This window comes from Cydia amplana, chromosome 22, assembly GCF_948474715.1.
Source record: "Cydia amplana chromosome 22, ilCydAmpl1.1, whole genome shotgun sequence".
NCBI classification, from domain to species: domain Eukaryota; kingdom Metazoa; phylum Arthropoda; class Insecta; order Lepidoptera; family Tortricidae; genus Cydia; species Cydia amplana.
In genome coordinates this window covers 1497938-1642116 of record NC_086090.1, presented here as the reverse complement: position 1 = coordinate 1642116, position 144179 = coordinate 1497938, and the positions used below count along the sequence as shown (strand labels likewise).

General features: G+C 36.4%; 1 protein-coding gene across 3 annotated transcripts; it reads left to right on the top strand.

Annotated features, from left to right (window-relative positions):
* The first annotated feature begins 31730 nt into the window (after positions 1–31730).
* LOC134658384 (paired box protein Pax-5) lies at positions 31731–123126 on the top strand. 3 transcript variants are annotated; one of them, XM_063514064.1, is made up of 11 exons: positions 31731–31948; positions 32482–32538; positions 66690–66855; positions 90168–90365; positions 103524–103623; positions 104202–104315; positions 104455–104509; positions 106948–107033; positions 108973–109123; positions 117527–117661; positions 123007–123126. In XM_063514064.1, exons 1-11 carry the CDS (start codon positions 31789–31791, stop codon positions 123111–123113), a joined length of 1329 nt encoding a protein of 442 aa, XP_063370134.1. In that variant the 5' UTR covers positions 31731–31788; the 3' UTR covers positions 123114–123126. The 3 variants fall into 3 exon arrangements, with proteins under 3 accessions (XP_063370134.1, XP_063370135.1, XP_063370133.1); XM_063514065.1 differs by lacking the exon at positions 104455–104509 and having other exon boundaries at positions 32497–32538; positions 104202–104370; XM_063514063.1 differs by lacking the exon at positions 104455–104509 and having other exon boundaries at positions 104202–104370.
* The last annotated feature ends 21053 nt before the right edge of the window (positions 123127–144179 follow it).

Here is a 144179-nt window from a genome sequence, read left to right as displayed (position 1 = left end):
TACACACGTGTTCCAAAATCTGCAAATTTAACTATGTGTTATGCTGTTATGGTGGTTTATTGCACAAAATATACACAACAATGTACAAATGGCGGACTTAATGCCAAATGGCATTCTCTACCAGTAAACCATAGGGCCAAACAGAGACACTATTAAAGTAAAAAAAAATCTAGTTCACGAATACTAGGTTTAGTCTACTTTATACTATAATTATTAATTCAGGGCGTTTACAAAAAACCCGCGACCTCGCGCCAGCAAAAAACCGTCTTAGCCAACCGACCTTTATTTTTTGCCCACTTCTGGGATGCTCCGCGATGGCCGCGATGGACATTTGGGGTCAGCATTAGGAGGGCAAGACCGTGACTTAGTTTTAAATTGTTAGTGGGATTGTGCAAGTGTTCCTAAATTTGGGGAGACGAGTAGGGTGAACCGAAAAAAAAAATTCATGCCAATTTTTTTTGAGATTAGATATGTATTAGCGCTCATTTAGACGTTGCGAGAACTCGCATGTGAGTTTCATTACATTGCGTTATTTGATCGGTCGGCTGAATTGATGTCACCTCAATGGTCCTCAATGTAACTAAAATCGCATGCGAGCGTCTAAATGAGCCCTTAGTCTCAGATTTTTTTCATACATGGTACAAGGGTAGTATGACCCGTCTGACGCTAAGTTGACACCGCAGCCTATTGGCAGTCCAGCTCAGAAGTACAATGATACTTTAGCATAAATAGAAAACTACAAAATTAGTCTGCGAATCAAAAAACCGGTAAATTTAGTGATGGTAACCGATAATTATTTGCCGTCGTGTTCCTCGATTTGTAAGAGGAAAAGTTAATTCTAAAATAAATACTTGGACATTTTACATACATACATATATATAATCACGCCTATTTACTGGAGGGGCAGGCAGAGACAACGGATTTCCACTTGCTACGATCCTGACATACCTCTTTCGCTTCCGTTACTTTCATAACATTCCTCATACACGCTCGCCGGTTTAGGGTGCTCCTGACCTGGCCTTTCTTCAGGATTTCCCCGATCAGGCCGCGTAGCCAAAGTGCCAATCGCTTACGCTCCGTAGCGATCGAAATGCAACTATCACTGTCGCACTAATATGGAAGAGTGATAGAGAGACAGAAAGCGATTCGATGCCGAAGCGCAAGCGATCGTCACTTTGGCTAGGCCGCCTGATCAGAGAAAGACCTATTCCTAGGAGTATTCCTTCCAATTTGGACATTTTGACACCAATAATAACCCTAAATTTGTTTAAGAATCAAAAGCTCAATCAGAAGCTGCCATTATACTATTTAGTGTGAAAAACCGTAAACATTTATAATTACTTCTGAATCTCCACTAAATTACCTAAAATCCTAATTAAATCTATGTTAATGACTTCATCTCATCTCGAATGTTTCAATTTTTTAATCATTAGCCACAGCGATTAGCGATTGGCGATTGGCCAATCGATCTCAGGCCAGTCAGGCCAAGTTCGAAGCCAAGGCCAGTCAAAGGTTTACAGAAATCTGTAATTTATGTAGTTCATGGAGGCTATTGGATTGCGCTAGTTTCCATCATAGTTTTTTGTAACCAAATAATTATATCTAGATATAAAGCAATCCATACATAATATTACAAATGCGAAAGTAACCCTCTCTGTCACCTGTCAGCCTGTCACCTCTTTACGCTTAAAGCGCTGAACCGATTTAGACGAAATTTGGTGTGGAGTGTGGAGATAGTTTAAAGATCGGGGAAGGACATAGGGTAGTTTTTATCCATTATCATCATTTCACGCAGACGAAGTCGCATGCAGAAGCTAATTATGTATAATGACAGATCGGTTAAAAAAAGCCTTTGTTCTTACAAGTATCAAACGATCATCGTAGGCTAAAAACTATAAAAACGTTTTTTTTTAATAACGCAAAATTAGTATATGAAGGATAATATTTTGTACGAATACTCTACCTCTAATAATCTTTAATTAAATTTAATTAATCCATTACAATTTAGCAGACTGTATAAATTGTGTGTTTTCTCTTATCTTATATGCAAAGTCCATCACACTAGTTATCTTTTTATGACATATATTTTTTAATAACGCAGTTATTTTCTTTATTACATATAACTCAAAGAACAAAGCGAAATTACATAAAACCTGCTTTTATACTCGGTAAAATGACCCTAAACCAACACATAAACTTAAAATTCCTACGGGAACCGATTCCCTTTTTCCCATACAACAATGAGACTTAATACTATTACCATCGCAAACGTGCGTTTACGTTCAAACCAGTATATATAATTTTAAAACTACATATAAGTCCTAGCAACATACTTCAAAGACAATTATTGCAGGTAATTTAATGGAAAATATTTTGTTCATTGACAGTTATATTATAACTTCAACCGTTTTTCTAAAAATAATGAAAAACTGCAAAATGGAACACAAAATACGGGAAAGGGCGAGAGGCATACACGTGACAAGTTGTTTCCAATTTATTTATCTTGGGTGCTTAAAATGTCATGGGTTTTTCCTGATGGGATAAAAATTTTGAAATTTATTAGGAAAATGAAACGTAGTACACACCAGGACCCGCTTATACTGGATGGCCGAACGTAAGCGTTCAGAACTCCAGGATTCAAAATGGCTGCGCTGACGTCACGCCGGAAACGGCTCCGTTTTGAATTTGGAACGGTCGAGCGCGCAATGGCGGAACATCCGGTGAAGACGTTACAATGACTGCGCCGTAGATCGGTGACTATTGATTGGATATTGTTTTGAAACGGATGCTACAGTTAGGGAAAGGCTTTCTAAAAGTAAATAAGACGGTAAAGTACAAAGGGCGCGTAGTTTTGAAGCGCATTGATAATATCGAATCGTCGACGATCCTGTAGTTGGTCAAACCAATTTACCAGTCAGTAACAACCAGGAAACCTATACTCATCCTTTTCTTTTGGGTGCTAGTACTAGTGTAAGACATATAGTCCGTCAACCAAATCTTGCCAGTAGCAATGTAAAGCAAACTAAAGTAGGGCAACACTCAAAGAGCAGTATTGCGCTAAGAAAAGCAGCTATGTACATCGAACCAAAAGATTTTTTTTTCCACTGAGCGCGCCCTGCGTACGTCAATTCAAATTGTCACTCGCGGTTTATTGAAAAATTTTGAAACGGACGGACAATTTAAAAGCGATGTTAAAACAATGTTAATCAAAATGATGAACAAATTTGAAGATATCAAAAACGTAGTGCTTATATTCCTTTTGTTCCCTATCTATGTCTTCTAAGTTTACTAAAATAAAATCATATCAAAATGCAGATAATTAGATAGTGCATATATTTGTTATTTACAATATAATATGCCACTTGTTAATGTAAATTAGTGTACTCTTCTGGATGAATATGACATACCTGTGTAATTTTTTTGATTGGTATATATTGTACAATAGGATTACATATTAAAAGTAAAACAACTGATATTTGGGTGTTTATTTAATTTAAAGGTAAATAAGATAAGGGTCACTTTAGCTTACACTTAATTCAGGTCATTAATTGAAAAAATATAATGAAGTTACCAATGTTACCGGGTCACTTCAACCAAGCATAATACTCTGTAGTATTCTATTGCATCTTTGTAAATAGTCACAACTGATTGCTGAAAATATTAGACATGTGGGCCTATGGACGGTTTCCAGGACACAATTTATGGTCTTGTTGGATAGATTTAGGCATACGTTTTAATTTTATTTATGCCTTTTAACCCTAAAACAAAAAAACTGAACATAATCTTAAAAGTTCGAAAGAGTTCTTCCAGTGTGTACTTGTCATAACCTCAATTTTTAGTAATGTTTACCATCAACGAGCATGATTGTACATTGTAGGCCCCTTAGCTTTGCTTATTCTTATTTAATGTATTGGTATTTAATGGTGACAGCAGAAATATCTCTTGAAACAGAAACGATTCAGAATGAAAACCAAATAAAAACAAATAAGGTGACGGCTGTCGTTCACGATCCACATTCCACAGATAAAACACAGATGACACGCATTTTGGAATTATTCGAACACAGTGTTGCTAACCCGCGATTTTTCAAATTTGCCGCCTTTTACTACTGACAAGATTTGGTTGACGGACTTTAGATAGTATGATTCTCTTTTTACTACGAGGGGCGTTCAAAATATTCTCGGTATTGATATCTTACGACCTCTTCTAAAATTTCTTTCGTTACTGGCCGCTAAGGTTTATTCATTGACATTAAAAAAAAGTATAATTTGAACCGAGATAGTCTTTTGTTTTTCTGCAATTGCTGAACAAACATGGACATCCTGTGCGAATTGACAATGTTAACTAAATTAGAACATCGATGCGTGATAAAATTCTTGACAAAACAGGGTAAAAATCAAAAAACCATAAAAGAGGAAATGGATTGTGTTTACCGTGAGTCTGCTCCTTCTTTATCTACCATTCAAAAGTGGTCAAGCGAGTTTAAACGCGGAAGGGAGAGTATTGAAGATGACCCTAGACCTGGCCGGCCTGTAGTAGCTACTTCACAAGAAAATATTGATAAAGTGGAAAAACTTATATTGGAAGATGGTCGAGTGAAGGTAAAATCTATAGCACAAGTAACCAATCTCTCTATTGGTACCGTACATGATATTATACATGACCATCTTAATATGTCAAAAGTAAGTGCAAGATGGGTTCCGCGAATGCTGACTCGGCTTCAAAAAGACATGCGTGTAGCTTGTTGTTCCGATTTTATTGACCTGTGCGGTGAAAATCCTGATGAGGTGCTGCAAAGAATAGTTACTGGAGATGAAACCTGGGTTCATCATTATGACCCAGAGAGTAAACAAGAGTCCATGCAGTAGCACATTAAGGGTTCAGCTCATCCCAAGAAGTTGAAGGTCATCCCTTCAGCTGGCAAGGTCATGGCCACGATATTTTGGGATTGTGAAGGAGTATTACTAATCGATTATAAAGAAAAAGGTGTAAATATCACAGGACAGTACTACGCTAACATTCTACGTCAATTAAAGGATGTAATTAAAGAAAAGAGGCGAGGAAAGTTAACCAAAGGTATTCTGCTTCTGCATGACAACGCCCCCGTCCATACTGCTCATATTGCCAAGGCAGCTATTGTTGAACGTGGGTTTAAAACTGTTACTCACCCACCGTATAGTCCGGACTTAGCCCCCAGCGACTTCTTTTTGCTCCCCAATCTTAAAAAGGATCTGCGTGGAAATAAATTTTCTGACGATGAAGCATTGAAGGCGGCAGTGGAGGAGCATTTTTACACGAAAGATAAAAAATATTTTTACGAGGGATTAAAAAAAATAATTGATCGATCTTTTAAGTGTATGAACATAGGGGGGGAGTATATTGAAAAATAAAAATATCAAACTTTTCGTACTTGTTTGTTTTCATTCTCATACCGAGAATATTTTGAATACCCCTCGTATGTTTGAAATGAGACAGTCCTTTGACAAAGTGATGTCCCCTGCGGACTTTCCGGACCGAGACGACCTTCAAACCTTCAAGAAACGAGCGTACTCCAGTTACTCTCTCTTACAAAAATCTCACTCTTGGAATAAAACTATTAAAACGGATTATATCGCGTATATTGAATTTATACTACATCCCGAGGTTTCTCACTCTTGGAATTAAATATTTTGTTTGGTTCTAAAGCGCTGCTTGCACCATCCCACTAACCCGGGGTTAATCTGTTAAACTTGGAGTTACCATGGTTACCAGTACATTTGACAAGCTAGTTCAACGGTGCAAGTTTCATTTTAGTGCAAGTGGCGCTAAGAAGTCGATTTCTGGGTCAATAAGTAAACTGAGATTATCTTAACTTATACTTACTTGTTTATACAAACTTGTAAGTTATATCCCACTTCCACAGTAGCGTTGATTGTGCTACTGAACGATTGGAAGTATGACCGCAGTCGGGATTGTAATGGGCCGCTAATTGTGCGGTTAGCTAGGGAGGGAAAAGGGTTGTCGATAATTATCATATTTCAAGGAAAAAAAAAGTATTGTATCTTCTGCTTGATAAAAAAATAGTTTATCACACTTAAGTCAGTTTTTAAGTAAGAGGACTAATAAACTGGCAGCCTTACACTCTGGTTGACTCAATACTTACAGACAAGATATTTTCATCACACCACCTTGTAAAGGCTCTGTTTGTACTTCAAAAACTGATGAGAAAGTTTTATCCACATGTGTGGCAAAGTAAGATCAAAATTTTAGATGTTTGCTCATGTTGGCCGATAGAATTGACTTTTAAGTGATGATTAAGAATGATAAATATTTGATAACGTTTAAATATGATCCATAATATTATACAGTTAGGGTCTAGTAAAACGTTCGCGGAATACTATATACTAACTGTAGAACGCCCTCTGATCACCCTGTGGTCTATTTAATATAAATCAGGTCAAAGTCTGCTTCTGTAACAAGATAAAACAAAAGAAATATATTTGTTACCACGTGCCAATTTATATCGAAAACCAATATTTATATACTTGTTCATAAACCAATCGAAAATGATTTTCAACTGCAACATAAATCAGTTTAAAGTGGCATTTGTAATCGATAATTTAACCCCATCCCTATCGTGTAACAAATAACAGCAATCGGCGGCTACCGACTAGATTCAATATTGAGTTTCGATCCGATTCCTCGAAATTGAAAAAATAGCTTCCGATTGTAATAAAGAAATTATCGAGCATTGTTCATATTATAGAAATAACGTTATTATTATAGATCCTTGAGTTAATGACAGACAAGGTGTAGAGTACGTGGTCATAGTTGTAATTTAAAATTACTATTTCAGAATTTACGTACTATTTAATTATTATTTGCTTTTATACCATCTGTTTCCGACGTGATACTGGTCTGTCGGCGTCAAAATAAACATTTCTTCAACCAAAAACGTCACTTTCGACACTGGCAGAGTATCATATCGGTAACAGATCGAATAAGTAAATCTCTAATTGGCCTGTAGGTCGCGGAAGTGGTCGCGGTCTCAGCTGCCATGATGGCCAACGAAGACCGCATTCGGACGCTTCCTGCTTCTTCGAGCTGTGATTTATTCAGATCAGACGGCCTAGCCAAGGTGACAATCGCTTACGTTTCACCATTAAGACGAAACAGGAGCTGAGATTCAAATATTTTAGGTAAATATACCCGTCTCGCTAACGGAAGCGGCTCCTAAAACTAGTGCGATAAGGACAAGGCGAAAAATCCTGCGTAAAAATGACAAAAATCGAGGTTTTGTACTCGACTGTTTCCTCCTCCAAAACTTAACCAATCGTAACCAAATTTGGAAATCTAAATGATTATGAAATTATCTGTGTCGGACCGTTTTGCTTTTTTGGGCCAATTGATATCAGTTTTGAATACCACGCCTCTCATTGCGGCATAATCAATTAGGCCATTTTGGCCATTTTTGGAGGGCTCTAGCGCCTTAAAAAACAAAAATATCAGAGAAAGCAAAACAGTCCGACACAGATATTGACAATATTAATCTGTGTTAAAAAAATAATTGCTCTAGCTTCAAAACCCACGGAGGAAACAGTCGAGTACGTTTGTATGGAGAAATGACCACTCCTGTTGGCTCTTAAATCACTTTGTGTCTCTCTATCGCTCTTCCACATTAGTGTGACAGTGACAGGTGCGTTTCGTTCGCGATAGCGATTGGAATGTTGTCTACGGAGCCAGTCCGGCTAATATCACCAGTGACCAGTTTGACACTGAAGTATTCGCTAACGTCTGCGTAACTTACTTTCTATGCATCTCGCCCCTACTGGCATATATATTAGTGCGAGCGAGATGTATAGAAAGTAAGTTACGCCGAATACCGAATATGTCAGTTTGACACTGGTAAGGGCACTTACCCGTAGGAATGCCACTTTTACCCTTATTGACCTAAAGGATTAATTTCCCTTTTTTGTTTGTCAATTATTATGAATTTTACGCGAAAACAAGTGTCTTAAATACGCTGCATTTTTTCATTTTTCTAGAAAAGTTCAGAACTTAGGTTTAAACATATCAATAATTATGTTAGTATAAAAATCACGATAAAAGTCCCAGATATGAATATATGTAATTTGTTTTAACAACATTATGTTGTATAAAGTTGATGATGATGATGATGATGATGAACACTACCTAACTATAACTAACTACCTAACATACTGAACTAACAGTACAAAGTATCTAAAATCTAACTAACAACAGTAACAACTCATGTCCTTCGTGTAAATTCCCCATTAACACTTTCAAATCTCTAAAATTTCTTGAGATCGCCTAGATGTTTCCGTAGAAATCTTTTATCGTCATCGAAGTAGGTTATCTATTTTGTTTATAGGTACATTATGAACATCAAATACGGTTAGCCATCCTTCCGTTATAACAAGTAGGATGTTCGCGTAAAGGCGAGTGCATAATGTTGTTTAAAATATTATTACCAGCCCGAAGTCTGCGCAAGAGTCCTTAAATTGCCCTGTGTTGTCTTTTACTTTATACTTCACTAGCGACTAGTGATGTGCCGCCGAGAAATTACGCACTTACCGTAATTCTCATTAGTGAAAATTACCGTAAATTACCGAGAATTTACGGTAACTTACCCATGAAGTATATTAAATTAGGATTGAATTTTGCTTACAAGTTTTGTGGTTTTAAAGTATTTAAATGTTTTTTACACTATTATTATTCTGTGTTATTATTATTTTTATGTTATCTGACACGTGGTTGATTGGTATAATAATTTCTAGTCTTATTTCTCCTTATATTAGTCCCAGCTCTATCTGGGCTTCTGTGTACGGCGGCGGAGCCAAACCGGTTTATTCTGGGTTACCAATGTTACCATAGGGTTTAGGTTCTGGGCTTTCATCTCCCTCTTGATATTGAACTACCATGTGCCGGGAGGTCTTCGTCTTCCCAGGAATGTTGTGAGGATATTGTACTGTATTGTAGCACGGGCAGATTTCCGTAACTCGACGACGGGCGCCTATTTTCATGACGGGGGGTGGGGGCTAGTCCAGCCAACCCAACCCAACCCCTCAAAAGGAAGGGTCACCCTTCCTCCTGCTGGATCCTGAAAGAGCGACTTCGTGAGTCTTTCATTGATACCAGGCATGGCCTTTCGGCCTCCACCCTGGTTTAGCCAGTGTGCTGTTTCTTTGTACGTTCTAGCAGCAGTGAGCGTACCTTGCTAAAGTGGATCGGGAGAATTGTTTCCGGGCCAATCGCCTCTGCACCTGATGCGTTTTGATGTAATTATATGGCTCAGGGCGATTAAGAGTGCTCTACTGTCGGATAGCATGTGGATGGAGGATCCTATTACCCTCCTTGCAGTGATGGCAGCCGCCGCATTGATGATGCCCATGCACTCAGCTTGGAATATGAGTTATGGGCTCCTAGCGGAGTGGTAATGGACACGTTCAGGTCTTCTGAGAAGGTTCCAGAGTCCGACTCACTGTCTGTTTGGGGATGTCCGCTGAGGGGGATGGCCTCTTGCTGTATGTGTAGTGAAGCGATGGAAGGTTTAGCATACCCTACAGGGCATGAATGGCTGCAGACTGTGTGGACTTCGTGTTTTGTGGGGATGTTTAAGAGATTTAACTGGCAAACTATCAAACGTTTCATGTGGCCGGACCGGACCATCCTAAGCCTTCTTTTAGTTTGCCATAAATAAAGGACCACTCTGAAAGATCCTCTCACGTGCTCATTGCGCTATCGAGACAAGTAACAGGACATAGAAAAGTCGAACGCTATAAATGCAGGATCTTGAGGGCCATCAGGAACTATTTTAATCTGTGTGGGTACACACAGTACAAAAATGCACTTTCCACGTGTTTTATTTTTACTGCGGTAACTGGGTAAATTGCAAACCCAGCTGATAAGCGTTTACCTGTTTACAATATAACAGCCTACTTAACTTAAAATAAACACGCGATGTAATAAAATTGTATCTTAAAACACACTTGTTGTAATGGAAGTCATTACAAACCAAACTTTACCTTACACATCAATGCTTGCTTACATATGACATTGAAATATAATATCTGGGAGACCGAGCAGCTTTGCTCGGAAAACATATAAACGCTCAAAAATCAGCGTTTTCCCAGAAATAAGACCTAGCTAGATCGATTTTTCGCCCCTGAAAACCCCCATATAGCAAATTTCATCAAAATCGTTAGAACCGTTTCCGAGATCCCCGAAATATATATAAATAAATATATAAGAATTGCTCGTTTAAAGGTATAAGATATGTTTTTTTTAGATTACACAACATTTTGAATTAGGTATTTAAAATCACTGTCATAATAATAAAGAACTCACTTTATTTTTCGTTAGGCAAGTTTGATTCAACCTACTTTCATTAAAAACACTTAAATCGCACATCAAACGAAACTTATTAAACATTAGTAAAATAATGTAATATTATTGTGTATTTCATCTCTAACATCTAATTACATACATCATTGAATTCATTGATAAAAGTTAAAATTTCTCTTAGAAAAATTACCCGAGAACATTCGCGGGGAAGATTGCCCGTAATTTACGGCGGTAATTTACGATAATTTTGGTAATAAACTGGTTCCTCTTGACAGATTATTTTGAAAATTTCTATACAGATTGTATTACCTAAATAAGAACCAATTCTGTAAAAAAAAGTTAAAAAAAATTTAAACTTAGACCACTTTCTCGATAATTACCCGTACGGAGAACGTTACCGCGAAAGTTACCCGACGATTCTCTCTGTTCTCGTAATTTACGGTAACGGCACATCACTACTAGCGACCAGCCCCAGCTTTGCACGGGTTTACAAATTATACATAAACTTTCCTCTTGAATCACTATATCTATTAAAAAAAACGCATCAAAATCCGTTGCGTAGTTTTAAAAGTCTAAGCATACATAGGGACAGACAGCGGGAAGGGATTTTGTTTTATACTATGTAGTGATGATAACATCACGTTAATATGATTATAAAGAGAAGGTATAGGTTTAGAAAATAACTTGGTTTCCCTACTAACTTAGTCAACAAAAAAATAAGTAAGTACATATAATGATTATAAGAAAACGTCAGTGAATCTACTTTTCATTACAGTCAGCAACGCACTAGCGACACCTTTACTGTAACTACTAGTACTACTAGTAAAGTGCCTACCTACAAGTTATTACCTACCTACCAAGTAAACCGTGCACCTGTTTGCAAGCAACGTAGAAAAACATGAAAAACAACATTTACAAAATTCAATGTACCTACTGTTACTCAATTAGACTCAAAATATTGCAACACATTTCATTTAACCCTTAAATGCATGATTTTTTCTTTTTGCCCGAAATTAATATATGTATCACATAATTGTTTGCCGTTTGTAGGAAAAATAGTAAAAATATGATATCATCGATTTTCACTGCGAAATCAGTGTTAAAAGTTGCATAGGCTAAATCATATTTTTGGAAATAGCTATTAGTAAGGGGTACTTATAGGAAAAATCTTAACTGCCATCAGAAGGGTACACTATTTATGATGTTCCTATGATAAATTTTGTAAATATAAAATAATTACAAATCCCAAAAAATCTGCCCAAAATCACATACTAAAAATCATCAACTTTCAGGTTTTTCCAAGATTTCCGACATTTTTTCTATAAAAAAATGTAATTTTTATAAATTAAAATACTGCGTAAATTTATGTAATAATTCGGAAAATTTATTAGTTTTACAATAATATACAGGAACAAATAGAATTTGTTTAATAATGCATAACCTTTGATGTTTATGTTGTGTGTATAAATGCATCACTATGCATTTAAGGGTTAAATATGTGTATCATGTATAATTATTTTTACAAAACTAAAAAAACAACATACCTAATAAAACGTACTAAACCTAACTTATGCTACAGGTAGAAAAAAAAACCCTAAATCGCTGTCAACGGGCAGGGTGCCCAGAAGGCTGGCCGCGTTTCGTCAATGTATAGAACAAAATAAAAATTAAAAATTAAATTAATATTTTTGGGAATATTTTTAATTGTCTACTTTAAAAAACCCAAATCAAAATATTTATTAAAATAATTTGATTTGTTCTTAATATTGTGTACAAATATTATGTTAAATTGAAACTCCTTCGAGAGCGATTTTTAAACTTTAACTTACTTTAAACTTATCTTAAAACTTGTAAAACCAAAAGCTCTGCCTTACAAAAGAAAGCCAGCCGCAGGCTCCGTATTTATTTAAGCCCAACCTGTAATTCTACAAAGCTCTCCGAAGCTCTAGTTAGGTCTAGCCTTGGGCTATAGTCTAAACCTAACTATTAAACAACGGACGGTGGGTGTTCTATCATTGACAGTGATATAACCTTTGTAATAATATCAAAATAATATATAAATGACCTAGAATTAGACCAAGATAAATCTGCAACGATTTTGATAGTATTCGCAGTGCAAGTGTTATTGTTATATATTTATACGTCATAATCTCATAGCAGTTTGACGTTTATAATAACTGCGTGTGCTATCAAAATCGTTGTAGACTTATCTTGGTCTTACTCTATTTTCATTAGTGTTGTAACCATAGGAGGAAAGTGGACGTTTACTTCTTCATATAAACATATATAGTTCCCATTTTACTCTCTGGAAAAATCATTAAGGCCCACTTTGCACCTTTCCACTAACGCGGGTTAACCGGTTAAACCTTGAGTTACCATGGTTACCAGTACAATTTGACACTGGGTTAACGGTTTAACCGTTTAACCCCGGGTTAGTATGATAGTGCAAGTGGGCCTTAGAATATCAAATACCTAACAGTAGCAAGTATAACAGCTAGGCCCTTTCGTCTGACTTTTTCGTTTTTTTTTTTTATTATTTTAAGAGTTATGAGCGAAACAAAAATAATGTAAAATATTTTCGGTAGGTCAATTAAATATCCCGAGAGGAAAATGGGGACCACGTTTGTGTGCATTCTCCTTTTAAGTCCTCCTAATAATATCAGCTGGTTGTCAAACGTCATGTTTAATTCAGGGTAGTTAAACCTTTTTAAATACAGTCTAGTAATTATAAAATATATTAAAACGTGTCACTCACGTATTTTAAATTGAAGGTTGCTCGACATGGTTCACCCTGTACTGAGTAGCATCATCGGGAGCACGCGTTGGCGGACCTACGTTAATATATTTAATAAGTCTGTCTCACGGAAGTTCCTCTAGAACTCAAAAGGCAAAACTTCAACCTTGCCCCCTCTCAATAAGAACTATCAAACAGCTGATATGTCAATAGATTATTTAGGCTACTTAGGCCCTTTGTGAGGGTGAAATAATTGTGTTTTTATAGGTAGTACCTCAAGGAAATGCAACGGTTGTGAGTAACGGACGTATTACACCTGTCTTAGGTCAGTGGGGTTGATCGACCTGAGTTAGAAATTGTAGAAATTACTGATAATAGGGCATTGATATTTGTTCGGGGGTAAATTTTAATGTGGTCAAGAGGTATCTACTACCTAGAACGAAGATATCTGTGCGACCGAACATAAAACCCAGAGATAATACCTAGCTTGATCGATTTCTCGTCCCCGAAAACCCCTATATAACAAATTTCATCGAAATCGTTAGAGCCGTTTCAGAGATCACCGAAATAAATTGATAAAAATTGCTCGTTTAAAGATATAGGTCATACCGAACAACTTAATTGCCTACCAATATTATTAATGCGAAATAAACTCTGTCTGTCTGCCTATCTATCTGTTACTTCTTCACGTTTAAACCACTGCACCGATTTAGATAAAATTTAGTAAATAAATGTTGGTTCAGCGGTAAGCAAGGTGAAGTAGAAGTAGGGATTCGTAGACTATAGATATACCTAGTTCAGACACCAATAAGAATAAAAATATTAATTTAACTATACTTAGAGTATATTTTTCATGTTTTAATATTTGAGTACTGTCAACTCAACCGACAAACCCTGTCCGTTAAATAGCTGTTTTTTAATTTAACATAAATTTAATTCATTACGCCAAATCACGGAGATAGCAGACAATAAAAATGTCAAAAGTCAAGTGAGCTGTCAGAGCCATACAAATCCATTCGCCGCGTTTCCCGCCAAACCGAAATTCCGTTACAACCGACATAATTAGACAGGAGGTATTTTTTCCGAAACACTTTCCGTATCTTTGTCATCGCAGGAAATGACTTCACCCTCTATAATCGAACGAAACTCACCCAATACCAAAAAGCCTTAAGTACTTTAAGGATCCATACATTTATACGCCGTTTTGTATGGAGCATTTTAATAGTACACGCGCCGAGAAATTTGAATAAAAAAGGACCTAATAGCTGGCAACATGTGGCGCTTTATTCTAAATTCGAATTTTAAAAATAGTTCGCGTTCATTGTTATCTATCGAATTGACGATTTGTATTTTATTGGAAGCGTGTCATTAGTTTTTAAGAGCGACGCATTTTTAATTCTAATGTTAAGAGAATAGAGTTGAATTTTGAATGTAAAAACTAAATTACTCCAGTAGCTTGCATGAAAATTATGATTATTTACAAATTTGAACTGTATGCTTTTGTTATAAGGTTTAAATAAGCATACCATTAGTTTTGCTAGTGTGAGTGAGCGCTTGAAATTGATAATTGATTGCAATTTCGCATCATTTGGCGTTTGATAACTTCCTTTGATGACAGACGTTGAATTCTATTTGTGTCTACAAACATTTAGTTTTTGTTTGTTTAGTTTCAATTTTATATAAAATACAGTGTACATTTGATAAACTGACATAAATTGTACCAAAACAAGGTCTTTAGAAAGATCAAAATCTATTTCAAAGTCAACCCGAGTACAATTTTTTGTACAACATATAAAGGGAAGCTCGTCACAAAAGACCTACCCGGAAATGTTGCGTCGTTTATGTGATATAGAATAGATTATAAGGGCCAGAATTATGAATTAAAGAAAAATAAAAATAACAATTTCACTACTTTTTAACTGTGGTATAACGTTCTAAAGTTTAATTCCAAATTAAAAAAAAAACAACGACTTCTAGATCTCACGAGGAAAGACGACAATAAAGAAGAAGGTAGATCTTCAATCCTCAAACACAGATAACTCCACTTACCATAATACTAATAACAACTCTATCAACACAAAAATAAGGTTATTATTCCAATACGCGCCCTAAAGGGAACTTGCGGTCACGCAACTCTAACCCTTTATGAATGAACCGGCAGTTTGCCGACCCCTGCGGGTTGCTAGTGCAAAAAATCACTTGGCATCACACCTGTGCGCACGCGACGGTAAGGCTGCGGATACACTGGCTCCAATAGGTGATAGCGATAGTGAGGTCTATTCATGTAATTTCTTGTTATCAAATAGGGAGTATTACTGTAATGTTTTGCCGCCAGAGTGCAGCACTAGCGCCTTTAGTAAACTACAGAGTAACTTAAACTTACTGTACCTTAAACTGTTTTTTGACAAGTTTTCACAGACAATCAATATGATACATCAAGGCGGTTTGTTTACAAAGGGCCTACCGGGAAACGCAAATTTGAAACTCGGCTAACTGCCACTTTATCGCTCGAATATACAAGAGTGATAGAGAGGTTAGATAACAAAATTTCGACTTTCTCGTTTGCGGTAGACCCTTAGATTGTGACTTATTGTGGGAGTGGTGCCCCCTACGCAGAGTTTCACGTAATAGTCCATAATTGCTATGGATATTGATCTGATGACGGTGACATTTCTTCAATCAGATGTGTCACTATTGACACCGCACTGTTGAGTTTAAAAACAAGAAATTACTATCTGAATAGGCCTTAGTGCGTAGGTAGCTTATGCATACTTACTATCCTCGTAAGGCTCTGTGTAAATTATGTTTTACATATTGTATTTTAAACTTTATTTTATTTTAATATTGTCTTCGGTTACCGCGATAGTTAAGTAAGCCGACAGGGGCCCGTTTCTCAAAAGCTTGTAACTTGTAATACAAGCGGATGTCACTTTTTGACATGTTTTGTTATAAAGGGACTTCCACTTGTATTACAAGTTACAAGGTTTTGAGAAACGGGCCCCTGGTAGAGAAAAGTCAGTATATTATCAGTTATTATTAATCTTTTATATTTCACGTAAATCACTATTTAATTCGTCAATTTTTTTGAATATTTCACTAATTTTGTGTTCGATTGGTTGCAATAAACTACTGAGGAGGGTTTTAAGTTGTTTACTGTCACTAGGCGACATTATGTCAATTAAATTTTAGCAGCTACCGTAGTTAGCGCTCGGCCGACCGCGCACGACGATGACGATGTCACTGATACTATATACATATAATTACCGTTTTCTAAAAAAGTTTATTTAGGAATTTTTTAATAATGACCACATGTTTTACTTACCTATACTTACAAGATCTACACACCCATTGCAATTTCACTTTCACACCTGCATAGGGTGTAAGTAATTAAAATATATATGTACTTTTTGTATCTCCACCTAACAGTTCACATGTCACAACTGTCTTTAGCCCTTATCACGATTATTACGACATAGGTTAACAAACCCATCCGACCTCTGACTGCAAAAAATCCTTTGTCACACCTGTTCCTGTGTCTACTCTTCATTGACCATAGTTAATCCTTATGTCCAGGCAATACGGTTTACGAATAATCAGCTAATTATTTTATTTGTACTTAATTTTGCAAATGTGTCAAAACCAGTATAACGAGACCTTAAGATCAGTAAAGACTGAATGCGATCGAGGAGCTCTTTTATACTGGTCGCAGACTCCGAATTTCTGAGCTGTGGAAACACCCTTATAGTGCCAATACATTGTAACAGCTTGCCGTCTCTCATTATTAAAAATTGGAATCTATGCTAGGGTTGTTACGGTCGGTATTTCAAAAAAATAAGAAAACTAGATACGTCGTCGCGATAGTTAGCTTTTGATCCATCGCTTTCACGTTTCATTCTAATTTGAATTTTTGTTCGTTGATTTTGGGTTGAAATTTCAATGATATGTTATTATAGATATGGCGTTTCGTGTATAATATGCGCGCGCGTTTATTTTAGAGTTTAGCGCCCTTAAGTGGCGTAATGTGGAAGTTAAACGTATTAATTAAGGGTAAGATATTGCAGTTATGATTGTTATAAACGGGTTTGAGTGATCAACTACGTCGTCGGTCTGTTTGAACTCGAACTTTTTTGCCCCTTAAGTTGGTATGTCTTAATAAGGATTATTATTGATATTTTCTTTTCACATTTTATGCCGTCTATTAATTGGTATTTAATAATGCAATAAAATAGAAAAATCAATACCATTTTTATTTTGAATTTTTTGCTTAAATTCTAATTATTTATAATCTCTTTTTTATGAAAACTAACATCAAGGTAGCAAAAGAAAAAAACAAAAAAAAATACAGAAATTGTACAAACTACGCGTAAATCACTCTCAAAATACTAGCACCCTCCCCGGCTTCGCACGGGTTAACAAATACTTAAACCTTCCTCTTGAATCCCTCTATCTATTAAAAAAAACCGCATCAAAATCATACATATAGGGACAGACAGACAGCGGGAAGCGACTTTCGTTTTATACTATGTAGTGATATGGCCCCTTAAATTTTCGACATAGTTACGTAATGTGCTAATTATCGCACTAGTGCGGTAAAGTAGACCCATACGTGCTGTAAATAACTATTAACTATACAAGCATAATGCGTAGTCAAAACGTTTATCAAACACATCTTCTACGAAGTGAATTGTCTATATTGTCATTGACGTTTTAATTGTACTGTCGTTGTTTTTGCCCATTGTATTATAATCAGCCAATTACATGGGGGGGGGGGGTTAATGAACCTTTGTCATTACTGATAGCGATAATTCTTTCCTTCCTATTATAACACGGTGATATAACTTGTCTGACGAATTTTGAATTTGGTGAATTTTGATAAATTGTGAAGTTAATTGCTACCTATAGGTACAGTCAGCTGCAGAGAGAGGTGACCCCTCTGCATAGAAATTTTTTTGAGGAGGGGGGGGGGGGGGGGGTTGTGTTGGAAATAGGTAAGATTTCTGCTGTGTAAGGTTATATTATATAGTTTATGTTGCTATGGTTGTCATAGTAACAAAATTGTCAGTAAAAGATAAACATTGAATAGAGTAACTTGTTTATCTTCTCTGAAGCTGACTTTACATACGGTACGTTACTGTCAATATCCCGAGAGGAAAATGGGGACTACGTTCATATGGAGAAAAGGGCGTCCCCTTCCCTCTTAAAAGAGAAAACGGGATTCTTTAAATCCTCTCAACCACACCCCTTGACACACGCCAAACTCCTTAGAACAAAACCGTTGGCCCATTAAAAGAGAACAATCCATTCATTCATTATCCTAATCCAAGACAGCCGTTTAAAAAAAACGTAACGTTCCAAATCCAACCTGCTAGGGTGACTACCCTAAGGTCATTATACCCACCTGCTGAGGGGTGCGGGGGTGCACCTGACGCAACGGCGCACGCGCTGCGCGGGAAAATATATAGGGTTGGCGCTAGGATCTATTTTGCAATACCTACTTTATAATTAATACCTATTTCGTACTTAGTGCTTTGGCTCGTTGGGTGGATGACGTTCGATTCGAAGTATCGCGGGGCACTTTTGGATGAAACTAGCACAGGACCGGGACAAGTGGCGTACAAGAAGAGAGGCCTATGCTCAGCAGTGGGCGACCGAAGGCTAAAATGATGATGATGATGATGACTTAGTGCTTAATTAATTTTTATCAAGGAGATACGTCTGGCAGCAATACCACAATTTTTATATTAAAAGAAAAAAATCTTTTTAATATAAAAAAAAAATATTTAGTGCTTATTAAAATTTTGTGTACTAGGCAAAATTCTTTAATATTTTTAATGAAAAATTGAACATTCTGTAGGTGTGTTAATTTTCATAAAAATCAGTTCGTAATTTCGTACTCGGTGAAAAAAAAAACAATCAATAGAAACTTCGAGGATTCGAGGTAGATAGTTTACCAATTAAACTGTATTATAATATTTATAATACATATTTACATTATTGGTTTAAACAGTTTTGTTGACAGTTAATTATTTTCGCCGTTTGATAATGATAAACTATGATTCACACCTATGAAATGATGTCAAAGGAGCAAAATAAAGTTCAAGATTTTTTTTATCGTACCTATTTCATAAAATAGTTTTAATTTCAATCATATAGGTACATTTTTATAAGCTATAATATAAACATGTATCCTGAATGAAATGTCATAACCTCAACAAAATTTCATCATCATCATCATTTAGCCTTCGGTCGCCCACTGCTGAGCACAGGTCTCTCTTCTTGTACGCCACTTGTCCCGGTCCTGTGCTAGTCTCATCCAAAAGTGCCCCGCGAACAAAATTAAAATTTAAAAACAACGAACTTTACATTACTACGTGACATTACTCGGAAGTTCTAAACAATTGCACCATATTTAAATTACCAAAGATGGCCGATATGCAAATACCAACGTTCCCACACAACGCCACCTGTTATGTTTTAATTCGAATTTAAAAGTCAAATGCAACAACCCTGGTGGGGGTGAGAAAGAATAGATTTCGGAGCGATTTGTTAATATTGGGATCATTTTGAAACTGGTCTTAACCACTTTCACTTTGAAATACAGTGTGTGGCCTATAACGCGGGAGAATAATTAAAACGTAGATTCTACTACTCAAACAATAAAACTTTTGTTCGACAACTTTTTGAAATTATGTAGTCTTAAAATTGTCCCTTTTTCAAACAAACTAAATAATATTTTCAATGTACTTTAAATTCCGTCTAATTGACATCGCCCGTCAGTCTTGTCACCGTACAGGCATAATCAATTTCGTGATACATTGCGTGTTCGATTAAATTTTAAAGTGTTTTAAAATACAAACCACAAGTTATTTTTAAAAGTTGCTGAACAAACATTGTCTAGTTTGAGGAGTAGAATCTACGTTTTAATTATTCTCCCGCGTTATAGGCCACACACTGTATACTGTCGGCTGTATTCTTAAAAGAAGTCCCAGCGATAGGATTTCGATCAGTCAGTGTCAAAAGTGACGTTGTTGGTTGAAGTAATGTCACTTTTGACACAGACAGATCCGTGTCGTATCGCAGTGACATCTTGTGAGCATTATTCGAATACGGTCGTGTGACGGATGTGCGCATGAATTCACCCCTTAGATTTTAACACAATAAGATAGGTAATACCTTCATCTACTTAGGTTTCGATAAAGTGACACTTACCTACTTGTAAGTGCACACTTACCTATCAACAGACGATCGTAGGTAGGTACTACATTTTTGTTATTTTTAGGGTTCCATTTCCATACCTCAAAAGGAAAAAACGGAACCCTTATTATAGGATTACTCGTGCCGCTCGTGCGTCTGCCTGTCCGACCCCCCCTTTATCTTCGAAACTACTAGGTCTAAAATTCTGAAAATAATACACAAAATATTTCTTTACCTATAGATGACAGGAAAACCTATTAGAAATGTGCAGTCAAGCGTGAGTCAGATTTCATGTATGGAACCCTAGGAACGCAAGTCCGACTCGCACTTGACCGTTTTTGCTATTTGCTGCACCAACCCAAATTTAGAGGTCAAATGTCAAGATCAAAGTCATGTGCACTACTCTTGCACTAGTTTACACGTAAGACTTGACAATGAAACTAGTACAGCCAAAGCGTTCGCACGGGCGTGCGAAAGAGCTTACAAAAACAATGGCGGTTATGTCAGGTCGAAAGGAAAATGCTTTTACTTGTTACATAAGTGATCCGTGGAGGTAATCGGGTAATTGTGCACAGGGATAGATGGGTAATAGAAGACCACTTCCTTCCTAGGAACAAAAAGCCTTCACCGAGAAGCCACAAAAACGCACAGGTGCTCTAACCTTCCCATCAACCGAGACCTCAACGAGATGACTAAAGCTGGAAACAAATTATCGGACGCGGCTGACAGACGCGGCTGACGCGCGCGACATAAAAGTGTGCACAGTCAGGAACATCCAGCGCGCCAGATTTCCGTCGGATGTCCGAAGGCTCAAGGTTACGTCCAAGGCTTACCTCCGATAGTTTGCACAGTTCAGTGTATATTCATTATCTAGATACCTATAAGTCGCGGCTGTGAGCCGCGTCCGTCAGCCGCGTCCGATAATTTGTTTCCAGCTTAATAAAAGGTTAAAGTCCAGAAACCCCCCTGCTCTACAGACGCCCAATCAACAAACCACTTGGAGTCTGGTGGAGGCGTGGCAAGCAGAATGGACCAAGTGGACCAAATAAACCCCCTCATCCATCTCACACCTCGAACGGGGGGTGTTGAACCGGCTTCAAAGCGCGTATGGTCCGCCCTTAACCGCTTTAGAACCGGAATTGGTAACTGTGCACACCACTGGCACAAATGGGGTTGGAGTGCCTCTCCTGCATGCGAGTGTGGACACCCAGACCAGACCATTGAACACATAGTACTGGAATGTCCCCTCACAAGATACACGGGCCATGTGAATGACTTCAATACCCTGGCTGAAGAAGCGGCTGCTTACCTGAGTAGGACGAAATTTGAATTTTAAGTTAGTTAAGTTCTGTATCCAGTGACATGTAACCAAGCCATACGATAAATAAGAAGACCACTGATATAACATCTTGCTGAACTGAATGATACTCTAGAACAACGGTTGGCAACCCGCGGCCCGTGGACCTGTCACTTGCGGCCCGCGAGCCTCCCTGGCTATTTTAAAAATACGGCCTGCGTCAACTTAGTTAACTACTATGTGGCCCTTGGCTGCTAAAAGGTCGCCAACCGCTGCTCTAGAAGACAAATGTTCTGCAAATTTTGTCGGCTACAAGTCAAACGAAGACTAGCGATTTCGCCTGACATAGGTATATATCTCAACATCGCACGACTTAAGTAGGTAGGTAGCGACGTGAAGCGAAGTCGTGCGACTTCGCGAAACTTCGCCTGACATATTAGAGTTGGCGACATCACAATACTTATGACAGTTATGACACACACTTGCCAGACATGTATCGAGTCTGTGCGGATAGAGAAGAGTTTAAGATAATCATTTAAGAGTTACAGACTCTAGCAAAGTTAAGCAACGTTGCGCAGTTCACCCGACGTCGCTGTCGCGATACGTGTCGCGCGCTGTTGCCAGGGGCCTACTGCAAAAAACGAAATTCGCAAATTGCGGAGATTTTTCTCTTTTACTCCTATGAAGACGTAATAAGAGTGACGGAGAAAGATGCTCGCGATTTGCGAACTTCGATTTTCGCGGTTATAGCCCACGCATGTCGAACGAAGTCCGGCAATGTTTTTCAAAATGGCGGAGTATTGCACAAGTAGTAACTAATTACACTCCTTTTATTACCTGATTAATAATAGATCAGCGATTATAATCATGATAGATAGAAATACAGGCATATCTGACCCACAACAGGTACATCGCGCTGTTCATGTCCACCAACGGTCTTCCTTCCTTATTAACACTACATAACCAACAAACCTGCGAAATGATCATTAACACGATTAATTCAAACAATTACTAACTGACGTAGTCACGCGATCACTGTTGGAATGTGGGGGTGGAATTACCAATTACCGCTTTTTAGGGTAATTTTTTAGGGTTACTATTGTTGTTAAGGGTTGAGTGTTTGTTCACCTTACGTAGTAGGTGAGTGCGAGATGAGTTTTAAGTGGTGGATGTAATTCTCAAAAGGAAAAAAACACAAAAAAGTTTCGGATAATTCAGAAAAGGGACATTGTTACAACGTAACGTACCTATATGACGTATATGAGTAATTTTTAAATGATTATCGGGATTACCCAATTTCTGAAATGACCTTTAAGTGCAAGATCGCTAGGTAATAGGTAAACTTTTCTTTTTTAATTTCTATGTGATAAACGAAAGTGATATGCTCATATTATTTCAAGTTTAAACTTAGGTAAGTAAATATAGATAACATATATAATATAATAAGTAAATATAATATCATAACACCTCTATCACACCAAAAATATTTGGTAATAAAGGAAAAACTTTAAACTAAACTCACACAACTGTTATCACTTTTTTTTCGAGAATCGTTAGTAGCGTTACAGGGGTTAAAACAAAAGGGCAACCCCAATTAACCCTGCGTCCGCGCAGGGCGCAAATGTACCGGAAAATTGGTATTGTTTACAAAATAAGTCATTTCCACCGTCACGGTTGGCTGACCACCGACTATGACTATTTGACTGTTATTGCCAATCTGGAGTGCTAATGGTTTTTCAATTGGAACTTTTATTTTTTCCAATGTTGGTATTTTTTGAGGTACATATTCCTTAAAGACTAAAACAGACACAACTGATAATAATAATAATAAAGCTTTTTTTATTTGTCCATGCGAAAAATAAATACATTGCAATATGACATAGATAAATATAATAATTACGTAACATTCAATAAGTAGGTAGTTAATTTAACATAATTAGATTAATTAATTTAACAAAATAGTTATAATTGATTAAAATTTAAATCTAGATTAATTTTTGAATGGACTTTGGGTAAAAGCCTCCTCCAAGGTATGCCACTTGCTTCTGTCTTTGGCTTTGTGAAATTTATTATGGATGTCAAACATGGACACAACTGATACAAGTAAAGTAATTTAATTATACAGGGTGTAAATTTAGTCACCTGCGGGTTTGCGGGGTGAATATACAGGTCATACTGAGCAACTTTTACTATGCGACCAAAGCAGAAATCACGAAAATTGACTCTCCCGTACAAAATATCAACATCAGCTATCCAAAATGTACTCACGTAGGTACAGAGCTCTTTGTATATCTGAATACTCAATTAATTATAAGGTTTCATACATTAGGTAGGTACTTTTGACACTGACAGACCCATAATAACCTCCTGGTCAATTTATAACCTGTAATTACAATCGGAATACGCTTCGAGTTAACGTCAAAGTTATAAGTACATACTTGTATAGTCACCATCAGATATATCGGAGCTGCCGAGGTGCTAAAAAATATCTGAACACGCCTTGACAATAGAGGCGTGTTCAGATATTTGTGAGCACCTTAGCCGCTCCGATATATCTGATGGCGACTGTTGAATACGCCTTCTGTACGTAACTTGATACAACACTCACAATGGCTGTTAAAAAATGTAGAGTCCTTGAAAAAGCAGTTGTGTCTAATATACTCGTACCTAACGCCGTCCGTGCTTGTAGCGACGTGTTATCGGCTCTACCTAACTGTGTAGGATGACCAATTTAACGTGAAACGAGAGACTGTTTTAAAAATTAAAAAAATGTAGTCCTTGGAAAACCAGACCGGTATCCGTGCTTGTAGCGACGTGTTATCGGCTCTACCTAACTGTGTAGGGTGACCACTTTAGCGTGGAATGAGAGACTGATTAAAAATTAAAAAAATTTAGAGTCCTTGGAAAAGAAGTAGTCTACTAGTACTCTTGAATACCTAACCGGCATCCATGCTTGTAGCGACGTGTTATCGGCTCTACCTAACGGTGTAGGGTGACCACTTTATCGAGGATAAAAAGACTGTCCTCAATAATTTTTAACCTGTATTCAAAACACTTGTATCTACTATAATATACTTACTTAATCGGACGTAAACTGACATCAGAAGCCGGACAAGTACGAGCGAAATGCGCTGAATGACATCAGTTAGGTGTCATTCTACGTTAGAATTGGCCTGTATATTTACGACGAACTGAGAGATTTTACTTGAGATTTTTATCGATAGAAATAAATAAACTTCAATTGCAAATAATTATTCCTATTATTATATCACTACATAGTATAAAACAAAGTCGCTTCCCGCTGTCTGTCTGTCTGTATGCTTAGATCTTTAAAACTACGCAACGGATTTTGATGCGGTTGTTTTAATAGAGTAATCCAAGAGGAAGGTTTATGTATAATTTGTTAACCCGTGCGAAGCCGGGGCGGGTCGCTAGTTTATGATAAAACTATCCTATGTTCTGTCTCGCGCCTCAAACAAATCTGCTTCATCGAAATCTGTTCAGCGGATTAAGTGTGAAGAGGTAACAGACAGACATACAGACAAAGATACTTTCACGTTTATAATATTATTAGGGAGTACGGATTGAACTTGTGGACGATAGTTGTCGTACTGGACTATATAGTTGAGTTCTTTTACAGTACTGTCCTATATTTTTCTACAGCAATATGGCCACCCTAACCCTAATTAACAATTCCTTTGTGAATCATTTTGTCTGGTACCAGAACGATTGTTTTAACTTGTCTGACGTTTTTTAGGCGAAATATTCCGTCACGTCCATTTTGGATTTTAATTTAAGCCGATTTTAGGTGAATACTGTCAAGGTCAGAACGATGATTACAATTTATGTAGTTTTATCAAAGGACTGTCTCATTTCAAATATAGACAGAGAGAATCATACTATATTTGTCTTACACTAGTACTAGTACCCAAAAGAAAAGGATGAGTATAGTTTTTCTGGTTCTTACTGACTGACAAATTGGTTTGACCAAATATAGATTCGTATCCTTTATACTAATTGTATTAAATGTTATTAATGTACTATTTTAATCTTATTACATGGTAAAATAACAAGACTCGACAACAAAATTATAATTTTATAACACTACATTTTTTTTTCCGTGAAACGTACTTGTAATGACTTTTATGACAGTGTATGTAACTATACATAATTAGACATGAATACACTCTTGTAATGTTTTATGCAACTCGCTTCTAGCTCGTTTCATAAACCCACACTCGTATCTTAATGCCTTTCATTATGTAGCAGTCATATAAACTACTCAAAGTCATACACCGATAGATTAAGTAGGTATAGTACTCCAAAACATACGATCAAGCACTTTAACAGAAGCGTGTTCAGATATTTGTGAGGTCGTAAAAAAGAACTAAAAATTATGTTAAATAAATAAACAGCCATATTCGAACTTTAAGATACGTCAAATTCCGATTCCGATTACGGATTTCTTTGAAGAAACGTCACTTTTGACACTTATTTGACACTGACATATCTGATCCATATCGTTTAAATATCTTATATTTGACGTATCTTAAAGTTCGAATATGGCTGTTTATTTATTTAACATAATTTTTAGTTCTTTTTTACGACCTCACAAATATCTGAACACGCTTCTGTTAAAGTGCTTGATCGTATGTTTTTATATCGTATGTAGTTATGGCTGTAACACATTTTTTTCCAAATCCTGCAGTAGCTCATCTTCCCAACTCCCAACCTATTTGACCGCAGATATATATAATCAAAGTATAGTTAGTGTGGGTGTCATGTCCGTCCGTCGTTCACACGTTTAATGGCTCGTTATATGGTTGTTTTGTATTAAATATAATAAAATAATACGAGCGATAGACGGATGAGAACAAAATGTTTTAATTTTTCTGTTTTTACTTTTTTTGTTTTTTGCACACTAATAATAATATCATTACTATCGTTCTACATGACATTACAGCTCTCCAAAGGGCCTCTACGTGTTGGATCTATATCCCTACGCAAGACTATCAAAAAACCGGGATTTATAGGCCCGTGAATTCCAAAAAAGGAGACTATACAAATAATATCATACATAATAATATTATAACTAAAGAGAAAAGGACTAATTCCGACCGACCGATTGGCGACTAAGGCTTAAAATGCTTAAATCGACCCGACAAATTTAAGAAAATTATTGTAACCCTATTAAATAATAAAGTTTATTAATAATATAAACAACCAAATTATTTTAGAATGGCAAATGAATGAGAACTGTTCTGTAAAAGGCGGAAATTGTAGGGACTGTTGTGGGTAACTTCACCACTTTTCAGTCTGGCAACATCATGGTTCTTAAAGCCTAGGAACATAAGTTAAACTACAACTATATGTCGTTTTTTAGCATTAGAAAAAAGGTAAACAATCTTGACGTGTCTTTTTATTGAAAAACACTTTTGAAAAATAAGTCACGGCAAATACGTAACAATTATGAATCATATACGATTATTTACATCATTTTGCTTTCACAAGTAATAGTTTCTGATTTGATTTTAAACAGCGCGCCAAGCGGGACTTTTTAGAAACTCAAAATCCGATACAAAATTGACACTTAACGCAGATGTGTAGAGTCTGTGGGGAAAGAGAAGAGTCGTGAAATGTATGGGGTCCAATACATTTTACGACTCTTCTCTTTCCGCACAGACTCTACGCACCGTGTACGTCACGTCACGCGCGTGGCGCGGTCACGCTATCGTATGAAATTTACATCGAGCGTTTACCATGGGTCACTGACAGTGTCAAAACTGACATTTACGTTCTCGACGGCGTTTATAAAAAAAAAATCATTTATTTCGGACCACAAAAAAACCATAATATGTTAGTCGAACATGTGCATGCAGGAACTTGTAAATTAGACTATGTTAGTACTTAAAATTAACTTATTATCCTACTTATCTACCTACTACATTTCATAGGGAGCTAAGGAACGGTGCAGGTTCGACCATACTGCATAATAGCTACTATCGAGCCTACTGATGTCAGTCTTTATGTCAGTGCCAAACTGATGGTAGCCGTATAGGGGGTATACAAAGTCAAACTGCGGTGTAATAATTATACCCGGTTTTAATACAATTTATAAATTCATAATATATAAGTAGGAACAGTGATATAAACCCTGTAATCCCCGGGCAGTGACCAGCGAGCATTCGTACCACAAAACCATACAAAAAGGCCCAAGGCCATGGGAATTGGAAACAATGGGGGTACAGATGAGATCACAGCGATGCCGATCTGGAGATATCGATGCTTTTTAAATTGATAAAAAATGTTGTTAATTTTTTTTTAATGACGAATCCTGTTGCGGATATCATCATTGGTTTGTTTTGGACGAAGGATGTTGCTGATTTCCATTTTTGGCCACCTGACGAAGCCTGCGTTGTGGATATTTGACTTCTGTATTTCCTAAATATAAATGCATTATTTGTAAAATAAAGATTTATTATTCATTCATTATATAAAAAAAATACATTAAAATCAACTATAGGTACCTACTCTTAAAACTAAACACTACTACTAAATATTAATCTAAACTAACAACTAACAAGTACTAAACCTATACACCAAACTCGCCCCGCGCCCCTCCAGACGCAAAGGAGCCCATCACGCTCGCCGCGTTGCCACGTTGAACCGCGATGGACAACCTTTGCATGAGGAACGACCCGGAACGAGGATCATGACCACTCTGTCTCAAACGCCTGCCCACTTCCCCAATAAAAGTCCTTGCCTCAGCGCACCAACAGCCAGTGGTTTCCACAGCAAGAGGGACAAACAAGTAGTTCCCCAATACTGCATATTTTTCCCGCTTCCGAGCCGCCGCTAACTCAGCCGCTGCCCCTGCCGAACGCACAAAAAAAAATTTGTTATGTGTAGTAGTGTTTTTAAATTTTAGAAAATACAATATAAGCCGCTTAATATTATTTAATGCGATTTCCCATGTATTATGCCGTTTTAAATTAGTTGTTAAAAACTTCTTTCAAAGCATTTATTTTTAGCGCGAATTAAACATTTGAAATAAATGAATAAAAATGCCATTTTCAGGTGTTTTATCTTGTCAATATGTGAAAATATATTTATAGGAAAATCCATATTGTTAGCTACTCTATTTTTTATATACCTATCCAACCCAAAACTTCAAAATTTTGTAATTTGTAAAATTCTAGAAATTTATTTAAATAAAACACTTTAACTAACATTCTAAAAATAACAAAGACACTAAAAAAACACAAGAACAATATTAATCTCATTAACAAACGCCATTTGACCATATCTCCGCATTTACGATCCGCCACCGCGCTCATGTGTGTCGGTTTCCCACACAGTTTTCACACGTATCCGCCGATGTCTATCTCTTGTATACCCCGGTTTATTAAATGTATTCGCTCTGAATCCTACGTCTATGAAATTAAAGTCCAATCTTGCTTGATATAGTCGTAAAAAGAAAATTCTATGTAATCATTGCTTACGTATTATGTTTATGTATATGTTTATGTGTTAGATTATGTTTTTCAAGGATTAGAATTATGTATAAGTATTGTTAAGTTTATCTGAGCGGACAAGGTGACATTAGTCATGAATTAACTACTAACTAGTTGTTTTAATATATTGTGTTTTACAGCGAAACCTTCAATTTATCTCGTATAAAAATAATGTGTGTATGTATGACTTAAAAAATTATGTCAGTAATTATACTCGTACTCAATATCTTTTCCGTCCATATTATTTTTATAACTATATAGTATTTTAGATACTAAAAATGATATGAGCACAACTGTATTGTTAAATATGACCGTGTGTAGATAATTTTAAACACCTCGCCCGCTTAGCTAAATCTGCAGAATGTACAGTCAGCATCAAAAGTAGTAGATCAGACTACGCGTGAAAATTATTTACCAAGCACTGATAGAGGGAAGTATAGCTACTGACAAAAGATTTTTTTTTGTATTGCAAATTTTGAAAAAAGGATAACCTATAAACCTAGTTTTTCATTGTGTCAATAACATACTAAATAATCATGGAGAATGGAAAATATATGATGTACATTACCATGCAAACTTCCACCGAAAATTGGTTTGAACGAGATCTAGTAGGTAGTTTTTTTTTAACACGTCATATATAAATCCCCTAAATACGGAACCCTTCAAGGGCGAGTCCGACTCGCACTTGGCCGCTTTTTTTTTCTATTTTTGTGTGAAAATCTTATTGCGGTTCACAGAATACATCTACTTACCAAGTCTCAACAGTATAGTTCTTATAGTTTCGGAAAAAAGTGACTGTGACGTACGGACCGACAGACAGACGGACAGACGGACAGACAGACATGACGAATCCATAAGGGTTCCGTTTTTTGCCATTTGGCTACGGAACCCTAATAAGACATGCAGACTGTACCTGTTACTAAAATACAGATCATTATTTCGCTAAACCCACAGTAGCGTTGACAGTAAAAATCGTAGCATTGTGCACAAAGCGCTTGCGCACTAAATCAAGGCTTCTGCGGAAATGTATGTATTATTTAAACTCGGTCCGAGGTTCGTGCCCTGAGCTGCCCATTGTTTGGTCCACGTGAAGTTAGCTGCGATAGGATGAGGCATTTGCCTTATGATATTCTAACACTACTTATAATTTTATTTGCTGAGTTTTGGATGCTTCCTATGTAATAATTATAAGTATTTATACATATCTTTATATAGTACAATCAACTATAAAAATATGGGTGTAGATAGAGGTAGACAACTTATATTAGGTTATATAGGTAGGTAAAAATATGTCCCATAGATAGTTCTTAATTCGCTGACATGGGACATATTTTTGAGTATGATTTGTGCACCCATATTTTTACCCTTGACTGTACTACTGTATAACGTCACTACTTTGAAAAAAACTCGTATCTTGTTCTGTCAAAGGCATACATGAAACTAAATAGAGTCAGACCTATAACAGTCTGCAGCGATTTTGATAGCCCAAGTAGTGCAAGTGTTATTTATAGTCATAATTTCATAGAAGTTTGACGTTTAAAATAACATTTGCACTGCGTGGGCTATCAAAATCGCTGCAGACTTTTCTTGGTTTAACTCTAGTGTTCATTCACCATTAATCTTATTAATATATTAAATCCTCTTGAGTAATACCAATAAATAATTATCGTTTATCAACGGAAATAATAATGTTAATAATCAGTAGGTACAATTCATAGCAATTTTTTTTATGGCATGCGTTTATGCAAGCAGCATTGGCAGGTTATAACTTCAACCGGCTTAAAAAAAATTTCGAGTTAATTGGGGGAAGGGGGAGGCAAAAAAAATTCGAACGTTGGAGAAGTTAGAAGGCGGACGTCACATGTGAGCATGTGACCACTTTTCTCACAACGAAAGCATTGTAAAACCAAGAAGCCCACTCCAAACTTTCCTAGCTCCGACCTGACCTATCCCAAGCTTCCTTGAGCGTTTGTTTGCATATTCAAACCCGCTGTCCGACACACTACACTACTACAGATATGACCATATACGGTTAAAATTATATGTGGAGCATATTTTATAATATCAGCAAGCAAACAGTATTGTAGTTATTTGTAAGAAAAGCCAATATATTTTAAATAATTCTGAAAGTATTTTTTTATTTAGGCTTATTACAACCAGTGGTAGAGTTGCAGTGGCCTAACACAGCGCCCGAATTTTATACCTACAAACGAAAAAAAATTAAAGTAAAAAATTTAAACTGATACCTCATTTTTATCGAACTTCCGAGAATCTAAAGCTAATCTATTTTCTTATTTATAAGTTCTTGCATTTTGGCTAAATTAATTCACAAAAATAGCTCAAAAAAGCGAGCGCTCAAAGAAAGTTAAATTTCACCGACTAATTCCTTTTTTTTTGTTACAGAAACGCAAAATGCTGAAACAGAAGATCCGCAAGAAACGGTGACGAATGTTGCCATGTGCAAAATAAAATCCGCAAAAGTACTCGTTAGTTTAAAGTGAGTTGCAAACGTGTAGAAGTGGCCAACGAACTTTTTGGACAACGAAGTGTTATTGAAAACAATAAAAAACAGTGTTTATAAGTGACAGACAGAAAAATTTGTATCAAATAGTGCTGACAACAGTGCCTAAAAAAAAGAAAAAAAGAAACATTGTGTTGTGTCACCAACTATGTGTTAAGTGTCTGTGGATTTGAGAGTGTAAGCCATGGATCTTCACCCGCCTCCCCTGATTGTTCATGGATATGAGCCCCATGCTCCGCTTTTGGAGGTTGAGGGTCTGGACCCTCACAGTCCTCAGCAGAAGGTGCTGATCCATGCACCGACGCTGCAGAGTCAGGAGTTGATGGGTGACCATAGGAATGGAGGTACGTAATTTAAATAAATAATAATTTGTGTAGAATTTGTAAACTTCAATAGGTATATGTATGTAAATTTTTTGGAAACAAATTTGAAGTAAACTCTTTAAAAATCTCAATGTTTATAAAAGTCATACATAATGTTGAGGGTATTTAGTCATCATTTTGACTAAATCGGTACACGGCGGGAAGAAGTTGATAACTCGAGATATTTTATTGAAGAAATTTGAACTTAAAATTAAATCGCATAAGGTTCAAATTTCTTTCATTTTTTCCCGCGAGTTATCAACTTCTACCCGCCGTGTACGGAAATAATACCTTCCCTTTAGTATGGAATTTCTCAATCAAGAAATGCACATGTAAAATAATGAATTTAATCGCGTTAGACACGTTAATGACATTAATCTTTTTATAATCAATTTTTTATCAAATACATCTTTGTTTTTTCGCAAGACTTGCTAGCAACCTTTGTTTGTTGTATCACCTGTACCATCAACTATTAATTTGTATGAGAAGAGAGCAGATGGTCTGACCTGACGTAGAGTACGACTTTTCAGATGAGCAGTACCACGCCCACAGCAGCAACCAGAGCGGAGACGGTGAGTACTCTTATATTTATAAACATTCATTCATTCATTCATTCATTTCGTTAACTGACAAGTTGTATACCTTATTGCCAAGATATAAGTTCTAATCATGGTCAGTTCCGATGGGGCTAACGCAGAAGGATTGTTTTTTTTTTTCGTTTTAATGTCATGAAAAAATTGGGGAACACGGGAACTGGATCATAAATAAAACTTTAAAAGGCCAAAGTTGGCTCAATAGAAAAAGTCCTCCAGTAACAGAAAGTTGAATTCTCATAATGTTGAATTATCGAAATGTTGGATTCTCAAAATGTTGAATAATGTTTTCACGGATATCACTGATATCAGACTAAATCAATAGGTAGGTAGGTTAGGTTCGTTAGGTAGCTTCAGATGCCCGAAGGGCAAACCGCCTAGAAATAGGAGCCCCGCGAAGCGGGGCTCCGTCTAGTTAAGTTCAAGTCAAATCAAAGTCAACATTTCAGGATTTCAACATTTTAGGAATTTAACTATCTATTCCTGGACGAAAAAAATAACCAAAATACATGTCCAATTTTCATTTATTTTCAGTTATTTTTGTAGTAGTTAGTAACTACCTAATTATAGTGACAAAACCGAGGCGATAAATCAAATAAAAACACATTTTGACACACATTTAGCCTATTTTGTATGTTATAAGTTAAAACCCAGTCCTATGCTATCGTCGTAATCATTTTTATTTTATTTTATTTTATTTATTTAAGGTTCACCAACAATTGTTGACATCGATACATTAAAAAAGTACTAGCTAATGCATATAAGGAGTGGTGTCACAATCAGTTACAGGTAAACACCGCATGCAAAACATATATAAGTAAACAGCTATAATAATACTTTTAAACTTATTATCTAATTATTTATATTTTAACAAATATTTTCGGACAAATGTTATAAATCTATTTAGTGGGTCAAAGTGCATATCTGCCTTGTCACAGCAACCATTAGCAATTTTACATAACCTGCATATTGGAGAGTTAGTGCCTGAAACTGATCTTCTAAGAGGGGCGTAAAGAGGGGTGATAGCATTACGGGGGAAATGAGATGTAGCACTAAAGTTCAACAGTGTCAGTAGTTGTGGACAATCTATTTTGTGGTTCACTAACTTGTACAAAAAAGTTGCATCTAAGAGCGTCCGTCGGTCTTCTAGGGAATCCATCTTGAAATATTGCAGTTTCCGTTGATAGGATATTGATGTTTTAGCCATAACACGTGCCTGAAAAGCTAAGTGACGAGTGAACCTTTTTTGAATACGCTCTAACCGTAGTGAGTGAGTAGCATAATGCAATATTCCATAATACTCCTCACCAGACTATTATATTATAGTAATATTTTGGTTGCGCTGCGCCTAAATGATCTAGTGTTTCTTATGACAAAGCCCAAAGTCTTAAATGCCCTCTTGAATATTTTCTATGTGGGGGATAAACGTTAACTTGTTGTCGAAAATAACTCCAAGATCGCGAGTGTTCTCAACTTCGTTCAGTTTCCATCCGTCTATATGGTAGTCTGACTGTGTTACATTTTGTTTTCGGGTGAATTTCATATGGATGCATTTTTTTATATTAATGTGCATACGGTTATGCTTACACCAGCTACTCAGTCTTATAATATCGCTCTGAAGTAAGGTGATATCCTCAGTTGTGTTAATAACGCGTGCGAACTTAAGGTCATCTTAAGGTCATTGTAGTAAACCTCAAATATTCGTTTATAAACAAAACACGATGAATTAAGAGCGTTTCAAATATTCATTTATAATGAAACTGGTCATGTCTGTCCATTCATAGCTCTGCAGTAATTAGATCGATACAATGGAGAGTTGTAATTACGTAACAATTGTGATTTGCTCGTAATTACTTCAGTTTCCAAGTTTTTTTAACTTCCGTTCACTATGGATAGTTCGCTATTGTTTCATTGAATACTGGTAATATTCCGATTAACGTGTATTCGAGAAATTGGGTATCCCTGAAAATAATTATCTAATTACTCATATTCCCTTGTAATAATAATCGCTTTTCGGAATTATCCGCCTTTTTTCAATGGAATAACTCGAATACAGCTGATTTTTTTATAGGTTTGAAGTACCTAACGTAAAGGTACGATGGATTAATTAGATTTTTTTAAATCATTTTTTACGGATAAAAAAAAATAGTTGCACCAATCTAGAGTCGTACCAAGATTACTCTGCATGGCATTTGCAATGACAAAAATGTCATAAATTAATGTCAAATTTCTATGAAAATATAACGTTTTTAATGATACTGTCTCACTTTGTATCTCTCTCGCGGAAATTTATGTCAAAAATACAAATCAATCGACATGCAATCGACGTAGCAGCAGCGTAGCAGGAAGTTTAAGAAGCTAATGGCCGGCATAAAAACAGAATTAGAATTATTTCAAAAACAGGTAGTATGGGAGCAGAGATGTATAAGGAATGTATGCAACTTAAGCTTTAAACCAAAATAAAGAGACACAGGCGACATTAAAAGCGGTGGTTTGAATCCACGATCATCCTTAAGCTTTACCTCTCAGCTACCAGCATCACATTACCCTTTTTCTCACTATAATCACCAAAACGCCGCACATTAACCGACACGCCGTAAGGGATAGAACCGGTCCACGAATGTCGAGATTCATTCACTTTCCAGCGTCGGTGAATGGACAGTTTTTGTGCGAGTACACTTGCTCTAATCGCTGTGAAATTAGTTCGGCGGGCGAGTCAGGTGCTAGTGCCAGCGGGTATATTAAATGCATCTTTATCATGCTAAGGATGTATTTAATTTGTCGTCTCCAAAATCTCGCGAACTAAATTGACATGAGATTGACAGGAATGGTACCAGGAATAGCAAAGAAAAAATAGACACGAGTATACGTTACCTATGTCGATAAAACGATATCGATACGTAAGAAATTGCACTTACTACTCATGTGATAATTTTATGGCTCCTCTACACGATGGGCCAACGCCGGCCACTCCAAGGGACGCAGGAATGAGATAGCAATATCACTTGCTCCCTCTAACACATAAATACGTCCCTTGGAGTGGCCGGCGTTGGCCCATCGTGTAGAGGAGCCATTAAAGTGGTCACAAACGATTTCGATGTATATGAATGTGACGAGAAAAGTGGTTGATTCGATTGTAAGATTGTGACGTTACCGATCAAATTAGGAGGTACCTAATAACATCATGACTGATTAATACTGAACTGACACATTCCCTGGTTTTCGTGGCCGTCCCGTCTTTAATTACCTATGTATTTTGGTGCGTGCGTGGTGTGTAAGTTGCTTTAGTTTTGATTCTCAGAGACTAGTTGATCTCTCACAAAGGATTTGAGATTAATTTGGAAAACTTAAGGTAGCATAAATAAATATTATAGGACATTCTTACACAGATTGACTAAGTCCCACAGTAAGCTCAAGAAGGCTTGTGTTGTGGGTACTCGATAACGATATATATAATATACACATACTTAGAAAGCACCCAAGTCTCAGGAACAAATATTTGTGCTCATCACACGAATAAAATGCCCTTACTGGGATCCCATCGCCATCCTGCCGCGCCGCAAGCCATCCGACACCACTGCGCTCTCCACACGCTAGACCAGTATGATGGGCTATCGTGTAGAGGAGCCATTACATAATTTAGGTACCAACTACAAAATTACCATCAAGTCAAAATTTTATATTAAAGGAAAAAATGGAAAAAGTTACGCTTCCGGCTTCTTTTTTCGGCTTCCGGGAATATCTCTCGCAGACGTATCTTCTTGTTAAAAAACAACGGGTTGCACTCCGGGAGTGCCGGCAGAAGTGAAAACTCAATGACTAGTGCAAAATGTCTGTATAATCGAGGTTAACGCCATCTAGCGTTATTTCGTCGCATTACTTGAAACCCTAAGCACATCACTGTTAGTACTCGAGTTATATTAATACCAGTTAGAGGGAAACTCACTAGATGGCATTTAAATCAATTAAGAAAAACTCAATGACATTGTAACTTTCGATCAGGCCACGTGTCCGTCTTACGCTCACGTGATCTGTCGCGAGTTTAACATTTTTTCCCCACCTCAAAAAGTGCACAGCGCCGCTAAAGAAGTTTTCACTCCAAAAATTGATTTTGACTATCAAGTTTCAAGGCTATCAAATATTAGTGCTGCCATCTGTCCGCCATAACCCTAAACGGTTTCCGCTGTCACTGACGCTCCAACTTTACTGACATTTACATTCAATAATAAAAAGTTGTATAACAAAATAACGCGCTGACAACAATGTTCGATATTACAAGGCGGCTACCGGTTTTGGTTTGACAGTGGCTGAGACGTGCGAGAGAGAGTTTAGTCTTTGAGTTTACTGTATAATAGTATAAATATACTTTATTTTATGCTAATCAATCGCATTCAATATAGCCTATAGGAGGGTTTAAACAAAAGTCCTTCAAAATCTGCGAAAGTGGCAGGCAAAGGCAAAAAATGCAAATCCTTATTACTTAGGTAATGGTTTAGAGTTAGACCAAGAAAAGTCTGCAGCGATTTTGAGACCCACGTAGTGCAAGTGTTATTATTAAACGTCAAACGTCTATGAAATTATGACGTATAAATAACACTTGACTGCGTGGGCTATCAAAATCGCTGCAGACTTTTCTTGGTCTGACTCTAGACGCACTTCACGCACTAGAATAAAATAGAAATATTTGTATACGTAAACACACACGAGACAATTAACACATTTTAACAAAAGCGTAGAATGAATAACCAGAACGTGCAGAATGTGGAATGAGTTGCCTCCTGAGGTATTTCCTTTGCGCTACGACATGGGATTCTTCAAGAAGCGGGTATTTAGGGTTCTCAAGGGTCGGCAACGCTTAAGTGGCTCCTGTGATGTTGCTTATGTCCATGGGCTACGATGACCGCTTCCTATCAGGCGGCTCGTCTGCTCGTTTGCTGACTATCACATAAAGAAAAGTACCACGATATGGCCTCATCTCAGCATGTTGTTGGTGACTTCTAGCGCTGATTTTCCGATGAGCGCTTTACTATGAGTAGAATGTAGGTATATGGTTATTTGGCTGTGGTTTTCTGTGAGGTGGAGGTACTTCCCCAGTTGGGCTCTGCTCTAAATATGAGCAAAATTATATCCGTTTGCCCTACTGCCCTACGTGCTGTGCCCTACCACACAAAGCGAGATAACATTTGCTGTGCCACATACCTCTCTTATTCTTATTTTGTACTTAAAAGTTCTCTAGTAGATTATTAAATTGTACAACGGGACATAATCGCGTATCTAAGTTTTAAGATTTACCCCCGACGTTTCGAGGACGGCGTTGTCCCCGTGGTCTCGGAGATACGCGATTCAGTCCCGTTGTACAATTTAATAATGTGTAAAAATCGTGAATTAAATCAGTGTTCTCTGGTAGAATTATAATATCTCCTAAATAACAAAAAATCTCAGTAAAATCACCAAAAATATGAAATAGTAAGTAGGATCAATATACACTAGACGACTTTACATGATTACGAGTCACCTGCAATAATTTGTTACACAACGAAGGCCGCAAAAATATCTGACACGATCTTATTTGTAGAGCCATAAGAGCGTGTCACATATTTTTGCGGCCTTCAAAGAGTAACATATTATTGCAGGTGACTATACCACCGTTACCGCTGTTAACTGTCAATTCGTAATCCTTATTGCAAAGACATAAGATCCACCTGTGATCAGCCATTTAAGTTAGTACAAAAGTTGCGTCAATGAAGTCGCGATGGTCACGCGCATCGAAAGGGAAACCGGCAGTTCGGAAAAAACGAGACGTGCCCCGAACGAGGCTGGGGTTTAAACCGAGAATATTGCTAAAATGTACTTTATTGCAATGGTTTAGGGTTTAATATTGATTGAGCGAGATGTGCCCTCTACGAGGCTGGAGCGGAATTAAGAATATATTTACTCCAAAGAAGGCGTAATTAGAGTGACAGAAAAAAATGCCCGCAATTTGCGAAATTCGGTTTTCGCGGTAGCCCCTCAGACTAGAAGTTTTCTAGAGGTTTTACTTAGAAGAATCTGTGTGGAAAGAGAAGAGTCGTGAAATGTATAGGGCCCCATCACTGACAATCCAACCTCTAGACTGAGCTTAGGCCAATTCTTTCATGAAACCGATGCTGCCAAAAATACGGGGGTGCGGGGGGACGAGGTGAGCGAATCCCGTGCCGTGATTGGTCCGTTCAAAGACACGGACCAATCACGGCACGGAATTGACTCGAAGATGGAGTAACGCTACCGTATGTGTGGCAGAGGGGGTAGCGCGACTATGCTATGTCTAGAGGTTGGATTGTCTGTAGGCCCCATACATTCCACGACTCTTTTCTTTCCGCACAGATTCACCTACAATTGGGTACTTTCCTACTAGTCAAATCAGCTTCATTTTTAGAACTGTCAAAACGATTTGCCAATATGGAATTTATATGAAAACCTGTGTGTGACGTCACGGTCAACTCGCCTACTTTTTATATTTCTATCTGATTTATTAAATGTAAATTGTGTTTAAAAATAACTACTTTCTATGTTTTTCTAAGAATTATCTGGTGATTTTCGTGCACGGTGTGAAATAATTTATTTTAATTAGAAAGTACCCAATTGTGTATCCTTAACCTCAAGTGTAGAATAAGAAACAATAAGTTCGGTTAAAAGTCAGGTTCCCAAGGAAGTTGCGGTCGCAGTATCAGTATCAAGTGTATCAGCTGGCAACTTAATATGTTTACGAGTAATGTAACAGACACCTTTATTTATTTAAACTTTATTGTACACAATTTATACAACAATGTACAAATGGCGGACTTATTGCCAAATGGCACTCTCTAGCTCTCTACCAGTCAACCATAGGACCAAACAGAGATACCTACAACTGGTGCAGAGAGAGAAATATATTTACTGAATTAAAAAAAAAGCAAACTATACTTATAAACTACATAAATAAATAAATAAACTACCACATATTTATAAAATGCGTACTATAAATATAATAATGATGGATATTCTTCGAATTCTTGTTTTAGCAAATGCTTACGTAACATCCGCTTGAAATAAAACTTACTAAAGTCGGATTATTCCTATTTGCATTATTTGACACATTATGACTGACGTTTATAGAGATGTAACTAACCCAAATCGATTGTCACAGCAAGCGATTACGATTGGATGGCACCTAGACTGAGGTATCGAATTGTGACGTTTAATGAATTTTTATTTGAGATTTAAATAAAGCTAGAATTATATGGTTAAAAAATAATAATAAGAAAATATAATAAATTTAATAATGCTTTGTTGCGACCTAAAATGAAAAATTTATTTCGATTTACTTAGACGACTACCGATTCATAACGGTTGTGTTCGGCCAACCTTAAATTAAAAATAAAAGACGTAGAACGTAAACGTTCGCAGTGCAATTGTCTTCCTTTGTGATTTCGACGTGCAAGACATTTTACGTTGTATTGCTGTTGTGAGTGACTTATAACTCTTAATCTATTTATTCTAGGCATATTAAAATATTAATTAAATAATTACTTATATTAAAAACGGGTCACGTATTTTAAGTCGAAAACGCTCTGTCTGTGTGTGTTATGTGTGTGTCTCACGGAAATTGTGTTATTTATTCTAGGTATTAAAATAATACAAATTACAATAAGTACATTAAAGATCCCCTAAACTTAGCTCCCGAAGGTCGCAGGTTCGTTCCCGGAGCGTGACTAATTGCGCCGGCGCATGGGAACTTTTACTTTAGCGTGGTCATGTTTATTGGTTTTATCGCTTTTTGATATTTTTGAATAATTGTAGTATGGGTATCATGAATAATGACATTACTTTGAAGAAATGACATTTTTAGTAATAGTGTAGGGATTGGCATGAAGGAATGACGGTAAGTAATGAAGTTATATAAATATCTTGCTTCAGTATTGGAGTTATGTCAAAGTAATGATACTCGAAATGACATTACTATTGACAGTGAATTGATTAAAATTACGGAATCAGAAATGACAGAAAGAATGACGGAAGATAATGAAGTTATTAAAAAAGTTTGATATTTTTGAAGTAATGACAATTGACATAGCGCATAGATATTACAGTCATAGTTGAGATAAACCAAAATTCTAAGTAATTCAAAATTATTTTTGTAGTTTTTACCAAAATCACATAATATATGACAAATATACGTATATATCAAAGCTTCCATTAAAACCTAATGAAGTGTACCTAGTAGATATATTAACAAAAGATATAATATAACAATATATCATCCATTACCCCAATATATTATATAAGATAATTAATTTCAAGCATTTAGTCTAATGAAGCAAAACATTATACAATAATATATACAATTATACATATCCAAGCTAATGTGTACCGTAATACGTTTGTATTAAAGTTCAATTTGGTATGGGGTTGTGTTGTAGTACATCAAAATCCATAATCGAATAGTCAAACCTTGCCGCAGTGGTGGGCCGACTACTGTGTGTGAGAACTTGGGAAGTTTTCAGTCATCATGGTCTGTCTATCTACATGTTTTGCAGCAACAAAAATCTTATGATCTCGGTTTTATATTAATAAAAATATGCTTTTTACCTAAATGGTACAATCTATTTAAATGGGATCAATAAATAGTATTTTATACAATCGTGATATAATGGAGAGCTTTTCAGTCCAGTGCCGTGTTTAGGCAATGAAGCTTGCTGAGTTGCCTAAGTAAGGTACGAGATTGAAAAGCTTGATTATATCACTATTGTATACAATACTTTTTCTACGAGTCAAAAAAAAATACTTAAAACTAATAGAAGAATCACATATGTAGGTAAAAAAACCAAAAGTATACAGCTAAGATCCGCGAGCAGCCGCGATACCTTCATACTCGTACGCGACCCGGCCCCCGCGCCCCGCGCCCCCGGCCGGTTGGTCAACGACACCTTCTCGTAACTCATGAGGCCCTGGTACTTGCTCCGCGCTTTCGATTGGTCAGTTTCATTATAGTTGACTAAACTGTATTGAAATGAATATTATAGTTGAGTTGGGGTCCCATAGTGAAAAAAGTATGCGTTTTCACTTTGGTATACGAAGTCTTAATTCAACCATTGCAGTCGACGAGTAGAAAAATAAAAATAATAAAACTCGTCTTAGTCATTTTTAGGCTTTATTAAGACAGGAAGGCTATCAATAAAAAACCGGCCAAGTGCGAGTCGGACTTGCGTTCCAAGGTTTCCGTACATTAAGTCCGGCTCACTTTTGACTGCACATTTCTAATAGGCTTTCCTGTCATCTAGGTAATCATCATCAGTATAGGTAAAGAACTATTATATCTATCTTTTTTTTTTCAAAATTTTCGGAGATAAAGGGGGGAATAGTGAATTTCGGCTATTCATTTTTTGGATATTTTCTTAAATAACTTCTAACCTATTTAATTAAAAATTATAAAAAAAATATATTTGAAATTCTCAAAATGAGCTCTTTCATATGATGTTTACCCCCCCCCCCCAAAGCCAGGGCCCCCCCATGTTTAAAAATAATTTATTTACGTTACATACATAAATAGGTTCTTATTAGTGATGTACCGACTATGGTTTTGGCCGACTAGCCGACTAATCGGCGCTCAGATGGCCGATTAGTCGGCCGACTAGTCGGCTAGTCGCCCAAGTTCATAATCGATAAGTACTTCCCGATAAAGATTACATTCGTATGGCAACTGTAGTAGCTTTATTCAAGTTCGGATGCGTTAGAAAAACAATTGTATTTCTCCTTGCGTCGTCGCGCTTTCAATATCAACTGAAATATGTTCCGTGCTACTGCGACGATACACCTACATAATTACCAATAAGTACATGAATTTAATATGAATACAAGCATATTTTGTACCCTAAATAAAAAAAGTAAGTAAAATGAGAAATAAGTAAAATGGACATGTAACATTGGACTAATATGGGCATTTTATTTTATTTATGTCCTGCTTTCTGTAATTACATACTAAAGTTTTGGTTTTTATTGTGAATTTCATAATTTAAAAAATATTTAATCTTAATACCATTCCAATTACCTGACCAAGGGCGGGTTTAAATTCAGCAAGCTGTACCCGCACCTTTTTCATTACTTACACAATTTGTTGCACAATGTTTAGATAAATACTGTACTTACTTCATGTACCTAAGATGGACTAATTACCTACCTAACCCTTATATTATACCTAAGAACTGATGTAAAAAGTAATGAAATAAATGCATTTGTATTTGTATTTGTATTTGTAATTAATATTTTTTGCCGACTAGTCGCCGATTAATCGCCGACTACAAAAACGACTAGTCGGTACATCCCTGTACTACATCCCTAGTTCTTATGCAATTGTTTGGTGATTCGTTTGACAGAATATGGAGCGTATTTCAAATATAGGCAGTACGGACGGTATTAAAGAAGCGGTAATATCATTCCAAACGAGCACAGTCCCTATTGTCATTTAAGTACAGTTTTGACGATGCCTTGAATGATTTTTAACTAGTATAATAAAATAATCAAATCATCTTAGTTTGACGACTGGTCTGGCCTAGTGGGTAGTGACCCTGCCTGTGAAGCCGCGAACCTGGGTTCGAATCCCGGTAAGGACATTTATTTGTGTGATGAGCACAGATATTCGTTCCTGAGTCTTTGGTGTTTTCTATGTATTTATGTATTTGTATATTATTTATACATATATCGTTGTCTGAGTACCCACAACACAAACCTTCTTAAGCTTACTGTGGGACTTAGTCAATCTGTGTGAGAATGTCCTATAATATTTATTTATTTTATATATTTATCCCAAGTCCCCACTCCCAGTGGTCCATTATCTCCAATCTGTACACAGCCGCCAATTTGTCAAACAGAGCACTTACCGCGCATTAGCGATGTCTTTGTGCCAACCAGAGAGCTATTGTGGCTTTCATGTATATACCCTACACATACGCTAATGGTATGGTCTTGATAATAGGTATTTAGGTACATATTTGATGATATATTAGATGACACGATTGAGATAGGTAGAATACTTAAGAAAAGCATCTCTTAGATCCAGATGTTGGAATTTTGGGGGCAAAATTTAATGACAGATAAGGAGTTCCTATAATATCGATATAGTAAATTAGTGCGGTAAGTAGAAAATTACCTTTTCGCACGTGTATTGTAAAATGTTTTACAGTACGTTATGGCTCTTTCAATTTTCGTCATAGGCACGTATTGTCCTAGTTACTGCACTAGGGCGGTAAAGTAGCACCATTAGTGTAAAAATTTATTATCGATGATTTTCTCATATACATTGTACTAGTTATCGCTCCATGGTTTGTACGTAATATTATTATTATATTTTGTTTGTGTAGCCTCTACCCGCCCAGGGACCTATAAAAAGGTCTCCCATTCCATTCTATTTTGAATCTTTATTTTGACAAATCAAAATTTCATTTCAATTATAGTAAAATTACTATACATATAATACTTAACTATACTTATCTAACACTTATCTATAATATTATCACGCAGATAACGCAATGATCATAGCAAGGGTTGTCAGATCGTGCGAGAGAGATAGAAGCTAGGGCGGGCGGAGCGTGACGTCACGCGTTCGGATAATCTCTCTACAGAAAATTTGGGCTTTTTTAACCGATTTCAGAAATTGATGGTTTAGAAAATTTGGGCTTTTTTAACCGATTTCAGAAATTGATGGTTTTGTTATACCTATATATTTTTTGTTAATTTATTCCAAATTAAATTTGATCCAATCTGTGATGCCATAGAGCTGAAAATGACCTTTACTTACCTCTGTGCTGTCAAGCTTATGAGATAAATAATCTTTTCAACACACTCTCTCAGTAAATGTGGTATTGCACGCAGGCTTAGCGGGAGTAATAGAAAAAGCATTTTCCCTAGGGAGTAATGAAGTTTCTAGTACCACAATTAACAGTTTTTTGTCTTTATACTTCATTTTTGTATCGCAAGTGTGATGAAAAACATTGTGTGTAACTCGGGGCGTAATAATATTGCAAACTCGAGTCTATAAATCGCTCCGGCAAGCCGTCGCGATTTAACTTACTCTCGTTTGCAATATTTAACTTACGCCCCATGTTGCGCAACTATTCACGATTTGCTTTAACTGCATAATATAAACTATCTGTGTGCTTACTGGAAATCGGTTCAGCCATTTTTGAAGGAAAGCACAACCCAAAGATACAAATATTCAAGTACACAAACTTCCACATTTATTTTATAATATTAGTAGGACAAAAAGCTGACAAGAGTAGAACATGCAGGTACAGAAGCTTACGTCTAATAGCTTGCACCGATTTGTTTTTTTTTTTGTTGAGATAGGATTATTTAAAAAAATGTGAATTGAACGCCATTAGCCATTAGTAAACTAAATTCAGAACTGTTTCTTGAAGAATAAGGTAATAAAAGTCAGGTTTAGTATTCCTTTTATAAGTAGAAAAAGCCACGAAAATATTTTGTATGGGAATTGGATACTTGGCGTCTACATTTTTTAATATTTGCCGTCCTTAACTTAATTGCAAAGCGTAATTAAAACAATAACAATCAATCATGTGCTCCTAAGGATGTTATTCTTTCATTGTACAATAACGACTGAAAGGATTTCGATAAATATTGGCATACAGATTGTTTATATTATATTTTTTTAATGGACATGGGATGATTATGATGGGGATAGTAAAACTAACCAAGCCGAAACTACGGGGGTTCGAAAATACGACGAAACGTGCCGAGAAAAGATATGCACTGCCTTTTGCCCTGCCTTTTGTCTTGGCGGGGGCACGGCCGTGCCCCCAGATGCGAAGATAAAATGAGGCTAGTAGGTATATACGTAAGTACTGTTTAAAAATTGGTCCATAAACTGAAAGAAAAAAATAGGTATAACTTAGCCCTCTGGTGGCCGGGATCTAACCGGTGTTTTCAGCTTATGCGGCTAATGTTTTGACCACTAGACCACCCGGCCACGGCTCCCGTCCCAAATTTTCAGACTTTGAAAGTCTAGGCACCTTTGACTAACTTAAAATTACAAATAATAAAAAAGTTTGTTGTTCCTAGTTGGATTGGTTCATAATCAAATATATACTACACACAGTTAATCATATTGTATCTACATAATTTCTTGCATTCATATTTCATATCTAATTAATTATTAATCTCTTTATTTCATTGGGGTCTTAGGTTAGGATTATACATTGTGAGTATAACAGTACAATTTTAAAACACTTACAAAACATTACAATAATATATAAAAACTTATAAAAATACACACATTATAAAAAACCTAACCTAGAGTGCCGCCGGCAGCGGGGCAGGGAGCTGCCGGTGGTCAAGGCCGCAGACTGAGGTAGGTACTGTACGCGCCGTATCCAAAATTACTATTAAATTATTATTATTATTATTTATACTATTATAGTTCTCTTTATTTATTTGAACTCTTAGGCTAGGTTATTTTATAATATGGATATAAAAATAAAATACAAAAACACTTACAAAAACAATACAAAATACGTATAAACATATTATAAAAAACCTAACCTAGGGTGCCGCCAGCAGCGGGGCAAGGCCCAAGCTGCCGGTGGTCAGGGCTGCAGAGAGAGGAACCGGCAGACTATCCGCGTCGTGTCCAAGATACTATTATTATTATTATGCATCAAATAAATGATTATGATTTGCTAGCTCAGAAAATTCATCTTAAAAAAATTCCACCCTCTCCCTCAGTATCCGAACGCACCCTTCGTTCACGTGCAGCTAGAGAGTGTTTTGGCGCCCCCGCGCGCGGTCGACCGAATCGCCAGTGACGCGCCAAGTGCCAATCTTGGCAAATGTGCCAATCTGTCAGACATGTAGTGTGACATATTATGGTAAAAAGATTTAAACGTTGAAGTGGTTATTGTGAATTTTTTTTGGAATTTTTGTATCAAAAATGTGAGAAAAAATATTGCCAAAAAAAACTATGGAAATTTACATAGTATGTCGATAGGTATTTCGCAGAGACGTAGTGTGATCAGGTTAAATGTTGAAGTGGAAAAAATATTTAGCATATTTAGGGTTCCGTATTTTTAATGTCTTGGAAGAAAAATAAATTTGCAATGAAAAAGTGAAAATTTTGTAACAAATCCTCGATTACGCTGATTTAAACTTTCATGATTTTTACACATTATTAAATTGTACACCGGGACTTAATCGCATACATATCTAAGTTTTAAGATTTACCTCCGACGTTTCGATGACGGCGTTGTCCGTGTGGTCTCCGAGACAATTTAATAATCCTCTATTAGGTAGGTACTTATTTCGCGACTTATTTTTCGATCAAACACAGTATTTTAGAAATTAACAATGTCGCAGATGGTATTATCCATTTCAAATAAACGAAATAAGTTTTTGGCAAAAAGTTAATTTTTGGTACAAGTTTTTATCGCTGACTGTACTTTTCTTACGACAGACAACTAATACTCATCGAGATAATTCTAAAAACCCCTAACACAATTAGGTTGCGTTGTTTCATCACAGAGTTCCTATGGCCACCTCCTGTCTTCATCATCAGAGCAGTTCGACAGTACCATATTATTGTATTGTCATCAGAACTACGTACAGCTGCCAATTTTAATGACGCTACCATCCTTGGAAGATGGTTAAATTAGTTACCTTAGATTCCATTACATAGTTAGTTACATACAGGTCGACCTAATAAAAGCTTGTTAAAAAGGGAACCAGTATAATTTACAATCATTTTGCTGATTATTTATTTATTTAACGCAACGGCAACGCCCTATGACGTGCAAAAATTGTACCTATTTTTCAAATTGTCGTTCGTCAAATATTTTAAACCGAGTGCAATTATTTAGTAGTAAAGAGACAATGCAATATGCTTTGTAAAACAAATGTAATCAAATAATTTAACAAAATACGTTAATAACACTGTAATTGCATATGAGCTAATATTATGTCCTTACTGACAAAAAGCACAACTCAAAAACTGGGATCGGAACCGGTTTTTTGCAAAAACTTAGAAATAACCATATTTTTCGAATTATTTTATAGTCGAAATGTAGGACTCAGTTGTGTTTTTAGGTTACGACTTCGTATTATTAGAAACACAAATGCATGTTTGCAAAAAACGGATTCAAAATAGAATTTAATAGGTGATTTTTTTATAGCCATCTGGGCAGCTATAAGTAGTTTTACTCTCGATAGTCCAGTACCTACTTGTAATAAATACAAAGCATGTACCTGTGTCGGTCTTGTAAAACAATCCGGCATGTAATTCTAATACCCACGTCTAAATCAAAACCCCGGTATCGAGTGACCGCGAGAAACTTGCTGTGTGAACCTATCTAATAAATATATCAATTCATTACAGATACCTACGTATACCTTGTCTTAAAAATATACATGAAAAAAGATTAGGTTCCCTCAAAAGGAAAAATATATTTTGTTGTTGTGCTACATTGTCTTAAAACAAAAATGAAAATACTTAATACTGACAACATTGAAAAAAATAATTATGATTGTCTTTTAACATCAAAAATTACAAAATAATAAAGTTTAGAATATTAAATGTTATTGGTGTTTGCTATGTGAAAGAGATTTGTTATACCTAAAATAAGTATACTGTACAAAAACAACCAGTGAAAAGCAAAGATGGAGTACCTATAGTATCTAAATTAAATCAAATAAATGAATAAACGTTCATCTGTCAACTCTTCACGCTTTAACCGTTGAACTAATTTAAGTGGATATGATGAATATGATGATAGTTTGAGTCCCAGGGAAGGACAAAGGATAGTTTTCAAGGAAATAATCGTTCTTCGTAAATGTTGCCAAGTTGCAGGCAAAAACTAGTCTAAATATAAGTGCCAAAATGTGAATATTTCAAATATTATTAGCAAATGTTACTTGACAAATTGGCGAAAGTTTTAGGATCAAACTGTTATCAAATTCAAATGAAAAAGTTTTCCAAAAGTGTCTTCCTGTTTACGATACCATTCACAGCCATATTATTACATAATTAAAGAATGTCATAATAAATAGACAAATGAAATCCCACGGCCAACAGACTGAAAGCTGATCCCCTTGTCACAATTCATCGACTCCGGCGCCGAGCGTAAAATATACCTCAAAATCAGAGCAAGCCATCTGTAGCCGAACGTCCAGCATTCGATTAAGACGTATTCTTAATGAGAAAGGCTATTAAAGTGAGTTAAGTGACCCGGCGGAAAATAGATCAAAAGATTGTGAAGTGATCTTCAGCAAAAAAAGTGGTGAATTGATTGATTTCTCTGTGAATTTAGCTGTCGCCTGTTATTTTCGGACCGATACGATCTTTAAGAGAACAGCGTACTCTCATCGTAAGGCCGGCAATCTTACCACCTCTTTGGTGTTGCAGGTGTCCATGGGCGACGGTGATTGCTTACCATCAGGCGATTCGTCTGCTCGTTTGCCTCTTATATCGTTAAAACAACTCGGTGTCGAAAAAGTATCTATTTTAAAAATAATAAGAATTCTTTTCTTGCCAACATATTAAGACGCCGAATGTAAATAAAAAGTTACTTCACTGAGCACCCTAAAAGTGCCTTTTAATAGACAATTAAACCCACCTTAATAGCGAACTGTGTGTAATGACTAAAGATCATTAAATTAATCAACCAAAGCTTAACTAAATAACCAAAACGTTTATCCGAAACCGTTAACCAATCGAACATCTATACAGCAAAATGATCCTAACTTCCTGATCAGGCGCACCTACCGTGCCTTCTCATGAGAAAACGAACCACCTGCCTTTACCCAACCGGAAAAGTGCCCAAACAGCGGAAAATCGCCCAAAAACCGGCAAATTTACCGACCAATCGGTATAGTAAGTGACCAATCCGAGTCGAGATTACCACGGTCGGTTTTTAGAAGTCATTAGTGCATTGAAACTAACCGATCGAATCGTCAACACTCGTTTTGATTTTTTACGCACTTTTTTGAGTCGCGGAAAGTTGGAGGCATTCAGTCTTTCGTTGATCGTGATGCTGTGATAAAATCGCGGACTTCATTTGAAAACATAGTATTTTATTCGCAAAATATTCACTTTTTGAAGTAGTCTAGGTAATTTTTTTGAAAGATGTTGTGATTTGTGTAGAGTCTGTGCGGATAGAGAAGAGTCGTGGAATGTAAGAGAACTAATACATTCTATGACTCTTCTGTTTCCGCACAAATTATAAGAGCTTTTATTTAACTTTTCAATCTTAGTCTCTTTTAAAATGACCATTTCAGCAGTCACTAAAAGCGATTTTTGTTCGAAATGGTGTATATTTAAGTAGGTACGCCAAGGATTATCAAAGTCCAACTTTTCTTTAAAATTATTGAATAATGTAGATTTCAGTGAGTTTTTTCAACCTACCATTTTCTAAAAATGTGTTTTAGTGAAAAAATTTATAAATAGACACTATGAATGACTAAATTAAAGTGCAGTGCAGTGTAAAAAAAATGGTGAAAAACGGTAAAAAATGTAGCGGTTCAAAGGTTTGAGTGCAACCGGGATAAAAAATTGTGTTACAAAGAGGACAAAGATGGACAGCGTAGGTAATGAGAATAGAATTGAGTTTACTAAAGACAATATTGAGTGAAATCAGGGTATTGAGTGCAGTTAAAGTGAAACCGAGACAAAAACGGTATTGAGTCTGAGTGAAATAAGGAAGGTACTGAGTGTAAAAAAGATTATTGAGTGGATTTACGCTGAGTGATATAAAAAAAGCAAGCTGGAGGGGCAGAGTAAGGCGACATTTGCGGCCCTTTTCGGGCTGAGGGCCGGAGGGGGGGTAGACCTCTCCGCGGCCTACAGATATAACCAGAACATGATGGAATATTATACATGTAAGTTGCTACGTGGGTCATACTGAAAGTTTCTGGATTCTGATATATGAGAAAACTTATTTTTTCTAAGTGGCCAGTCCAGGAGTGTTCAGTATGACCTAAGTATTATCTTAAAGCTTTGATAAATAGAACCTTATTAATACAGTCACGGTTAAAACGAGCTCTTGCGTAAAGGATGACCCACGTTAGACCGGGCCGTGTCCGGGCCGGAGCTTCCGGCGCTTCGTTTTCTATGGAAAGCATCACGTGATGAGCTGTCTGTCATAGAAAAGCAAGCGCCGGAAGTTTCGGCCCGGATTCGGCCCGTTTTAATGTGAGTCATCCTTAATCATTCAGTAATTTTATACGTGAGCTAGAATTTATTTTCATTCGTTTTTTCACGGTTTTGCCGCACAAGATGCGTTTTTGGATTGGTTACTACACTTTTACTAGATCTTTTATATTAAGCAGGTTCTGTAGGCACCAAATACCGTCGTGTCATAAATGAAAAATTATTTGAGAATTAGAGTAGCTATACCTAGTGAATTTTCTGTGTGTGGAAGTGTCTTATGGAAATTATTATAATATTTATGTACCTAATAAAAAATGCGGAGACAAAATTCCGGTAACTCCAGGGTTATGTAGATAGGTATTAGTATTAGGTATAGATAGATACCTACGACCTTTGTGTCTGCGGAACACATACTGTTTTGGAATAGTCTGCTTTCATACATAACTATCATACTTTATTTTATGATTCTCTACCTATTTCATCCCTTAAACTCTCCCCCAACCAATCCATATCATACTCGGAAGCCATCTCCCCAACCAACCATATATTTAACCGAATAAATCCCAAAAATATCATTGTGCAAAAACAAACGACCTCTCCATAACAAGATTATCATAACCGGGCGACAAAAACATAAAAACCACAATGTCTCTATAAAATACCTCGTTCTGCGATACCCCGAGATTTCGTACGTATAAAACACCCAAAAAATTCCCTCCAAATTCAAAATCGTTATTCCAAAGCCAATGGGGAGGCTTGAATCGCGCGGGAGGGCGAGCGGCGGGCTGCGATTGGCCGGCCGGTGAAAGGGCGGGGCACGGTTTGTTAGTGTGAGTGGGTGCGTTCCAATTTGCGGGTGCGTTTTTAATTGGGAGGCTGCTGGCTGTTTGGGCGCGACCGTGGTCTGACATGTGTCGATGCATGGAGAATTTGTCGTATGCGAGTCTGAGGAATATTGGAGTTGAGGTTTATAGTTATAAGAGGCGTTGAGTTTGAGAGCAATCATGAAAACGAGCTTTTGCTTGTTACAAAGAATATGGCCATGTTTTTCAATAGTAGGTACATCAGTCGCCATCAGATATATCGGAGCGGCCAAGGTGTTCACAATATCTGAACCCGCACTCTAACGCCCTGACAATAGAGGCGTGTACAGATTTATGCGCGCCTTAGCCGCTCCGATATATTTGATGGCGACTGTACCTAGTCATATTATTAGCAGCCTATTGTCTATTTAAATATTGAATTTTATAATAGGTCTACCTACAAAAGCCGCCACGGAAAGTTAACTTAATGGATACTAAGAAAATAATGTTTGATAGTAAACCGAATAAACTTTGAACTCGCTGAAATATTACTTATATCTTCTACTGATATCAACACTGATAAAATTTAAATATCAAATAAAATATTAAAGTAAAATATTAAAATAATATTAAAGTTTCAGTGTTGTTTCTAACACGGTGATTGCCGTAAAATACAGCAATCCACGTTTATTCTGATAAAAAAATCAACGGGCTGCACTCAGGGAGTGCCGGCAGAAGTGAAAACTCAATGACTATTGCACCCCTTCGTAATTAACTAGTTTTTTCCCGCGGCTTCGCCGGCGTACTAAGACTACTAAAAAATGAGGTTTTCCCCAAACAAACTTTGAACCCCCATTTCACCCCCTTAGGGGGTGAATTTTGAAACATCCTTTCTTAGTGCACCCCTAGACCTTATAAGGAACCTACGTGCCAAATTTGGAATCTCTAGAACTAGCAGTTTGGGCTGTGCATTCATATGTCAGTCAGTCAGTCAGTTTCGTTATGTAATCTAGTCCTTACTTAGTCTAGGCGAAGGATCGTATGAAGAAAATTAATTCTTACTATGTAACTGGTTACGAACCACCTTCGAAAGATGGTGACTGATTACGTACGAGAAAAAAATGATCTTTATTCGAAACCAGTATCGTACAAAGATCATTTTTTCTTCCTTCGTTACCAGTTACGAAAGGTCGGTTACGTACACGGCCGAAGGGGCAAAATGCACTATGTATAATTGAGGTTAACGCCACCTAGCGTTAGCGTTAATTACTTGAAACCCCTAAGCACATCACTGTTAGTACTCGAGTTATATTAATACCAGTTAGAGCGTAGATGGCATTTAAATCAATAAAGAAAAACTCAATGACATTACATGTAACAGTTTTTCATGTAAGTAACGTCATTGTGTTTTTCTTTATTGATTTAAATGCCATTGCCATCTAAATGAGTGGGCATCTAAATCTTACGGTCACGTGATCGTCTTACGCTGTCTCTAGTTTAACATTTTTCCCCAACCTCAAAAAGTGCCCAGCGCCGCTAAAGAAGTTTTCACTTCAAAAATACGGTATACGACACCAATTCCATTGCCGTATCTACATTTTCCCCGCACTTTTGCGCAATTTTTTTGTTAGGCAATATTAGTGTAGGCAATGAAGCAAGTTGTTGTATGGAGACCCATGCATTAATTCCTCAGTCGATGTTTGGCTTGGTTATTGTATTGGTGTTTATATACTGAACCGAGTAATTCCTCAGTCCAAAATTATTTTACCAAATAAGTTATTTGTATCAGTATGTGATACTAGAAAAAAATCTAAAACTTTTGTCAAACATGACAATATTTTTTTTATGATAATTCCTTTTTTGACGCTCATTTTCATCGGAAAATTTCTCAGGGATTTTTTTCTTCTTATATGATCTTAGAATATAATTTGGCGTAGTGGGTTAAAAAATGCATACTTACCCAAATTTATGTATTTTAGAACTATTAAAAACTGAGAGTGGAAAATTTCTCTGCCAGATTTCTTTTTAAATATATACTAAGTAGTCACGTATACACTTAAATCTACAATATCCAAAAGAAATATCATCCAGGACACCGAAATTTTGTAAGCGAAGATAAATCCATTCCTTGGTTACGCAATAATGTACCGTCTTCCTTAAAACTGTGAACTGAATTAAATAAATAAAATGGATAGAGAAATTTTCCACTACGAGTAAAAAGGCAATTTCTGAAAATAGTATAATTCAATGGAAATTTTTTTAGATATTCATTTTGTAGTTATAAAACGGCAATAAAATGGTATTTCAGTGAAAAAATTAGACTGAGCAATTGTCCGGTCCAAGACACGCCAAAAAAAATATTTTATTAATATTGGTATTTCTGCTGGGATTTTTTTTGATATTTCATATATTGTTGCAATACGTTACATGCATATGTCCGGTGAAGAAAGTTTGAACTGAGCATTTTTCCGTAAAAAGATATTAACGATTTAAAACTTTAGGTATTTATTTAAATTCTATTATTATTTTTCTTTGGATATTTATTTATTTATTGATACTTTATCATACTGTAAAGTTTTTTCTGGCTGAGGAATTACAGCGGGGTCAAGTACCTTTATTGCCTACACTAATATAGTAAGGGTTTCTCCTGAAGCACATCAATATAAGAGATCAAAGTGTGCAATAAAGAGTATTTAGTATTGTATTGTAGAATAAGACTTCATACACGCTATCCCCAAAATCCATACTGTCTGTAGCAGCAGTCTGCAATAATTTAGCTTAGTCCGATTCTAGGTACCCTAAGTACCTACTCTTTTGTCTTTATTTATTCCGACAACTACCTATTGTATATTTTAATGCACACACCGATTACGTAGTAGTATGAGGTCATGTTTTACAGTTTTTGTCCTATTGTTGTGCCTTATGGTTACAAATAACGACTGAATACTGTCATTAAATGTTAAGTGGGCCTGTCATCTTTGTGTAAGCATGTCGTGGCTGTAATGGCTGTATAAAATTTGTAGGATCAGCGCCATTTTCGAAACAAACTAATGTTAGCCACCTACTTATTTAGAATTACATAGGTATTTTAGTTGACAAACAAAAATGAATAGATTTTTTTATCAGATTTGTCAAACAAAATGTGAACTAAGATAGGTAAGGTACCTATAGTTGGTCAAACCAATTTGTCAGTCAATAAGAACCAGGAAAACTATACTCATCCTTTTCTTTTGGGTGCTAGTACTAGTGTAAAACAATACTCAATCATTTATTTGATTATCATTAAAACAAAGATAGTATGATTCTCTCTGTCTATGTTTGAAATGAGGCAGTCCTTTGTCAAACTATATATTTACCTCAGATGAATTTCGAGATCAACTGATTCAGAGAATCAGATAACATCATGCAGCCTTTTAATATTTCCTGTGATCAAATAGTTCTGGAGTAGCAAATGACAATAGGAAGCTAAAAATAGAATGCATCACATTGAATAATATTACGGTTAAAGGTGACAGACCATTTCCAACCGCAGTTGCACTACTGTTCATTTTACTATGTAAATTGACAGTAACAGCGACGCGTTCAGTACCAGTAGTGCAGCTGCGGTCAGAAATGGAATGTTACCCTTAGACTCACTTGTGAAGTGAGTTATATAGAGTTAGTATGTCTCACAACAGTTTAAATTCGATTAATGCATTACATATTTTTTGTGAATTATTTGAAACTATAGAACAGGTTGCTAAGATTTTTCTTGAACTATTTGAGTAGGTAGGTATATCTGAACAACTGAACACAAATATCTGAACTCACCTCTATTGTCAGGGCGAGAATCCGTTCAGACATTGTGAACACCTTGGCCGCTCCGATATATCTGATGGCGACTGTACCAACAAATCATTACTTTTTTTGTGCTTCCTACTATATAATCACAGTGACAGACTTTGTTATGTGTCCCATTAAAACGAACATCATTAAATTCTGATTAAGGAAACCAACAAAATTTACGCCGCAGCGAATGACTCAACGGCCATAGATCACAAATTGTACCTACAGCGAACAATAGGCTTACCTAAGCTTACATACACACATACATACGTAATGACACAAGACGCCGCGCCTACTATAGAAGTGAATGACATCAACACTACAAACTTAAAAAATCATCCATTCAAACACAAACATCCTTAACAACACGGAACAGAACACAGATTCGTATAAATTTATAATTTTAACCGCAAATGGAACGCGGTTGAAACACGACACACATGTAAGCTAATCGTCTCATATATCACCACGCACACATAGAGGTTTATTATGCTGTGTACGCGGACGCTCCAAGCACACATATGATGGTGGTCGCTGATTGGTCGGTTAGGGTGCGCGTGAGTATCTCGATCTACGTTTTGAAACGAGTTCGGGAGCTAATTGTAAGATTTTAGAAAGGTGGTCCGGTTTAGTTTTGTAACTATATAACCAGTTGGTTGCGTTCGATTCTGTTTTGCATGTTATGTAAGTTTTCAGGGTAAGTTTTTATGATATCCTTCAGTTTTTGTTTGCTAATTATAAGCAATTAGGTTTTGTTGCAAATAATTAATGGCTCCTAATTTCTTTGTAACTACTTTGTTGGTATGTCTAATTGGTAATTTTATTTAGTATGTAGGTAGGTTCTAAAGCCCGGTTCTGGTTTTAATCTGTATCTGTTCTGGATATGATCAGTCAGATGTCAAATATTTATTTATTTATTTTATTTATTTAAACTTTATTGCACGATAAAATTTGTACAAATGGCGGACTTAATGCCTTAAGGCATTCTCTACCAGTCAACCAATGGGTCAAACAGAAAACTTATACTTAGTGCAGGATTGTAGATAAAGAGAAGAAATATGAAACACAAATCAAGTTAAGTATTCTAAACAATATTCTAATTATACACTTACACATATAACAATAACAGCAATATAAAATTACATATAGGTATACAAACATGCATAAATACATATATAAATAAATATATTATATTATATTATATATTAATAAATATGACGATGTATGCTTGATTAGTTATAACGTTAGTCATAAGTATCAAAGCTAACTAAACACAAATAAACAAGAAAGATTCGAAAGCGTTTATCTGAAGAAACAAAAACTAGGCCGGAAGCTCCGCCTCGGCCCAGGCCCGGTCTAGCGTCATCCTTTTAGGTTCCAATATCTTTCAAATAAAACAAAGACTACATATGTAGACACATACCTACATATATGGTAGGTACATATGTGATAAAAACAAACTAACAGAGCAAAAAAACAATAAAACCTCTAAAGCTTTATTCGGAATCCAAGATGGCGGACAATGCCGGCGGGCTCACATCCGGCCGCGTATGGTAATGCCGGCTTCCTTGTACCCTTTATTTAATGTTGCTACAATATGAGAGAGTTTTGTGATTTTTCCTGATTTTGTTGAATCATATACTTATGCAGAAACAAGCAACAACGGTTGCACTCCGGGAGTGCCGATAGAAGTGAAAACTCACCTCACTATGTTACCGACGCCCGGTAACACGATACATACGTTTAGCGGAGGTATTCTATTTATTTATTATACATTATTATCATTCTCAAATAAGATCACACTTTTTCATTGACATGTTTATTTATATACTGCCATGACAACATCAAATTATTTGAACATGGGTAAAGAGTCTTGAAAAGGAGTCCGCAACATAAATGTCAAATAACATTGAGTTTTTCTTTATTGATTTAAATGCCATTTAAATTATGAGTGGCCACCTTACGGGGCTTACGGTCACGTGATCGCCTTACGCCCCTTACGGTCACTTTTTTACGTTGTTTTTAGGGTTCCGTAGCCAAATGGCAAAAAACGGAACCCTTATAGATTCGTCATGTCTGTCTGTCTGTCTGTCTGTCCGTCTGTCCGTCCGTATGTCACAGTCACTTTTCTCCGAAATTATAAGAACTATACTGTTGAAACTTGGTAAGTAGATGTATTCTGTGAACCGCATTAAGATTTTCACACAAAAATAGAAAAAAAAAACAATAAATTTTTGGGGTTCCCCATACTTAGAACTGAAACTCAAATTTTTTTTTTCATCAAACCCATACGTGTGGGGTATCTATGGATAGGTCTTCAAAAATGATATTGAGGTTTCTAATATCATTTTTTTCTAAAATGAATAGTTTGCTCGAGAGGCACTTCCAAAGTGGTAAAATGTATGTCCCCCCCCCCCCTGTAACTTCTAAAATAACAGAATGATAAAACTAAAAAAAATATATGATGTACATTACCATGTAAACTTCCACCGAAAATTGGTTTGAACGAGATCTAGTAAGTAGTTTTTTTTAATACGTCATAAATCGCCTAAATACGGAACCCTTCATGGGCGAGTCCGACTCGCACTTGGCCGAATTTTTTTTTATGTATTGGCGCCTGAAGGGCCAAAGACAGAATTCTTTGCTTTTATTTCCTTATTTATTTTAAATATCTGGGTGACCGAGCTTCGCTCGGAAAACATATAAAAACTCGAAAATGCGCGTTTTCCCAGAGATAAGACCTAGCTAGATCGATTTTTCGCCCCCGAAAACCCCCGTATAGCAAATTTCATCGAAATCGTTAGAGCCGTTTCCGAGGTCCCCGAAATATATACCTATATAAATAATTAATAAATAAATAAACAAGAATTGCTCGTTTAAAGGTATTATTATTATTATTTAATACCTATAATATCGTCATTTGTTACTAGAAACAAGTAAACAATAAAAAGCCTCAAAATAAAAATTACAAAGTAAAAATAAAAACTAAAATTTACTGTTGAATGTTTTTATTTCTGTAAAGGAACGTCCACGGGGGAAATCCTCATAGAACAACTATTATTATTATATTCTAACTTGCTGCAACACAAATGTATGTCCTATGAAAACTGCCAATGCTTCTATTTTTTGTTTTCCTCTAACATAAAATCAACTTAAAATTAATTACCTCTACAAGTATTCGCATCATTTACACACATCAAATAAATATAACCGATGCTCCAGAAAACCAGCAAAAACTTAAAACAATGATCTTCCCAGGGTCCAAGGACGCGCGCGCGCGCAGCCACCGAGACCGTTTTTATACCCCCTAATTAGCAGGATATGGTATATGGCCTGTCTGCATATATACAGGGTCTTTCCTGTAACAGGAGCAATAAATTAAACTGTAGGCGGTACTCCTCAAACTGACCAATATTTGTTCAGCAACTTTTGAAAATAACTCATGTTTTGATTTTTATTACACTTTAAAATGTATTCTAAGACGCAAATGTAAGAGCGGTTTCGCACTACGTCCGATCCGAATCCGATCTGAACCCGTGAAAATATGGGTCTAGAAAACTCGGACCGAATTCGGATATTCGCTTACGCACTAGTCCTATCCGAACCCGTGAAAATATGGGTCTAACTCGGACCGAATTCGGATATTCGCTTACGCACTATTCCTATCCGAACCCGTGAAAATATGTCTAACTCGGACCGAATTCGTATATTGGCTTACGCACTAGTCCTATCCGAATACCCCGCCCGCCCCGCTGCCTCTCTGCTCGTACGCAGCTCGGCTTTAACTCGGACACAGTGCGCGAGCGTTCATACAAATAATACTAAGGCTACTTCGGTCCGTCAAACATCTTCTCCGGAATGGAGATTCTAGAATGACGGAAAGAAATCGGACGACGGAGATCGGATGTAGTGCGTAACTTACCATAGAAATAGTTTCACGGGTTCGGATCTGATTCGGATCGGATGTAGTGCGAAACCGCCCTAAGTATTGCAAATTTTGTTATGTTTAAACTCTCCATAGACAACAAACTCCTAATCTACACTACTATTCTTAAGCCAGCATGGATGTACGGCATACAACTTTGGGGCAGTGCCAGCAACTCCAACATCTCAATAATACAAAGAATGCAAAACAACATACTGCGGTCCATGAGCAAAGCTCCATGGTTCACAACCAACTCAGAAATACATAAATACCTGCAGATCAATACTGTGAAGGAAGAAATCCAATACCATAGATTAAGACACCACCCAAACGACCTGGCACCAAAACTAACAGACAAGGGTTATGAAAAAAGACTAAAAAGAAAAGACATCTTCCCTCATACATAGACAACCCAAAATTGTCAAAACTAAATGAGTAGAAGCCCTCGCTAGAGGACTCGCTCGTCATGATATAAAAAGCACTCAACTAATCTGCTTATAGTCTGACTGATTGCAGATAAAACTAGAGAAAAAAAATGTTTAAAGGCCCCAGTACACAATGGGCCATCGCCGGCCACTCCAAGGGACGCAGCCATGCGGTAGAATAAGATAGCAATATCACTTGCTCCCTCTAACGCATAAATGCGTCCCTTGAAGTGGCCGGCGATGGCCCATTGTGTACTGGGGCCTTAAAGCGTGACAAGCAACGTCAAACACACTGAGCGTCTACCACGAACCACGTTCGACGTGTTGCCTCTCTGTCGCACTTGTAAATTCGTACATAAGTGTGACAGGGAGGCAACACGTCGAACGTGGTTCGCGGTAGGCCCTCAGATGTCAGCGTACATTGAAGGCAATATTTATTTTGTATGAAAAAGAGGAAGTCTAAAGGATTCATAATTTTTAAAAGTTGCTGAACAAAGCCTTTAGTTTAATTTATTGCTCCTGTTACAGGAAGCACCCTGTATTTATAATTGTGTTATTTGTGTTATTGATACGGAGTGTGAGTCATGTAGAACAATGGGATGTCGATGTAGAAAATAATTTTAGACATTCTAGGAAGGAATTCAATTATATAGTTTTATTTATTATGAACTAATTATACTCATGCTTGGCAACGCGGCAAGTGTCATGGGCACCTTTGCACCCGGTACAACTCGCGGAGATCTTTTAGATTAAAATATTTTAATATTTAGATATATTTAAGTTATTTTTGTATGATTTTTTATATACCATTAACCTTTTGTATAATACAATAAACATTATACTCATTATGTGGCAAATTAATGATTTTGTTACGGTAAATGTAGGCACATTTCTTTAAGCTTTATGAATTGTCGAAAGATAAGATAAATGTTGTAATTGCTGGGAATAATTTGTTGGCCTCAAATGATGTATTTAGGCGTCAAAATCACCACTAATCAATGTATCTTATTATTATAAACAGGTATCACAGGTAGGTAATATAACATATTTTCAAACTTACTGTCAAATAACCCACAGACAGACAGCCAAGCCAGTGAAGCCGAGAGGGTAATGCAGGTGCTGGGCATCCCTGCGTTTCCTTAATTCCGTCCCAGGCGGTGTTAAGTCTGGAGAGGTCATTGTCTCTCCGATTTGCACCATAAATCATCTGCAATAGATGCAAAGGCCAATTGAATTGTCAAATAAATACATAAACTGAATTAAGATCAATCTTCTCACATCAATTAGCACCAGGTATCAATGCTATGCGAAAATTTTATAATTAAGATTCATTTATTATCTTTATACTTAGGTATAGGTATATTTTTAAATGAGTCTTAGTGAAAAAAACTTGATTCACATTATGTCTATTTAAAACTGTCGTCAGTTTACATAAAAGGTTAGTAGGCCTTGTATCTCAAAGTATCATTGACAAAGATATTATTGTAGGTAGGGATATAAGTATTTACATTATATCATGTCCCCCAGTAAAGTTAAATTGTTGTACACGCATAAATACCGATGCAGCAGGAAATGCCCGTTTCCTGGCGGGAGTTTTAATTTCCACTCGTTAACGTGATTGCTACAGGATGTCACAGATTTGGGGAAATATCTCATTAGGAAATATTTGTATCTGGCAGGTTTGTAAGTAGGAAAAGCTGACAAATTTAAAAATGTACGTGCGAAGAATCGATTCCTTATAAAAGTGCTATTCTATGGAACTTGCTAACTAAGTAAACAAAAGTCACGAGTAAATTCATATTTTTTGACAGTTTCGATATGGCGGTTTGTTTACATTGTTAGCAAGTTCTATACACCGTGTTTTTATTGAATTCCGTTAACTTCGGGGTATGGTTAAGTACGTTTAAGAGAACTAAACGGCATAGTTAATTTGCAAAAAAAAAAACATTCTGACACTTTAGTTACATTTTAAATTTCGCGCTTTTTTCTATTGGCAAAGCTTACTGGCTTGCCAGAGTATAGGTACACTTAGTTTTAAACATGTTTAAATGATAGTTAAATAGGTAAGTTCTTTAAAACTTGTAGGTATCGAAATAAATAGGTGGTTTTGTATTTGCATAAATGATTTCGTTACAAACAATTAATCATCTATTATATATATATATTTTTTTTAATTTATTTATCTATATATTTTTAATCATCTGCTATGCTATAAAAGGTACACAAAAATCATTTTATTATTTCTTAAATTCAAACAAAAAATCTACATCCTAATCATAATATGTTATAGTTAAATATTAATGGTATTTTAATTTTATTTGGTAGATATTAGTTTTTACTTTTTAATTTAAATTTTGATAAGTTTAGTTTTTTTTAATGTACTATTAAAAAATCGATATTAATTTGAACAATCAAAAGAATTCATGGTAAAGTAATATCTATATTTTTATTTATCTCAATTTTGTTAAAATTGTGATTTACTCGTACATATTGAATTTTCCATGATTAAATTCAGACTGCATCAATATTCAAATTATTACATAAGAATTCTTACAGATTCACAATAATCGAGACTCGAACCCCAGGTCACTAGTCCTGAAATCAAGGTCTGTCATGCGCCGGCGCACACCCTCGCTAACATTAATAATTAACGAGCTTCACCTGTACACGATGTATTTGTATGTGCACGGTGTATATTCCTGACACAACTGAGTCCAACGGAGACACATCGCTTGCGCTTCGCGCCCGCTCGGTCAATCAGAGCACACAATATTATCATCATCTCATCATCATCATACCAGCCTTTTATCACTGCTGAGCATAGGCCTCTCTTCGACGCCCCTTATCCCGGTCCTGAGCCAATCTCATCCAGAAGTGACCCGCAATCTTCCGAATATCGGCCACCCAACGAGCCAACGGATGCCAGGCACTCTTTTCGTCTGTAAGCGGCATAGACCAGGAATCCTCTAGACTGAGTTTTGAGCAATTATTTCATGAAACCGATGCTGCCAAAAATACGGGGGTGCGGGGGGACGAGGTGAGCGAATCCCGTGCCGTGATTGGTCCGTTCAAAGACACGGACCAATCACGGCACGGGATTGACTAGAAGATGGAGTAAAACTACCGTATGAGTGGCAGAGGGGGTAGCGTTACTATGCTCAGTCTAGAGGATGTCGTGTCTGTGGTAAGCGGCCACCACTCCGTTAACTTTTGGCCCACCTGTCATCACTCTGCCTGGCGCACATTATACTGGTTAGTTCGACTCTTTACCACTTTTTAAGCATTAATGAACACAACATGCCGACACTTCCCGGCTGAATATTCGAAGCACTGTCGGTATTCTATGAGGGGGCTATCACTTTATTCAGCTCTAACCAGTAATTTCCTGTTTTAACCTGGGGTGTGCATTACATAGAATAAATTGTCGTTTATTTTATCAGTGCTAGAATATTTTAAGAGTAGGGGCCAGTTTAAACAAAAATATATTGATACAAACTTTTATCAAAGATGGTACTTTCCTATTATCCATCCTGTCTTAGTGGGCCATCATGCTGGCCCACTAAGACAGGCCAGCGTGTAGAGAGGGTAGTGGTGATGGCTAATTGCGCGGCGGGATGGCGATGGGATGGCCACGGTGTCATTCGCACATCAAAGGTGGTACATATATCTTTCCGGTTTAACCCATTGGTTGACTAATAGAGAATGCCTTAAGGCACAAAGCCCGCCATTTGTATCTTCATGTATTGTGCAATAAAGCTTAAATAAATATATCTACGATACGATAAATTTACAAAACCCTCAGAAAACCGCCATAACTCAACAGATTACAAAAAACAAGGAAAAGGAACTAGCGGACACCTGCCGAGACCGGAAGTCGAGAGGGTTTCCCGCGTATTTCAGGCTTCCGGTCCGCCATCTTGCTCTCCATTACTGTTAATTACCCCCGACGAGGATTTAGTTTTGGGGGATATTTTTAGAAGTACTTTAGGCAGGTGAAATTATAAAGGAAAGCTTGGGGGAGCGCAATCATAAGATGTTGTTTTAGTTCTTTACTTATTTCCCGCATAATACGAGTCCGTTTAAAATATATGAAAGTGCAATGTTTTTATGTAAAATTCAAATGTGTTGTATAAATCTTTAAAATGTATAACGGTGTCTTTATCAAATTTTAATTGCGCTTGAAAATACTAAATAAAGGACTCGACTTAAGCGCTGAGTCTCATAAAAACGAGTCTAGATAGACTCAAAAGACCTGAGTACATAAGGTAAACGTACTAGTCCTCGACATGCTAATACCCAATAGATGACACCCTGCTGACACCTCCATTGACAAAGACTTAAGTTTCAAGATGGCATGTACTGGTACCACGCCGAGCACCAGTACTACCTTAGCAACATTAAATAAGACCATGGTAGGCTTCCGCCGCGACAGAGCCGCTTTGCTCGGAAGTCTACCTTTAAAGACATCAATATTCAAAATTATCTTCATCTCGCAGCTATCGGTCATATCGAGCCATATCGGGGGAGGGAGGGAGGGGGGAGCGCTGTGGTGTGGTGGTGTGTGGTGGTGGTGTGGTGTGGTGTGGTGTGGTGTGGTGTGGTGTGGTGTGGTGTGGTGGTGTGGGAGTGGTGTGGTCTACTGCGCCCGGCTCACGGCCGCTACTGTTTTAAGTGGTCACAACGAATGGTGCCTGCAATACGGCCACTTGGGCATCAAATTATTTAAAGAAAACTTAACTTTATTATCTTAAATTAACATTTAATTTACAATAGTCATAAATTTTGAGATGTTGCTGACGTGGCCGTATAGGCAGCATACATTATGCCAATTTAGAAATTGACATATAGTCGAATTTAAATTGTTGTGAGACATAACTAACATTTAATGATTTTACGGTTTAGACTCACTTGTTTTAAGTCACTCGCACGACATGTTTCGGAAAGCCTAGGTCTTCTTTACACGGCCACTATATCCGGACAAGCGTCACCGTAGATATACTTTAAATCTACCAATTAGATGAAGTAGATGTACCTACTAACAATAAATTAGAGAAGATGTAGCGTAGTTCTGAGACTAAAGATCGGCATGGAGAGATTCGTAGTTCACTGCTGAGTGACGTTGATCGCTCCGTCAAGTATTTTTGGTGGAACTGGCCCATAATCTGCTCATTTTTAGGGTTTCATATCCAAAGGGTAAAAACGCTTATTACTAAGACTCCGCTATCCCGTTTGTCTGTCCGTCTGTCTGACCGTCTGTCTGTCAACAGGCTGTAACTCATGAACCGTGCTAGCGACAGTTGAAATTTTCACACATGATGTATTTCTGTTGCCGCTATAACAACAATGTCACGTCCCCGATATAGTAGACGTTTTGTGGAATGCCCCATTATGTGGTTCATCTCACCCCGCTTGCTATCGGTCATCCTATCGATCGGTCACGCCGCGGTCTGCTGCGCACGGTTCACGGCCGCTACTTTAACCGGGTAATTATCCTGAATCCGGATAAAGTGCGGTTGTGACAGACGGTTAACGGGTTTACAGGGCGTCTAGTTTCTTGTTTATTTTTTATAAAATTAGATAGGATCATCAAGGATTCAAATGTCTACAAAATAGGTTCAAGGCTGACTCACGCTAAACCGGGCCGGGTCCGGGCCGGAGCTTCCAGCGCTTCGTTATCTATGGAAACATCACGTGATCATAGAAAATGACATGTTGGACGCCCCGGCCAGGGGACAGCTCGGTCTAGCATGAGTCATCCTTTGTACCTAACCTATCCTTGTTGTAAACTTTGACAACGGAATAATTTTAAAAATGGCAACTACTGCCACTACTGGCAACTAGCTACTAAACTAGAAACTTTCTACTGTAGCAACATAGCAAGATGCCTTGGTAAGCGTTATGGTAGCGTAAGTGTTGCTAAAGTATGAAATGCTTTTGGTTTTATACTCGTACTTATACATACTTGCCATTTTCAAAGTTTCCCGTTTCAAAGTCCCGCTTTCGAAGTTTCCCCAATGCGCCTAGGTACGCATAACAGACAACTGCATACTGCAATCTGTAAAATAATTATAATATAAAATCCACTACGAAGGCTATATTCACCCTAGCACGATACCCTCAAATCCGGCAGCGTTCCAAGACACGCCGCGCGCAGGGCGTGACGGCATCGATCCGGCCCCGCCCGCCAATCGATGCCACTGTTTTCATTTTTAGATGGCAATGATGATATTGATGATAATATTGATGAAGAAAGATGAAACGTGTGACATTACAATGAGCAATCGTCTTTAGTTCCGGGTTTTGGTGGTACCAGAAATAATTATTCAGATTTCTAGATGCTATTTTTAAATTTTTGACTTTAATGCCTTCTGTCTAAAAGTTAAAATAAGTATAATAAAGTGCCTATTTTAGGCTTAAGCTAGTTTTTAAATTAATATAGTAATACCATCCACTGTACATATGTATAAAAAAAGTATAATAATTGAATATAGTTACAATATTTTGCATACAGGGTTGCATCATTGATAGACATTGATTATTTAGAGTAGGTAACAGTTTTCGAATTAAATATCATCAATAAGCAAATATTGAAGATACATTTTTGTCTAATGATAAATATATCTATCGTAATTCTATGTACCTATTAGAAAATATATCAGAACTGATAGTTCAAAAGAATCAAAGTTTTATCGCACATTAATAATTCCTAGAATTTTTTTCAATACTTTCCATTTTTGCGAATCATCAAATGACGTATCTTGTTGCATAAGTATGTACCCTTCCCAAATGATTAATTGGCATTCTTTACATAATAAAACTTACGCCAAATAATAATTCAACAATTAAAACTACTTAATGTGAAATTTATTTTACTAAATTCAACGTCGTTTTTCCATAATGTTCTGGCATAAATTGCTAAGTTATGAAAAAATTAGGCTGACCTTAAATTTAATTGAGTTTTTTTTTATGTATCTTTTCATTCACAGGTCACGGCGGAGTAAATCAACTAGGCGGCGTATTCGTCAACGGCCGACCACTACCCGACGTCGTCCGACAAAGGATAGTCGAGCTAGCCCACAGCGGCGTACGGCCCTGCGACATCAGTAGACAACTGAGGGTGTCGCATGGCTGCGTGTCGAAGATACTATCTAGGTGAGTTATCTTTATACGACGTAGCATATTAAGAGATAGCCCACAGCGGCGTATGGCCCTGAGACGTCAGTAGACAACTTAGGGTGTCGCATAGCTGTGTGTCGAATGTACTATCTGGGTGAGTCTCTTAAAATAATTGTCGATCACTACATGCCCTTACGTCGTCCGACCAAAGATAATAGACCTAGCCTACAGCGGCGTACGGCCCTGCGACATCAGTAGACCATTGAGGGTGTCGCATGGCTGCGTGTCGAAGATACTATCTAGGTGAGTCAGATGTTATGTTATGGATGAGAGATTTAGTTTAGGGCCCACGACGGCATACGGCGCTGCGACATCAGTATTAGGCAACTGAGGGTGTCGCATGGCTGTGTGTCGAAGATACTATCTAAGAGAGTCTCTTAAAAGTCCTTGTCGATCACTACCTATATACCCGGCGTCGTCCGACAAAGGATAGTCGAGCTAGCCCACAGCGGCGTACGGCCCTGCGACATCAGTAGGTCACTGAGGGTGTCGCATAGTAAGTCAGATGTGTTATGGATGAGACATTTAGCTTAGGGCCCACACCCCACGGCAGCATACGACACTGCGGCATCAGTATTAGGCAACTGAGGGCGTCGCATGGGTGTGCGTGTCAGTCTGATAGTATACTAGGTGAGTTATCTTTATTGTCTAGGTATTTAGGTCTCTTTGTAGTCGTATAGTTGATCTGGCCTACAGGGGTTTATGACTCTGTAACATCTGAATTTGAGTTTTTCAGTTTGTCAGCAATTTTAAATAGTAGGTACATAGAAATAGTGCCCTTCTGTACTGTATCCATCCTAAGGGGCAACGGCCACTTGCACCATCCCACTTACCCGGGGTTGAGCAATTTGTACTGGTTACCATGGTAACTCCAGGTTTAACCGGTTAACCCCGGGTTAGTGAATTGGTGCAAGTGGCCCTAACGCAATTAAAATGCTGACAGTAGGTCCAAACATTACGCAAATCTGTAGCATCGCCAAAACAAAAGAGAAGCGTAATTCAAAGAAATTATTATAATCACTGCAGATAGTCATCGCAATTGCTAAGCTGCAACAACCAAAATAAAATCTTATGGCATTGGTTAAGAGTTCAATATGACATGGAGGCAATGAGCTTTTTAGTTTATCTATTTTAAAAACCAAAATAGAATAATGCATTTTTAATCGTCTTTCCTACGTTGAGATAGAATTGGTTTTGGCTTGATTTTAAAGCAATCGTAAAATGGGTCATATATAAAGTGAGGCTCGTATGGTATAAAGTAAATGACATAAGTGCGCACGCGCCGTCTCGGTCTGCGCGCATGCGTGAACTGCTCAGAAGAAAAAGGTAATAAGTACATATAAATTGCATACGTTTTATGATCTTTTATGTTGAGCTGGTTGGAAGTAGGCTAGGATGAGAGAGAATTGAGAAAAACTGTGCTTACCGGGGCTCTATTGTGTATAGAACAATTGGTGCTGTACTGGCTTTTGCAGACGAGTTTTTAAAGTAGAAAGAAAATATCAAAAAATATAAATACATAATATAATGAAGAGGAGGGGATTCGTTAGCTTTTAGGAAAAGTGGAAAATTAATAGAAAACTCAAGCAGTTGACTTGTTGGTATGGGATTTTAATGCGCACTGACGTATAAAAACATAAAATAGTCAAATGTACTTCAGAATTTAAACATGAAATCGTAGAAAAAGAACTTAAAACTAGGCATAGACAATAATAGGTATCTCTGTTTGGCCCTATGGTTGACTGGTAGAGAATGCCATTTGGCATTAAGTCCGCCATTTGTACATTGTTGTATATATTTTGTGCAATAAAGTTTAAATAAATAAATAATGTAAAGAGTATCAAAACTATATACAAATACACCCTTAACATCCCACCCCCTTGTGTGCGAAAGCACAAAAAACTAGCCAGACTAGGAATAAACTGGGACTTTATGTCTCTAATCTGACCAATTTTTTAGAAGGTCGACGAAGAATTCCACCTGATGTGGCTACGTCCACCACCCTGACCACTCCGTCTCTGCCTGTCAAGTCGTGCTCTCTGTTCTCTGCTATCTGGCGAGGTTGCATGGTTGGCAGAATTTCTTTTACCCATCGGTTCCATAAATGGTCGGCCAATCTTAACGCCTTTCTCCAGTCAGCGCGTCTTAGGAGGTCTCGGTCGTCAAGGGTTGCGGGAAGAACCTGGTTCGAGGATGAGCCAATCAGAAAATGGAAGGGCGTCAGGGTTTCCTGGTCTTCAGGGCCAACAGGGACATGAGTTAGGGGTCGAGAGTTTACGATTACAATACAACTACTCTTTATTGCACACCTCAATAAAAGAAAACAATACATAAGAAAACAGAAACTCAACAGAGGTAAACAACCGGCGGTCTTATCGCTAAAGAGCGATCTCTTCCAGACAACCTTTGGGGTTTGGGTAAATACAAAGAGTGTTAAGCTAATTTTATGGTTTCACTCACGAGTCACGTATTTTTAGTCACTCGCGCGACATATTTATAAACTACGCTTCGCACGGGTTAACAAATTATACATGAACCTTTCTCTTGAATCACTCTATCTATTAAAAAAAAACACAAAAATCCGTTGCGTAGTTTTAAAGATCTAAGCATACATAGGGACAGACAGGCAGCGGGAAGCGACTTCGTTTTATACTATTTAGTGACTAGCTGAATGTTAGTATGTCTCACGATAGTTTATCGAATACAAAGAGTTCTTGTAGGTATTACCTATACTAAAATAACTACAGTAATATAATAGTCCAACAATGCTCATTACTCGATAAATTTCTTCTCATTAAGGCTTGAGCTCCTGCGGTCGGTTAAACCGCGAGCTAAGTGCTGTCTGACCGCAGCCTTAACTCCACCAGTAAACGTAGCTACACGTGAAACACGATCAATTATGTACCTTATTGTATGAACTTAAGGTGTATAGTTGAACGACCTTTTAGAGGCAGTTATGGTGTTTTGGTTTTTTAAAGTGAGGAGATTTGTAGGCTGCTTTAAACAGTAGTAAATGAAGGAGAAATTAGGTTGTGGGTTAAAAAGGCGTTCAAAAGTGGTAAAAATGAATGGAAGACATATTTTTGTATTCGCCAGTATGAATTTAACAAGAAATATCAGTCCACTGCCGTATTCGAACTTCAAGATATTCACAAAAGACGCGTACTATAGATCTATTCTAGATACGTTATAGTTCAGATTTCAACTAGTTCTCTTTTGCAACTCAATTCGGGCAACGAATGTCACTTTTACGTTAAAATATCGTATGAACGAACGATTTCTATTAGATATCTATTAGATGTTACTTGGATGAGTATCTCCGAAATCGCGTAAATGTCAAATTTGACAGGCTAGATCTTAAAAATATCGTTGTCGTATCTTGGTGATGTCTAATAGATGTCTAGTTCAAAATCCGAATCGGGCCCCCAGTTGGGTCCATTTCGTGATGCACACTTATTGATTTCTTATTTTCTTGCTGTAAGTTGTCTGTAGGTACATGTCCGTACATGTTTTGTGATCATCAAAAGCATCGTACTTTCATCTCATCAGTGTTTCAATAAAATATAAGAACAAAAATACAAAATATATAGGTACGTACAAATGATTATGAAAGGAAGTTGCGGCACCGGAAAAGCCTTTCCACTAACTGCTCGTGTTTTAACAGAAAACTTTTTTATTGTTACTTTGTAGATATTAAAGAAAAATTATAGTTACGAAACACTGTTGCATCCGGTGTTAATTTCTATTAAAGGCATCACTTTTGTTGCTTAGTAGGTATAGTAAAATTGATAAAACAGTGTAATATATATTCGCTCAGCTTTTTCAATTATATAAACTCGCAAAACATGAAACAATTATGGAACATTGATTAAACAATTAAAACGACTATATATTACTTACCTTCAAACTCTTCAAAACACTTCAAAAATGTATTGTAGGTACACAACATAGTTATTTACCTATAGATGACAGGAAACCTATTAGAAATGTGCAGTCATACGTGAGGCGGACTTAATGTACGGAACCCTTGGAACGCGAGTCCGACTCGCCCTTGGCCAGTTTTTTTTTACTTTTCAATATCTTTTGTCGACATACGTTTGTCATCTTGGCTACGGCCAAAGAGAATTGATTGTAAATGTATCTTTGATATTTTTAGCTTTAGTTTTGCGCTATTATAATATATCTTCAATATTATATCAAACCCACATGTCAACACATTCAAAATACCCCACAAATGAAGCATAATCGCTCTGAACAGATCGAATGATAATTTGAATATAACTGACCGAATGATATTAAAGGAATGGAAGCGAGGGTCAGTAGAACTGGCTATTGTTTGATTTAAATTGAAAACTGACCGGTAGGGGTGTGCTGTCGATGGGAAGTTATTATATAAGTTTTACAGTTTAATACAAGAACTTCATTAGATATAAGGTGTATTGGGGTAACTTCGAAATCGGGTTACTTTTAATGGCAAATATTTACTAAACTAGAAACACTTTCTAGTGTAGCAACAGAAAGCAAGATTATAGTTAGTCAAACCAATTTGTCAGTCAGTAAGAACCAGGAAAATCATACTCATCCTTTTCTTTCTGGTGCTGGGTACTAGTGTAAGACACAGATAGTATGATTCTCTCTGTCGATGTTTGAAATGAGACAGTTCTTTGACAAACTATACAATATTTTAATTGTTACAATAGATGAAGTGTACTTGGCAACTAATCCCGAGAATTGGCCTTCCAACCCAGACGGTAAACTAGCCCTTATTGGGATTTCTTTATTACAAAAACAAATGTTTAGTTCAGAAAATAAAAAGAAGTTGCTATGAAGCAGCTAGAGTCTGTGCGGAAAGAGATGAGTCGTGGAATGTATGGGGCCTAACACATTCCACGACTCTTGTCTAGAGTCTGCTAGAGTCTGTTTGGACAGAGAAGAGTCGTGGAACAATATATTTTGTGTTTAAAATTAATACAATTTCGTCTTATCTCCAAAAAACCTTAACCTAACCGATCCCACTTTTAAATATATTTCAAAAGTCCAAAAACAATTAAAGAAATCCAAGGCGTTTAAGTATTTATTCAGTATCGTTGAAAAGGTAGATAAATTGAAAATACATCCAAGTCAATGCCCATCCCTACCCCGCTGGGAGTGAATGGGCATTCAATTTATTCCCGCTCGTTGTTTGAGTGTTGCCCGTTGCTGTTTTCATTATGCCGTTATTTATAGAACAGTCATCCTGGAATACTTTTGTTTTGCTTAGAGACGAAATTAGAGTCTGTGCGGAAAGAGAAGAGTTATGATATGTATGGGGCCCAATAGATTCTACGACTCTTTTCTTTCCACACAAACTCTAGCAGGAAGTTAGATGTAAGTAAGTATGTATTTATCTAAACTTTATTGCACGATATATAATTGTATGAATGGTAGATTTAATGAAGCGCTGGTGGTCTAGCGGTAAGAGCGTGCGACTTGCAATCCGGAGGTCGCGGGTTCGAACCCCGGCTCGTACCAATGAGTTTTTCGGAACTTATGTACGAAATATCATTTGATATTTACCAGTCGCTTTTCGGTGAAGGAAAACATCGTGAGGAAACCGGAATAATCCCAATACGGGCCTAGTTTACCCTCTGGGTTGGAAGGTCAGATGGCAGTCGCTTTCGTAAAAACGTCACTCTAGTGGATACAATGGATAGTATCAGACCGGATGTACTGCAGACAGAAGCAAAATAATATTGCTACATACAAACATTATTTTTCTAGCTATTAAAAGTATTTTATTTTGAATGGATTCAATAAATGGTTGGCATCCTTACCTCAAAACGGATATTTTTAGACTACCTATTCAAAGCATATAAGGTAAACGTACTGGTGCTCGACGCGGTCTCAGTACTTGTCATCTTTAAACTTCAGTCATTGCCAATAGAGGTGACAGCAGGGTGCCATCTATTGGGCATTAGCATGTCGAGCAATAGTACGTTTACCTTATTTGGTATACATTTTTTAGGGTTCCGTAGACAAATGGCAAAAAACGGAACCCTTATAGATTCGTCATGTCTGTCTGTCTGTCTGTCTGTCTGTCTGTCTGTCTGTCTGTCTGTCTGTCCGTCTGTCCGTCCGTATGTCACAGTCACTTTTCTCCGAAACTATAAGAACTATACTGTTGAAACTTGGTAAGTAGATGTATTCTGTGAACCGCATTAAGATTTTCACACAAAAATAGAAAAAAAACAATAAATTTTTGGGGTTCCCCATACTTAGAACTGAAACTCAAAATTTTTTTTTATCAAAGCCATACGTGTGGGGTATCTATGGATAGGTCTTCAAAAATGATATTGAGGTTTCTAATATCATTTTTTTCTAAACTGAATAGTTTGCGCGAGGGACACTTCCAAAGTGGTAAAATGTGTGTCCCCCCCCCCTGTAACTTCTAAAATAACAGAATGATAAAACTAAAAAAAATATATGATGTACATTACCATGTAAACTTCCACCGAAAATTGGTTTGAACGAGATCTAGTAAGTAGTTTTTTTTTAATACGTCATAAATCGCCTAAATACGGAACCCTTCATGGGCGAGTCCGACTCGCACTTGGCCGCTTTTTAATACACATATTTATTTAATTATATTTTTCCAATACTATACTCGATTACTTTTCCAAATACAGGTATATATCTCGGCACTTCACGTTCAATAAGTATCTTCAACAGTTTAATTAATAATCAAACGAACTTACCTGTGAAGTTTGATTACAATTATACGAGTATCCAAATCCAAGACAACAATATAATTTACTGAGCAGCAGTACATGGAATCATGCCGTCCTTGTCACACATTTTAGAGATATAATATTTAAAAAACAAGTTCGCACTGTCCCTCTCACTCGCTACGCTATCATCCCCCGCCATCTCACTCCGACGTCGCTCCTCAGATACCCGTCATTATTTCAGAGTGGATCTTTTTGTGTTATGAACGGAGACTATTTTATTTTAATTTTCGGGGATGGGGGGTGGGACTTTGTTGTCTTGGATTTGGATACTCGTATAATTGTAATCAAACTTCACAGGTAAGTTCGTTTGATTATTAATTATACTTCCTATCCAAATCCAAGACAACAATATAATTTACTGAGCAGATGTTCAGAGCCTTGTACCTATCTAAATACAGATGCGAAAATAAAATGAAATATCGATATCAAATCAGTAAGTTACGTATAACGTTAATGATATTACTGATTTCAGCTGAAGAGAACAATGGTGCCTCATAGGAGGTACCTATTAATTTATATCATAAATTTGTAATTATGTATCTACCTAGAAATGTAATTTTATGTATGTATATATAACTAAAATTATTATTCTTAAATTACTTGAATCAATATTTCTTTGTGGTGAAAATAAAAAACAAAAAAGTATAAAACTTTCTTTGGTTTCATTTAAGTTGATTATGTAAATTTGTCATTGTTTATGTACTTAACCATGACGTCATTGAAAGGTGTGTTCAATTTTTAGTTAGCTCTGAATCAATATTGCACCCATTTGGTATTGGTATTTCAATTTACTACTCAATAATATTGTTACTCATTTCAATTTCACTAAAAAACGAGTATACAATGTTTTAATTTTTAAGACTTCAACGGTTTAAGATGTGCGTTTTCTGTCAGACACCATATAAATACCTAAGCAATTTAGATTTTACCAACCACTCACACTAGATGTAATTATTTTCTGCGTTTTGATTTAACTATGAATGCATGTTGTTTTTAAGTCATTAACATATTGAATAAAATATAACTTTATGATACTTTGAAGTGAATATCCAATACTAGCAATAAACACCCTCTACTATACACAGCCTTTGGATGTAGGTAAAGGATTTTCTTCATTGCGAGATTGTCATAGAAATCAAGTTTCTATACTTTTAGACTAAGTCCTGTAGAAAGTTGAAAATTCCCTAGTAGAAAATCCTGTGTTGTTTGAATCTTATCATTTTGCATTGAACTTAAGATTATAGATGAACTACTTTATTAATAAAGAACTCTTCTTTCTTTACGTATCCGGCCGATGACTACTACACGTGACATAAGTGACAAGTAAACTTTGGTAAATTGTAAAGTAGGCAGCTGTTGGATTATGTTATGTTGTGGATGAAATATAAGACAATTACTTGAAATTTGTCATTATGTCCTGACATGTCATGTTAAAATACAGAAGAAAAAAAAAAAACGTTACAATAAGGCTGTGCAGTGTGCACAGTATTCTTGCGATACACTAACAACAATAATTTTAGCTTTCTTGTGTTACGTATGTAGCTTCCAATTATAACTGTACAGCAAGACAATATTACAACTAGTGCATTGAAATAAATGATAATATTTATTATTGTTTAAGGATACCAATCCTTTATTGCGATTGTAAATCTAGGTATTCAGCGAAGGCGACTCGTAAACTCGTGTAACAGGTTACAGCATAAGTCTGGTTGCAATTGTGCATATTGGTTGCCAGGCGTTGTCGTGGGATATGTGCATCAACCACGGCGCAGCCCTTGTTAGTTACGGCGACGGTCCCCTGAAGTTTAGAGCTGAACTAATATAACCATCAGTAAGCAAATCGTACTGAATTTGATACAACTAGGTAAATCGGGCTTGTTGAGATGGTATATATTTGACTGCAGGTCAAAAATGCTGTTTGAAGCTATTAGAAACACATAATGTCGTGATATGTATAAAAATACGAATGAAGATCGGTTAATGTTTAAATATATCTCTTCCCATATATTGTTCACTCATCATACAACACTGTTTGGTCTGTCGGGGCAAATGGGCGTACATCTTGTTAACAGGATTTAGGTTGAATGAACACCATTTAGATTGCATCAACGTAACAAAAATCTCCTTTGTATTTCATTAAACTTAGCTCAATGCTTATATAAACCTCGTATTTACATACGTAAAATAAAACAACTTCATCACTATTAAAGTGGAATCAACTTAAGTCTGGACACAGACTATGACAAGTACATTACATTAGCATCAACACTGTTACAGTGGAGCAACGTTATATATATTGGACTCAGTTTGTAATGAGCAAAGCGACTGTAGACCAAATATAGTACCGAAGAGCGAAAAGGCCGAAGAACGAAGTGATTGAAGAGCGAAGCGACCGAAGAGCGTAGCATACGAAGAGCGAAGTGACCGAAGAGCGAAGTGACCGAAGAGCGAAGCGACAGAAGGACCAAATGACCGAAACAATCGAAGAGCGAGTCAACCATTATTATGTAGTTTTCAATATCACACAATAATCATCATAAGTCTTCGACACAATAATTGTGGAGTAATGATAGCCTATTAACTATTAACGTGGGGCAGCTACGACGCTATTAAAGCGGAGCACTCAACACAAGCATTGTGGAGTAATGATAGCCTCATCACTATTAAAGTGGGGCAGCTTCGACGCTATTAAAGCGGAGCACTCGACACAAGCATTGTGGAGTAATGATAGCCTCTTCACTATTAAAGTGGGACAGCTACGACGCTATTAAAGCGGAGCACTCAACACAAGCATTGTGGAGTAATGATAGCCTCGTCACTATTAAAGTGGGGCAGCTTCGACGCTATTAAAGCGGAGCACTCGACACAAGCATTGTGGAGTAATGATAGCCTCGTCACTATTAAAGTGGGGCAGCTTCGACGCTATTAAAGCGGAGCACTCGACACAAGCATTGTGGAGTAATGATAGCCTCGTCACTATTAAAGTGGGGCAGCTTCGACGCTATTAAAGCGGAGCACTCAGCACAAGCATTGTGGAGTAATGATAGCCTCGTCACTATTAAAGTGGGGCAGCTTCGACGCTATTAAAGCGGAGCACTCGACACAAGCATTGTGGAGTAATGATAGCCTCGTCACTATTAAAGTGGGGCAGCTTCGACGCTATTAAAGCGGAGCACTCGACACAAGCATTGTGGAGTAATGATAGCCTCTTCACTATTAAAGTGGGGCAGCTTCGACGCTATTAAAGCGGAGCACTCGACACAAGCATTGTGGAGTAATGATAGCCTCTTCACTATTAAAGTGGGGCAGCTTCGACGCTATTAAAGCGGAGCACTCGACACAAGCATTGTGGAGTAATGATAGCCTTGACACTGTTAAAGTGAGGCACCTACATATATCCTCGACGTCTCGTTTAAAAAAATATATATATTTGATCTGAATTTAAATTTTAACTACCAAATTTTGAATCCCAGTTGTCATTAGGAGGTTTTACTTATATTCCCGATACGGTTTACGTATGGGTGAATGATTCTCGACGCTATTGTACTAGCGGAGCATTATTATTACTATTATATGAGGTAAAAATTAGATCGAAGCACATTCATGAGTTTAAGTACACGTACAAAGATAAACTTTTTCACATTTGATACCCCTCCATTATGAGTACTATCTGGCTATGTGATGTATAACATATAGTATACTTAATAGTGTCAGTCGATAATTTCTAGGTAGTTATCACAAGGCAGGTGACTAACTGATGAGTAAAAGCAGGCGACCACACCGACTGGATCCAAGCCCTGACGATACCGCGATCTCCAATTAAAGCGAGTACCTACCTATAATCCGTTATAATCCGTACGATACATTCAATATGAGGGCACCTGGGGCGCTCGATATCGGAGCACGCATAGCGCGTCCTGTTGTACACTTAAATCATCGGTTACTTGCATTAAATACTTAAAACAGTCGGTCAAACTATTCTTCAAATAGCTTTTAGATTGTGTAATGAAATTGAATTAAATTTTCATGTACATTTATACCTGTAGGTATCCTCATAAGATGCTCATTATACTTGTTACCTACGAGTATCTATTTTAGGTAGGGTAGATCGGATATGGCAAGAGCCGTTTTCGTGAAATGATTACCTAGTAGGTACGTATTTCTAAACCTTATTCAATTCAGATATGGTTTGTATACTAGTATACAATATATAAAATCTGTAGGCTTTCGCATGTCAATATAATATAGTGTTTGCATTCTTTAACAATTTAGTGGGAAAACATTGCATTGTACGCATCATAGAATGTACCGTGTTTAATTCGAAACATGAAATGTAAGTAATGAGTATGTGTATCATACATATTTCCAAGTAGGTATTACTATAATATTTGGAGTTTTAACTAGTCATACATATATTTAACTGCATTAAATTTCATTCTGAGATCTATTTATAGCCCCGTAGTTATTATTTCCGTACCCTTCTAAAATGAAGGTAGTTGTAATAAGTGATTGATTTCGTACGAAAGCAAAGATTACTTAGTTGGTTTCTTAGGTAATGAGTTTATTACGCTAAATGAAGATACAATTTCAAATGAAAGTTTACCAGCCATCTATAAGTAATGTAAACGGGACTAGCCGTGCCGAAAAAACATTTATTTTTCACTCGGGGTTACTCGGTAGTACAAACGTTATATCATTCAGCGCACAATAGACATATTAAAATTACTCATACCCTACTTCATCAATCGAAACACACACAGATATTTAGAGGAACACTATTTTGGCGAAAATACGTGTGACTCGGACTAACACAAAAACATGTAATGACGGGTATCTGAGGAGCGACGTCGGAGTGAGATGGCGGGGGATGATAGCGTAGCGAGTGAGAGGGACAGTGCGAACTTGTTTTTTAAATATTATATCTCTAAAATGTGTGACAAGGACGGCATGATTCCATGTACTGCTGCTCAGTAAATTATATTGTTGTCTTGGATTTGGATAGGAAGTATAATTGTTTTTTATATAGAGACTAGCGACCCGCCCCGGCTTCGCACGAGTTACACAACACCTTAACAAATTATACACCTAAATCTTCCTCAAGAATCACTCTATTGATAGGTGAAAACCGCATGAAAATCCGATCAGTAGTTTTTGAGTTTATCGCGAACAAACATGCACACAAACAGACAGACGCGGCGGGGGACTTTGTTTTATAAGGTGTAGTGATATCTCTTTTGTTAAGCTATCAGAGAATGGTAGATAATTTTGACGGATAGTCACACTACTTATGAGGCTGACTGTACAACCTACTTGTTTAAAATGATTTATTTTGATGCAATACTGATGTTGTTTCCGGTACGCCGCTATGAAGATTTGGAATGACCTGCCTCCACCAATCCGTTCGCTGAAGTCGATAAGTGGCTTCAAAACAAAAATTCGTGCACACTTGTTACAAACTCAACTACAAACATCCCAGTAACATATCAATCACTCACACGCTTTTATTCACTCACACACATTTTTGTTTGTAGCAAAACTATGATTTGTTGTAGTTTAGGTTGCTTTAGTTTTAGTTTTGGCTTTCTGTGACTTTGTGCAACTGTTACTCTCTCATTTTTTTTATTTTTTTTGTTTTTATATTAATTTTATAAAAGACGGTAGTCTATGTCATGTGATTGTTCTATTTTTTATTTTTATTCTGGTTTTTACTTGTATATTAATTTTCTGTTTTCCTTGTTATATAAATAATAATGTTTGTGTTTTTAATATCAATGTAAATTTATTTGTGTGTCGTTGGCGTACGTGTCGCCGTCTACTTTTTTAGATTAAGTCAGGTCCCCACAGAAAACCAGCGCCACGGTTTGCCGCGGCATTATGCTGAGTGGGGATCCTATTTTAGCGTCCAAATGTCCTTTATGTCTGCATGCTTTATTTTTTTTTCTTTGTATTCATGTTGTGGCGTTAAAATAAATGTATTTCTTCTTCTTCTTCTTCTTCTGATGTAATGTTCCTGCACTAAGCAACAAGAAAATCATTTCTAGATCACATAAAACGAAATCAAATCCAAACTAACACATAAATGAAAGTAGTTCACCTCCTGTCTGTATAATTGCCTGTTTTTCTGGTCATACACTACCACATTGAGCATAGAATAATGGTTTTTAACACTTAAGTAATAAGGCTTGTTTTCGATTGGGGTAAAAAGCGACGCGGGCGCAGAAAGCGTGTCCATTATACACTTCCGCTCATGTAGAGTGTATTGTACGTCCGTATGAACTACGATTGTTTCATTATTATTACGTATCATAATTGTGACTGCCCTTTAAGTTTGTTGCAGGATTTGTTATACATATATGAATCATAGATTGAGTCGGACTACACTAAGTTTTCATATCATATCGTCGCTTAAAGTGTCATTCTATGGAACTTGTTAACTATGTATGAATTTGTCTCTGAATGATGATTTCAATATGGCGGTTTGTTTACATAGATAGCAAGTTCCATAGAATGACACTTTAGCAACAATATCGCGTAAGGGGTCGTCCATTAATTACATCACACGTTTAGGGGGGGAGGGGGTCAAGAAAATGTGACATGTTGTGACAGGGGGGGAGGGGAGGTCACAAACTTTGTGACATCAGTTTAACTTATTTAATTCGCTGTACAGTTAAATAACAAGTTTTTGGAACAATAATAATTTTTATTCGTTTAATTTTCTTTCGTAGGTAAGTAATCAGTTTTGGGTTATAAAATTACTATTTTTTTTTTGATAGAATATTAATAATAAATACAACCTTCTTAATTCGATTTGCCGGTTTCGTTGAAAAAAAGTGACGTCACACCAGGGGGGAGGGGTTTGCCAAATGTGACCAAGTGTGACAATGAGGGGGGGGGGGGGTCAAAACACGTAGAAATTCGTGTGATGTAATTAATGGATGACCCCTAAGTCAAAATTGGCCATGACAATTGGTCGCCAATTGTATATACAATGTAAGTAATGCAGTTTCTTGTCTCTCCTGAAAAGTAAGCAACTCTGACTTTTGCGCGGAATTGTAATGTTATGTTAGTTAAGCGACGATGTGCTATCCTATGTGGCGATCAGCTTTTAGGGCTAAATCTATTTAGGGCTACGTCGATATACATAAAATATAATCTAAGGTTGTCCAAAATAATTACATATTTCTAAACGTGTGTACGAGTTTTCTTGCTGAAAATATATTACGGTCTATCATTTAGCCGATAGGTACTCATATTATAATTCAATAATATTCAAGGTTGCAAAGCATCGCCGACAACCGACGTAAGCCAATAATCCCCAAAGCTGTGTAAGCTCCGACCAAGCCCGTTATCTGATCGACAATATGTCGAGCATGGCCGACAAATTGATGGCGGGTTCCGTTGATCGGTTATCGATATCAGTTCAATGTTAAGGTTAATTTTGAGACTATGCTGTATGCTGTTGTATGTGTGAAACTGGGTCCTGTAACACAGGGTTTCCTAGCTCAGGACACAGGGTCGTGATTTACTGTATGTTTAAATTTATACAATATTTTTTTTTTCAAATTATACCATGTAAAGTACGAGTTAGAAATATCTACACAACATGCAAGTACCTACTCTTGATTGAATAGAATAGTTTTTATTCGTAAACACACAGACAATAGACATACATAAAAAGATTAAGGAACATAGTGAAAATAAAGTGTCACGAAATGGCCCCATCTCAGCATGTTGCTGGCGACTTCCAGCGCTGATCTTCCGATGAGATATAATCACGGAAGGTAACAGACAAAAAGAAAGAAACTTAAAACGAATACATTGTATTCCTAAATAAAAGAAAAACAGTAAAGGTAGGTATTAAAAGCAGCAAGAGCAGAAACAACTGCATTGATGTGTTTTTCGTAGTGTAAGACTGATATTTAGCACTAGTTTTTTCAATGAGACAATTTTTCGCATTAAATGTCTGCGAAGAAATGCACATACTTAGTCTTACCTATAAGAATTATTAAACCTCTTTTGCTCTAAACAATAAGTAAGAACTTGTAACGTTACCTATAATTTTCATCAATACCTACTCAATAATCCAAAATGAGAGACGTTGTACCTACTACCTAACTATACAATACAACTCTTAATAGTGAAATAAAACTATTAAAACGGATTTTATCCCGTATATTGAATTTATACTACATCCCGACGAGTCGAACCCTTTACAGCGTTTGTAGTGTTATTTCATGAGTAACTATCGCGGTAACCGAAGACTATATTAACTCTTAATAGCACTCTGTAAGAATCCTTTTTTGAAACTATCAATCATTGAATATAAATAGCGATCAGAGATGACTATATTTAAAAAGATCTCACAAGTTTCTATTTGTCGGTAGTGCTCCGATGGGCGGGCGCGCCTGCGCGCAGCCGGGCGTAGCTAGGTACGTTCCATTTTATATCACCTAACCTAGGTCTAGATAGGAATTGCACTGGATTTGTGAAACTGGGGTTTAAAATATGCAGATTTTCCGATTAACCAAGACAGGCATACAATTTAGATGTTTGATAAAAAAAGTTAAGTTTAGTTTGGGTTTGGATAAACTTTGATAGTTTGACACTGAAATGGGTACGGGAGCGTCAGTCTTTCATAGATTTTTTTACCCGTATTACGGACAATGAATGACCTAAAGTAGAAAATACATAAATTGCATAAATGATTGATTACTACGCTTTTGTGAATATTTATAGCACCTCGAATTTGGCAATAAGAGTATATTTAACACCTATAATAATTGAGGTTCAAGCGTTTAATTATGTATACCTTATGCGTCCTCTAACTATGTATAACGTCAACCGAGGTGAATAGGGATGGCTGGGGTGAATAGGGACAAAACTTGAAATGTGATTTACCTCACCATTTCTTAAAAAAATACCCATGCAAATCGTATCATTCGATTGAAAATATTAATCGATTTTGTATGATGCGATTTATGTAAATATTTTTTAAGAAATTTTTAGGTTCTTAATTCACATTTTAATTTTGTTGCTACTCACCCCAGTTATCCTTATTCACCGTGGTTGATGGTATTCTAATCTAACACTATTTTTCAAAGTGTTACACTAGAAATAGCAGACGAATAAAATTAACCAAGGTAAACCTTATTAGAATAAAGATTCTAGATAGATTATGTTATGTCTTGAATGCTAAATATTCTAGTGTAGAAACTTAGATGCATTGCAATAGATTATTAGACTATGTAATCAAAACGTATGTGCTTAAAATGATTTAAGATCTTTTGTTGTAGATAACTATGTAAGGCGTGCAACTAAATTAAAACTATATTGCCTATTACATTGTATACAAAAAACAAAACTTCATAATAACATAATGGAACCTTAAGTTTCGTTTTAAGGTTATTAATTGTATAGAGATGACAACTGTTAGCTGTTCCTTAACCCTTAAATACATGATTTTTTCGTTTTGCCCGAAATTAATATATATATCACATAATTGTTTGCCGTTTCTAGGAAAAATAGTAAAAAAAAATATATCATCGATTTTCACTGGGAAATCAGTGTTAAAAGTTGCATAGTCTAAATCATATTTTTGGAAATATATAGCTATTAGTAAGGGGTATAGGAAAAATCTTAACTGCCAACAGAAAGGTACACTATTTGTGATGTTCCTATGATAAAATTTGTAAATATAAAATAACTAGCTGTTGCCCGCGACTTCGTACGCGTGGATTTGTATATTGGTGGTTATAAATTTTACATTAGCTTAGAACATTATGCAGCAAAAGATAGCAGTAGGGACTGTTAATCATTTGTTAATTATTATACAACGCTTGAGATTTGTCTTTCACAACCTGGCTACAAAGTTTCGAGCCCCTAACTGAATAAAATTGTTCTCGATAATCTCGATATAATCTCTCTCAACCCCCAGAAGATTTTCAAGTCCACTATTTAATAAAACCTACTACCTAACTACCTATTTACGAAGTTTGAAGTTCCTAATAGCTTTAAATAAAATTTGAACCCTCTACCAACTCTCAACCCCTGTTTAAACTTTTAGGGGATTAATTTTTAAAAACGCTGAAATTACTTTTCTTGTATTGTAATAATATGCCTTTATACAACGATTGAAGTCCCGCACTCCAATAAATATTTGGGTTCCATACAAATTTTCGACCCCCTTCCACCACCTTGGGGGATGAATTATCAAAGACTCTGAAATTAGTTTTCTTTCCTCTTAATAAAATACCTTTTTACGAAGCTTCAAGTTCCTAGCTTTAAATAAAATTATAACCTATACAATCTTTCAACCCCTTTTTAACCCTGTTATCGGATGAATTTTTAAAAACGCTGAAATAAGTTTTTTTGTGTTCTAATACTATGGCGTTGTACAAAGTTTTAAGTCTCGCACTCTCAAAAATATTTGATCTCCATACAAACTTTCAACCCCTTTTTCACCTCCTCGGGGGATGAATTTTTAAAAACACTGAAATTTGTTTTGTTGTTTTTTAATTTAATACCTTTTTGCGAAGTTTCAAGGTCCTATCTTAAAATAAAATTTACACCCCAAGACAAAGTTTCATCCCCTTTTTACCCCCTCAGGGGTTGAATTTCCTAAAACGTCGCAATTCCTTTTTTTGCAATCGGCTATTATGCCTTTCTAAGAAGTTTCAAAGCATTTGTAGTGGATTCAAACTTTCAACCCCTTTTTAACCCTGTTAGGGGATGAATTTTCAAAAACGCTGAAATTACTTTTCCTGGCTTATAATAATATACCCATATACAAAGTTTAAAGTCACACACTCACAAAAATATTTGATCTCCATACAAACTTTCAACCCCTTTTTCACCACCTTGGGGGATGAAATTTCGAAAACGCTGAAATTAGTTTTCTTATTTTTTAATATAATACATTTTTACAAAGTTTCAAATTCCTAGCTTAAAATAAATCTTGAACCCCATACAACCTTTCATCCCCTTTTTAACCCTTTTAAGGGATGAATTTTTAAAAACGCTGAAATTACTTTTCTTGAGTTTTAATAATATGGCTTTATACAAAGACTCAAGTCCCGCACTCTCAATAATATTTGATCTCCGTACAAACTTTCAACCCCTTTTTCACCACCTCGGGGGATGAATTTTTAAAAACGCTGAAATTAGTTTTCTTGTTTTTTAATTTAATACCTTTTTGCAAAGTTTCAAGGTCCTAGCTTAAAATAAAATTTGCACCCCAAGACAAAGTTTTATCCCCTTTTTTACCCCCTTAGGGGTTGAATTTCCTAAAACATCGCAATTACTTTTTTTTGTAATCGGCTATTATGCCTTTCTAAGAAGTTTCAAAGCATTTGTAATGGATTCAAACTTTCAACCCCTTTTTAACCCTGTTAGGGGATGAATTTTCAAAAACGCTGAAATTACTTTTCCTGTCTTATAATAATATACCCATATACAAAGTTTAAAGTCACACACTCACAAAAATATTTGATCTCTATACAAACTTTCAACCCCTTTTTCACCACCTTGAGGGATGAATTTTCGAAAACGCTGAAATTAGTTTTCTTGTTTTTTAATATAATACATTTTCACAAAGTTTCAAATTCCTAGCTTAAACTAAAACTTGAACCCCATACAACTTTTCATCCCCTTTTTAACCCCCTTAGGGGTTGAATTTTTCAAAATCGCTTCTTATCTCTTGTACACTTTACAAATGCAACCTAGTGTGCAAATTTCAACTTTCTAGCTTTTGTAGTTTCGGCTCTGCGTTGATGAATCAGTCAGTCAGTCAGTCAGGACACTTGCATTTATATATATAGATTACAAACCCCGAAAAATCTGCCCAAAATCACATACTAAAAATCATCAACTTCCAGGTTTTTCCAAGTTTTCCGACATTTCGTCTATAAACAAATGTAACTTTTATAAATTAAAATACTGCGTAAATTTATGTAATAATTCGGAAAATTTATTAGTTTTACTATTGAAATAATATACAAAAACAAATAGAATTTGTTTAATAATGCATAACATTTGATGTTTATGTTGTGTGTATAAATGCATCACTATGCATTTAAGGGTTAAGCCTCAAACTATCTACATACCAAATTTCACTTAAATCGGTTCAGCGGTTTAAGCGTGAAGAGGTTTAAAGGGGCCCACTGATTAACAGTCCGCCGGACGGTATCGGCCTGTCAGTTAGAACAAAATTCTGACAGTTCCGAACAACTGACCGACCGGACCGGGATAAATGGCGTAGGTAGGTACTCGAAAAGAGGCCTATGCTCAGCAGTGGGCGATAAGAGGCTGATACGATGAATGATTATTTTCGCATGTATGGCTGGTTTTAGTGTCACGCGAACCGTCCGTGCGGATCGCTCCGCACCGGACCAATATGTATTAAGTTCAGGGAGCGTTTTAGAGTAAGGCTGGTTTTAGTGTCACGCGGACGGTCCGTACGGATCGCTCCGCACCGGACCAATATGTATTAAGTTCAGGGAGCGTTTTAGAGTGGTCCGCGCGGACGGTCGTCACAGCTTTCTCATACAATTTGGCGGTGCGGAGCGATCCGTACGGACGGTCCGCATGACACTAAAACCAGCCTATAGCTGACGGGTCCGCGCGGACGAGCGTCCGCGTGGACAGCTTTCTCAAACAATTTGACGGTGCGGAGCGATCCGCACGGACGGTCCGCGTGACACTAAAACCAGCCTATAATATTAGTAGGGACTATCATCAAAATTGGACAAGAAACCAATTTACCAATGCTCTTTCAGTTTGATACAGTGCACGCTCGTAGAGCGGCGTCCCTTTAGAACTTTAAAACAGGGATCACTGCGGGACCCTCCACATTAAGGTCCCTGGGGGCCGCATACTATCGAACCCTGGGTGTCCCTACAAGTGTTTAGTCAATTTTGATACAAAACAATCAATAAACTTATTTCTAAAATATTATATATAATTGTTATTAATTTGAAATAAAAAAAAATATAATAATAGTAGAAACAGAGAATGCCTCATGGCATTAAGTTCACCTTTTATATCTATATGACACCGTAAGATTGTGAACCCGTTAGTTTATAATCTAACGTAGGTTAGATTAGATTATAATCTCCCTACCGTCAGTTTATAATGTAACTAGCGAGATTATAATATGACGAGTGTTTACAATTTTACGGTGTCATATATATGTTTGTTATTTGATAGATACAACGTTTATTTGTTTGTGAAACAAAAAAAATTATTGTGCAATGAAGGTTAAATAAATAAAACGCGTTATTTTACGAAATTCCTTGTTAAGTCCTAAAATAATAATACTTCTTTGCTGTAGGTATACTAAACTGTATTATGAAAACAATTGACTCATGTAACTAAGTAAGCCATATAAATATTAATTTTATTCGTAAATACTACAACCCCGGTTTATTAAAACATACAAATAAATTATTCATATACACCACTACCAAAACCTGAACAACGTTGTGGTTAGTACAACTCATAGTCACTAAAATGACACCGGCGCCGATTCTGATTTAACAATGTGATATGGTTTTAATATTGTTTTGATACAACCTTGAGTCATCGAATTTAAACTGTTGTGAGACATACTAACATTGAATAATTTTACGGTTTAGACTCACTTGTTTTACTGTTAGTGCTTGAGAAAGGAGACCTAGGCTCTCCGAAACATGTCGCGTGAGTGACTTAAAACAAGTGAGTCTAAACCGTAAAATTATTCAACCTTGAGTCATCCCATGCGCGCCAATGAGACCGAGTGAAAAGCCTTGTGAGATGACTCCTGATTGATGCTGACGGTCAAGGTCGTATCATACAGGATGACACTAGCTAAAATATGTAGACAAATTCGTTAAAATATTTTTTTCTTACTGTCTTTTGCAAAATGTCGTTAAAAATTAAAACTACGAACATATAACTAAATCGTAACATATTAAATATTTTTCCTTAACCTTGATACCCAAATGCAAAGTTTCTTATAATTTGTCAACGTGTTGTTAGGCCACTATGTAATGAAATGAAAACCAAGCCAAATCGTGAAAACGGAATCGGCCCCACTAATCAACTCTCGTGCGCCCCTGTACTTAGGGTGCCATCACACTTGTAATGGGCTTATCTCGGCTTCTGTCCACTAAACACTTGTGCACACGCCTGTACAATAAATTGGTTAAGTGCGTATTTTTAATCTTATTAAGGCTGGTTTTTGATGGAGTAATTTGATTTGTGGTTTTTATCACTAAGTACTCTGAATTTGTACTTATATTTGAATGTGTGGTCTTAATTTTTTGTAACGTATTTTTCTGTCCGATACATAACATAACTGACCATATACAACTAGGTACATCAAGTTGTTAACAGGGGCGCTGGTGGCCTAGCGGTAAGAGCGTGTGACTTTCAATCCGGAGGTCGCGGGTTCAAAGTGTTCAACCCCTGGCTCCATATATAATAGATTTTAAAATCTATTCTCTTTGCCCGGCTCGTACCAATGAGTTTTTCGGAACTTATGTACGAAATATCATTTGATATTTACCAGTCGCTTTTCGGTGAAGGAAAACATCGTGAGGAAACCGGACTAATCCCACTACCTAGTATACCCTCTGGGTTGGAAGGTCAGATGGCAGTCACTTTCGTAAAAACTAGTGCTTACGCCAATTCTTAGGATTAGTTGCCAAGCGGACCCCAGGCTCCCATGAGCCGTGGCAAAATGCCGAGACAACGCGAGCAAGACGATGATGATGTGTCAGATGTGAGCTACGTCGAAAAAAGTAGTTCCAACATCACACCCCTGATCATCACTTATGTGTGAAACAAACAAGTATAGATCGATCTTATTCCCATAGGACTAGGGGACAATATCCTCTACCAACAACTAGCAATATACACCTTAAAGCTATTAGGATAAAGGTGTGTTTCGTGTGTGAATGGGGCTTGAAATAATGTGCTCAAGTAGATCTAATGTTGTCAAATTGAATGCACTTTAAAATGGCTTCAGTTGGAGTATCTGGTTAATGTAATCGAAAAACTATTGAGAGTATTGGTATAGTACAGTCAGCCAGATATGTAGCTAAAGATCTACGAGTATTTTTATATACACATCTAGAAATATATTTTATCTATAGCTTATCTTTTACTTTATTTTTCTGTGGTAGGAATTTTTTGTCTGATTAGAGTACCTAAATACTTTTTGGTCTTTTAGTTTTAGTTTTAGTAAAATGCTATGCAAAACTAAGAAGTTCCAGAAAGATATATTTGTGTGTAGGTACGTCAGGAATCCGCCCTATTAATGAAAATATTGGCAGATTAGTAAATCTCATGCCAGCTATTACGTCAACTACTTAGGTACTCGTACATTACAGATAGATAAGTCTACCTGTGGTCTCACTTTTTTTTCAACACGTTATTAGTTATTACGGTTTATTTAGACTTTGTCTTGGTTAAGTAGTTATATTATTATTAAATTTAATTCCGACGACAGAAATCTTTCAGTAGAATACCTACTTGTATTGTAAAAATACAAAATAAACCAATTCACGAAACAAACAGCTCGCAAAATTCAAATTAACAATAAATCACAAAACAACGCTTCAAATAAATCATCGAACCAAAAGGGTAGGGTGTCCAACTAATTAAATTGTCATAATACAGTCCCATTATTTTATTGAGCACAGAATTTAATTTTCGTCAGTCGTAATGCCACGTCTCTCGGGAGGGGAGTGACATTGTATCGGGAATGTCCTGACTAGTCCTGAGTGAGGGGGGTCACTTTATGGTTGATTTGGGACTGGGGTGTGCAATATGGTGTGATTTTGTGTGCGAGTGATTTTTGTTTGATTTTTGGAAGGTTACGCGTGTTTGGTGATTGTTTGTTGACGTCCCGAAGGAAGAATTTAGATGTCAAGTGCAAGATGAAGTTGAACTCAATATTATAATCATACTTTTATGTATCAATGGTACCATTGTGCATTCCAAATGTTTTGTTTATAGTTAGTTTGGACTTGTAAGGACAGTGTTTTGAAAGTTTAAGAAGTGGAGGTTTTTAAGGTATCTAAAAAAAAATATATTATTGGATTTATTATGAAATAAAGATTAGATGCAGTTAGACAATATTTTACATGGCGTTATAAAAAGTTTTTAAATTACGACTTACAAAAAGCTAATGCTGTCAAATAAATAATGTGTTGAAAATGTCTTTAATGATTTGCAAAAGATGGTGGATGGTATTTTAATATTATAAAAATGCTAAGAATGTCTTTTTTGTTCAAATAATAATCCATGCTTCAAATTGTCAAAAAATAGAAAAGCATTGCATACTGAATAAACCATTGAAGTGTCGCTTGAGCCTTCAAGCGACACTTCAATGGTTTATTCAGTATTTTTTTAAACCCTTTCAATTTTAAAATATAATAATATTTACTTGCCTGGATACATTTAAATTAGGTACCTAACTTTCAGCCTAACCTTAAAATAACTTGCTTTCAGAATACTCTAAAACTCCTTTTTCATCCCCAGGTACTACGAAACCGGGAGCTTCAAAGCCGGCGTGATCGGCGGCTCGAAGCCCAAAGTGGCCACGCCACCAGTGGTCGACGCCATCGCGGCGTACAAGAGAGAAAACCCGACCATGTTTGCGTGGGAGATAAGAGATCGGCTGCTGAGTGAAGGCATCTGCAGTCAGGACAATGTGCCGTCTGTTTCTAGTATCAATAGGTAAGCCTAAATCTCTTTTTAGACTGTTTTATTCCATGATCGTCATTGCTGGTCATCATTTCAACTTTTTGTGAAAAAATGTTATATTTAGGTATACGTAAATACTGTTAGGTATGCTTAGGCAACTATTAGTGAAAGCTGAAATTGGGATACTAACTTGATCCGAGATCCGATACTGGCAGCTGAATGAAGGGATTTGTAGCCGAGACAATATTCCGTCATATTGTCGTGTAACTGTTATTTTGGGTGAACTGTCTCTTACACAGATTTTCATTTTCGATTTCTGTTTTAGTTGGTCGACATGATTCTTCGGACTAATTATCAAAGAAAAGGTGGTCTTGATCATGTTTCTAATTAAATTATCGAATACACATGTTATCCCAGAAATAAGCTTTACCTAAAACCTTATCTCATATGCTGATATAACTTTTAACAACAATTTCCTTACAAAGAGTTTCTAATATTCCCCTTTACCTACGTATTCAACATTGATTGAAAGCACAAAAGCGTTTCCAAACTAAACTTTTACTATTTTCTTACACAAAACACTCTTCCACCGTAAAGACAAAACAGACATCTTAAGCAAAATACCTACGGAATAGATAAAGGAAAACATTCGGGCCACTCCCTTTCAGAAACTTTTCCGGTGATACTTATTGTAATTTCAACTCTTTTGCGGTGGAATAAGGTGTAGTTTTGCACGATTGAATAGAGCTTGGAAGAGTTATTGAGTGTGGCCATGAAATGACATTAATAGTTTGGATACTTGGATGAATCAGCAGAATTTGATGAGACTTATCTGTAACTACGTTTTATGGTGATTTAAACATCAATTCATTGTTGTTATTTAAAATATAAATAGAATTTTTAAGTAGATATTATGTTACTGTGAGACGTTTGCTAAAAGCTAAAAAAAATGCTTATTTCTATAATTTGAACATAACAATGGCCAAGGAAACATTCCCATCATATTTTTGCCTCTGAAGCATTCCACCAAAGTAGGGCATAGATAGCTCGCAGGTTTTTAAACAATGCTTTTGATAATGCTGATTGAGTTAGACCAAGAAAAGTCTGCAGGGATATTGACAGCACACGCAGTGCAGGTGTTATTTTAAACGTCAAACTTCTATGAAATTATGACTTATAAATAATAATTGATATTAAAATTTCGTGAGACATATTTTAAACTGTTTAGACGACAACGGTTTCCACTTGAATTGCAGCCACCGCGAGCACTCGAGCCTGAGGAAGGACCCCCGAAGGGCCTCAACATGTCGTCAATAGCGACTAAAAATTCAAGTGAGGGAAACCGTTGTCTAACCAGTATAAATCATAGTACGATTTAAAAATAGCTCTGATTTAAGTAGGCAACTATACTTTTGTCTATGTCATTATAAAACAAAAGTATTCCTCGGATGCTGCGCCATCCGTCGGTTTCCTGGCCCCACACAAGGGGTTGCGTGACGCGAAGTGCGTACCGGAAATGGGTGGGGGAACAAAGATGGCGTCACCGGAAGCAGGGACACGTGCTCCGCGCGCACCGGACATCCCCCGTACCATTGAATTATTGCGAATACCCATAATAATCATATAAAGTTTTTGCCTGTAACTTTACGTAGGGTAAAGTACAGGGTTTTTCGATTAGTATATCAATCAAGATATTGACTAATATTACTAGTAAGTAATTCTTATTTAGGATTAGCGATATTTCATATTAATTTTGGATATCGAATGGTGAGAGTAAAAAGCAGTGATCGGAATTGTTAGTGCCATTTCACGGGACTTCGGTGCGTAAGCTTAGTATGGATATACCTTTTCACCCCGAGTTTTCATATTACCTACTTCAATAGGGATGTTGAATTTTATAACAAAATCTTATAGCAAATGAGCAGTTTATCATTATAATGTGGATATTAAAATAAAATACGGAAATGTTACAAAAATACAGGACCAGAAATTTTCAAAATTTAAGTTTTTTTTAACTTCCAAAAACGATAAAAGTAAGGGTACCATTCGATTCCTTACATTTTATCCAAAAAATATTGTACAGCAACTACTTACATAAACGCAATATTTCACGGACAAAAACGCAATTTTCTTGTTTTGTCCATACTTCAAGATGGGATCTCAATGACCTTGACGTCACGTTCACTTATCCTTTTGTGAGGGGCGTTTCGCGAGTGAAGTGCGACTGTCGGACTTTGACTATAATTTCTGACTTTTGTGTTGCTTTAATGCAATGGTTCCCATATAGACAAATGATCCTAAAAACAAAGCCGATCGATTGATACCATAAATGAACATTAGTCCTGTAGCCTATTAAAGACATACCAAGAAATATTTTCGTGAAAAAATAAGAGTCTTGGAATCCCGAGTCTTATCCATGTTCAGTACAATGTTTGAGGCCATTGACCCCAAATGGCACTACCTATTCCGATCATTGCTCATCAGGCATTGATGGCGGAATAGAGAACGACTTGGCGGGGGCACTACCGTGTCCCCAGATAGAAGGACCTAAATAGGTCCAGTGTAGAAGCAATCCCATACCATACCTTTATACGAGCAATTCTTGTATAATATGTATATATAATTTATTTATTATGTTTCGGGGATCTCGGAAACGGCTCTAAGGATTTCGATGAAATCTGCTATATAGGGGTTTTCGGGGGCGAAGAAGCGATCTAGCTAGGTCTTATCTCGGGTAAAACGCGCATTATTGGGTTTTTATATATTTTCCGAGCTAAGCTCGGTCTCCCAGATATTATAATTTGATACTAGAGAGAGATGACATAGTAATAATATTATCTCGCTTGATTTGTAGCAGCAAAAATAGTCTCGTGGGCCGGGTGTCCATAGGACCTTCATTCATACCGGCTTGCCTAATTCTCTTGACTTATATCGCCCGGGATATGAACCGTGATTTAAGTACATAAGTACCTTTTATATTGATTTCGAGCTCCCAGTATTTCGACGCAGTTACAGCTTCTTCTTATAGCGCTCACATCTACCTATCACGGTTCGTGAGAGACAGACGGACAGACAGATGGACAGCAGAGTCTTAGTAATAGAGTTTTTACCCTGTGGATACGGAACCCTAAAAAGGAAACTAAGAGGCTACTTCCAAGCTCGAAACTCGAAAGTCTATGAATATTTTAACCGTCGATACGTTTTCTGTTACAGCTTTACGAAACGATGGAAAATTACATTTGCGATAGTTTATTAGCTTTATCACATTATCCTGCCATAAACTGGTGTAGTCAAATCAAATCTCTAATTACATGCAACGAAGATAAGATAAGATAAACCGGTAATAAGATAGGTAGCGTTATTAGTTTACCGGATTACATGCTACCGTTTATTAATCGCGGTATCTGACAGTTTCGAGTGGGATTAGATTGGACCAGTACTTGACAGGTGCGGAAATCAAGGCGATTGTGTAGTAAACTTTCTGTTTAATTAAATACATACGCTAAAAAGATAAAAGGTACGATGGAAAAATTCGCCAATCGCTTTAACCTACTGAGCTATCAAAGCTTACCAAAAGCTCGCGAATTTCATTTCCTTTCTTTTGTACCGCCTTAGTCTGGGAGACCTTTAAGACCGGTATTCCAAAAGGTCGCAAGTTCGAGTCTTGACCAAAGCGGTGAATTGGGTAAAAACGACAACACACATAAAACACAAAAAGACAAAGAAGAAAAGATAAGAAAGAAGAAGCAAATAGCGTACTTCCATTTTAAAGGTCGGCAACTCACTGTTGTTGCAGGATCCATGGGCGACAGTTATTGCTTACCTTCAGGCGATTCATCTGCTTTGTCTCCTATATCATAAAAACCGACCAAGTGCGAGTCGGACCGCACATTTCTAATAGGTTTTCCCTATCTGTAGGTTAAGCACTATTTTTGTTATTTTTTCAAAATTTTAGACCCAGTAGTTTTGGAGATAAAGGGGAGGGGGATGGTCGGACAGACAGACGCACGAGTAATCTTATAAGGGTTCCGTTTTTTCCTTTTGAGGTACGGAACCCTAAAAAAATTCCTATCAAAGTTTTGCTATCTCGACAAACATGTTGATTTACCCACTTTCAACACTAACATTTAAAGACCCCCTACACTATCATTCTGTCATTACAATTGTCTCAAATCAAGCGCACCCCTAGGGTCGGCACTCTCGAGTTATTCGCCAGGGGTGCTTCGAGTCCATTACCGAACAATAACGCAGGATTACCGGTATCAGTAAACAGGGGTACAAATCTAGTTATTTTAAATTTATTCTGCTAGTAATGGATATTGTTTTTAAGTAGTTTTGCATTAGCACTTATTGGGTTTATTGTGGGATATTATTGGTAATTTAATATAGATCTCACATTTTTTTATTGAATTAAGGATACAAATATGAGAAAAAACATTTCCTATGTTTATTTTAATGTTTTATTAATGTATAATATCTTATTCCATATCCAAAATACAAATACAAATGCATTTATTTCATTACTTTTTGCATCAGTTCTTAGGTATAATATAAGGGTTAGGTAGGTAATTAGTCCATCTTAGGTATATGAAGTACAAACAAGAAGATCCATACATGAAAAGATAAGTAATTGATAAATAAGGTGGCAGCAGATATATAGGTACATATAAAGAGATTCAATAAATATAGGTATCTAAAAATTATACGAAATACAGTACCTATCTAGTTTTAACTAGAACCTAAATAAATTAAAACAACTAAAATTAAATAAACCTTTTACCCACCTATTATTAAAATAAATAATAAATATCAACCATGAAAATTCCATCCAGCAAACTAAAATCTCATATTTGAAACCTTTTGCCACATTGCTACTAATTATATAGGGAATGTTATCTCACTCACTGATCTAATCTCATCAACCCAAACACTCAAAATCAAATTAAAACTCAAAATTCCAAAAGTCAAGAGTCAATTCGAAGCCCATCGCTTGCCCAATACGACGGCGATGCACGTGTCCGCCGCGTGCCCGCCGCGTGCCCGCCACGTGGTCGCCACGTGTCCGCGCCGGTAATGCTCGTGGTCGTCATGAAGTGAGAAGTTGGAAATGCTTTTAGAGTTGGGTTGTCTATTGTTATTGTATGTGAAGGATAGTCTGGAAGAATGTCAGTAGTGTCAGTAATACTGACAGGACGAAATAGCTGCTGATGGGAGAATACGGAATAGAAATACTGTCAAAATAATATTCAAGCAACTTTTATCTTTGTTAGTACATAATTATAACAGAGAAAGTTACTTTAACAGCTTACGCCATAACACTTGTAGGTAGGTTTTTTTGGCACTAAATAAAAATTTCTTAAAATAAAATTATAGCATACTACGATATTTCATACCGTGTTTGTACATTTTTGCTTATTTAGATAATCTGTACTACATAGATCAATGACTTATGTTCAAAAAGTCATAATATTGCCAATACTACAAGATTTTCTAAACATATTTACAAATGTAGTTTAATTATAAAATTAACGTAAAATAAACTTAGAACCCCGCATAACATAAGTACGACCAAATTTCAAAGTCATTTAACAGGATCTTCTGATAAAACTGCATATAAGGTCAAATTACAATAATCCAACGAGCTCAATAATGTATTCACACCCTCCATCCAGCAAGCACGACAAATTATTCCATTCGCGCGCCAAAAATTCAAATGTCAAACCGGGGTTGCCAGGAATTATGGCTCAATTACCAGACGGGTGGGCTCGATTAAAAAATGTCTTGACGTAGCGCCGGGTGGCAGTTTTTTTAATGTTTTTTTTTATATTTTATGGTTATGCTTATGATTTTGTGGGGCGTTTTTTGATGACAATGTCAAATAGGTTAGGAAATAAATTGGTGATGTTGCTTTTGAAGAATAATTTCGCAATTTTGTTTTTAATTTCAAGTATGTAATGCATTATTGTCATAAAATGTAGGTATAATTGACTAATACGTATACCTTTAAACCAGCAATTCTTGTATAAGTATATTTATTTATTTATGTATATATTTCGGGGATCTCGGTAACGGCTCCAACGATATCGATGAAATTTGCTATATGGGGGTTTTCGGGGGTGATAAAAAGCAAAGCTCGGTCTCCCAGATATTATATGACTAATAAAGCAAAAGTCATGGTCGCAATCAACTTTAAAGATACAATGTAAAAAAACTGACTAAAATATGAAAAAAAAGCAGTGGGACACTCTAACGGGCTAAGACAAAAAACTGATAGATGTCAGAAAATACTATCATTAATCTTTTTTTTATCTTTTTTTTTCCATGTCATGTATCATGACCATACTTATTTCAGAGTTAAGCATGAAACTAAGAGTATAGTACTCCCTTATCCTTACAAATATAACTAACTCCTGTAATCGTAAGTATGTATTAGCATAATTTTCCAAAACACAATTTGCAAAGAGCAACTTCCGTCCTTTTAGCAAATGTAAAAATTCAACAATAAATTTGCAAAAAGCAAGGGTTACATCCGCTTCCGGAAGGGTTGCCAGCGCTGCGGTTGGCCAAATATTTTATTCTATTCTCTGTGATAATGTTGCCATACCACAAGTGCTTTATTGTATAGGAAACGGGTTTGATTTATCTGTGGAACAAGTTTTTTAGTAGATTTTCGACTCAGTACGAGATATATTTTAGTAATTTGCAATCTTTGCAGAAGGTTTGATTCGACCACAGACTTGTCATTTTCGCGCTCGCGCTTGACAGACAGCTGAAGTGTGCGAAAGGGAAGCCATCACGTATATGAACATCGCATGAGTGCGAAAGAGTCAGACTACAAATGAGAAAACGTGACCATTTTTGAGTTTGACGACGGCCGCGGACGGCCAAGAGCGTATCACCGTAATTTTCAATTTGAAAAATATACACAAATTCGGAAGAAAACTATTTGATAAAGTAATACTATGAAGATAGTGTCTTGTAGTGTACCGGATTTCAGTGTCACGGGGCCAAATAAACCTAGCAAATACTTATTTCAGAGGAATAATGATATTCCGAGCGAAATTTTCTTAATGATATTTTGTCAAATTAACAGCATAAAAAGTGTAAGAAGCCGGTTTATACAATTGATTATAAGTTTTTCTTCCTTTGTGTGCTAATATTTTATCATATTACTCAATAATTTAAAATATTTTGTGTAAAAACATAAACTGTTACTTTACGCTAGGGCTTGACAAAATGTTCAGATGACAGTATCGATAACTTGTCGGTATATTAATATAGCTATGTAATCATTTCTTCACAAGACATAATTAAGATATTAACCTTTATAACCGACTTCAAATAATAACGATTGTTATACCTTTTTGAAGGTGCAGATGTTTAGCAGTCAATTTAAACTTCACTTTCCAACACAGTAAGAGTTAGACCAGCCATTCTCAAAGTGTGTTCCGCGGAACCCTAGGGTTCCGCGACACCCCTGCAGGGGTTCCGCAAGAATTTAGAATAATTTAGAATAATAAAATAAGCATAATTATTATGCTTATTAATAAAAAAAATACACTTTTAAAAACTATTGTTTTATTGTAGGGTTCCATCAAGTATTTCGCTTTCCAAAAGGGTTCCGTAAAAAAAAAGATTGAGAACCGCTGAGTTAGACTAAGATAAGGCTGTAACGATTTTGATAGCACACGCAGTGCGTGTTATTTTATACATCATAATGTCGTAGAATTTTAACGTTTAAAATAACACATTTGAAAAAGTAGTCGATAAAGCAATCAAACACCGACAGATTATTAATATGTTGTAACATGACATCACTATTTTTGATCTCACATAGACAATTTACGCACACACTTGCATTTCATTTTTGGTCGCACTTTTGAAGATTGACAGTTGTTCTTGTCTATTCTAATTCTATGGATTCGACCGAGACTCGTACTGTAAGTAGTACAGTATAATTAAGTCGTTCAACATATCTTAGCCATTTCTATAATCGACTTATGCCTTTTCTTCCATTAAGAGGATAGGGGACAATCGATTTTCCATACAAACGTAGTCCTCATTTTTCTCCCTGGATAATTTCAATCATAGCTAATTTCTTTGATTAATAATATTTTTTCTTTGATTTTTCCTTTTTATAAGAATTAGGAGCTTTTAAACATTTTTAGGAAACCTGTTTTTCGCTCCCAACTCTTATAATAACTAAGAAATCGTGAAAAAAACAAAGGGTCGGGCATAGCTACGATTAAATTACATCAAATTGTGTAAAAATGTTTTCAATATTTTAATATCCAGAGAGGAAAATGGGGAATACGTTTGTATGGAAATCCGGTTTCGAGGCGGTCGTTCCTCGTCCCCTTTCGTCTTAATTTACATGTTTTTACGTTAGAGTCCGTGCGGAGCTAGCTATGCACCGATTTTGAAGTGATAGAGTGTAGCAGTGCCTCTATAAACATCACATCACATATAACTTTATTATTCATAATGGCATTTTCACACATGAATCAAGCATATCAAAACAACGCGACAACAACAATAACCATGCAGGGAATCCGCCTCAAGGCTACGGTTATACAGGGGGTTACCTGTAACACGAGCAAATAATTAATAATAGTTTATGCAACAGTGATATAATAAGGGTTCTTAAAATTCAAGGGTCGAAGACGTAGTCGAGTTTTGTAAAAAAAGAGAGAATTTTAAGAGCCAATTATGAGCTGTTGCATACATTACTTTTTCTATGACAGCTGCACCCGACACAAAACAGTTGAGACTAAGAAAATGGGTTACTTTGTATGAATTATTATGCACACAGCAAAACATAGAGCCAAAAAAAAAAAAAAACAAAAAAAAAGTAAATGAAAACACCTCTTTCAATTAACCCTTAACACGGCAAGACATGAAATAATGTATCCACCTATCTCATGGAATGTTTTTAGGGATAGTAATGAGTTAAAAAGTACTATAATTTGCGAAAAAAAAATTAAAAAATTCTGAAAGTAGGGTTTTTAGGATGTCCGTTAAAACGGACATTGCCATGAACCTTATAAATTGATTGCTCACAAGGGTGTCCTAAAAAACGGACAATGCTGTCATACAGTTTCAAAAAATTAAAATGAATAAAGTATTACAGGGCAAGAAAATTGTAAATTCTTTAAATAACACACTAGTAAATGTTTTGAAAAAACGTTTAATTACAATATCAAATAGAAAAAACTTATGTGAAACATAATAATACTATATTTACTTCCAGTGTTAATATGTATAGAATGACCCACATACCGAAATATTAAACCAAAACTATAAATTTCAAGGCTACTTATACATGCAAAATAGGCTCATAAAGCTAGTTACACATTACAATTATTTTAAGTAACATTGCTATACTAAAATGACCAAACCATTTAACACTATGATCTCACAGTTCTATGTCTTGCTTGTTTCCTTATCACACGGACTATCTGGAACCTAAGCTGGTGGTAGAGAAAAGCTGTCGTCCCTGTTAAAGTTTAGATGTTTTTCAGTCCCAATGGCATCTCGAAACATTCTGGGATTATATCGCTCCTCCTTGGCAAGAATCAGAGGCTAATGCATATCATTCTCCCAGACTGCAGACTTTGGTTGGCGGTCCTTGACAACAACTATATATATGTTCCTGTACCCAAGTAGAAATGCTTTCGTCTCCTTCCCATCCTTTACTAGGTCTGCCCCACATACAACTCGATTCAAAGTTAGGTATTTACTCGCCTGAATTCTGAAGGGATTACGTTTTACAGGCCTCAGGAATTGTAACATCTTCTTCATCGACTTGAAATAGGGTTTAACCGTAGCACATTTCAAGACGTGCCAATCATTTGGATACTGAAGCGAATTATTGCGTTTGCTGACGTGGAATTAAGTTTTGTAGATGGAGTACTAGGGGACAAGTCGTGTTCAGGTCGAGTTATTATATTTTTAACAACGTTTTTCACACAAGGACGTTTGACTTCGAAATCATCTATAAGTACAGATTCACGATGTGGTGCACTAAACTTTAATAGCATGACAATAAGAATAATAGTACGCGTCTTCGTAAATGAACCGATCTATATTTGTCCATCATATCTGACATCTCCGGAGAAACTGACTTGGCTGAAAGAGAGTCGGATTGAGGAAAGGTACGTACAAGCTGTCTCTAGTAGTAAAATTTCGTCATCGTCGTTTTTTTATTATCTCACTCCTCTGAGTCAGATGGTGGAACCACCTGAAACTAAAATACAATAAAATGTATACATATAGTTATGTATCACACAATCCCAACGCAACGTCAGCATATAAAATGACAATAAATGAAAAAATACATATAACCAAAGTATGGCAATGTCCGTTTTCTGTCACAATCGTGTCTGCGCACAAGGCGGCACGGTCCGTTTTTTAGGACGTGCATGCATGGTACTTGGTTACCAGTACTATCGACAATGTCACAAAAATGGGCCATGATTTATTTCACAATTTTTGACTTATAATTAATCTATGATTTAATGAACTTTATATATAATAACAATGTTTAACTCACCTAGTAATAATATCAACACAAAGATAGCACTTTAGCTTGTTACTTTATATTCTATGACGTCAGGAACACACTCCGTCGCAAATTCAGAAAATTTCATATTTCAATTGCCGGTTGCGCATAAACCGAATGTTGCCTGATATTGCCATAAACTATAAAAAAAAGTACAATTCTTGCACTTTCTTCAATGTACTTCCTTTTCTACCCCGCAAATAGTGTTTAAACTTGGCGCCGCATTTAGTACCTGTACTAAAAAAGGGACATAAACGTTTTAAGGGTTAAGATGATCGGAAGTTGTATCTTTAAAAAAATAAAGCAGTTGTATTATACTCATAAGATGACTGCTAGCAGTCATCTTATGAGCCTATAGACAAAACATTCAAATGACATTGCATTCAAATGATATCACTGTCAGTCATTTAATTGACACATTTAAGTGCTGGAGTAGAAAAAACATATATTATATTCCTCAAACTATAAAACTTTTGTTAAACAACTTTTAAAAATTACGAATCCTTTAGACTTCGTCTTTTTCATACAAAATAAATATTGCCTTCAATGTACGCTGACATCAGTGTATTTGACGTTGCTTGTAACAAAATAAACAAAATTTGCAATACATTGCGTCTTAGAATAATCTTTAAAGTGTAATAAAAATCAAAACATAAGTTATTCTTAAAAGTTACTGTACAAATGTTGGTCAGTTTGAGGAGTATAGCCTACTGTTTAATTTATTTCTCCAGTTACAAGAATCAGCTTAAAACTCGTACGCTGATTTACCACCATTGTCTTAAAAATGGCAATTTCTCAATTCACCATTAGTTCGCCGCAATGAATCAAGCGGCACGCGCGCCAACATCCTTTTTCCATATACCACCGCGCGCCGCAAATGCCACGATTCGCCACGCATCCGCCGCATGCCACGTGGCGTTTTTTGGCAAATTGCTGAGGGTTTTGAATTTTTGAAGGGCGGTTTTTTTATTGCCCTAATTTTTGATTATGGGATTAGATTGGCATTAACAACTATTAAGGCGAAGTTCTCGAAGATTATCGAGTTATCTTTGGCAGGACAGTGTATTATCCAAAACCCAAACATCCAAAACCAAAATAATACGCCTTTGTACAGTCGACGTCAAAAATATGTTTACGCTTTTCGCCTTATTGCAAAGGAGTAAGGTGTAAAAGTGTAAACATATCTTTGACGTCGATACTTATCAAATATTTTTGAATAAGAGAGCCGTAATTTAGCTATCAATGTTGAAGTTATATTCATGAATGATACGTTAAATAAAAACTAACACAAAGAAAGCTTGTTTAAATGAAATGTTAGTATACTTACAGAGTTCTTGATTAATATTTTTTAATAAACACACCTACTACATCTGATGTTTTATGAATAATCGTCATATTTATTTCTACACGTTCCTCATTACATAAAACACCCTAAAACAAAAATCCCCAGACAATAACGCCGTAACAAGACTCCGACGCAACGATGACGGCATACTGTTTCGCGGCCATTTTGCCGAGTTGACGTTTCATTTCCCGCCATGATGGATAGCGCTGGCTTCGTGAATTATTGCCAGTGTCTCGCGGGTTGACATATGCAAAAATTGTTTCGGCAAGTTATTATAAAGGTGAATAGGTGGTTTTAGTTTGATCGATGGTTGGCTTTTTGCTTTGGTTTTTAACAGGTGCTCGTCTTGTTTAAAGATTCTTTGTTAACTTTTGTTTGATTTCCTTTTTATAAGAATCGTTTGATGAACAATTTTTTTAGTAGAAATTTAAAAAATATATTTTTACTAGTAACAGTGCTTACAGTTTTTTTTTATGAGATATTTACGTTGAAGCCCAGTTGAAACTTTTTATAGTTTTCTGAATGAAAATTTTTTAGGCACTTTGTTCTTGTTGTGTGCTTATCAAGTGCTTATGTCAAAATGAGGAAGCTTATGTCACAACATAACCAACTTGTAAGGTTTTGCAAAACTAACATTTTATATTATTAATGCAAGGCGTGGAATAAGATTAGAATCCCGTTATGACATGTACAGTTGCCATCAGATATATCGAAGCGGCTAAGGCTCTCATAAATATCTGAACACGCCTCCATTTTCAGGGCGTTAGAGTGCGTGTTCAGATATTCTGAACACCTTGGCTGCTCCGATATATCTGATGGCGACTGTACATTTATTTCAAAGGAACTCACTGTAGCGTTTTGGTACCTACCTAACATATATATAAGAATAGTATAAGTCTTGGATCAATAGGCATCTTATTTAATAGGTATATTTGATCAATTATTTATTTTAAAATGTTGTGCAAGTATAAAAGTAAACCTACGCCTCACAAATTTTTAAATTAATAATTGCGTTGATTGAATTGAGGGTAGCTAAAGAAAACAGGAAACATCTTAGATATGCTAGGGCACGGCCGCCCGCCATATGCCTGGTGGACAAATATAGAAAGAGACCTCAAGAAAGCCCAGGTGGCTCAACAAATAACCCAAGATCGTAGGACTTGGCGCAGAACAGTGCGGAGACACGACCCCAAATAATAACAGGTTTAGGTAATAAATACCTGGAGAGGAAAAAGAAGAAGAGCTTAGATATGCTATAATTTCTAAATGGACCTTTTGTCCCCAGGATCGTCCGCAACAAGGCGGCGGAAAAGGCGAAGCACGCGCATAACCAGCAGCAACAGCAAGAACAAGAAATCTCCTCGGCGCAGGGCAGCGTAGTATCTGTAAGTATATCTATTCTCCTGATGACACTCCTCGGTACGGAGTGAAACATGTCGAGCGTTTTCGACTTAAAATACGTGAGTGACCCGGTTTTTAATATATTTAATAATTATGTCTGTGTCTCACGGAAATATTGTTATTAAAATATATCTGTTCTATATATAGTTTAGTTCTTTAGTTGCAAAATGAGTCTTAATAGCATCCAAAAGAGTTTTTTTTTTGTTCTTATTTACTGACAAATTGATTTGACCAACCATAACTTACTGTTGCTATAGCAGGAAATGATTCTAGTTTAGTAAATCTTTGCCATGTTCAAATTTACCCCTCTTTCAAAATTACCGCAATGCACCTTACGAATTGTTGCTGTCAGCTGAAATAGATGGCATGATATGGCCACATTCAGATGCAGTAACTAAGCTGTCAAGCACTGACGTTAGAGAAATCGTTACCACAAAACGTATACATTGTACAGACCTACAGAGCCACCTAAATCACTGTCAAATCGTGCATCACTTTACTAGTTTTAATGTAACATTCCTTTATTTACTTCCGTCAGTACTGAACCCAATTTATTCAACAGGTAATAACCCATTCTGGCAACGCGGGCACGACGGCCGTCCTCTCCCCCACGACAGAGCAGCACGTGCCCAACACGGGCAGTTACAGCATCAACGGTATACTCGGCATCGAGCAGGTCGAGGGTCTGCATAACGGCAATGGGCTCAAGAGAAAGCGGCATGAAGACCAAGGTAATCCCCCTCCCCCCCACGACGGGGCAGCACGTGCCCAACACGGGCAGTTACAGCATTAACGGCATACTCGGCATCGAGCAGGTCGAGGGTCTGCATAACGGCAACGGGCTCAAGAGGAAGCGGCATGAAGACCAAGGTAAGAAATTGGACCTACGTTAGGGAAAAGGATGCAAGCTACAAAAGTCTGTCAATAAAATTGGAACTTTAGGTATGTCAAAAGGAAGAGTTTCATCAAGTTCATCAAAAAGATTAATTTAACCTTTTGGACGCCAATGACCGATATATCCGCACCGTAGGTTCAACGCCAAAGACCGATTAATCAGTCACAGACCACAGACACAGAGCAACATCGACCTACGTGCATATACATAAAGTTCAACTTCAGTTTTGACACTTCGGTGACGTGGCGTCAGCGTGACAGCTTTTGTTTTTGACACGGCGTCGAAAAGGTTAAATGACAAATTTTGAAGGATACATCCTTTTTGCTAAACTATATTAGATTAACAGTCAAATGTAGCCAGAGCATAATACACAAAAACCCATCGATTATGTGAATAACAGACATCTCTCCCAAGTGAGGTTCGCTTTTACAGCGTTTTCCAGACGAGGTGACTTCAGGCCCCGTAGACAACATGCCAATCGCTAACGCTCCGTAGCTAACGAAACGCAACTGTCACTGTCACACTAATATGGAAGAAAGATAGAGAGACACAAAGCGATTCGATGCCGAAGCGATAGCGATTCTCACCATGGCTAGACCGCCTGTTCAGAAATTAAAATAATTATCAAATACTTTTGAAAATATAACAAGCTTAGCCATCCACTATCTATCCGTAGAATAGTTCTGTTTCAATTGCACATTCTCACAAAATTCACCTTTATTATTAGATAACATTGCGAGAGTTTGAGACACATCCATTTTACGAGAACGAGTCGCGCGGGCACACTTTGCCATAATTAAACTCTTTCCAAGGTAAAACTAAGTATTTCTAGTTTAAAAAGCCTTATGTCAATATAAAATTGTTAACAGTTACGTTCTTTTGGAATTGAGGGTAGTGAGCAAACTTGTGAGCAACGAGAAGTATAGCGAATAAAATAGTCGACCCCGCGGAGTTTGCACCCCTAACTGGGAGTAGAGATGGGATAAGGAGTGTCGATTATCGATAAGTTGTAAATTTAATGAGTTGTAAATTAAAGTAGGGACGTTAAGCAAAAACATTTTCAATGCCACTGTGCGAGCAGGACAGCAATATAATTATGCGCGTGCGATAACGATAGGAAATGACTAGTCAATGTACAAACATTTTCTTGTTTGCGTCCTCAATTTACCCAATGACGAGTTGAGAGCTTTCATAAATAGGTAAAATAAATATTTTCACAATAAGATTAATACGGTTAAGTATGGCTGCGGGATAAGTGTGGATGGTCTTCATATTGGGGCTGAACAGGCCCCACATTGATGAAACATTTATTAGTGTTTATTGCGAGTTCAAACATTTGCTACTTGCGTTTAGTGAAAAATTTAGAGCAAGTAAAATAAAGCCTAAAGAGGCCCACTGATTAACAGTCTCCCGGACGGTATCGGCCTGTCAGAACAAAAAGTTGACAGCTCCGAACAACTGACAGGCCGATACCGTCCGGCGGACTGTTAATCAATGGGCCCCTTTAGTGTCCTAAACACAGGAATTCTATTAGGAAAACGCCGAAATAAATTCATCAGTTAATAGGCAAATTTATTCACATCCTACGTATATTGAAATTATTGAACCTTCCGGTATAAACCAAGGATGCAATAAAATTACTTTATGCGTTATTGTTACTTACAAGAAAATAGTAACAATAACTTCCTTACGATACGAGTACGATAAAGTCTTCTGATGAGCACTTCTTCTATACATGTGTATTTATTTGTGTGTACCTCAAATTATCGATATCTCTAACCCTCAAAGTCATAAGCCACCCCATCCCTAGCTCCATAGAGCGGCCTATAGACCGTAGCGAGATTTACTGAGCTATTAAACCTACTGCACAAATTGCCATATTATATAACTCTATAACTTTTCAAATTCTCCCGCTTAAGATATTTAATAGGGCTTTCGAGCCGTGGAGTTTTAGAGTTTGAATTTCAGTTTGGTTTTTATTGAGGGTTTTGTAATTAAAGTTTTCGAAGTAAAGGCGAGATTCATTATATGATTATACATAATAGAAATCTTTTCGTGAAAACGTATATAATATCTACCTACTTACGTAGGCACTTACCACGAAAAAATTTTTGGAACACAAGTTAGGATATGTTCTATTACGAAAGAGCTAGCCAATGAGGCTAATATGAAAGTAAGTATTTTTAGATCTCAAAATGATGTCATTTAGTTACTTATCATTCGCACGTGTATTTTGCTCGTAGGTACTTCTCCGTACATGTAACGCGAGCGAGACGCACGGTATGAGAACAAAATTACATCATTTTGATATTATTTGGATGTCAAAATGTAAGTTTGAATTGGCCTCTTGGGCTTATCGGAATTAGACCGATTGTGAAAACTGCTTTGAAAATAATTGTAACTTTTTTTGCAGATGAAAACCGAGACTTCAACAGTCATTCCGAAGACGACGTGAAGCGGCAAAGGAGTCACTATAACGGCGATCAAATATATTCTAATGTAAGTAGCAGCAATGGGGATGGTAATTGTCAAAGGTTTGCATAGATGGCGCCATCATAGCTTTCCCTATCTCTTGTTTTGTTCTATGAAATTTAGCTTAACGGTTGACGAAATATAAAGCGAGCCGATCTCTCGGACAACTTTGAACAAGATCGGCTCACTTTATATATCTGGGTATCAAAAGTTGACTTTTGATAGTCTAATGACCACAACATCCTCGTATGGTGCAGTAATTTCGGCTGTTAAACTACATAAGAGACAATTTTATTCTTAATCTTTACATATCTTCATACAAAGTACTACTACATAGTATAAAACAAAGTCGCTTCCCGCTGTCTCTCTGTTCCTATGTATGCTTAGATCTTTAAGACTACGCAACGGATTTTGATGCGGTTTTTTTTTAACCGCCTTAAAAAAAAGGAGGTTCTTAATAGATAGAGTGACTCCGGAGGAAAGTTTATGTATAATTTGTTAACCCGTGCGAAGCCGGGGCGGGTCGTTAGTACACTATAAATCAATCTTTAATTATATGTATTAGTAAATTAATACAAGTATGTCATTCATCATTCAATTTAAGAGCTGGGCTCTTGTCGGTGCAGCGTGATGAAATTGTCTACACCTTGGTCGATCCGAAGCCAACCCCTTAGTGTCCTGGTACGACACGGCCCCTACATGCTCCTTCACTTGGCTCATATAACTTTTCCTTGGTCTTCCCCTCCTTTTCCTTCCATTTATGTGTTGATGCTAAATCTATCAACATTTAAAAAAGCTAAACCATAAACAAGCGTTCCATTTTGGCGCCAAGCGGCCATCTTGACTGATGGCGTCGGTCGCGGCCCCGCCGCCGTGACGGACCGAAAAAACGGCCCGATTTATCGTCAGTGCGGATTTCCGGGTTAACGGATTAAAGTGTTTAATGTTTGGTTTGGTTCTGTGGGTGGTTGTTGGCGTGATTAACGTTAATCCATTCGCTAATCAAGTACTTAATCACAGTAATCACGATGTACGCCCTTTTTCATAAACGTCTGCTAAGTTAATCAGCTGATGATCATCGTTTCTCCCCCTATGACATAACGACAGATAGGGACAAAAGACGATCATCAACTGATTAAGTTAGCAGCCGTTTATGAATAACGCCATGTAGTCTATAAAATGCTATGTCGCGTAGGTTACATAAAAGCTGAGTTTATATCGCTGGCCCAATATTACAGGGTTCTATGTTTCACTTTTATCGAACTGAAATTTGAACATTGTCATAGTGACATTAAGTCGAATTTCAACTATCTTGAAAATGTAACATTGAGAACCCTGTAATATTGGGCCAGCGATATACTACCCACTTTTACCCTATGCAGAAAGACAAAATGAAAAGTCTTAGGTCCTTTTGATCACTGTAAGACCCACTTAACAACATTGAGTCCAATTCAGATTTAAGAACTTGTTATGATTTTAAACCGATTTTGATACGACCTTGACGATCGTCTTGCTGATTTGCGCGCATCTCACGCACGATTTGCACTTCATTTCGCATGCACCAAGCTATCTTCAAGGTTGTATTTAAATAGATCAAAATATGATAAGATAAAAATAAAAGATAGGTAGTTTATTCAAGTAGGCATATTACAATGCGTTTATGAACGTCAAATAAAGCTACACCGGCTCCAACCCTGCACCTCTGCCTCGAGAAGATTTAAATCCCCCCTCAATGGCTCATTGACAAACTATAGATATAATATATTATAGAGGGCTGGCCAATATTTTGCTCAACGCATTAGCATTGCCATTCAACGTGGCAATGCGGCCAGCCCTAAGGCAGTAACTTGGAGGCTGTGTTTTATATACCTATAGGGCGTTTATTTTAAGTTTATTTGTTGTATTATTATTTTTAAGCTTATTTAATGTTCCATGTTTATATTCTAACATATTAATATTCTTTCAGCTCTGGTCATCGTCGAAATGGAGTCTCAAAGACGAGTACAAGCTTCTGTCGGAGTTGGGCGGCGCGGCGGGCGGCGCGACCGGGTACTACGGCGAGTTGTTTGACACGCCGTACGAGCACGCCGCACATCCACATTATACTCCTCATTCAGGTAATATTATCTATTCTTCATCATGATTATTCATAAAATCTCTTTACTGCATGTCTTGCGGCCGGAAGTTTATAAAACAAAACTCGGTTTCGCAAGTCACGTTCGAGCACATGCACGTCAGAATTTACAGAATACCTGATTTTTCCGGGTGTCGCCGTCGACGGATACGTCTGAGAGGACATCATCATCATTATCATCGTTCATCATGCACAAAATCGTTCGTTAGCCAAAATACAACGCTAGACTTATGCCTAGCGCAATTTTGGTTCTGGTTAAGATTACGAACCACACTTGTTGTGTGTTTTCTAACTAGTACGACGTACGTAGTCGCCATTACAAAAGCTATTGAAATGTTGACAATCCGTTCTTATGAAGTTTTTTTTTTCATTTATTTTTTCCTTCAATATTCCGCTATTACATCTACCATTTTTTGTGACTGACTTTTTATGTTGTTGTCTAGATTCCTCAAAATTTAAAGGGTTACTATACGTAGGGTTTACTACGTGTATGTGAGGTGTGCAATAAAGAGTATTGTATTGTATTGTATTCTAGCCAAGAGAGGTTTATTTAAAAATACCTCGTTTTAATTTGCAGTGTTTTTGACGCTTACCTGTCTAATAATATTTTACTTATTTCTTGAGATTCTTGAGAATGGCTACTTTGTCCTACAGCAATGAGCAATGCTTGTAAAAGCTAATTACACACCCCGTTCTTCTAGACTCCAAATACAAAAAGGGACCGCCGTTTTTATTGTACAGTCGGCAGCAATAGTTGCTAAGCGGGCAAGGTGTTCAAAATGATCTTGACGCGACTTTATTGTTAAGAGAATAAGAGCGCGTCAAGATAATTTTGAACACCTCGCCCGCTTAGCAACTTCTGCTGCTGACTGTACCAGGGCCCACACTGTTAACTGTACATCGGTGGACCTTATGCCTTTTGTAATAAGGTCCACCGATGTATATTAGGAGTGTTGCTGTTTATAGATAAACTAACTACCACTGCCATCACCACCATAAAAATCGTAACCACTACTTTCCACTCAAAATCCGCTAATCAGAAAACATCCGTTAATCAGCAAATTAAGTACAACCATGACCTAAAGGTTTCCGTTTATATCCATAATCAAATCGTGACGCGACGGACGCCGGGCCTGTGATTTAACAACCAGCAATCTGTCAAGTATTGTCATTTGGTGCTGTCACGCCCTGAAAAGTGCCTGCGGTGGGGTGACACGGCTGATTCTGAGCTAAACTTCCGCGGCACAGACTTACTGCTCGATTCGAACTTTAAGATACGTCAAATATTACGACTAGATACGATGTGGACTAGATATGTCAGTGTCAAAAGTGACGTTTTTGTTTAAGTGTGTACAGTCAGCAGCAGAAGTCGCTAAGCGGGCGAGGTATTCAAAATGATGTTGACGCGACTTTATTGTTAAGAGAATAAGAGCGTGTCAAGGTCATTTTGAACACCTCGCCCGCTTAGCAACTACTGCAGCTGACTGTACCTACTGTATCCCTAGTGTAAATTTAATTCGATAGCATGACGTGACGTACGCATCTGCGTTAAGTCAGGCGTGTCTCACTCCGCGATTTCGTCGCTTTGCTACAGGTAGCTAAAAGTACATCCGTTCGGCCCCAATTTTGGGGAAAGCCATAAGCCGCGCGTGGCGCTGTCGCCACCTAGCGGCCATATCTGTGCTGATCGTAACAGACGCGTTTTGTTAGAGAGTGCGTCTTCTGTACTTAGTACTATTATTTATTTTGTGGTTAAGTGTCATTTTGTATGGGATTTTGAGTTTCCAAAACGTCCCGCTTGGCGCGCTTTTCAAAATTCCATACAAAACTAGACATAACGCAAACGCGAACGCTCGTCACGCTATCGAATGAAATTTACACTAGGGGTTCTGTAATGCTTGTTGTTAAACTTAACTTAACTTTTTCTATCTATTCATTTAGGCGTTAAGTAAGTATAGTCCGACAAGAAATTGTAGAAAACTATTGGCGCCACTTCCTACGTAACTGTCACATTTATGCCGTAAAATGCTTAAACACGGCAACAATTTAGTATGGATTTTTTTTAGTTCTATTTTATTGAATTTTTACTGTTTTATATCGCACTTTATATCTATGTTTTAAGACAGTTTTGCTGCATTTTTCCTCAGAATCCTCCTCCATTTAACATTCAGATCCGGAAGGTTAACTCTTAACTGTTTCTCTATTATCGCATCTCTCCCATAACTAACTCTTTGCGGTGGCATTGTCAACATTTCTGTGGTGACAGTGAAATAAAATGTCCCGTAAATCAAAGTATCCACTACACTTAGATTTAAGTAGCGGTAAATCACGTAAATCTTAATAAAAAATACAAACAGAGTAAGAACTTTCTTCCTCTTATTAAAATTACAGCCTATAATATGTATGTATGTCAGTCGGGCCATACAGCATTGACCGGTTAATAAAAATCGGCTTAGTACAGTTTGTGAAATGACTGTCTCATTACAAACATAAACAGAGAGAATCATACTATCTTTGTCTTACATTAGTACTAGCACCCAAAAGAAAAGGATGAGTATAGTTTTCCTGGTTCTTACTGACTGACAAATTGGTTTGACCAACTATAGTTTCGATACTAAATGCGTTGAAACACGTGGCACAAAATGTACCTAATTATATACTTACTTAAAATCTATTTTTTTATTCGGTAGACTGAAATGACAGTTCATAGTATGAACATAAAATGTCATTTCATACTAAGAAATGTCATTTTAGTCTACCGAATTAAAAAATAGACTTTAGATAATCTGGTAAAATTCCACAAAAATAAACAATATTTTTCGTATTTTTCAATTTTTGAAAATTTTTCATCAAGTCTGTTAGTTTCAGTCGTCCTACGCTACGGTGACCACTTACCATCAGGCGGGCCGTATGCAATTTTGCCACCGCTGTCGTATAAAAATAATTTCGATCAGAATATCGTTAAATACAGTTTATACCAAGATTTATGACGACACTACGCCCTATGAATGAATGAATGGAATGATTCCTATTCAGTAAAACCCATAGCGATGACATTAATGTCTGTGTGGTAAAACCACATCCCGTGACAATAAATAAACAAAACAAACCTACTTCATTCACAGTTCTCATTTCTCGACACATCTCATCAATGGCAACTAGGCAAGTAAAACTCAATAGCTAGGTACAGACAAAAAAAGCCTTAGCACCTTAGATATACATGTACCAATATTCTCCTTTATCGGTAAAATAAATGCCACAGACTAAAAAGGTTCAACCGCCAAACATATATTATTTTCAATACTCTTTTTTAAACTGGCAGTATCACAGTATCCCCGTAATCTCATCCTGACCACATCCTCTGTAATCTGTAACACAAGTCGCCTGCGCACCTGATCTAGGGCTATTGTCAAACGGCCATTGACCCCTATGACTCCCTAGAGTCCGTCTAAGCGAACTTGCACTGACTTTGACAGAACAAAGTATGGAGGTGTCTTATAAACATTTTTTATAGAAATTTGACATACATAATGGCACTCCCACACTGTCGTTGAAAGGGCCTTGCCTTGACGTGTCTCGCAATTTTTTTTTCTTAACACATTCAGTGCAAGCGCGAGCTACGCGCTACGAGCGTAGCCGATAACACGGGAAAAACCGTATGTAGCGAAAAGCGCCTACGAATAGTGATCTCCCCTAGCGAGTCGCTGGCAGTTAATGTGTTAAAAAACCTTTGGCAGCTGACAAAACCATCAAAATTCTAATCCAGAAAACTTTCTTCCACGAAGCTGCAAGTCACCCAACACGTAATATCAAATGCCAAGGCCGGTGAATGAAATTGAACGAATGAATGATATTCCCATGGAACCGCGCGACCGCAGTCTTGTGGTCAGATCGGATCCATTCAGCACGTGGGAAGTGATATTGAACTTGTGAATGGGATTCTGTGACATCATCTTTTTTTTTAGTTGTGTGTGTGTGTGTGTGGCTTTTTAATCGTTTTATGGGAGCGCCAGGAAATAGTTGTGTTGTTGGTTTTGGTACTATTTAATGACAGTTTAATCTTATTTTAGATTAATTTAAATTTAGGCATAATTAAGTACCTAATTAAGTTATGTCATACATAATTTGAGTCGCCTATTAGTTTTTCGATGACTAAAAAAAGGACCTTAGTATTTAAAACTCTGTTTTCTGTTATTCTGTTCTGTTATCTATCATACATCAGAAATGTTACTACCTATTATTATGCGTAGAAGCAATTTTGACATGAAGAGTACGGTTTATTTCTCTTCACTTAGTTTTTTTATTTATTAAAACCTACATGAAACTGTCACTCGTAAAATTTACAGGTTTGTAGAAAATAGAAGCTGACATTTTAGGCATCGTGTAAAAAAAATTCAGTCTCTAATTGTGTTTTTTTTTGTATTCTACCGTATCAGATGGACTCGTTCAACAAAAAGTAAATTTTAAAATGTAATCCTCCTTTTTTAATACTATAAAACCTTTTTTAATAATAATCTTTCTTTATAAATACCTACTCTTATACTACCTATTGGCTTTTTCTAAAGCAATTCCAAATCCACTAGAGACCAGCTAGCTGTCACTCAACTTTTATACCAAAATCCTAAAATCCAGCTATATTTTTCCATTTTATTCGCGGCAAAGCGGCCATTTTTCCATCCGGATTTTATTTTATTTGCGCCCAACTGACGATTAATTCGGAAAAACGGGCGCGTTGCGAAAACTATCGCAGTTTGGTGAAACTAATTCAAATGGTGCTGTTGAAAATGTTTTTTCCAAAACATTTTTAACTTTTATTGGAAAACATTGTGTTCCTATCTATGACACTAATAATAAAATAAAAGCTATTCAACGTTTAACTTTGTATTCCTATGTACATACGAACTTAGTTATAACAAAAAATGTGGTTATGGGTCAATTTCACCAAACGAGCATTTTTGTCTAATTCCCATGGAATTTTGAAATACCAACAATACACAAAAAAAATTATACTGATAATTTGATAAAAAATATAATAAACATTAATTTTCTTATGGGGTAAAAATATTCATAAAACTATAAAAGTTATTTCAATTTGAAATTTTGGTCAGGGCACGGGAATTAGTGTGTCCATGGGAATTAGATTTTACTAGCACGGAAATTAGAACATGGCACAGGAATTGTTTTCTTAACTTATTTTGGTAGTTAAAACTATTATTTATGTATATTTTAATCTACAATAATATACTTCAACATATTTACCTAAGCGGCATCGAACATATTTACCTTCTTTAATTTTAGTTTCGGACGAAAAATCTACGAAAGTATGATACACTAAAAACTACGTATTTGACTAATCGTTTCCTTGATTTTAATGGCAACTAATCTCTCTTTCTTAGTAAAATATACATATTTCAAAACAATACTTTAAGTAGTTGCGTAAACTTGTCCGCCTTACATACAAAACTATTCATTAAAAAGTGTCATTATGTATCTGCATGTAGATAGGTACAAGGTGTATGATCTGGTATATGGCCGTATAGGAAATGATACTAAGAAATAAATAGGGGCACAGAGAGAAGAAGTTATTGTGTAAGTTAATCTGAAGAAATCGAATATGCTGCCTTCATAAATTCATAACACAAAAAATTGTTTGACCACATACGAGGTAAGGTGGGGTAAGACTATCACCGGGGTAAGACTATCACAGACAGACAGACATGACGAATCCATAAGGGTTCCGTTTTTTGCCATTTGGCTACGGAACTCTAATAAGGTATCTAATAGTATTACGGTTTTAATACCCCCTGGCACTGACTAAAATAACCGACTTGGCTTCACATTACATCTCAAAACTTTTTTGTAGTAGAAGAACTGCGTTGCGAGACGCATCTTTTTACATGTAATGTTTTTGATAGGATCCCATCTCTTTTTGTAGGCTGTCCTTCTTTTCAGGTAATCATACCCATACCATGCTGATACTATGTATACACATATCATAACTATACACATCTTTATTCATACTCACATCGTACAACTAGTGTACCTTTACTTTCCCTACTAATTGTAAGAACTAAAAGGTAAATTTGTTATCGCATATATTTCTATAGGATTACAAGCTTATTTATGCAGTTATTAGATCTTTAGAACGTGACTAATATTGCAGTATTATTAGATTTTAATTGGCTTAAAAAGCTAAAACCTAATTACGTTTCAAATTTGGAACTTGTGGGTATGCTAGAAGTACCTTAGAATAATGATAATCATGAGTGATTGTGTCAGTGACAAAACTAAGGGATTTTAAAGTGTATTAATTCTTAGACTACATGTTCAAATTAAATGTTATTTTGATAGAATGTTATTGAGATTTGATGGTACGGCCGTGCCACTTTATTTTGCTCGACTTGGCGGCGGCACTGCCGTGCCCCCAGATCCTTTGTCCTTCCCCGGGCCTCAAACTATCTCCATACCAAATATCATCAACATGATATTGGTTCAGCGGTTTAAGCGTGACGAGATAACAGACAGACAGACATACTTTCGCATTTATAATATAATAAGAATAGGATATATTTAATTTTTCTTGTATTAGAAAAGCTAATTCATAACAACTAATCTACTAAACGAGCAATTCTTCTATATATTTCGGGGATCTCGGAAACGGCTCTAACGATTTCGATGAAATTTGATCATATATAAGGGTTTTCTGGGGTGAAAAATCGATCTAGCTAAGTGTTATCTCTGGAAAAACGCGCAGTTTTGAGTTTTTAGGTAGGTATATGTTTTCCAAGCAAAGCTCGGTCTCCCAGATATTTAAACTTTATACGGCATACGCTGTCAGCTGTCAAATTTACAACAAAAAAAAACATTGCATTTCATGTAACCTTAGGTAGGTTAGGTAATATGTAATAATTCCAGAAATAGTTTTATGTTTATATAATATTTTAATGTTACAATATGATCAATGAATAAGGTAAGGTGGGGCAAGCTAACAGTACAAGGATTCCATACAAGTGATAGTCTTACCCCGGTGTCGTCTTACCCCACCTTACCTTACGTATTAAAATTTCCCGGGTTATTCGGGTCCACCCTGTATGTAGATGTACTATACTAAAAATATAGTACTTATACTAAAAAACCGTTCACAGATTTTTGTGCATTCTTTAAGATTTCCTTAAATGTAAAATAGAAAGATATACATCATATTATTATTACATACAATATATATTCAATGCCAATATATATATGTAATAATAATATGACGTAAACATTGCCAATTAACTTACAGTGCCCCCAATAAAAGATTTGTTGACAATATATGTAATACTTTCTAATTCCCGTGCCACTTAATCAGCTGTTTTAGGTAAATTTGCTATGGGAATTAGGGCACAGAAATTAGAATTCGTAATAAAAAAATTCGCCAAAAATTTAAATCGTGTTTGACCAAACTGTTATGTTATCACTTACATAAAGATACATAAACGGCTCCTAAATATGACAATTGTTATTGAAAAGCTATGTGGAAAATAAAATTTATAAGGGGCATCGAAATTAGAAAAAAATTGTCGCCCACCCAGATTCCGAAATACTTACGCGATTTGCTCGAACACGCCGCGGCTTGACTTACATCCGCTTGCTTTAAGAGACAGACGAATACTGCCAGTACGGGTGAGGCGGGACACGAGCCGGTTCAAATAAAAACGTCGGCTGTCAGAGCCCTTTGAGTTTTGCCGACGAAATTGTACTCGCGCACTCGGACAAAATTTAAACATCGATCACGAGTTATTTACCACAATGAAGTTAATAGTGTATATGCTCAGTGATAGTAAATATCATCTAGTTTAAGTATTTGACACTAAATTGGTGATACTAATGTAGAATTTTTCGTAGGATTTTTCTTTATGCTCAAAAGTAGATTCCGGACAGGGCACGGGAGCAGTAATTTGAGCCTTTAGATATTTTTAAGTGTACTCTAAAAACCAACTAATCAGTGAATTCATATGGAACTCGGTGTGAAAGTGTGACTTCTTTATGTAAAAAAAAAATGGTAAGTATTATCTGATGCTAACCCTCGATTTTCATCACGGACAGAAAAAAAATCGTGTTCAGAAATTGACCCTTATGAAGATTTTTGTAACCCTGTAATCGAGAGTCGAAAAATCCGTTCAGACGTCCCTTGGGATTTTTTCTTAGGTAAAAACCTAGGTACTACGTACTACCTTAACGGTATGGGCCTCGCAATTAATATGTAGTAGGTATATCGGTAACAATGGTTGCCTGGTACCTAGAGAATGGATTTATGCCCGACGTTTGAACAATTTTATTGTGCCATAAAGTTGCAGTAAATAAATGACCAATAACAATGTTCTAACTTGTGATTTGTCCACAGCTACAAATGACTCGACGGGTTCGAACGGCGGCGCCGGCGGCGAACCCCCATCGGCGGCGGCGAGTCCCGACGCGGCGGCGCTAGTAGTCCTACAACCGCCAGCTCCACCTTACCCTCCGTACGCACACTATGACGGTGAGTGACAGTTCTACAACAAGTCTCAACAGGTTTGAACGGTAGCGCCGGCGGCGAGTCCCCAACGGCAGCGGCGGGAGTTCTTCAACCCGGGGCACCGCCTTATCCTCCGTATACGTACAATATAACGGGAAGTGACTACTCCATTCAACTCGTAAAGTGGGTATGCACTTTTGCAGCGATGTACAATATGCGATAGTTTCGAACGGCGCCATTGGCGAGTCTTTTCAACGGCGATCTTCTAGTAGCGACTACCGAGTGTTTTCACGTATAGAAAAAGATAACTCAATGTGTCCATGCTGTTGCTATTGTATGCACGCTATTTACCAACTCGCTGTAGATCTACTAAATTAAAGATTGCATCATACCTACATTAATTCATTCATTACGAACATTATTTTAAGCGACCATAATGACTTGTATTGTGTACTGCATGTCACAAAACCTACCTATATTTGTTTTATGGAACAACCACTTTCCATGTCAAAAGTAAATCATTTGAAAGCAAAAATAAATCCATTATATTAAAAACAAAGTAAAACTGCGCAAATGGCCACCTCTAAAAAAAGTCCCCCAAATTGCGGACATCAACTCGAAGCATCACTGCCAATAAACAAACGCAATAACGAGTCGCACAGATAAAACAATGAAACACGAATAAAACAATGAAAAGGGGATAAAGCAAAAAGTGGCCGAACAGAAAAACAGTTGAAGAATCACTGAAAAAACGACAATGACTTTACGAAAGCTTTCGACAAAGTCGAGCGCCACTCCTGCAGAGCACTCTCCACGAAATCTAATTTTCTCCTCTGGACCCCGCTCTGTAGCGGCCGTAATGTCATAAAATGTATATCAAACCGCTCCGAATTCGCACTTATGCATAGAAAGGTAGAGAATAATTCGGAGTGCCGCAGGGAGTATTCTGGGGCCGCTCTCCCTTTTGGTCTTTAATCCACCGCAATCTGCTTACCCGGGAGCAGACATCTTTAATAGCTCATTCGGGGGTATGCAAATAATTTTAGAGGGGGGTGGCCATACAGGCTTTGTCTGGAGGGGGTAACGAAGCGTAACACGAGTCTGTGATGCGACAGAAGTGCTTCTGAGTACTTCGGTGGCTTATTCTGGTTATAAATATTAACGTCAGGGTGGCGGGGACATATTTTGAATGTGGTTACGCGTATAAAGGTCGTTATATGCGAGGGCGTGGAGGCGAGGCGTGTCTATTTAAATAACGCTATGTAATGCCGTGATGTGCGGAGTCTTGAAACAGGCTGTGATTTTTCAGTAAAACCAAGAGTCATAAAGGAAATGGAAAAATATAACATCCGGTCTTCATTCCGGTTAAAAGATGAGAATATAATTTGCATCAACATTGTAGTTTTTATTTTATATGGAAATTAATTATATTTTAATTCGCTAAAACAGAACGATCTTAGCTAATTACCTATTTTGCATGTTTTAAAAATAGCACATAACCTCAAAATAATATAAGATAAGGTATGGGGTAATTCTGTAAGAAAAAAAAACCCTAAAAAAAGGGGGATGATTCCGAAAAGGGTCTTTTATTACAACGGAATATGAGTGACTGTGAAATGATTTTTGGGATTACCCAATTTCCGAAATCACCCGAATACACCTTTCAGCGCAATATATTTTTCAGATACATTTCAGGCATAAAATGCCTGATATTTAAGTTTTTTCCGCTCAACACCTTAGGTCCCTTAGGGGAACTGGTAAAGGTCACAGAACCAACATTTTATCTACAGAAAGAAGGGGTGTATTTTTTCTTGAAACCGTGCCAACGAGGTTTTTGAACTTTTGTTTGTATATTCTTACGCTACGTCTTACGTAGGCGAACAACGCGCGAACGCCGCGCGGCCGCCGCCCCGCTTCGCGTCTAAATCGGTCACGTACGAGTAGGACATACCTATACGTATCGACGGTTTGTTTCATCCTCACCGCGCCGCGTCGCGCCGCGCCGCCGCCGCGCCGCGCCGCGTTCGCGCGTTGTTCGCCTACGTAAGCCGTAGCGTTACTCACTTCAGCTACGGGAAAAAATATACATTATATTTAAGCCTTTAAGGACTATGTAATATTATGTATGTCGTATTTGCGCAAATGTTTTTTTACTCCTTAAGCATGGATATAGGTATACCTAACAAGGAATAACAATGTTAGGTATTAGTAATTATAACAGTTTTAAATGATTTAAAACTGTTATAATTACTAATTTAACATTTAACATTTACATTTGCAGATCAATAAGTAATTCAAAATTAATTTTAAAACCTTGGATGACTCCAGGCTTGATTAAATGCTCTAGAGTCAAAGACAAACTACATGTCAATTACAGGAAACACCCCCATAACGAAATAGCCAAAATAACTTATACTAGATATAGAAATTTTTATATAAGCATTTTACGAAAAACCAAGGATGATTTTGACCGGAAACATCTTTTGGATAATAAAAAATACCCGAGGAAACTTTGGAAAATTATTAGAGACATATCTCACCGCAATCGGGATAGGCATACACCCCATGAACTAGCCACCATCAAGCCTAATGTTTCTGATTCCCTAAATTACACCAATGACTTCTTCTCTTCAGTGGGCAAAAACCTAGCAGATGTTATACTCTCTGATAATAACACGAGTGAGACCACGCTTGCGACTGAAGTAGCTTTAACCAACTCCCCTCTTAGATCTATTTTTTTAAATCCTACCGACGATGCTGAAGTAGAGAAATTAATCATGTCTTTAAATCTTGACTGCGCGTCCGGCATTGACAAAATAAACACTCGTATTTTAAAAAATCTAAAAAATTATATCGTCAAGCCACTCGTACATATTTTTAACCTCAGCATTTCATCGGGTTCTTTTCCGGAATGCTGGAAAGTTGCTGCAGTGGTTCCCGTTCATAAAGGAGGTGACAAGAGCTGCCCCGGGAATTATCGCCCTATTTCTCTTCTCAGTAGTCTGTCTAAAATGCTGGAAAAGATTATTAATAATCAACTAGTCAATTTCCTTGAATCAGAACACCTACTCTCCCAAAGTCAATATGGCTTTCGGAAAAAGAGATCTTCTGAGCAAGCCGCCACCTTACTGGTTAACCTTGTCTCTTCCTATCTTGACAGAGGAGAATCCTGCGTGGGAATCTTCCTAGATTTGGCCAAGGCATTTGACACTGTCTCAATCCCGATATTGCTTAGGAAGCTTGAACTGTTAGGTATTCGCGGTATCGCATGGAACTGGTTTAAAAGCTACCTTACAAACCGGAAGCAATGTGTAAGACTTGGCACTTTAGTCAGTGACTCAGCCCCGATAACTTTCGGTGTACCGCAGGGAAGCATCCTCGGTCCCACCCTATTTCTGATCTACCTCAATGACTTAATCTCTCTCCCCATCAGTCAGGCAGAAATTATCTGCTATGCAGACGACACTGCTCTGCTGTTTCACGATGTCTCATGGGCACGTTGCTTTGCAGTAGCGGAGTCTGGTTTGACTGTGATTACAAAGTGGCTCGCTGACAACCTGCTCTCACTTAATATTTCAAAAACAAAATACTTATGCTTTCATAAAACGGCCTCTTCTGCCCCCAGCTCACGGCCAGATCTCAAGCTTTCTTGTGGCAGTGCGGAGGACGACCCAGCTATTCACTCATGTAGAGTTTTCGATGTGATTAGTAATTGTACCATTATAAAGTACCTGGGTATTACGCTTGATGAAAATCTTAATTTCAAAAAGCACATCGAAGTGCTGTCTGCTAGAGTCAGAAAGGTAGTATTCATTATGAAACTACTACGAAATTCTGCTACGAGGGAGTTGCTTAAGCTTGTATACACTTCAATATGCGAATCCGTCCTATCATACTGCATTGGCGTGTGGGGTGGTTCCACTAGCTCTGCACTACTGCTTCTCGAAAGGGCCCAAAGGTTTGTGCTCAAGGTCATGCTTGGAAAGCCTCGATGGTTTCCGACGATTACCCTTTATAAAGACGCGGATGTTCTTAGTGTGAGGCAATTATTGATCTTACGAGTTGCAACTCACATGCATCAAAAAACTATAAATTCGGCAGAATATCTTACCCTAATCCGTAACCGAATCTTTAAAATTCCTACTCCCATCATAAAAACCGCTTTCGCGAGGCGTCTTCCTAACTTCCTGCATCCGTTTATTTACAATACAGTGGCAAAGTCCTGCAACATATCTGAAAAGTCCCCTCTTGAAGCAAAATTCGTAATTAAGAACTGGTTAAAAAGTCTTAACTACAATCAAACTGAGATGCTGTTGAAGGTCATCACCTAACTTACATGCTAACTATCTTTGTAGCCTTACACGCACACACACACACACACACACACACACACACACACACACACACACACAAACACACACACACACACACACACACGCACAGACACAATTTTTTCTTTCCTTTTTTTTTCCTTATTCTTTGAATTGCTTAATTTCTGTAACTATTACTTTCATTACCTTCTATTAGATTAGTCCTTAGTTCTTTACTTTACCTTCACTTTACAATTTCGATTCCGGCCACCACGTGACAGGCATAGCCTAGTGTGGGGGCCACTGGACATTATGTATTATTAATAAGGTTTTTCTTTTAATAAATATTATTCTTATTCTTATTCTTATTCTTATTCTTATTCTTATTTACGGTTCGTTTCACTAGACTTAAGGGGCCCACTGATTACCAGTCCGCCGGATGGTATCGGCCTGTCAGTTAGAACAAAAAGTTGACAGCTCCGAACAACTGACATCGACTATATTTTTAATAAGCTTTTATTGGTTCGACCTGTATGTAACTATGTATTGGAATCTTGCAAGTTAAATTTGATCCACTTCCCGGTTTCCGATTGAGCTGAAATTTTGCATACACATGTAAGTCGGATGACAATGCAATATTATGGTACAATCGAGCTGATCTGATGATGGAGACAGGAGGTGGCCATAGGAACTCTGTCATGAAACAACGCAACCTAATTGTGTTAGGGGTTTTTAGAATTGTCTCGATGAGTATTAGTTGTCTGTCGTAAGAAAAGTACAGTTAGCGATAAAAACTTATACCAAAAATGAAATTTTTGCAAAAAACTTATTATCGCTCCGACTTAGATATACCTGTATGTATAAAAAAAAATTGAGATAGAATAAAAAGTCAGTCAAAGGGTCCATTTTTCACTAATAGGTAGACTGTTGTAGATGGGACCGAGGATATAAAATTTGCTAAAGCATCTAAACGGGTTTTAGGAATTAAGTACCTATTTTATGTTTTTTTTTTTATTACATTAATGGTCTTTTACAAAAAAGTATTTTTCCCTGTTCCAGGCGCAACGACACTGGCGAGCGAGTACGCGTACGCGGCGCCGTACTCGCAATACTCGCCGTACCCCGCCCCGTACTCGCACACCACCGGCCTGCTCACCAAGTGGTAGGTATATTGTATCCGATACTCGAATACTTAATATTAGTTAATATAAATACTCCTTACTTGAACATTTCTCAAAAAGTTTGTACATTTCGATCACATCTTAGATTTCTATAAAAATTGGTATGATGGTAAAGTACATGAAGCTGAACAACTTCCACCATATTTCCCAAAATGTCCCAGAAAGTAACAAGAAATCTGGTAACAAAAAAGGAATGTTTCATACAAACTTTCTGGGACATTTAGGGATTTACTTTACCATCATACCAATTTTTATAGAAATCTAAGATGTGATCGAAATGTACAAACTTTTTGAGAAATGCTCACTTACAGTATGCACTTGCCATAAAGCGTTTAGTATGTAGAACCACACTATTTAGTCTATTTAGGTACAACAATAAAAACGTGGACATGGAAATTGGCCCGAAGAGTAAATAATATCCTATAACATCACATTTTCATATTATGATCAAGATAAATGGTGTTTTTATGCCGAGTGAAGAAAAAGCCGGCGGAGTTTTTCATGGGGTAACTTCGAATGCGTACCCCGCTTTATATATTAGTATTCCGGGTATCTCGGAAACGGTTCTAACGATTTCGATGAAATTTGCTATTATATAGGGGTTTACGGAGGCGAAAAATTGATCTAGCTAGGTCTTAAATTATCTCTGGGAAAACGGGCATTTTTGAGTTTTTATGTTTATTGCTCGAGAGTACTTCATACTTTATCTAAAATAATTACGCTACTGTTACTAAATTATGTAGTAATTACTTCTAGTAAGTAGGTAAGTATTTGCCATTTTCAAAAAAAATCCGCTTTCGTAGTTACGATGTTTGGACCTTATGTATTTATTAAAAAACCGCGCCGGCATTTCTCTTGTACAAGATTAATTCCAAACATATATTTTCCACCGTAAAAAAGACTTACCCCCGTTAATTTTTCTCCAAAAACCCACCTTTTCATGTTCCACGCGAGGTGTGGACGTAAATCCCCGGGCGATTGATCGCGGGTTCGAATCCCGCCATCCGTCAGGTGTTAACTGCTTAATGGCCGGTTTTAAACGCGGATAATTTGTTGAGGATTCCACACACCCTGTATATAGGTAGATAGATATACGGAACTGCTGAAAAGCATAGATCTTTTTGCAAAGCAAGCAATTAAAAGCAAACCAATTTGTTAATCAGTAACAACCAGGAAAACTATTATCATCCTTTTCTTTTGGGTGCTAGTACTAGTGTAAGACAAAGATAGTATTATGATTCTCTCTGTCTATGTTTGAAATGAGACAGTCCTTTGTCCAAACTATACAATGGCAGATGGTAGTAAGTAAAAAAATGTGGCTAATTCCGTCAACTAGCATTTTTCTCGAACGACGAACAAAATTGATAGTTTCATTGACAAAGCAGTGATTGCTTTTAGTTTCAGCAATCAAAAGAAACTGGTATTTTTAGCCTACGAGTTAAAATCAAAGAAATATACGCTCGTGGACGGAATAGTCCCTATGACGGAATTAGCCACATTGACCTTACAAAATTTAACATTTCGGTTAACTAACTTTTTCCTTTATTCCATTAAAAAGTCTATCACTTGTCAAAAAATATAGGACTTGAAAAAAAAACATCATTTTATTTTGCAGCAAATTATTGAGTACCTACTTGATTCTTTTATCCCACTCTCCCTTGGTGATACATCAATGTCAGGAAGAGGAAAATACATCTATAAACAAATATCAATTCTATTTCCATGATATCAAAGACTAATATTGAAATTACTATGAACATTAAGTTTTACTTTGTATTATTCCATTTAAGTATTTCCTATTGTTTTCGTGTTGAAGTTAAGTTAGTTTATTCCTATTATACTTGTTTTAATAATTCAGCACCAATCATACATTTCGCACCAGGGGTTTACCGCGAAAACCGAAATTCGCCAATTGCGGGGATCTTTCTCTTTCACTCCATTGAAGGCGTAATTAAAGTAACATAGAAAGATGCCCGCTATTTGCGAATTTTGATTTTCGCGGTTATAGCCCAGTTTTAGAAAAAAAATGGTGGATATATATTGGTGGTATATTATGGTTCCCTATTCTGCACAAATTAGCCGTAATTTCACTGTATGTCCTAAAAAATCTTCCACCGAGTTATGAAAACGTATGGTATATATTTGCGTAACTCAACAGAAAATTACAGCATTTGTTTGTCCCAAATTGAGATTTCGTATTTATTCCATCCAGAATGCCAACCAAACCAGCCAAATAATAATTGCCCATACACGAGTAAAATCGTAAAAATTTTACGTTTCCCATAGTAACTACACCTAATACTAACCTAAGAAACCTGCACGAAACACATTTCAAAATGCACACTTTCCGTGTTTTATAAACAGAGGAATCACTTAGATGGAACGCGTCCCCTGGGACGACGCTGGCCTTTGTCAGTCTCCCCAGAGACGAGGGACAAATGTGCGAACTTTATTACATTATTGCTCTTTCTGTTTGGATTTAATCTATGATTACTTGTATTGAAATGATGGATTTGATTGGTATGAGCCTAATTTTCTGCTTTTGTTGAAATGTTGTTAGCATTTAAATTGATCATGATCACTATAATATAATGTATAAAAATTGTGCGCATTGAGAAAAGATCGCAAAGATATAAAACTTGAAATGTAACTGTAATTGTAGTTTATTTATAAGTTGAAATTTCTAAGTCAACCGGGTGTGTTTTGTCATTTATAAGTTTTATAACAACTCCAAATGTTTTTTTTTATACATAAATGACAAGAAAATAGTAATACTAATACCTATGTATAAAATATCAAATGTAGTAAACAAACGCAAAAAGTACCTACTTAGAGAACTTAAAATGTCATTCAATAGAACTTGCTAACTATGTAAACAAAAGTTACTAGTAATTTGACATTCAGTGTCAATTTTAGTATGGCGGTTTGTTTACATAGTTAGCAAGTTCTATTGAATGATACTTTAGAGTACTTAGGTATCTAAACAACTACTTAATCAGGACGTCTCCTAAATAAATAAATAAACAAGTTCTTTTTTTTTAAATTAAGATATTTTTTTTTACAAATTTATGTTTTTTTTTTTCAGATATCAACGTACGGCGTGCGAGCAATAGCGGTGGGCTAGTGATAACAGACACTGATAACGTGTATAAAACAATTTTCAACATGTCAATATCTGTCAATCTGTCAATGTGTAGCAGTGTTAACGTTTTTCTGGTAACATGATGGTCTTTATATTTTTAACCGACTTCAATTTTTTTTTTCTAGGTACGTTCACCGATTACTTCGACATCCGTAGTCCGATTTGAGTTTTTTTTTGTCTTTTACTGCGTCGCTATGTAGAAAGTTACATTTCCCGGTCATGTAGGTGTTAATAAACCGGTTAATAATACATAACAGTCATCTGAAATGAATTTAAAATGTTTTTTGTTGCATAGTTAATAATAATCTTTGAACTTGGCTGGACACGCTACCGCGAGTTTAGATATTTCTAGGTACGTTCACCGATTACTTCGACATCCGTAGTCCGATTTGAGTTTTTTTTTTGTCTTTTACTGCGTCGCTATGTAGAAAGTTACATTTCCCGGTCATGTAGGTGTTAATAAACCGGTTAATAATACATAACAGTCATCTGAAATGAATTTAAAATGTTTTTTGTTGCATAGTTAATAATAATATGACATTAAAAATGTTTTATTATTTATTGAAGGAATTTTATTTATGGAAATGCATACTATTTTGAGCTCGTTAACTTTGTACTTGAAATGAAATATATGAAAAATATACAAGGAAATAAATAGCAATCATTTGATTGTTTTAAATTTCAAAAAGTTTTGGCGTACGGTTATATAAATATGTGAAAAAATTATGACCGTTGTTATTTTTCACAAATTTCTTACCAATATGTAAATTTGTTGACATTTTTCAATAACAGAAGGTACCTATTCAAAATTTATATAAATACTTAACAAAAATTGTCATGTTACCAAAAGACTGTAATCATTTAATCAAGATCACAAATCGATTGTGTATACTTCATTAAAGCCGGCCCAGACTGTCGCGATTTTATCCCATTTCTGATGTAAAAAATCTCGTCAGTGTGTGAGGCCCTTTACTCATTATAATGTAAAAAATGGACGAAAGAGCCAAAGTGTTGATAAATCTTTAAGACTTTGTAAATAATGTATTCTAAATTTAACTATAGTTATGTCGTTCTTAGATTTAAGATTCTCTCATTTGTTTTACCTCAAAATAGTTACAAATAGAATGTATGTCACAATTTTTTAGTCGATTATGTCAATGAAAGTCGAAGGTGACAAAATATTTTGAATTTCTATGTGTACTCTTTTGAAATTTATTGACATTAAAAGGCTACTTATTTCACTGGACTGTAATTGTGCAATCAAAACAACTATTAGTTATTTTGTAATACTTTCCGTAATATTTTAGTGACCTAATTCGAAATCAGATTAAAAGTCGACACCTCGGGTTGACACAGTATACATTCCTGCCGCGGGCTTTCCGACTGTGGGTGGGCTGTATACTTGTTTGTTTCCGAGGTGGTATAAAAAAGAATGCATAGGTAATGTAAATGAAAAATTACTATTTAATAATACTTTGATATGAAAACAACGGTATACATTAATATCATTGATAAATAGTTATTTTAAATAATTTGATTGAAATGTATTAGAAATAGTTTACCGATTCTTACATTTTTAATATCATGTTTATAATTCCATAGTGTGAAAAAATATAGTACGGTCAAACTATTTATTTTCTGTACCATTTCGTACAAGCAAGCGGTACCTTGTCACAGTGACAATCAATATGAAAGTCTCTAGGGAGCTCATACTATTGTCACTGTGACAAGGTACGAAATGGTACTGAAATTAAAATCCTTGGCCGTGCTTATTTTGAATTAGGTCACAATATTAGTAGGCCAGTTTATGCTCCGGTGTGATAATTATAAAGCCTGCTGTCTCTAGCACAACCTGAAATATACCCTATTCCTTCGTACATACAGTTGTTATTAGCTTCCTTAACTTTAAATTATTTTTATAACAAATTATGTATCGACAGGCTACAAAGTGAAAGTCAAATATTTAATGTTATTTAGGTTATTTCGAAATTACTTTGAGATTATTTATATTTTTTTACTTCATATTTTTATAACTAGTTTCTAGTTGTGGCGTGTTTCAAACATCAACGCTTATGTAATATATTAATTAATTGTGGTTATGTAAAAAAATATACCTCAATGAAGATAGGCAATAATTAAAAAGTATATGTCTATGTTATCTACCCTCTCATTTGTCAGGAGTTGAAATTCCTATTTAAAAATACATATATAATTTTTTACACTTACATTACAGTACAGACAAGACTTATAAGTATTTTAAACACCATGTTTTTGACATCGTGGCATTGAAATTTGATAAAATGAATACAAAATAGTTAAAAAAAAAATAGGTACCTTAACTGTTTATACATTTGACTATCATGGGGTATATTTTATTACATTACCACTATCATGTTCAACATTATTTAGTGAATATTCTTTTTATATATCTATTATTAGTTTCTTATCATTTCCGTCCATGTTATTTTTGTATATAATGTTTAGTATAAGCATTGTTCTTACGTTCTCGACACAGAGATGATAACAGACAGTACCTTGACTTTGTGATCAAAATATAGCCATAAAAAGGTCCGTAAATACTGACTAAAACTTTAGTCTACACAGGTTTTTTTGTTTTTAAACGTTTTGATATAAATGATATTTATTGATGAAGGCACATTTAGTTGCTACTGTTATTTCTATTATTTCACTTAAATTCTAAAATAAATTGTTTTTTTCTGACACGTTTGATGTTTTTAGAAGTAGCTTTGTTATTAAAATGTAACCTGAGTAGTATTTTATGATCCTGTCCAAATCCTGTATAAAATTTTCGCTCTCGCTCATGTAGCATAGGTATCCAAAAAATTGTCACGTAGACATTTAATAAAGTGCAATCTTTGGTTTTACAGTATTAAACGAGTTACAATATCACTAGTCCGACCAAACCCGTTTTTGTTTTTGCCAAAACTGAACCTTTCGCGACTTTTCTGCCGAAACGGAAAAAGAAACTTCGTTCGGGCCTGAATATCCTGAGTAAATCACCATCATAACTTAAAAGCCTTGATCTTTTCGGTGGAGTAATAGCCAGTCATTTCTTTCTCGTACCAGTCTTTTAATTTCCTCATACGACGCATTATTTTTTATAAAAAAAAAATCTCCATTATTAATAACTACGAAGTCAAGCTACTGTTGCAATAATCTGTGTTCTTAGTCCCATAGCATCTTTATAACGACAGAACATACAGTGTAGAGAAACGCCAAAGACTTGATAATTTACGTCTTTCCCGGTGAAGTATTATGTAGCAAAGCAATAAGTTCTCGCCAAAGATTATTACAAATTGGTTGCTTTCTTGGAATTATATTGTACGTAACTCAAATAAAAGTACTTGTCATCTAGCCCCCCAAAAAAGGGTTAAAAAACGTGGGTTCAAACCACGGTTGTGCTATATAGAGCAGAAAAAATCATTTAAATTTTTTTTAATGACCAAAAATTTGTTATGATCCTCATAAATCTCATAATACACAGACAAGAGATATGTATTTATTACTTCAAAACGGAAATAACACATAATCGAAACATACGTAAAGCTAAGGATGTTAAAACCTATAACATATGAAAAATATTACTTTTATTTGAAAATGTATCGTAGGTAATATTTTTTCCTGTTACTTGATGAAAGCAATATTAGGACTGTAGAGCCCGTACCATGAGTTACTGACAGTGTCAAAACTGACATTTACGTTCTCGACGGCGTTTATGTCAGTGCCACACTGATGGTAGCCGTACTAGTACCTTTAGTATAGAAGGATAATAAAATTCGAAAAGAATATATTCTTAGTAAACAAACGTTAAAAGGTTCATTTATAAGTTAATTCTTGGATGTAAATATTTTTTGTAATTTCAATCATGTTATAATTTTGTCTGATAAAGATGTGATAGCCAAAAAAGCAACCAATTTAAACCAGCCTATCTCCCTACTCATACTTGAATAAATAATTCGTGTATTCCTTATTTATTAAAACAATTAATTAATAATTATTTTGAATTGCTTTATTTCTGAAAGCATATCGAGTTAAGTGATAATTCTCACGTCATTATAAGGATAGCTGATTTGTTTAATTTGTCCTAAGATATATTTAAGGCAAACGCACCAGTACGAAATAAAGGCATATGAGTTTATTATAAAAGTATCTTTTTATTTACTTTGTACCGTGAAATCGTCCGTCTTCATGCACTACATAGTATAAAACAAAGTCGCTTCCCTGTCTGTCTGTATGTATGCTTAGATCTTTAAAACTACGCAACGGATTTTGATGCGGTTTTTTTAAATAGAGTGATTCAAGAGGAAGGTTTATGTATAATTTGTTAACCCGTGCGAAGCCGGGGCGGGTCGCTAGTTATACATATACCATGTCAAAAACAAAAAGCTGGTTTATTAAATGAGACTGAACTTCAACGATTGTCATAAGCTGTTTATTGAATAAAGACTGAATTAATGACGATCACTCATCCTTCGGACGCTTCTCCTTATGGGTCTTACAAGAATTGTGAGATTCGTGAGGGTTCGTTTTGCACCACGAAGCAGACGAAGGACATTTTTAGTGAACTGGATAAATTGTCTGCTCTGACTTGGGGCTGCGGGTGCTGGCATATTACTCTGAGATTCTTAAAACATGGTTTACATAACAATTTAATGATTTTGCCAGTTAAAAAATTGAGATTCTGTTTTACATTTTCATGTTTGGATGTCAAATGTGACGTTCAAGTGGCGTTTTATTCACACTTTCAACATGCTTTCAACAAGACTTTTCTCCAGAAACAATTACCTCCATTTTATTGACTGTTATTTAGATAAAACCTATAAAATTGTTAACGGATTCAGAGGCTCGAGTCCTTTAGAGTTGCGCTTAAAGAAGACTTAATAAAAGACTCGGAAGTTTTCTAAAAAGGACTGGAGTTCTTTTAGACTAAAGACTCGGTTTCCTACTACACTAGCAGTTGAGGGTGTAACTTGGAAAAAGCCTAAAATAATGAGAATGAACGCCCTTTCGGTCAACGGTGCTAAATAAAGAATACATATCAGTATGTTGTTTTATTAAATGAAGACAAAATTTTAATGATTATCACAAGCTGGTATTGAATAATTTTAACAACTATAGGTCTGATTGGGATTTTGTAACAGACATTTATTCGATATCTTTTAGACATCGCCAAGATACGATAACGATATGTTTAAGATCTAACCTCTCTTTGACATTTCCGCGATTCTGGAGATACTCTTGAACGATTTCTACAAGATATTACTTAGAGATCTAATTCACATCTAATAGATATCTAACACGATTTATCGTAAAAGTGACATTGGTTGCCCGAATTGCGCTGCAAAAGAGAACTAGTTGAAATCTAAACTATAACGTATCTAGAATGGATCTAGTACGTGTCGTCTCTTGTGAATATCTTGAAGTTCGAATTCGGCAGCATCACTTGTCTTTCGGCCTAAATTTATCACACTGGTCTGGTTTCACGCATTTCTTCTTACCGGTGTCCGACTGCTCGCTATTAGGATTGTGGGATTTGTGGGTTGTTCTTGCATTCCGGAGCAGACGAAGGGCATTTCCCTTTCTCTGGACAATCCTTCTGCTTTGAATTGGGGGTTGTGATCGTGTGTATCAAAGATAACATGTCAGGATGTTGATTTATTAAAAATTTACTGAACATTAAATGATATCACTTAATAAATGACACTTTAATCATTACTTGCCCTTCGGCTTATATTTATGGCACGGGTCTGATTTCACGCACTTCTTACTGGTGGTGTTTTTCTCGCAAGGATTATGAGGGTTGTACTTCGGCTTGCATTCCGGAGGAGCCGCGCATTCGTCCTTTGGTGGACAATCTTTCTGCGCAGAGTTGGGGTTTGAGAAATCGTGCGCTGACATATTTAAGTATAACTAAAATATTTGCCTATTTAAGTTTGAACAATCGGTATCAACACTGGAGTTGAGTTCAAATAATCGGTATTCTGTTATAATTTTTTTGCGTTGATTTTGTTGTAAGTAGATGTCTGTTTGGATGTCAAATGTGACGTAGTCGTATATTCTTTCTTCTCATTGCAAAGAGTCACTATGATGTGCCGTTGTTTTTTGGTAAAGCACCACAGACTTTAAAATGTTAGACCAAGATATAGTTGGTCAAACCAATTTGTCAGTAAATAAAAACAAAAAAACTATACTCAATACTCATCCTTTTCTTTTGGGTGAAGGTACTAGCTTACATCCAAAGAGTCTTACATCTATGGTTAAACCGTCAAAAACTACTTTGACAAATCAATAGAAATCAGAAAACCACCCATAAAACTTGTGTTCAAAATGTTTTAAATTAAGATACTAAGCACCATAGCAGTACAAAACTACAACAGCTAACAAAACACACTTAAAATAAAACTAATATGCCAAACCCAAAGAAAACTGAAGAAAATCCATGCGAGATCGATGTTAACTGTACAGGGAAAGCCAAACCTGATAATGGTCCTTGTGAGGTAAAAATTGAGAAAACAGAAAATGAACAAACAGGATCACACAGCAAAAGAACGGCGAAGAATCTAGACGACGAACAGGCAAGGATAAACAAGGAACCATGCTCAGGTTGTTTTAATATGTTCACACGTTTAAGATAAGATTTATTAATCAAGTAGGCATATTACAATGCGCTTATGAACGTCAAATAAAGGTACACCGGCTTCAACCCTACACCTCTGCCTCAAAAATATTTCAATCCCCCTTCAAATTGGAAGAGGGTATCCCAATATGGGACCGGCAACAAACTCGGCGGGACACATACATCTAAATATGTATAAGACTATTTCATTTCATTTATTTACTGCAATCCATTCTCTTCTCCATCTATTCTCTTGCCCTTGTCCCATTCACTTGGGGTCGGCGCAGCATGTCTTTCTCTTCCATTCCTCTCTGTTGCCCGTCATCTCATCATTCACTTGCGTTCGATTCATATCATCTCTCACACGGTCCATTCACCTTTTCCTCGGTTTTCCTCTCCGCGTACCTCCATGCACATTTATTCGTAATACCTTTGTAACAAAATATGTCTATATTATATTTTGATCTTATTATGACTATATTATATATGATTTGAAAGATATAATATACTTATGTTAAAGCTTCTACAGCTCGAGCTCCATTAAGTAACTTTGTTTTGATATTAATAGAGTAAGCAATTAAAATTGAGTAAGCGGCTTTTGAGATTTCTACGCGAAATCACTGGCGGAGGAGTCAAGTTTAGATAATCCATCAAAAAACAATTTTAATACATGCCTATTTTATTTTTTACGAAGCATGTTGCTGATTTGCGTTTGTAGTCTCCGGACGAAGCCTGCGTTGGGGATATCTTACATATAATAATGCAAACTTATTATGTTATTGTCTTTAATGAATTATTATTTTAGTATAAACGAAAAAAACTTTTTTTTTTAATACAACATAGGTATGTCTGAAAGACATGGTGTCATGGCGTATAATTTATGGAACATTATCATACTGTCTTATCATCACCAATTTAAAAATCATGGTCTAAAACCAAACTCAAAAACTTTAAAATAAAGTACTCAGTCTTTGAGCGGCCAAAGTGCTAAAAAATACATAATTATATATTTTTGCAGGCGTGTTTATCTGCGAATACTCTAATAGGAATATCCGATGCTGACTGTGTCTAGCTTAGTTATGAATAAAAGACGTAAAATTGCTTACCTATTATTCCGTCGCAAAAAGAAAAAGTGAAGTTTCCGATAATGGTAAGTATGCTTTAATAATTTCAGATCTATATACTCCACCTGCATGTGAAAAAGAAAGAACAATACCTCCTAACCCGCGCAAAAAATTCCAGAAGAAGAAAGAAAAGATAAAAGATGAAGAAGATCCCTGTGCTGAGAACCCATGTTTTCCGTCACTAAATGATTTAAAAGATAAAGATGAGAAAAATCCGTGTAAATAATGTTGGTAAATTTTTGAAGGGGACAGCGGGCTTATTTTTATTACGCGATTTTTTCACAATTATACTTTTAATGAGGAAATAAGATTTTATCTTTATCATACCTGCCTTACCTATGTATATTTACGTGCACATAGCCTGCACCTGTATGTTACACGACGTAGGCCATAAAAATATCTGACACGTTCTTATTTGTAGAGCCATAAGAGTCTGAATCCGAATCTGACTTCATACAAAAAAATACATGTAAGTTAGTCTGTAAGGTATTTGTAATATGGGCCTTGTTGCCTAAATTAAATTTCAAAATTTCTAAATAGTCTGAATTCCGGTGCCTTGCGTCACACATGTCTTAAAAATTCAGATTGATCAGTTGTCTCACGAACGTCTGTCTCACTTTCTCATACATCTCAATGGCAAATTCATAATCTGAATCCAGTGAGCATACCGTGGGGCTTAGTCAATTTGTGTAAAAATTTCATGTATTATTTATATTTATTTATTTTAGTATGTGTGTGCTCGTCCGTACTCTTGGAGGATATTAGTTGTATCCTCCAAGTCCGTACTTGGTCCGTACTAATTGTATAGAAAGAGGTGCGCCAGGAATTCATAATCTTAATTTTCATATTCTGAATTCAGAACGCTCGTCAATATCACTCACATATGGACCATATGGACCAAAGAGTAGTATAATATATATATGATATGGACAAGGATCAGAGAAATACATTATCTGAAACAATCAGAACATTGTGTGGACATTGACATTGGAATTTCGGCTTTTCTGAAATAATAATCTGAATTCAGAGACGTATAGGGTCGCCCTAAATATCGCTTTACCAAATTGACATTTCACCACTTTTGGCAGAATGAATATGTTCAAAGAGAATTAAATCACTACGTTTTCAACAAAGATGGTATAGCATCCTAAAATACTAGGCCCATGATTTTCAAGCATGCAACAATGAAAGAAAAACACAGAATCTCATCTGAAACTTGTCGAACCCAAAATGCCGGATCCCAATAAGAAAATATCCACTCCATCTCAAGACTCTCCGTGTGAGATAAAACTATCTTGCGCTGGGGGAACTGAAGAAAAAAAGACCTGTGAAAAGACAACCCAAAAAGACAAGATAGAAGAAACCCAAAAAGAAGACAAAGCATGTCAATTTGTGGTAGAAGAACAAGCAACGTTGAATAAAAAAGCGTGCCCTTCAGGTCAGTATGACAACACAATACATTACAATACAAATATTCTTTATTGCTCACCAAAATGAAAATAATAAATAAATATTATAGGACATTTTTACACAAATTGACTAAGCCCCACAGTAAGCTCAAGAAGGCTTGTGTTGTGGGTACTCAGACAACGATAGATAGAATATACAAATACATAAATACATAGAAAACAAACATGACTCAGGGACAAACATCTGTGCTCATCACACAAATAAATGCCCTTACTGGGATTCGAACCCAGGACCGCGGCTTCACAGGCAGGGTCACTACCCGCTAGGCCAGACCGGTCGGTCGGTCGGAAAAAGAACATGACATACAAATTAAGACCTAATTTACACTATGGTAGACAACAGGTGGTGTTATCGCTAAAGAGCGATCTCTTCCAGACAGCCTTAGAGTAATACTACACACATACGTGTGTGTTAGGTTAGGGTATACTAAGACACAGCGGACAGCAAGCATTGTTACGTGTCGATAAGGTAATTGAAACGACGGTCACTAATATTAAACACAATGATTGATGTATTCAGTAAAAAAACACTACTTAACCTAAATAAAACTAACGAATTAACTTAATTTACAAATAAGAGGGCGCCAGGTGAAATTTTGTCTGATGTTCGACGGGGATTCGTCCAAACCCTGCCAGTCTTTCTAGCTCAGTCAATGTTCTCTTACAATTTAATTGTAGCCGTATCTCAAGTGTATAGTAAGTCCTTAAACTTTCTGCTGTGGCGCGACGACTCGAAACGGGTTTTGACCTCCGATACCAAAGACTGCCATGTCCGCCATGCTTCTCCATCCAAAGCCGTTTCTGTCCAGTCCTCGGCGCCGAGTTCGCTAAGGCCTCGGTACTTAACATCTTCATCGTCACCATATCTTGTTGCTGGAGTTATTTTCACGTATTTTTAGGGTTCCGTACCTCAAAAGGAAAAAACGGAACCCTTATAGGATCACTCGTGCGTCTCTCTGTCTGTATGTCCCCCCCCCCCTCCCCTTTATCTCCGAAACTACTAGATCTAAAATTTTGAAAAATTACACAAAATAGTTTATCAGATTGATTACACAAACCTTCCTCTTGAATCACTCTATCTCTTACAAAAAAACCGCATCAAAATCCGTTGCGTAGATTTAAAGATCTAATCATACATAGGGACAGACAGCGGGAAGCGACTTTGTTTTATACTATGTAGTGATTCATAATAGGTAGGTATTGATTCTAATTTCTTATTTCAAGGAGTTGGTTGCCAACTAGCAAGACCAGATCACACGACAGACCCAGCAGCCAGAATAGACAAAACAAAGTCAGGATGTATCGACTTCGAATCTTGCGAGGAGGAAGAGGCTGTGGAGAAAAAACTAGAATCAGGTTGTTTAGATTACGAAGACTGTGACGAATATTTAAAAGAGGAAAAAAAGAGGATAAAAAAAATGAAGGAAGAGGAAAAACAGAGGAAAAAGGAGAAATTGGCGAAAGAAAGAGCAGAGAAGGGTTTAAATTGACTTGAAACAGAATTAAATTCATTTTGATTAGACCTGTCTTTTCTTGTTATCTGCAGATGCCTCCAAGCCTCTTACTCCGAGTGTAAAACCATAAACGTAGTGGTTATATTCTCTTTGGGCATGGCGAAAGATGATATATGTATATAAATGTCCTATATATTACACTACTCATTGGATGATGGCTAGCGTCGCCCACGCCGCCCGACGCCTGCGCCGTTCACCAGTGTCTTGGGGTCCGGTTGGACGGAGTATTCTTTTTGTAATTGGGTTTATTTTGTAGCTGATGCATGTATGCTTGAGTGAGTTGTTTACGCATGCAGCCTTGGAGGATACAACTAAACGGAGTAGCCATTAACAGGCTTTCCCCTCTGTCGAAAATAGACGGCCAACGGTCATACACAATGTATGGACTGACGTTTATCTGACATGGCTATTTTTACGTTACGCATACATTTGACGTTCCCCTCCCCCGCAAAAATCGGCAGACTGTTTTGTACAGAAAATTACAGACATGGCGTCTCCGTTTGATTATATCCTCCAAGCATGCAGCAAGCGCTCGTTACGTGCGCCGTGTGCAAGAGAGGTATATATGTCACCGTAAAATTGTAAACACCCGTCATATTATAATCTCGCTAGTTACATTATAAACTGACGGTAGGGAGATTATAATCTAACCTAACCTAACCTACGTTAGATTATAAACTAACGGGTTCACAATCTTACGGTGTCATATATGTATATTATACTACTCTTTGGAGGTAAGTCGATAAATGCACCACAGAGAGATTCGAGTGTTGAAAAAAGAAGGTAAGAACTTGGCAACTTGTGTTGACTTATTTAACGTCAATAAAATTATGGAGATGATGGGGTAAAAATAATTTTACTGAATTATATCAAAACAAAATAACTTTCATCCTGAATAATGTGAAAACAATAACCAAATAAACATGTTTACCTACCTCATAATTACTACAGTGACTTTCAAAATTCCATTAATCAATACTTGAAACAACTCGTTTGCTTGCTAAATTTCATGACAATTTTTTAAATTTTGCTAGTTTTCATAATTATTCAAAACAATAAGACAAAACACCTAAAATGGTTGTTCCGGGCCAAGATTCATCAAAAGACGATCTAGAAAACGGACCAGAAGAAAAAAAGAGTGATACTGAAAGTAATGAAAAAGTAAAGCTGAAGACAGAAACTGATTTTCCGCCTACTGAGCTTGAACGTTTAAAAACATTCACCCAGAAAGTTGCAAGATGTGCAGCCAAATCATTCTGCGAAACGTATGTTCACCCTTTAGTAATAAAAAATCCCCACCCATTACCGAATAAATCAGATACCATAAATATTCAAAATCAAGATCTGTCAGCTACAATAGTTAATCCAGCAGAAGATCAAGCCGAAATAATACTAAATCCAAAGCAGGAAAAAGAAGAAGAACAATTTTCATCAATATACAACCAAAGACGAGAGACAGAAGATGAAAGTTACAGACAAGCAGCCGTAGTCAATCCAAATAAAACAGAAGACCCAATATCAGCCACAGTTAACCTATTACAAGAAAAGGAAATGGTTATATTAGATAAAGGGGATCCTAGTCTATCATTTGATATTGCAAATATTTTATCATATATTCCTTGCAAGTCATTGTTTGCTTCTTGCGACCAAAAAGATGAGAGCAGCGAAGAAGCAATGAATCTAGAATCAAAACCGAGTGAACTATCAGGGTCTTTTGATATTGATTGTAGCGGTTCTCAGTCCAGCACTACCCAAGAAACAAAAGAAGTTGACGAAGAAATCGACAAAGAAATCATCGAAGAAGAATCTCCATTTACAGAAGAACAGCAAATGTAAATACATTAAGAGTCCCCGGTAAGCTCGGCCGAATTTCACGTTCCCATGCGATCGGAGTTTTACATTCTCATTTTAAAATTACGTATTGGATTGTAATGATAATGAAACTTTGCACATACTATGACATGAGTTACATGTAGTTCTGCAATAAGTTAATATAGCTCCAGTTTATAACATAAACGAAATAAATCGAAAACAAGGTTTGCATGAAAAACTTAAATTCGCTGGATTTTTTTAACTATGGTATTGGAGCTACATAAACTAATTACAAAACTAAATATACCTGATCCTATTGTAAGTACAAAGTTTCAGAGCAATCTAACAAGTATTTTTAAAATGAGAGCGTAACTACGTTTGTATGGAGAATCGAGGATTGCCATAAAACAAATCTAACCTAACCTATCTATAGGATATCCTTACGAAAATCCAACGGTTTCAGTTTTATGACTAATGATAATATGACAATAAATAGGTACATTATGACTTAAAACTTTATGGGAAACAAAGAGACCCCGTATTACGCTTTTATCTCGCAGCCAAACTTAACCGTATTTACCTTATTATCTTTACAAATACTTATTGTGAGGAGATCATTCCAACAATACGCTTAAACAATATTCCAATAAACCTTTCAACATACACATAAGTATATATATTTATTTCGCACAATTGTATTTATAATAAAGATAAGTTTGCAAGAAGTGTGTTCATTATTATTTTTTTTTAATGTTGTAGTGTCCACAGACCACCCCAAAGACGCAGTGCAAGTGTTATGTTTCCGGTTCACTTGAACCTAAACTCAACTTGGGTATTTTGGTGTTAGGCTATTTTGAATTTATGTTTATATGAGAATATGTGTTTTTGACTTTATGTTGTACTGTGCAATAAGGTAAAAAAATTGAGTTTAGGTTCAAGTGAACCGGAAACTTGGTTATTTTAACCTTTTGGACGCTAATGACCGATATATCCGCACCGTAGGTTCAACGCCAAAGACCGATTAATCGGTCACAGACCACAGAGCAACATAGACCTACGTGTATATGCATAAAGTTTAATTTCAGTTTTGACACTTCGGTGACGTGGCGTCAGCGTGACAGCTTTTGTGTTTGACACGGCGTCGAAAAGGTTAAACGTCAAACTTCTATTAAATTATGACGTATAAATAACGCACGCGTGAGCTATCAAATCGTTGTAGACTTGTCTTGGTCTAACTCTAACAACCATCGCGTAAGCAAACTCGCTTTCACGTAAAAAAAATCGCATCGAAATCGGTTCATCCGTTGTAGAGCTACGAAGCCACAGACAGACAAAAAGACATTGGCGTAAAACATATAACACCCCTACTTTTGCGTCAGGGGTTAAAAATAACGCTATACAATGCCTATACATATAGTTTTGTCAAAGGACTGTCTCATTTCAAACATAGACTGAGAGAATCATACTATCTTTGTCTTACATTAGTGCTAGCACCCAAAAGAAAAGGATGATTATAGTTTTCCTGGTTCTTACTGACTTACAAATCGGTTTGACCAACTATATATTCTTATATTTTTTTATTTCTTATACATTTGTGAAAAATATTATATTTTTTATTCCATCGTCGCCAATTAAACCAATGGCTTAAATGTTATAGATAACTGAAAACATACTGAAAACGTACCATAATCATTTTGGAAAGTTACTCTGGAATTGACAGATATTGTGTCAAAACAAAAAATGGATTTTCCTTAATCATGTTAAATTATTTTTAAAATGCTAAATTTAAAGATGATGTCATGTAGTGCAAGCATACAAAATATATCTTTTTTGGATTTAAATGAACTTAAAAGACGCTTCAAACTATTATGCTTCCAATAAAATACAGAGACGATGATAGCTTTCTCAGTATTTTTTCTCTGCGTTCATTAGTTGATAAAGAAATACAAACAGAACCGGAATGCATCACCGAACAAAAAAAACAAGCAATTATCACAGAACCTGGTGTTACTGGGCAAGATATTGAAAAAGTATTGGAGTACCGTGATATACTTAATGACACAGGAATTATCGATACTAACATTCGTATTGAAAATATAAAACAACACAAACATGGTGTCCTAAGTGCGTATTCATCTCACGGAACTTTCGTAATAGGAAATATTCTTCAACGCGAAGATTCCGTTGACCCGCACATAAATAAATATTGGAAATTGGACGAAAGTATTAAAAGAGAATTCCCTAACAGTGGATACGTATATATCCCTTGCGTTGAGACAGAAAACGATAGTAATGAAGACACTTCTAATAAAGTATGTATATTTATACCTGATCAGGAAACGCGAGAACATTTAGAAAATAATAAAGATATAACCTACAACCAACAAATTGAAATTACAACTATAAGCAATCCTATAAAATCTTCTTTACATTCAAAAGCAAGTAAAGAAAAAGTCTCTGCTCACATAAGCTTCATAAGTAACGCAGAAGAAGAGCAGACGAATCTCATCAATCCTATAAATAAATCTTCTTTTCATTCAAAAGCAAGTAAAGAAAAAGTCTCTGATAACACAAGCTTCATAAATAACGCAGTAGAAGAGCAGAAGAGTTTTATCAATCCTGTAAATAAATCTTCTTTTCATTCAAAAGCTAGTAGAGAAAAAGTCTCTGCTCGCACAAGCTTCATAAATAACGCAGTAGAAGATCAAACGAATATAATCAATCCTATAAATAAATCTCCTTCTCAATTAAAAGCAAGTAAAAATAAAATCTCTGATCCCACAAGCTTCATAAATAACGCAGTAGAAGATCAAACGAATCTTATTGACATAAATAGGAAGGAAGACATGCCGGAGAAAAAACCCAGCAGTAGCCACGAACCTTGTTCACCATCAGAGATGAGAACTAAGCGTCTAAACGCAATTGCCCAAGGAATGAAAGATTGCCTGTCTAATACTATATCGGCTATTGCTTATCCTATTTGTAAAGACATATGTAATAAGCCGAAAGAAGTAAGATATGAGTGCCCAAGCAAAGACGTAACTGAAGAAAAGATAGAAAAAATACATGAAATTTCTACACCAAGGTTTCTTGAAACAAACACACAAAGCGAAGGTTTTATAGCCAAAATGAGAAAATCTATAGTCAGCTTAGTTTATAAGGCCAATGATCCCTGCACAGCTGAACCAAAATCTAAAATTGATCCTCTTCCGGAACATATAGTTCCTCAGACCGAAAATGTAGAAAAGCGTTCTGGTGGTCAAATCGATAATCCACCCAAAAGTAAAGAAAACGAAGAAGAAAAACATTATTGTAGTGCAATCAAATTCGGAGGTCCAGTAAACATATATCCCTGTCCGCCTCCGCCGAAACCTCTAAAATGCAGTTCTGACATAGAAACTACAGAAACAATAGAATCGCGACAAATTACACCTCTTATTAATGAAATGAGCCCAAACAATGAGTTTGTGACTGAAGACTACGTATTCAACAATAATCAACTGACACCAATGAATATAGAAGAAGACAAATCGTCCGAAGATGCTAGAATTAGAACTGATGTGAATGATGTTGTACTACCTGCAGCAGCGTCTAATACAACTGATGATTCTTCTAGTTCAAATGCAGAATATTCTCTAAATAGTCAAGATAAAGTACATACTCCGGAAAACAGTGGATTGAACCAGAAAACAATCAGAGTGGTAGAACCAGCTGTCAGAGATTTAAAAGGACTAAACCTTGATAGGATTAGTGAGATAAGTGAGAGAAAAACGGCATCAGGGACACCGAGCAGTGAACATATTATCAGAATGGTAACTCCGGAAACTATATCTCATAGTCATACATTTGCTCAGCCGCCAAGAAGAGGTTTGTTCACTGCTTTCAAGTCTACTATATTTCGATTTTTTGGGGACAAAAAAATAATTGAAGAACATTCAGATATGAGTGATAGCTCGGTTTCGTATACGTCCTCAGACAACTCAGAAGACTGATCCTGAGACGAATTTAGCATATTTAACTTTTTAACCGCCGTAGACATAAGATATACAAAATCGGGCTCATCTTGCCGCCGTCTGATAAATAAAGTTGTGTAACTCGCTGGCGACACGAGCACACTCGATGAAAAATTCTATGGCTGTTAAAAAGTCAAAACGAATTAGTCTACTTCTATGCGTACGTCACAATCCAATTCGAGATGTATGTTTTAATAAATGATCATGGCTGTTTTTTTGGGTCTTCATTATTTTTTTACAATTACTTAAAAATTTACCGATTTATTTTAAGCAATAGCCGCTAAGAGCAATAAGGGGCTCGGATTTTATAGTTTTTCAAAGGACTGTCTCATTTCAATCATAGACAGTAAAGATAACCATACTATCTTTGTCTTACATTAGCACTAGTGCCCAAAAGAAAAGGATGAGTATTGTTTTCCTGGTTCTTACTGACTGACAAATTAGTTTGACCAACTATAGCTATGCTTGTTTAAGACCTATTTGTCTCTGAAGATACATACTACATAATTGTAATAGGCTCTACATTCAATTTCAACTTCAAAGCCTTTTATTATCGAACATGCAGTTAATAATATTTATTACAATATTTATTTATTAAATTATGTGTTTGCAACAACCGTCGGCTCGACACGTCCTTTTGACACAAAGGCCTCCTCCATTGCCTTCCATGCTTCTCTGTCTCTGGTCTGGCTAGTCGGTTCCATAGTGGACCAGCAGTGTTCTTTAAATCACATACCTATAAACAAATCGCAAGCGATTTTCAATAATAAGTGCTTTAGTACAACGAATTTGATGGGTCAAATGTGGAAATGTAACGGAAATAATGAATAGATAGGCCATATGCGTGCGCCCGTGAAAGACAGAAAACATACGCAATGCGACGAAATTAAAAACAAGTTTCAACAAACAACAATTACCTATTCTGACAAACAACAATTAGAACATTTTAGAAGTATGCAGAAATGAAAACTGAGACTATGACTACGGCAAACTATAATAACGCTTTCTCTGCTACTCCTACTGAAAGTTCCATAAAACCATCCCTTTCGGTCGGACACGACTCAATTCCGTCACCTTCCTTGATATATCCATGACTTCCATGAGATACTGTACATCAGCAACACTCTTAACTGTACATAGGTGCCTTTTGTAATAAGGTTTACCGATGGACAGTTAATAGAGTGGGCGATGGTAGAGAGAGGCTGTGCGGAAAGAGAAAAGTCGACTCTTCTCTTTCCGCACAGACTGTACTGTAACTGTAACTGTATGCGGAAATCGCATGCAGTTATCAGTGACGTCTGTGGAGCCCATTAGATTTGATATATCATATTGGTTCTCTT

Excerpts from the sequence above, each read along its gene's own strand:
- LOC134658384 (XM_063514064.1), top strand. The coding sequence starts at position 31,789 with ATGGATCTTCACCCGCCTCCCCTGATTGTTCATGGATATGAGCCCCAT. Across the intron at positions 32,539-66,689 it reads CAGCAACCAGAGCGGAGACG|GTCACGGCGGAGTAAATCAA; the intron begins GTGAGTACTCTT and ends TTTCATTCACAG. Across the intron at positions 117,662-123,006 it reads TCCGTACGCACACTATGACG|GCGCAACGACACTGGCGAGC; the intron begins GTGAGTGACAGT and ends TCCCTGTTCCAG.